The sequence below is a fragment of the Ovis canadensis genome, chromosome 3 (genome assembly GCF_042477335.2).
Source record: "Ovis canadensis isolate MfBH-ARS-UI-01 breed Bighorn chromosome 3, ARS-UI_OviCan_v2, whole genome shotgun sequence".
In the NCBI taxonomy this organism is placed as follows: domain Eukaryota; kingdom Metazoa; phylum Chordata; class Mammalia; order Artiodactyla; family Bovidae; genus Ovis; species Ovis canadensis.
The window spans coordinates 57,290,545-57,430,380 of record NC_091247.1 but is presented as its reverse complement, the minus strand read 5'-3'; the positions used below and the strand labels follow the sequence as shown (position 1 = coordinate 57,430,380).

General features: G+C 49.3%; 5 protein-coding genes and 1 non-coding gene across 20 annotated transcripts; 3 read left to right on the top strand and 3 right to left on the bottom strand.

Moving 5' to 3' along the window:
* Positions 1-32,507: 32,507 nt before the first annotated feature.
* On the bottom strand, positions 32,508-39,748 carry SH2D6 (SH2 domain containing 6). 4 transcript variants are annotated; one of them, XM_069583120.1, is made up of 16 exons: positions 39,631-39,748; positions 39,215-39,249; positions 38,467-38,537; positions 38,241-38,373; positions 37,553-37,662; positions 36,703-36,763; positions 36,227-36,249; positions 35,749-35,809; positions 35,290-35,368; positions 35,102-35,132; positions 34,944-34,968; positions 34,690-34,767; positions 34,461-34,516; positions 34,119-34,202; positions 33,812-33,970; positions 32,508-33,068 (listed from the first exon to the last, which is right to left on the bottom strand). In XM_069583120.1, exons 1-16 carry the CDS (start codon positions 39,714-39,716, stop codon positions 32,952-32,954), a joined length of 1,209 nt encoding a protein of 402 aa, XP_069439221.1. In that variant the 5' UTR covers positions 39,717-39,748; the 3' UTR covers positions 32,508-32,951. The 4 variants fall into 4 exon arrangements, with proteins under 4 accessions (XP_069439221.1, XP_069439218.1, XP_069439219.1 ...); XM_069583117.1 differs by having other exon boundaries at positions 38,241-38,537; XM_069583118.1 differs by lacking the exon at positions 34,119-34,202 and having other exon boundaries at positions 38,241-38,537.
* A 13,954-nt stretch (positions 39,749-53,702) lies between these two features.
* Positions 53,703-79,452, top strand: CAPG (capping actin protein, gelsolin like). 10 transcript variants are annotated; one of them, XM_069583153.1, is made up of 11 exons: positions 64,341-64,453; positions 65,126-65,279; positions 70,799-70,834; positions 70,996-71,168; positions 71,267-71,421; positions 71,639-71,806; positions 73,597-73,746; positions 74,060-74,152; positions 75,084-75,216; positions 78,126-78,214; positions 79,273-79,452. In XM_069583153.1, exons 3-11 carry the CDS (start codon positions 70,812-70,814, stop codon positions 79,336-79,338), a joined length of 1,050 nt encoding a protein of 349 aa, XP_069439254.1. In that variant the 5' UTR covers positions 64,341-64,453; positions 65,126-65,279; positions 70,799-70,811; the 3' UTR covers positions 79,339-79,452. The 10 variants fall into 10 exon arrangements, with proteins under 10 accessions (XP_069439260.1, XP_069439255.1, XP_069439250.1 ...); XM_069583158.1 differs by having other exon boundaries at positions 64,365-64,453; positions 70,999-71,168; XM_069583159.1 differs by lacking the exons at positions 64,341-64,453; positions 65,126-65,279 and adding an exon at positions 53,703-53,837 and having other exon boundaries at positions 70,999-71,168.
* Positions 79,453-82,117: 2,665 nt separating this feature from the next.
* Positions 82,118-114,775, bottom strand: ELMOD3 (ELMO domain containing 3). Of its 3 annotated transcripts, none has more exons than XM_069583134.1 (13): positions 114,536-114,775; positions 112,942-113,108; positions 111,088-111,372; positions 107,395-107,472; positions 106,354-106,423; positions 102,444-102,512; positions 101,392-101,483; positions 99,374-99,497; positions 99,025-99,147; positions 95,541-95,671; positions 83,862-83,938; positions 83,474-83,601; positions 82,118-83,000 (listed from the first exon to the last, which is right to left on the bottom strand). In XM_069583134.1, the coding sequence occupies exons 3-13, from the start codon at positions 111,136-111,138 to the stop codon at positions 82,798-82,800; spliced, it is 1,146 nt and encodes a 381-aa protein (XP_069439235.1). In that variant the 5' UTR covers positions 111,139-111,372; positions 112,942-113,108; positions 114,536-114,775; the 3' UTR covers positions 82,118-82,797. The 3 variants fall into 3 exon arrangements, with proteins under 3 accessions (XP_069439235.1, XP_069439234.1, XP_069439233.1); XM_069583133.1 differs by having other exon boundaries at positions 114,233-114,765; XM_069583132.1 differs by having other exon boundaries at positions 114,448-114,751.
* On the top strand, positions 89,340-89,412 carry TRNAG-CCC (transfer RNA glycine (anticodon CCC)). The gene has a single exon. It is a non-coding gene; the product is annotated as a tRNA-Gly (tRNA).
* RETSAT (retinol saturase) lies at positions 114,253-130,689 on the top strand. Its single transcript, XM_069583111.1, has 11 exons — positions 114,253-115,059; positions 117,024-117,206; positions 117,624-117,865; positions 118,574-118,775; positions 119,876-120,073; positions 123,576-123,695; positions 127,958-128,096; positions 128,344-128,453; positions 128,529-128,695; positions 128,881-129,040; positions 129,245-130,689. Exons 1-11 carry the CDS (start codon positions 114,891-114,893, stop codon positions 129,382-129,384), a joined length of 1,830 nt encoding a protein of 609 aa, XP_069439212.1. The 5' UTR covers positions 114,253-114,890; the 3' UTR covers positions 129,385-130,689.
* Positions 130,690-130,906: 217 nt separating this feature from the next.
* Positions 130,907-138,808, bottom strand: TGOLN2 (trans-golgi network protein 2). Its single transcript, XM_069583160.1, has 4 exons — positions 138,693-138,808; positions 137,581-138,449; positions 135,504-135,587; positions 130,907-134,749 (listed from the first exon to the last, which is right to left on the bottom strand). The coding sequence occupies exons 1-4, from the start codon at positions 138,736-138,738 to the stop codon at positions 134,744-134,746; spliced, it is 1,005 nt and encodes a 334-aa protein (XP_069439261.1). The 5' UTR covers positions 138,739-138,808; the 3' UTR covers positions 130,907-134,743.
* Between the last annotated feature and the right edge of the window lie 1,028 nt (positions 138,809-139,836).

Here is a 139,836-nt window from a genome sequence, read left to right as displayed (position 1 = left end):
ATTCAGGAGACAAAAGAGACGCAAGTTCAATCCATCGGCTGGAAAGATCCCCTGGAGGAGGAAATGGCAACCCACTCCAGTGTTCTTGCCTGGACAGTCCCATGGACAGAGAAGCCTGGTGAGCTAGAGTCCATAGTGCCGCAAAGAGTCAGACATGACTGAACCAACTTAGCATGCATGCATACACACTTCTGGGTATATCCTTAAAGGGGAGGAATGTGCTCTTCCTTTTCTCTTTTCCTCTTTCTATTGGCTGGAATATTCATGTTGGTCTTTGGGGACAAGGACCACACCCTAGAGACAGTAGAACAACAAAACAGAAAGAGCCTGAGTCCCTAGCAGTTACATTAGAGCATTGCTGCTGTATCAGTTTACATCATTAAATGAGAAACAAATACATTCTCCCTTAAAACCACTGTTTCTTTGAGTTTCTGTCTGAATTTAAATCCTAAACAATACAGTGATTAAGGTATGTATTGATGAAGTTGCTAAAATTTAGAGATAAAGAATTTTAAGTATGTCCAAGTAGAAGAAGCAAGTCATGTACAAAGAGTAAGGTCGGTTATCTTTAAGCTTTTCCCAAAGCAATACTCAATGTCAGAAAACAAAAAGCAAGACCTAGAAAGATCTAAGGGAAAGAATGAGCCAAGAATTTTTACCCAATTTTCCCTTTAAGTATAAAAACACAGGCCCTTTGAAACATGCAAGAATCCATGAGACCAATACGAAAAGACCTGATGACAAAATGAAGGGTTGACTCCAAAAATAGAAATGGAAAAGTCATGGTAAAAGAACAGTAATGAGCACCAGATCCACTTAAGTACAGAACCAATCAAACAGCTGTGGGAATTGTGATGAAAGAATGGAATGTAAATACCATTCATCTTTCCTATGTGAAGATGATACAGCCAACAAAATTATTAATAAAAGGAGGAGGCAAGGGGAGAGGAGATGGGAGAAAAGATATGTGTTGATTTCCTCATGTGGTCTTGGCTGGAAGTCAACCGATTGTCTAAAACTGAAACATGTTTTTAAAAATGACTCTAAAATCATATTATCCTTTTTTAAGAAAAAGGACTATTTTTAGGAAGCCGCATATCTTGGTATCAAGAAACATTTTCTGAAGTTCAAGAATTCCTTCGAGTTTTTTCTCCTGATAAATGTCATGCTTTGTTTAAAAGAAAAATCTGATCCCACTTTTTGTAATGCTATTTTCTGTGAAACTTTCTGATTCTCACCTCCAAACACAAAAACAAGCATACACTTTCTTTCATTTTTATTTTTGTCTTTATGTTTTTATATCAACCCCATTAACTAGACACCTGAGAATCCTCTGGTTGTCTACTTTTTCCTCATTCCACATCTAACCTATGATAAGCCAGCTTTAGTCTCTCTAAGCCTTTCTCTCTTTCCCATCCCCATGTGATCTCTTGCCTAGCTCAGGTCCATAATACAGATCACTTGAACTGTTAGCTTGGCCCTAAGTCGGTCACTGTGCTTCCCGCGTCCCACCCCACACCCCGCAACCCCGCTTTAGCTCACTATTTCTCTCATTCCATTGTTCTTTTTTGAACATAAGGTCTGATCTCATGATAGCCCTGCTTGTAAACCTCCACAGCTTCCTATTCTCTCCACAAAGACCGATTTTCATTCTATGGAGTTTTGGTGACTTTTCATCACCTTATTTTGGCCTTATCTTCTATCAGGACTCTGACAACTGTTTTATTTATTAGTATTATTATTTAAGTTTTTGTCTGCATTCCAAGGCACACGAGACCTTGGTTCTCCAACCAGGGATCAAACCAGCACCCCCCTGCACTGAAAGGTGAAATTTTAACCACTGCACCACCGAGGAAGACCCCAACCCTATTTTATTTTATTTTATTTATTTTTTTAAATAATTTTATTCTTTATTAGATCTGTCTTTTCCTTTTTTTAGAAGTCTTTATTGAATTTGTTACAGTACTGCTTCTGTTTTGCTTTTTTTGGCCATATTAAGTTAGTAAGTTAAGTCGCTCAGTCGTGTCCGACTCTTTGCCACCCTGTGGACTGTAGCCCACCAGGCTCCTCCATCCATGGGATTCTCCAGGCAAGAACACTGGAGTGGGTTCCCATTTCCTCCTCCACCCAACCCTATTTTAAAGACATGCAAAACGAATCAAAATTATCCCCAAAGCATCCATCTGTTTTAATGTTTCTCTTTGAACATACTCCTTCTTGCCCCTGGAATGCTTTCTGTGCTGCTGTGGATTTCTATTCTGTCTAAGGACCAGCTCAAAAACAACAAACAAATAAACAAAAACCAGGGGAAAAAAAAGAATAAATAAGGGCCAGTTCAATTGTCGTCTTCTCTAGGAATCTTCCCTGTCTCTCTAGATAGAGTTCATTGCGACCTTATTTCTCATCCCACAGAGCTTTACAAAATGTTCACATAAAAAATGTTTTTTCACGTTGTAGTATGTCCAGCTCTTTGAGACTCCATGGATTATACAGTCCATGGATTTCTCCAGGTCAGAATACTGAAGTGGGTAGCCTTTCCCTTCTCCAGGGGATCTTCCCAACCCAAGGATCAAACCCAGGTCTCCCTCACTATAGACGGATTCTTTACCAGCTGAGCCACAGGGAAGCCTAAGAATACCGGAGTGAGTAGCCTATCCCTACCCAGTAATCAAACTGGGATCTCCTGCACTGTAGATGGATTCTTTACCAAATGAGCTATCAAGGAAACCCTATATAATATTCAGTGGATATTAGTGCCTTCCTAAAATCTTGTGAGTTCCTTAAGAGCAAAGACTGTATCATCTTCATCTTTGTAGTTCTTGGGCTCAGAAGCACCTGACACATAATGAGTATTTGTAGCAGAAATTGCTAGGTGCCTATCTCATTCCTTCAACATCTCAACTGGGGTAGCAGTGTACCCAGCTAAAACACTTTCCTATGTCCCTTTGTAGCTGGGTGTGTTCATGTCATTACATTCAGCACATTAATTTTTTTATAATTTTAAAATAATTTTATTTATTTATTTTTGATCGTGCTGGGTGTTCATTGCTGTGCGGGGGCTTTCTCTAGTTGTGGCGAGTGGGGGCTACTCTTCATTGTGGTGCTTGGGGTTCTCACTGCAGTGGCGTGTGGTCTTCAGTGGTTGTGCCCCACGGGCTTAGTTGCTCTAAGGCATGTGGAATCTTCCCGGATCAGGGATCAAACCTGTGTTGCCCCCTGCATTAGCAATTGGATTCCTGTCCACTGCACCACCAGGGAAGTTCCAGCACCTTAAAATATAAGTGGAAGTATTTGTTGTGGCTTCCTGGAAGTTTCCTTAAACACAGAAGGGAAATACCCTTCTCACCCTTTGTTGTTACTTCTACCTGGAATGTGGTATCTCTAGCTTCAACAGACATAGTGAACAACAGGGATCTTGGGTCTCTGATAACCAGGAAGTTGCCCTATTAGCCCTGACTTCCTGATTTCCTGACTTCAGACTTCTTGTACCTTCAAAAGAAACATATTGTTATTAACTTATTTTTTTCTTCCAAATGTAGCCAAATATAATCAGTCAGTTCAGTCGCTCAGTCCTGTCAGACTCCTTGCAACCCCATGAATCGCAGCACACCAGGCCTCCCTGTCCATCACCAGCTCCCAGAGTTCACTCAGACTCACGTCCATCGAGTCCGTGATGACATCCAGCCATCTCATCCTCGGTCGACCCCTTCTCCTCCTGCCCCCAATCCCTCCCAGCATCAGAGTCTTTTCCAATGAGTCAACTCTTCTCATGAGGTGGCCAAAGTACTGGAGTTTCAGTTTCAGCATCATTCCTTCCAAAGAAATCCCAGGGCTGATCTCCTTCAGAATGGACTGGCTGGATCTCCTTGCAGTCCAAGGGACTCTCAAGAGTCTTCTCCAACACCACAGTTCAAAAGCATCAATTCTTTGGTGCTCAGCTTTTTTCACAGAATGATTCAATTAGTCAGTGAGTACTTTTTGAATATGGAGCGTCTCCAAAATTATGTGATTTCTGTTTTGTCCCACCTACAGACAAACTTGGAACAAAAATTAGCACTTCATTATATCAACTAATGGAGAAGGCAATGGCACCCCACTCCAGTACTCTTGCCTGGAAAATCCCATGCACGGAGGAGCCTGGTAGGCTGCAGTCCATGGGGTCGCCGAGAGTCTGACACGACTGAGCGACTTCACTTTCACTTTTCACTTTCATACATTGGAGAAGGAAATAGCAACCCACTCCAGTGTTCTTGCTTGGAGAATCCCAGGAACGGGGGAGCCTGGTGGGCTGGCATCTATGGGGTCGCACAGAGTCGGACACGACTGAAGTGACTTAGCAGTATATCAACTAAACATGAAGGTTCCTTGAAACAGTCATTTCTTTGACTTTTTTTCTTGAGTTCTGGTCTGTAGTATTGAGTCTTTTGTCTATAGTTTTTAATTGTGTTTCAGCTCAGTTCAGTCACTCAGTCGTGTCCGACTCTTGGTGACCCCATGAATCGCAGCACGCCAGGCCTCCCTGTGCATCACCAACTCCCAGAGTTCACTCAGACTCACGTCCATCGAGTCCGTGATGACATCCAGCCATCTCATCCTCGGCCGACCCCTTCTCCTCCTGCCCCCAATCCCTCCCAGCATCAGAGTCTTTTCCGATGAGTCAACTCTTCGCATGAGATGGCCAAAGTACTGGAGTTTCAGCTTTAGCATCATTCCTTCCAAAGAAATCCCAGGGCTGATCTCCTTCAGAATGGACCGGTTGGATCTCCTTGCAGTCGAAGGGTCTCTCAAGAGTCTTCTCCAACACCACAGTTCAAAAGTATCAATTCTTCAGCACTCAGCTTTCTTCACAGTCCAACTCTCACATCCATACATGACTACAGGAAAAACCATAGCCTTGAGTAGACGGACCTTAGCTGGCAAAGTAATGTCTCTGCTTTTGAATATACTATCTAGGTTGGTCATAACTTTTCTTCCAAGGAGTAAGCGTCTTTTAATTTCATGGCTGCAATCACCATCTGCAGTGATTTTGGAGCCCCCCCAAAATAAAGTCTGACACTGTTTCCACTGTTTTCCCATCTATTTCCCATGAAATGATGGGACCAGATGCCATGATCTTCGTTTTAATTACAAAATTAATATTTTGTTAAATCCGTAAAGTTGATTCCAATTTGTCTAAAATGTAGGTGAGATAAAACTTATAAATAAATCAACTCACAATTTGAAGAGTGGGCAATCTAAGCAGAAAGTCCAAGATGGAGGAACAGTAGAATCACACCTAAACCCAAGAAACTCAGAGTTCCATGCTTCCCCACCCACTCCCCCAGGGATTGCTTGGGCAGGTTCCCTCCATTCAGGGTTTCCCAACATCTCTCACTGTGACACAACACAGACTAGGGCACCCCGCCCCACTCCCTGCACAAAAGAAGTTTAGTTTTGGTTAATGGGTGTGGCAAGATACTGGAGGAAGTCTAAGTAAGGAACAGAGGAGATGAAGAAAGTGACTTTTGAAAAATGTATAGAATCAGGACTTCCCTGGTTGTACAGTGGATAGGAATCCTCCTGCCAAGGCAGGAGACACAGGTTCTATCCCTGGTGCAGAAAGACTGCACGCTGGGGCACAACTAAGCCTGCGTGCCACAATTCCTGAGCCTGCACTCTGGAACCCAGGAGCTGCAACTACTGAAGCTCAAGTGCCTAGAGCCGGTGCTCCACAAGAGAAGCCACTGCGGTGAGAAGCCTGTGGACCACAACTGGAGAGTAGCTCCCGCTTGCTACAATTAGAGAAAGCCCTCGCAGCAATGAAGACCCAGTGCAACCAAAAAGTAAATAAATAATTTTTAAAACAGTAAAAAGAAAGTATTATTTTTTAAGTGTGCAGAATCAAAAAGTGGGACTTGTTATAGGGTTGGGGAGCTTGAGGACCAATGATAGGAAGTGACTCACCAGAGATCACGTGGCTATTAGCTATGATTCTTACAGTTTCAAGCAATAGAAAACAACTCTGGCGATCTTAAGTGAATGTAGAGAATTCATTAGAAATCAAGTGATGTTACACTTGGAACCCACGAAAGAGTTCTAAGCTCCGTATATTGAACCCTCACTATGGAGAGTGAAAACTGACTGCCACTCCTGTCTCCCTAACTTCTCAGTCAACCCAGGGAAATAGTTTCCTTTTATGGCACAATTCTATCATCCCCAGAGTTACTAAATTCTTTTTTGTTTGCTTGGTTTTCAATGTTTTTGTTGTTGGTTGTTTAGATGCTAAGTTGTGTCTGACTCTTTGTGGGACTCCATGGGCTGTAGCCCACCAGGCTCCACTGTCCATGGGATTTCTCAGACAATATACTGGAGTATATTGCCATTTCTTCCTCCATAGGATCTTCCTGACCCAGGGATCAAACTGAACTTTCAGTGTAGTCATTGCTAATTCATTCCCCAATTCCCCACTCCTATCAGAGTGGTATTGAATCTCCTAGTGTGCTCAAACACATAGTGTTCCATCAGTTTCATCTCCTGGAAGAAATCTCTCCCAGAGCCTCTGATCTGATCTTGTCTAATGGGCTACTCTTTAGGTCTGCTGTATAGGGTGGCCTTGGGGCCAGGATCTTGGATTAAACCGATGCCCTCTGCAGTAGAAGTTCAGAGTCTTAACCGCTGAACCACCAGGGGATTATCTAGCTGTTTTAAATTTATGTAGAGAAATACATTTGATTCTCTCAAACCTGGTCCAGAAACCCTGGGGAAAGGGCTTCTGTGGTGGTCCAGTGTTTAAGACTGTGCGCTTCCACTGCTGTGGGCATCGGTTCTGTCCCTGGTCATGGAGCTAAGCCAGCATGCCCTGTAGTGCAGTCAAAAAAACACCTAGGGAAGTGAGCAATAGTCAGGTGTCCCCCCACCTCGGGCTTCCCAGGTGGTGCTGGGGGTAATGATCCCACTTACCAATGCAGGAGAAGTAAGAGACATGGGTTCGATCCCGGAGTCGGGAAGATCCCCTGGAGAAGTAAATGGCAACCCACTCCAGTATTCTTGCCTGGAAAATTCCATGGACAAAGGAGTCTGGTGGGCTCCAGTCCTTGGGGGTCACAAAGAGTCAGACATGACTGAGCAATTGAGCACACACCTCTTAGACCAATTGATTTTGCCCAGGAGAGTAAAGCACCACGAGTGGCTTGGGAGTACACCCTTGTCCCAACCAGGACCAACAGTGTGGCAGGAGTTGGAGTCATATTTTACTAACATGCCAACTCCCACAGTCCCAGAGATGGGCAGGAGCAGTCCCTAGGAAAGGGGCTCTAGAGAGATAGTTCCTTACTATAGATAGACAATGGACTTCCTAGGTGACGCTAGTGGTAAAGAACCCTCCTGTCAATGCAGGAGACAGAAGTGGGTTCTATCCCTGGGTTGGGAAGACCTCCTGGAGGAGGGCAGGGCAACCCACTTTAGTATTCTTGCCTGGAGAATCCCATGGACAGAGGAGCCTGGTGGGCTACAGTCCATGGGGTTGCAAAGAGTCAGACATGACTGAAGTGACTTGGCACACATGCATAGATAGTAAATAGAAGGTTGGAATCTGGGAGTTTTTTTATTTTCCCCATCTTGTTAGTCAGTCATAATGAAGGCAGAAACCAGAGGGATAGGACAGGAGAGAAAAGGCCCTTCACAATTTCTGGGGTAGGAGCAGAGTGCCCACAGGAAACCTGTGATTCTCTGCTGCTACTGGGTTAGAGGAGGGAGAAGACAGTTTATGCATACAAGCTGGAGCAGGCAGAGGAACACTGTGAGGTCTCCAAGGAGAGACTCGAGCAAGAAGGCTGAGATACATTCTTTGTCTCCTGGCCCTAATGCCCAAGCCTGATTCTCTCTTATACACTAGCTGTGCAACACCAGTTGCTGCAAAATGCTCATCAAGAGTTTCTGGGAATCTTTTGAGGTGGCTCACGAAGATTTAGGAATACGTGGAGGCCTCTCTGGCATTAGGACTGTCCTGAGGCCCCCACCAGGTGTCTTCTGGGATCAGCAGCTTCTGGAAAATGCTGGCACTTTGTTATGCTAACACAGCAAAATGCTCTATTGTAGAAAGAGGAAAGACTTTGTTCATCCCTATTGTATTACATTCGTTAGAGGGGCCCTAAAGCTACTTCCGGCCACACCAAAATTAGAAAAATAGAAATGTTTTTCTACTTTTGTATTTCTAGTCTGAGATGCACTGTGCCCATCTCCTCCCATGACCAGAGTTTTTTTTTTTCCTCTACTGGGCCAAGATGGTCATGAATTAGTAACTCATTGGTATTTTGGGATGAGAGTTTTCCCAGAAGTCTGTTCAGTCACTCAGGCAAAAAAGCTGCCAGAGACACTCATGCATATCTGAGTCCCAGTTTTTGCTCCAAATTACATTATCCCAGTCTCAATATGTTCAATGTGTTTTCTAGTGTGTGTTGATTAACATTAGGGAAAACTAACTACGGGGGAATCCAGTTCTGCATCGCTGACTCCCCTGGGATTGCAAATGGATGAAGACAGTCATGTGTGTTTAAGGACAATCCTTTATAAACTAGCATTGCTCCTAAGTCGCTTCAGTCATGTCCGACTCTGTGCAACCCCGTAGACGGCAGCCCACCAGGCTCCCCCGTCCCTGGGATTCTCCAGGCAAGAACACTGGAGTGGATTGCCATTGCCTTCTCCAACGCATGAAACTGAAAAGTGAAAGTGAAGCCGCTCAGTAATGTCCGACTCTTATCGACCCCATGGACTGCAGCCTACCAGGCTCCTCCGTCCCTGGGATTTTCCAGGCAAGAGTACTGGAGTGGGTTGCCATTGCCTTTTCCTAAACTAGCATTAGGACTGCTTTTAGTTGCAATAACAGAATACCCAACTAATGGAGCTTAACCCAGGGGTGAGCAAACTATGCTCTTAGCAAGAGCTAAAAATAGCTTTTAAAAGTTTAAATTATTGAACAAAAGTTAAAAGAAGAGTAAGACTTTGTCACATGTTAAGATTGTATGAGAGCTCAGCTCAGTGCTCTGTGATGACTTTCAAGGGTGGAATGGGTGAGGGGTGGAAGGGAGGCTCTAAAGGGAGGGAATATAAGTATACCTATGGGCTGCCATCTATGGGATTGCACAGAGTCGGACACGACTGAAGCGACTTAGCAGCAGCAGCAGCATAGCTGATTCACTTTCTTGTGCAGCATAAACTGTCATAACATTTTAAAGCAATTATACTCCAATAAAGAAAGATTATATGCAATCCAAATTTCAGTGTCCATAATAAAGTCTTATTGAAACACAGCCATGTTTATTCTTTTCCATGTTGTCTATGGCTGTGTTCATGCTCCAACAGTCAAGTTGAACTGGTGTGAAAGGCACTGTGTGGTCTGCAAACGTTAAAATATTTATTATCTGGCCCTGAAAGAGTATGCTAATCCCTCACTTGACCAAAAAAAAAAAAATGCACTATTTACTTAAGAACCTGAACATAGGCGTTTCCAAGATTTAGTTCTACAGTTCCACAGAGTCCAGGTGCTGAATTGATATCTCTAAAATTGTCATAGTCTTTCCCTCATAGTCACAAGATGGTTGCATTAGCTCCAAGTATCACATACAATAACATATCCAAAGGCAGGAAACAAGGAAAAAATAGGGAGACAGTGAAGGGCCTCACTAGCATGCTTCTTTAAATTTATCAGAGAATTTCCCCCAAATTCCACTGAAAATCCCACTCAATCTCACTGGCCAGCAGTAAGTCACTAAGTCACATGACCCCCGCTGCAATGGAAATGGCTGAAGCCACTGTATACATTTGAATGACTGCCGCATACATGAGCTATAGGCTATGGCAAGGTGATGGATTAGCAGCCGTGGTGTGATAGCCAGTTGTGCCTATCTCTTTCCTACTCTGCATTTTGAAGTTTGTTGAAACTGATCACGGGGCAATATTTACCCCACAGAAATCAACAAACACTATAGATTAAGCAGTTTTATCTGCAGATCACTGCCTAGGGATATTTTTTATTTTGCGTAAGTTTTTCCAAGTTTTCTGCAATGAACATGAAGTTTATAATTGAGAAAAACAAAAAGTGTGCTTTTAAAACAAAAGAGGTCGTGCCTTATGCCATATTTTAAAAATTAACTGAAAATGGATAAAAGATCCAAATTTAAAAGCTAACTTAAAAGAAAATGTAGGTTAAAAGCTTCATGATGTTGGATTTGACAATGATTCCTTAGATATCACACTAAATGCACAGACAACAAAAGTGAAATATGTAGAGACTACACCAGAGACTCGGAGAAGGCAATGGCACCCACTCCAGTGTTCTTGCCTGGAGAATCCCAGGGACAGGGAGCCTGGTGGGCTGCTGGCTGTGGGGTCACACAGAGTCGGACATGACTGAAGCGACTTAGCAGCAGCAGCAGCAGCAACACACCAGAGACTTCCCCGGTGGCTCAGACAGTAAAGCGTCTGTCTACAATGCAGGAGACCTGGGTTCGATCCCTGGGTCGGGAAGATCCGCTGGAGAAGGAAATGGCAATCCACTCCAGTGCTATTGCCTGGAAAATCCCATGGACAGAGGAAAATGGCAATCCACTCCAGTGCTATTGCCTGGAAAATCCCATGGACAGAGGAAAATGGCAATCCACTCCAGTGCTATTGCCTGGAAAATCCCATGGACAGAGGAGCCTGATAGGTTACAGTCCGTGGGGTCGCAAAGAGTCAGACACAACTTCACTTTCATTTTCACACCAAAGTTAAAAACATCTGTGCATCAAAGGACACAATCAACAGAATGAAAAGGCAACCTATGGAATGGGAGAAGCTATTTGCAAATCATATACCTGATAAGCTGTTAATATCCATTATATAAAGAACTAAAATTTGACAACAAAAAATAGAACAAACAATTCCATTTAAAAATGGACTGGGGTATACCTATGACTGATTCATGTTGATATATGGCAGAAACCAACACATTATTTTAAAGCAATTACCCTCCAATTAAAAATAAATAAATTTTAAAAAATGAACCCTGGACTTGAGTAAACACTTCTTCAAAGAGAATATACAAATGGCCAGTAAGCACATGAAAAGATGCTCATGGGAATTCCCTGGCAGTCCAGTGGTTAGGACTGCACACTTTCACTGCTGAGGGCACAGGTTCAATATCCGGTTGGGGAACTAAGATCCCACAAGATGTGAAGCAGAAATACATAAATAAATAAAAGATGCTCAATATCACTAGGAATATGATTCAGTTCAGTTCAGTCGTTCAGTTGTGTCCGACTCTTTGCGACCCCATGAATCACAGCACACCAGGCCTCCCTGTCCATCACCAACTCCAAGAGTTCACTCAAACTCATGTCCATTGAGTTGGTGATGCCATCCAACCTTCTCATCCTCTGTCGTCCCCTTCTCCTCCTGCCCCCAATACCTCCCAGTATCAGGGTCTTTTCCAATGAGTTAACTCTTCGCATGAGGTGGCCGAAGTATTGGAGTTAGGGAAACGCAAATCAAAACCACAATGATATACCACATCATACCCATTGGGATGGCTACTATTAAAAAAAAAAGTGTTAATGAAGATGTGAAGAAACTGGAATCCTCATACGCTGTTGTTGGAAATATAAAATAGTGCATCCACTATGGAAAATAATATGTGCTTCCTCAAACTATTAAAAATAGAATTAGCACGTGATACAGCAGTTCCAACATCCCAAAGAATTGAAAGCAGAATACTGAAGAGATATTTGTGTATCCATGTACATGGCAGAATTGTTCACAATAATCAAAAGGTGGAAGCCATCCAAGTGTCCATTGGTGGATGAATGGATAAACAAAATATTGTGAATATATGCATGCAATGGAATATTACTCAGCCTTCGAATGAAAGGATAGAGGCTACAGTGTGGATCAATCCTGAAGACATTATGTTAAGTGAAATAAACCAGTCACAAAAAGGCAATGTATGATACCATTTATATGAGGTTCCTGGAGTGGTCAACTTCATAGAGACAGACTGAAAGGGTGGTTGCCAGGGGCTGGGGGAGGGGCCAGGGAGCTGTTGTTTAATGGGTATGGAATTTTAGTTTTGCAAGATGAAGAGTGTCCTGGAATTTGGTTGCACAACAATGTGAATGTACTTAACACTACAGAACTGTACGCTTGAAAAATGGCTAAGATGGTAAATTTCATATTACATGTATTATTTTATCACAGTGAAAAAAATTTTGGGGGGAAATTCCCTGGTGGTCCAGTGGTTAGGACTTGGTGTTTACTCTGTAGGGAAAATGAAAGTGTTAGTCGATCGTTTGTGTCTCCCATGGACTGTAGGCAGCCAGGTTCCTCTGTCCATGGAATTCTCCAAGCAAGAATACTGGAGTGAAAAAAAATTATAAATTTTTATAATTTTTATTTAAATTAAAAACAAAATTTTAAATAAAAATTATAAAATTTTTAATTTAAATTAAAAAAAAAAAAGAATACTGGAGTGGGTAGCCAGCCATTCCCTTCTCCAGGGTCTCTTCCTGACCCAGGGACTGAACCCAGATCTCCCATGTTGGAAGTAGATTCTTTACTGTCTGAGTCACCAAGGGGCCTGGGTCAATTCCTGGCCATGGAACTAAGGTCCCATAAGCCACACAGCATGGCATATATATATATATATATACATATATATATATATATATATATACATACATACATACATATATATGTATGTATATATATAATTCTTTCCCCTGGGTGCATGGTCTGGAGGTATTCAGAAGGGTCTAGCATTTGACATATCATCATAGGCTATCCTACCCAACTACTCCCCCAGTAATAGAATTGTTCACCTTTACACCAAGAAGGTTAGGAAAGTACTAGAATCTGCACATGGCATGTGCTCAGGCCAACTTCGAGAATTCTGTGCTCTGAGACCTAAAGTTCTTATGAGATTGTCTGAAATAAAGGAAGTATGGCAGCAGGTCTTCCAATGGTTCCACGTCTGCTAAATGTATCTGTGACAGGATCAAGCATGCTTTCCTTCCTTATTTAGTTTTTAAAATGTTCCCATCCTCCAAAGTGTGTTTCCCTAGTAAACACAGCAAACAGATGAGGGTCTTATTTTTTATTTTTTGGTCACACCACTAAGATCGCATGTGGGTGGGGTCTTAGTTCCTTGACCAGGGATTGAACTTGTGTCCCCTGAAGTGGAAGCATGGGATCCTAACTGGACCTGCAGGGAACTTCCTCCTGAGAATTATTTTTGCTTCACGTTTCCTAAAGTCTAGTCCTTAGACTTCTGCTCTTTTCTCTCTGCACAGATGCATCCGTTACATCCACGTAGGCGCCTTTGACACCCCAATCCTCCCTGACCTGTCCGGTGACTGTAGACCCGCATGTCCACCTGCCTGCGAGAAAGTTCCACCTTGCTGTCGGGCCAGCGCTGGCCCCAGAGTTCAGTGCTCCAGACTGACCTCGTCGTTCTTCCGGGCTTGAAGCCTAGGAACTGTCGTCCACTGCTGCCTCTCCCTCGGCACAGTCAGTCACCACAGCGGGGTCACCCCCTACTGCTAATGGCTTTCACGCTGATTATTGCGAAGCTGTGGGTGTGCGACCTTTCACAAACTGGGCAGAGTGGGTCCCCACCTGGGATAGGCTGGTGTCACTATAGAAGTCTGTTACAGACATCAGAAGTGGTGTGTGACCGGGGCAAGGGCAGGGGAGATAAGGACCCGGGCCATGGGAGGAGCAGGAGGAATGTGGTCAAGGTCAAGGTCAGATCCCTAGGGTAAGAGGGGTCAACAATCAGGGCAAGCATAAAAATTGAAGTCAAAAGGGACTTCCCCAGCGGTCCAGTGGGTAAGAATCCACCATCCAATACAGGAGACATGGGTTTCAACTCTGGTGGGGGAACTAAGATCCCACATGCCTGAGGGCAGCTAAGCCCAGATGCTACAACTACTGAGCCCGCAAGGTCTAGAGCCAGGGTTCCACGACACGAGAAGCCTGCATACCACCAGTAGGAAAAGCCTGCACACTAAAACGAAGACCCAGTGCAGCCAAAAAAAAAAAAAAAAAAATCATGAGCTAAAAGCAGACCCAGGAGCTGAGTTGGTGGGGCTTGTAGGACCGAGCATAGGCGCTTTCACTGGCTTCTAGGGACAGAGTTTGCTTTGGGGGCTGAGAGTGGGTTCCCCTTTCTCAGCTTTGTTATGTGCACCTGTCAATTCCCTCCTTTCCATCCTCCTGCCCCAACCCCAGCTCAGAGCAATCCGCTTGTTGTTGTTTGTTGCTCGGTTGCTAAGTTGTGTCTGAGTCTTTGAGACCCTCATGGACTATAGCACACCAGGCTTCCCTGTCCTTCACTGTCTCCTGGAGTTTGCCCAAGGTTATGTCTATTGAGTCAGTGATGCTATCCAACCATCTCATCTGCTGCTGCGCTCTTCTTTTGCTCTCAGTCTTTCCCCATATCAGGATCTTTTCCAATGAGTCAGCTGTTCCCATCAGATGGAGCTTCAGGCTTCAGCACCGCTTGCCTGAAATTTGGGAACAGTTTCTCTACTTGGCATCAGATCATTATGCTTTGTAGCCTCTGAAGAAAGAGCACAACATCTCCGGCACACCTGCCAAGGCCTTTATATATTTTATCATATTCATCCTGGTAGCCACACATGATGGCAACGCCTGACATTTATTCCATGCCTCTGGTTTTTATTTTCACAAACACTTAACTCATTTGATGCTGTGGTAACCTAGTGAATTTGTCAGAGCTCGATTTGGTGGATGAGAAAACTGGAACTAGAGGGATTAAACTGATGACCCAAGCCACCCAGCTCCTCGTGACTCCAAGTCTAGCCCATCTGTATCACCTGCGGGCTGGCTAGAAACACAAAATCTTTGACCCACCTTGTTGTTGTTTGGTCGCCCAGTCGTGTCCAACTCTTCGCGACCCCATGGACTGCACACTAGGCCTCCCTTTCCCTCACCATCTCCCAGAGTTTGCCCAAGTTCATGTCCATTGCATCAATGATGCTGTCCAGACATTTCATCCTCTGACACTGTCTTCTCCTTCTGCCCTCAATCTTTCCCAGCATCAAGGACTTTTTCAGTGAGCCTGCTGTTCGAATCAGGTGACCAAAATACTGGAGTTTCAGCTTCAGCATCAGTCCTTCCAATGAATATTCAGGGTTAATTTCCTTTAAGATTGACTGGTTTGATCTCCTTGCTGTCCAGGGGACTCTTGGGAATATTTCCAGCAACACAGTTCGAAGGTATCAACTCTCTGATGCTCTGCCTCCTTTATGGCCCAGCTCTCACAGCTGTCTGTGACCACTAGGAAGACCATAGCCTCCGACTATATGGACCTTTGTCGACAGGGCCCACCTAGGCCACCCAATAAGAATCTGCATTTTAAGAAAACCTCTCCTCCTCCACCCAGGGATTCTCTAGCCTGGGTGGTTATTGGAGGAATTTGTACTGGAAATAGCCTTACATGGCTAAGTTGGCCCCAGTTAGCAGTGTCTGACACAAATAGGACAAGGTCACATGCAATTCTCTGGGTCAAGCTCCACCGTTGACTGGGAGTGAAACTGACCAGGCCAGGGATTGGACGGTGAAAGAGGAGGGGAAAGAGGAAGTCAAGCTGAGGGGCATTTGTGGAGGTTCTGCTGGGTACCCACGGCTGTGGCTCCAGACACACATAGCAAGGAGGCCCTGGAGCTGAGTGTGACTGGGGAGCAAGACGTGGGAACCCATCACAGAAGATTGCAGCCCAGCACCTGGGGGTGAGCTCAGTGGTGCGACTGGACTGTTAGTGCTGGAGAAAGTGCCAGTCCACTGGGAGTGGACCATCCTGAGCAGAGGCAGAAGGAAGATGGAGGGGAGGCAAGTAGGCCTGGGGTGCGGAAGGCCCTTCAGACCAGGCAGGGGAGTGCAGGATCAGCCTGCCGGGCCCCGTCTGGAGGGTCTTGGCCGGAGAATGTCCTGCTCATTTCTCTAATCCTTTGTCGCTCTCACCAGTCTCCCCTTCTCAGGGAAACTTCTATGTTTTCTTCTCTATTAAGACTTTGCAGCTGGATGAGACAGTGGGATGGCAGCACCGATTCAATGGACATGAGTTTGAGCAAACTTCAGGAGATGGTGAAGGACAGGGAAGCCTAACATGCTGCAGTCCTCAGGATCAAAAAGAGTCAGACATGACTGAGCAACTGAACAACAAGAACTCTCCTTGCCAATTCTCAGCATCTAGATTTGCATCCATCAGACCCCCCTCCTCTTGCTGAGTCTTGATAAAACCACTGCCCTTTTAATTTTACTTTTAAAAATTATTTATTTATTTTGGTTGTGCTGGGTCTTTTTTGGTGCATGGGGGCTTTCTCTGCGGTGCACAAGCTTCTCATTGCAGTGGCTTCTCTTGTTGCGGAACACAGGCTCTAGGCTCTCAGGTTTCAGTAGTTGCAGCACAGGGGCTCATCAGTTATGGCTCGGGGGCCCTAGAGGATGCAGGCTTTGGTCTTTGCAGCACTCAGACTCAGTAGCTGTGGCTTCCAGGCTCTAGAGAACACAGGCTCTACTGTTGTGGCAGATGGGCTTAGTTACTCCACAGCATAGGGAATCTTCCACGGATTGAACTCATGTCTCCTGCATCAGCAGATGGATTCTTATCCACTGAGCTACCAAGGAAGTCCCAAACCACCACCTTTTACCCAGTCACTCAGCCACTCACCTAGGGAGTGATCCCTGACTCCTCCCTTTCTTATGACCTCTACATTTAGCTCAATTACCTCTGCTCTGAATTATCTCTAAGAACACTCTATCTGAAAATGGTTTCCTTACCTTCAGGATCCCTACCTCCTACACAGGAGTCTTAGAGGCTTCCTTTGATGACTCCAGATACCACAACCTAGCTGTGGTTAGTAGCCCTCCACACATTCCTCCACCTGACTCTACGGCTCACTTGCCCCAGTGTTCCTGTTGAGTTGGCAACCCCTTCCCTTCTCTCCCCTCGCTCAGATCCTTCTTGTCCATTTCTGCTGGTCTGCCTCTACCCAGTGAGACTTCCTGCCTTTGTGTCTTCTATCCAAAGCCTGCTTCTCTTTTTCAGTTTAGTTCAGTTGTCACTCAGTTGTGTCCAACTCTTTTCGACCCCATGGACTGCAGCAAGCCAGGCCTCCCTGTCCATCACCAACTCCCAGAGTTTACTCAAACTCATGTCCATTGAGTCGGTGATGCCGTTCAAGAATCTCACCCTCTGTTGTCCCCTTCTCCTCCTGCCTTCAATCTTTCCCAGCATCAGGGTCTTTTCAAATGAGTCAGTTCTTGGCATCAGGTGGCCAAAGTATTGGAGTTTCAGCTTCAGCATCAATCCTCCCAATGAATATTCATGACTGATTTCCTTTAGGATGGACTGGTTGGATCTCCTTGCAGTCCAAGGGACTCTCAAGAGTCTTCTCCAACACCACATTTCCAAAGCATCAGTTCTTCAGTGCTCAGCTTTCTTTATGGTCCAACTCTTACATCCGTACATGACAACAGGAAAAACCACAGCTTTGACTAGATAGATCCTTGTTGGCAAAGTAATGTCTCTGCTTTTTAATATGCTGTCTAAGTTGGTCATAACTTTTCTTCCAAGTGCTCCACAACAAAAGAAGCCATTACAGTAAGCCCCCAAACTGCAACTAGAGAGTCACCCCTGTGCAGCACCAAAGACCCAGCACAGCCAAAGTAAATACATAAAAGCACGTGGGTGATTCTACTAGCATCTTGTCCACAGTTTCTCACAGGAGTGGTGTCATGATGGCTACATGAAAGAAAGGCCACCATTTTTAATGATAAATTGTTGAATAAACCAATTCCACTTAATTTAATGGTTAAATTAAATTTAACCATTTATTTTAATTAGCCATGCCCTAATCCCAGTCAGGTTCCCCTGACCTCCCACAGGCACAGTGATGGAAATCTAGAGGGAAGAAGCACTGGAGGGTGGAGGGGAGCAGGTTTGGTTGGGGAGACCATGGTTGGAATTCCAGGAAGGCAGCTGGGGCCTGAGATCCCATGATAGAGCTTTGGTCTCCTGGGAGCCTGGTGAGACTCCAATGAGATATGAGCCCAGACAGAGTGCCCTGGCCCTTCAGGATAGTAGTGCCTTGAGCTAGAATGAGGAAGCAGGAAGGGGAGCCAGATCTCAGAGCAGAGAAGTCCTTTGATTTTTAGTGTTAGTCATGTCACTCAGTCATGTCTGACTCTTTGCAACCCCATGGACTGCAGCCCGCCAGGCTCTTCTGTCCATGGAATTCTCCAGGCAAGAATACTGGAGTGAATTGCTATTTCCTTCTCCAGGGGATCTTCCCAACCCAGGGATCAAACCTAAGTCTCCTGAGATTCTTTACCATCTGAGCCACCAAGATTCCCTCTCTATGACCCCCGACCTGCCAGACCCTGGAGTCACCATTTCCTCACCCATCTCACCGAGCAGGAATTCCCTCTCTGATCCCATTCTAACCTGCCCTCCCTCCATCTGTTTTTCTCCCTCTGGCAGCAAGGCCTTCCAGTCCTCTCAAATCAGCAAGCCCTCTGGTCCATGGGCCTCTGCCACCACCCTGTCCCCAGAGTCCTTCACCCCACAGACATCCTCACACCCACCCTAGTACTGAGCCTGAGTTCATGCAATAGCCACAGGAGATACTATCTGTTCTCTAAAATAATGTCTCCCCTTGTTCCTGCTGTGTCACTAAATAGGCACAACTCATACCTTCAGAAGCCACTGGCCCTTCTTATTATCCTGCTTTCTGAGCACAGAATCCCTCTGGGCACTCTGTGACCTTTATTTCTTTATTAAAAAAAATTTTTTTTTTTTGGCTACGCCAGGAGGCATGTGGGATCTTAGTTCCCCGACCAGGGATAAAACTCTCACCCCTTGCAGTGAAAGCGTGGGGTATAAACCACTGGACCACCAAAGGAGTCCTTCTGTGACCTTTTGAGAGAGAGATACCCTGCTTTACCTAACTGAACTTTTACGTAAAAGGTGGGAGGATGGACCTGGGCTAATCCCAGAGAAAGCCTGAGGATCACAGGGGTGGGGTGGGGAGGAAAGGGGAGAGATGATGACGGAAAAAGTCACCTGTCTCCAGCCGGAAGACACCCCTGTGCACCCCGTTTCATGGAAGAACAGACTCTTTCTGCCTTGCAGTTGTAATTTGCTTTCAGAGCAGTGGCATTAACTGAGACAACTGCGTAAGAAGAACACCCATGAGGTGCGGGGCCTGTGGGTCAGGGAGTGTGGTGGGTAGGGATGTGGGTGTGTCCAGGTGCAGGCTGCAGGGCCTTGGAGTGACCCTGCAAGAACAGCACACCCTCTGCCTCTCTCACTTGCTTCAGGCAATGTCATCGGCTGCTGCAGAGGGGCCTCACAGGGTCCAGCTCAGAGTTCATCTTGGAAGGGGCAGAGGAAGAGTCCTTGCCCCTGCCCTGAAGATGTCCATAGTCTAGTTGTGCCAATGAGATAGGAACTCAAGGTTGTTTGGAAGACAAAGGGAAGATATTAAGCAGGTGGGGTGATGATAGAGGAACACTGGGGTATCCCAGCTTTACAGGACAATTTTGAGTCTTCTTAGCCTCCAGGCTCCTCAGCTTTCCTCTCTAAGGAATGAGATCAAGGCCGTCTGCCGTTCCTCACCTCGGCCTTGAGCATCCACACAGCACAGGCGGAGAGTGAGGAAGGGGAGACACAGTTGGAACCTGGGCTCCTGTGGGAGTTTCTCTCTGGTCACCTGCTGTCTGTTCTGAGGACTGTTCAAAGATGGGAAGTTGACAGTTCTCTGTATTGACCTATATGGGAATAGAATCTAAAAAAAAAAAGTGGATATAATATATGTGGGCTTCCCTGGTAGTTCTAGTGGTAAAGGACCCGCCTGCCAATGCAGGGTTCGATCCCTGGGTTGGGAAAATCCCCTGGAATAGGCAATGGCAAGCCATTACAGTATTCTTGCCTGGAAAATCCCATGGATAGACGAGCCTGGAGGGCTACAGTCCATGGGGTCTCAGAGAGTTGGACAAGACTGAAGCAACTTAGCATGTACGCACATATGTATACGTATCACATTCATTTTGCTGTACACCTGAAACTAACAAATTATAAGTCAACTACACTCCAATAAAAATTAAGAATAATTTTTTTAAAAAGCAGGGCAGTTGATCCTTCCTCCTCCCAAGCAGAAAAGTTCAGCAGGATGTGACCTTGTTAGGTGAGCCCTGATAATCAAAACTCCAATGGGTGATGCAGCCTATCTCTGGAAAGATACACAAGGAACTGGTAGCACTGCCCTCCTCTGGGGAGAACAAGGCAGCTGAGCAAAAGGGGTGGGGGAGGGAGGCTTGTTTTTCTCTGGATTATATCCTTTTATGTTGTTTTCATGTACTATCATGTAATCATAATATCTAATAAAAAATAAATATACTTCAAACTTGAAAGCAATTGTAGTGGTTCCAGGAACCAGTTCAAGGTGGGGCAGAGCCAGGAACTGGCTTTCGTGGGGTTTTCTCCTTTAGATCGCCCTCCTCTGACCACAAGGGGGTAGGTGAAGGGATAGGAGGGTAGATGAAGGGTTCAGAGGGTCCTGCAGGCTAGGCTTCAGGTGGCCCCTGGAGCTGGCTGTCTCATCACTGAGGGCTGCCAATGAGAACGCACCTGCCTTCCTTTTCCCCTCCGGGTCCATCACAGATCTTCCTGCCAGGCCCGAGGGCCAAGTTGGGGAGTGGGGCAGTTGGCACAGGCTGTACCCTCCCGCACAGGGCACTGTGTGCTCACCACCCACCAGCCCGAGCAGTCTGAGTGCATCAGCCTCAAAAGTTGTGTCAGTGACGAGAGCCGCTGGGAAGGTGGGGAGGTCATGAAGGTGGGCGTGTGGCCACCCAGGGAAGTCAGGCACGGCTGAGGAGAGGGCAGGCCAAGGTAGAATGGGGCAGGTGACGCAGACAGCTTCATTCAACCCTGGCATCAATGGGGAAGCTGGAGGTGGCCACTGCCACTGCTCCTGGGCCAAACCTGGAGGGCTCATTCCATCTGCCCCTGCCCAGCAGGTGCCAGCCCTTGGTCAGCATGGCCATTGAGCCTCGGTTGGAATGAGCAGCTGAGGTACAGGAGCTGCACCCCCCGTGCCCCCTTCCCCCAGATCTCAGCGCTCCCCAGGAGGTCTCCAGGTCTTCCCATTGTGCCTCTACCCCAGATCCCCCAAGTCCTGTTCTCCCTGCCTCTTCCACCTGCTCCTCCTTCTCCTGAAACAAGTCCCTCCCTCTGTCTAAACTGGGCCTCCAGGGACTTCCCTGATGGTCCAGTGGCTAAGACTCAGCGTTCCCAATGCAGGGGGAGCCAAGGTTCAATCCCCGGTCAGGGAACTAAGATCCCGTGTCTCACAACTAAGAATTTGCATGCTGCAACTTGTGCAGACCTGGTGCAGTCAAATAAATAAATTTTTAAAAAAGAGTTCACATGCTGCAACTAAAGATTCTGCATGCCACAACTAAGACCTGGCAGAGCCAAATAAATAAATACTAAAAAAATAAACTGGGTCTCCAGTAAGCCTGCTTCCTGTTCGGGTGTATGCCTGGGAGACAGGATAAAGGCAGCATGAGGATGTGGCAACACCCTGTGGGTGGGACTCCCTGTTCTGCCACATAATTTTCTAGGCCTCGACTTCTTCATTGAGGGCCTCCTTACGTCACAGCATTGTCACCAGGATCCCTTGAGGCGCTAATTCATCCTGAAAGCACTTTGTAAAATGAGGCATACGTGTCATCTGTGTTATGTTATTGCATATTAGGTAACTGTTACTGGCTTATGGGGATGCATGTCGTAAATGGATGCTTGTCCTAAACGGATGCTTAATGAATCTTCATCCTGAGCTGATGATGCCTTTAGGGTTCCTAAAAGGGCGGGTGGGCCCTTCCAGGTGGGCTCCCCCAGCATTCTTCCCGTGGGCCTAGGCTCTGAAAGTGAGAGGTGAGGGCAAGAAGAGGAAAATCCACCCTTCTAAAGGCTAGGAAGAGCTGGAGACTTCTTCCTAAAGAAGTGGGCTGCTGGCAGGGACAGAACCTGAGGGCCTGTGCAGGTCCAGGTCCCAGGCCCATTCACAGGCCACCCATGGAGAGGAGCAGGATTGAGTCAGAAATGCTACCCTAGCCTCAGGTAGGGTCTGCTCCCAGATCCTCTGCTTGCGGAGAAAAGGAGCTGGAGACCTAGGAAGGCCAGAGCAGAGGGAAGTGAATGGGTGTGTTTTCCAGGGTGGGTGGGGCACAGGAAGCTCTGTGTACCAGGGACAGGCTGAGTTCACCCACCCCTCGCCTTGCGTCAGCAGCCGAGCTGGCTGCCAGGCCCTGGGAATTAGGCAGGAGGCTCCCAGGAGATTCCTGGCCTTGACTCTCGCTCTCAGGGGGAGGGTGGCAAGGGGGAGCTGGCAGCCTGGGTCTCCTCCACTTCCCGGTCACCCAGCTGCCCCAGCTCCTAGCTTCCCAGGCCATGAATGGCCCATGTGATCAAGAACAGTACACACAGCTCTGGGCTGCAGAGGCTCACCCCACCTGCCCAAGGTCTCCTTACTGGAAGACTTCCTAGAGTTGGTGGCATCTCCCAAGTGGATTTGGAGACTTTGGAGCTGGTTTCTCTTTGAACTCCAACATCCATGCTTTAAAAATGACCGTCTACCTACAGCAGCAGTTGCTACAAATGTGGCCTTCCACCTTGCCCTTGCTCTATTAATGATTCATCTCAAGTTAATTATGACAGGAGATTCACAGAGGGACCCCTGACTATGGTGTTTTTCCCAGGACCCAGCTCCACTGTTTGGGATTTAATGCATTGGTGAGAGCCGCACAAGGGCTTCCCAGGTGGCACTAATAATAAAGAACGCACCTGCCAATGCAGGAGATGTAAGAGGTGCAGGTTCGATCCCTGTGTCTGGAAGATTCCCGGAAGGAAAGCATGCCAACCCACTCCAGTATTCTTTCCTGGAGAATCCCGTGGACAGAGGAGCTTGGCAGGCTACAGTCAATAGGGTCGCAAAGAGTCAGACACGACTGAAGCAACTTCACATTCATGCATGTGAAAGCTGCTGCTTCTTCTTGTCCCTGGATCCTTTTGGGGTGCAAAAGTGTACTGCCTGGGGAGCAAGAGTGTGGAATTTTTCTTCTTTTTTGGTTGTGCCGTGATGCTTGTGGGACCTAAGTTCCCCCACCAAGGACTGAATCTGTGCCCCCGACAGTGGAAGTGCAGATTCCTGACCGCTGGATCGCCAGGGATGTCCCAGGAGTCGGTTCTATGTGTAAGCACAACAGTCCCCCTTCACCTCCCCGATTCCAAGAGTTTCTCAACAAGAGTGGGTGGAGTTTAGGGGTCCTCTGGAGGGCACTGATCAGTCCTCCTCACTCTCTGGCTATCTTACCAGCCTCCTGTGGCCAGCCCATCTGGGGCCCACTTCTGGGCTGTCCAGAGAGCTAAGCTGAGGGCTATGGGCAAAAGAAAGGTGACCCGAGGAGGCACCAGAGCAGAGACACAGGCAGGCAGGAGCAGGAACATAAGAGCTCGTGGGGGGCCTGGATCAGCCCTAACTTAGTGCTTCTAGTCTCTTCTGGACCTGGTTTCCAAGTCTCTCTCTCTCAATTCCTTTCTCTCGCCAGGCCTTATCTCCTGCTGACGTGGCACAAGAGTGGAAAACAAACATGACTCCTCCTGCCACCTGCCATCCATCCTCCCCACCTCCCATCCCCCAGTCACAGACCTCTCTGCCCTCCTGGGCTCTTAGTCCCATCTACAGAATGAGGACACAGGACAAGGTGGGCTACAGCGTGTGTAGGTGTCTAGGACATCATCCTCCAGCCCAAACTTGTTTCTGACAATGTTCTTCCCTTCTCGGCCCACTTCTCAGGCCTTGTTCTTGGTTTTTCTGCTCCGTGTCTTCTGTCCGTTTAATTTGATTCCCTCATTATCTCGGGATGGACACGAGGCTCTTCAAAACTTACGTTTGCCTTTTACAAACTGTGTCTCCTGGTTTATCACGTCATCCAGACTGCACTGAAGATGGGGCGCTTCTCCCCAAGGAGCACAAGGAAAGCTCAGCGGGAGGTCAAACCTGGTGGGGCTGAGCAGAGTGGGTTGGTGAGGAGATAGAGGGGGCAGGGGAGGCAGAGACATAATCCCAGGCAGTGTGTACTTGGCCCCAGGCCCAGGGTAGCTGGGACTATCTAAGTTGGAAAAGCCCTTGGAAGTTATCTAGGCCAACCTCCCTGCTCCTCCCACCCCATTTTAAAGATAATAATATATAATATGTTAATCACTCAGTCATGTCTGACTCTTTGCAACCCCATGGATTGTAGCCCACCAGGCTCCTCTGTCAATGGAATTTTCTAGGCAAGAATATTGGAGTGGGTTGTCATTTCTTACTCCAAAAATCAAGTGACTGGAAAGAAAGTATAATTTAATACCTAAAAAAGAAAGAGAAACTGGATTTTTCTTAAAAGGTGGTCCATTAAATTGTTCTGCTTCACTGAATATGTGGATACAACGAACTGCGGAAAATTCTTAAAGAGACAGGGATACCAGACTACCTTACCTGCCTCCTGAGAAATCTGTATGCAGGTCAAAAAACAACAGTTAGAACCAGACATGGAACAACAGACTGGTTCCAAATTGGGAAAGGAGTACGACAAGGCTGTGTAGTGTCACCCTGCTTATTCAACTTATATGCAGAGTACATCATGCAAAATGCCGGGCTGGATGAAGCACAAGCTGGAGTCAAGATTGCTGGGAGAAACATCAATAACCCCAGATATGCAGATAACACCACCCTTACGGCAGAAAGTGAAGAGGAACTAAAGAGCCTCTTGATGAAAGTGAAAAAGAGAGTGAAAAAACTGGCTTAAAACTCAACATTCAGAAAACTAAGATCATGGCTCCTGGTCCCATCGCTTCATGGCAAATAGATGGGGAAACAATGGAAACAGTGATAGACTTTATTCTCTTGGGCTTGAAGATCACTGCAGACGGTGACTGCAGCTATGAAATAAAAAGACGTTTGCTCCTTAGAAGGAAAGGAATGACCAACCTAGATAGCATATTAAAAAGCAGAGACATCACTTTGTCAACAAAGGTCCATCTAGTCAAGGCTATGGTTTTTCCAGTAGTCAAATAAAGATGTGAGAGTTGGACCATAAAGAGGGCTGAGCGCCAAAGAATTGATGCTTTGGAACTGTGGTGCTGGAGAAGACTCTTGAGAGTCCCCTGAATAGCAAAGAGATCAAATCAGTTAATCCTAAAGGAAATTAACCCTGATTATTGCTGAAGCTGAAGCTCCAATACTTTGGCCACCTGACTTGATGAGCCAACTCATTGGAAAAGACCCTGATGCTGGGAAAGATTAAAGGCAAAGTAGAAGGGGGCAGCAGAGGATGAAATGGTTAGACAGCATAACTAACTCAATCAACGGCCATGAATTTGAGCAATCTCTGGGAGATAGTGGAGGACAGAGGAGGTTGGCAGAGTGCAGTCCTTGGGGTCACAAAAAGTCGGACATGACTTAGCCACTGAACAAAGACAACAATTGAATGGAATAATTTTGCTTCAGGAAGAACTCACTTCTCAGGTGGTGTTTTTCTCCTTTTTTGTCACCCACTGTGACATCCTCATCATGGTCCGTGGGTGTCTGAAAACCAGACTTTCCAGAAATCCTTCTGCTCCCAACGCCCCTCTCTCTCCTCCACTAGATTTGCACAGTAGAGAAAGGAAACATCTGGGAGAACTTAAAAACACTTCCAAAATGATTTCAGCAGGAATTCCTTGGATGTCCAGTGGTTAGGACTCCGTGCTTTCACTGCAGGGGGCCCGGGTTCAATCCCTGGTCAGGGAATTAAGGCTCTGCCAGCTGTGCAGCCAAAACAAAATAGATAAATAAGGAGTGTGTTTTTTTTTTTAATGAGCTCAATATTCACATGAAAGTGTTAGTTGCTGTCTGACTCCTTGTGACCCCATGGACTATGGCCTCTGTCCATGGAATTCTCCAGACAAGCATACTGGAGTGGGTAGCCAGTATTACCAAGAGGAAGGGGATAGGAAACCCAGGTGGGCAGAGAGAACAATAATTATAATACCAACGATGCCCAAAGGTCACATGTGTATGTATGTGTGTGTGTTGAGGAAACAAGTCAGGGAGCCCCTGAAAATGGAGCATGCAGTCAGGAATGCAACCAGGCTTGATCTGTATTCACAGTTGAAAGTGAAGTGAAACTGTTAGTTGCTCAGTGTCCAACTTTTTGTGACCATGGACATTAGCCTGCCAGGCTCTTCTGCCCATGGAATTCTCCAGGCAAGAATACTGGAGTAGGTTGCCACTCCCTTCTCCAGAAGATCTTCCAAACCCAGGGATCGAACTCGGGTCTCCTGCATTGCAAGCAGATTCTTTACCATCTGAGCCACCAGGGAAGCCGATATTCACTGTTGGGACTGTTATTAGGTACCAATCATTCGACTCTAGTACACGTCAGGGTGTGTTAGGCTAAGTATACGTTAGATAGACAGATAGATAAAATTTATTCCTCTCACAACAACTCTAAAAGTAGGTATAAGTTGCCCCGTTTGAAAAGTAAAGAGACCAAGGCTAAAGTCACGCAGACGTAAGGCAACTGAGCCTGATTCAAAGTTAGGTCCTTTAGCCCCCAAATCCCATGTGTGTTTCCCAGGGATCAGACTGCCTTTTTATTTATTTATTTATGATCGTGCTGCGTGTCTTGAGGGATCTTAGTTCCCCAGGGACTGAACCCAGGCCCTCAGTAGTGAAAGCAGCATGTCCTAACCACTGGACCACCAGGGAATTCCCAGAGTGCCTCTTTAGAAACCAAAGTGAAAAAGCATGCTGGCAGGCTGCACAGAACACATTCTGAGCCCCACAGTATGGTCTTGTCTGGGAGCAGCCACACTTTCAGGCCCTCCCCAGCTACAAGCCTGCATGCCATACCCTGTGCCCTATTGGCCCTTCCAGGCCACTAAAGACAGCAAAGCACTCTGGGTAATCCACAAGCTTCTTCACCCAATGGCATTTCTTCAAGACTTGATCCCCCAGTTGGTGACCGTGCTTAGAATTTTCTAGAGTCTAGTTCACTGGATGAGGGGAAGTAGAAAGGGGACATTTGGAGGGTGACTGGCATGGTGAAAAACAAGGGGTGTCATCTATCATCCAGATCACAGAAATATGTGCAGTCCCAAACTGTTCTCCCTGCATCCGTGCTGCCCTCAGCACTTCACAGCTGAAGCAATCCTCCCAAAATACCATCCCTCCAGCACCCCCATCCTCCAGCTCAGAGCCTCAGTGGCTCCCCTTTGCTCACACTCGTTATGGAGGACCCAGCTGCCACCACCTTCTCCAGATTTCTCTCTCACCACTGCCCCTCACACTCGGGAAGTTAAGAGACATAGAACATTTGGATAGCCATGAACTATATGTGGCTATCTGAATTTAAATTAATTAAAAATTAATTGCATTATAGGGAATTCCCTGGCAGTCCAGTGGTTAGGATTCTGTGCTGTCACTGCCATGGCCTAGGCTCAGTTCTGGTTGGGGAACTAAGATCTCACAAGCCACATGGCACAGCTGCCACCACCCCCCACCCCCCGCCAAAAAAAAAACTTGAAAAAAGTTAATTACATTATTGTTAAAAATTCAGCTCCTCAGTCGCTGTCACATTTCAAGTGCTATTGTGGCTAATGGCTTCTATAGTGGACAATGCAACTATAGAATATTCGTATCATCACAGAATGTTCTATTGGAAAACACTAGGTTAGATTTTCCTCTTACAAAGGAAGCCCTGAAAAGGAACATTATGAGCTTCAGAGAGATCCAGAGTAGACTTGACCTATTCAGTGACTCTCTCAAGAAATATTTGGCACCTACTGTATCCCAGGTCCTGGATACACAATAGTGGGCAATTGTGGCAACTGGTCCTTTCCTGGGAGTGAAAAGGCACTTGCTTGCGATGTATTAGGTGCCCAAGCCCAGGCTGGGGCAGCCAGGAAGGCTTCCTGGAGAAGGGGACATTTAAGCACAGACCTGCATTCTGAGGAGGCACCAGTGAGGCTGAGTTGCTTTCCAGATCATGTTCTTTTTGGCCCTCTGGATCTTTTGTCACAGATTGTCCCCACTGTCTGGACTGCCCCCTCCTCTTTTTCCCCAGGGAGGGAAGTAGTGAGACTAGTTCCCTCAGCTGGGACCAAGCAGAGTCTCTCTTGAGCCACTAACTGCTGAGCTCTTTTCTGTGGTCTCTACTCTCCTCCCACTGGCCATGTGGCTTCAGAGCTAGGTAAATTCAAGACTTGGTGAAAAACAACAACAACAACATAAAAAAAAAAAAACAGGCACTCGGGTGGAAGACTCCTCCTGAGAAGCCAAACCTGCGTATCTGGTGAGGGATGCAGAGTCTGTATGCGTTGCTGAACTCAGGTTCAGCTGCTCACCACTCAGAAGCCAATAATTTGAGAGGCAAGTGTCAGTGAAAGGAAAGGTGCTTTAATCAGAGAAGCCGGCAATCTGGAGAGAAGGTGGACCTGTGCACTGACACCAGCTGTGAAGATTCTGCTCAGCCATACCAGTTTTTAAAGGGAAAAATTGGTGGGAAGAATCTCAGTGAATCATCTAGACAGGAGGTTGGGTTCTTCATCATTCTCCATTGTGTACAGACTGGCTAACTTTGTCTTCAGATGCTATCTTGCCTGCATGATCTGCCTGCGGGATTACTAAGTGGGTTATCAGAGGTAGACAGCTACTCATTTTGTTTTTTAATTTATTTGGCTGCAATGGGTTTTAGTTGCAGCATGCAGGATGTAGTTCCCTGACCAGGGATAGAATCCTCACCCCCTGCATTGCGAGTGAGGACTCTTAACCACTGGACCACCATGGAGGTCCCCATAGAACTACTCATTTTTTAACTGCCTAATTTTTTCATTCTTACTTCTTTTCATTTAGGAAAAGAATCAACAGTTTAGACAAGGCTCAGGCTTCCCAGGTAGTGCTGGTGGTAAAGAACCCACCTGCCAATGCAGTAGACTTAAGAGATACAGGTTCGGTGCCTGGAGGAGGAAATGGCAACTCACTCCAATATTCTTGCCTGGGAAATCCCATGGACAGAGAAGCCTGGCAGGACACGACTGAAGCGACTTGGCAAGTATGGAGTGCATTCAGGAGAGCTAAGAAGTAAGTTTCAATTGCTTAGTGATCTCATTCTTTTTTTTTTTTTTGATCTTTTTTTTTTTTTTTGATCTCATTCTTATAATTGGGCTCTGTTAAAGTTAGGAACAGAAGTGGGCCAACGGGAAAAGGGTTAAAGAGCGGCTTTCAATTCCCCACTGCCAAACATCATTTCATATCTATTGGACTAGGGGGCAAAGATCCATCTTCTGTAACTTCTTTATGCTAACAATGGGCACAGTATTTATTCTCAGAGTGGAAAATGTTAACATGGATCTGTAGCCTGTCTTTGTTGACAATTTCAGTTGCCTGCTGACATATATGGGCAGAGTAAACTACAGTCAGTTTGATCCTCACAAAGGTCTAGGTTATTCTGAGACATGTATGTTAATCTGTTCTCAGTTGAGGCCAGTTCTTAGAACTGCACTAGCCATGGCTTCAGTACTGCTCAAGATGGAGCGGCTTATGTCACGGCTGCAGTCTGGTCACTATGCAGTTAGGGTCTTTCCCCCTGTTGGTGGTGTAACCACGCATTCTGGGAAACAAACTCACTCAGAAGGGCAATGCAGATAGTGGAGTGCAGTTTATTACACCGGCGGGCCCAAGGCAGAGTCTCCTCTTAGCCAAGGACCCCGACCAGCATTTGTGAAAATCTTTTATACCCCATGTGTATGTGTCTGAACACACCACTCCAAATTCCTTGAGACTTACATAAACCAAGGAAAATACAATCCCAGTAGCCCCATCATTCATGTGCTGTGTGCTCATGTGCTCAACCAGTCAAACAGCTGGCCAATAATCAATAAACCTGAGGTTACACTCTGATAGATACAGAAACATTTATGGCCTGTCTGGAGGAAGGGGTGATTAGTGTATGTTTTCTTACATGATGAGTAACCTAGATAGGATCTTCAAGGTTCCCTGTCTGGAGTGGGTCTTATCCTTCTGTTGTTGTTTTCATAGGCACTAAACACAGAGTTCAGAGTCTGTGTTTGGAAAGGTGGCTGAGCATGATCAGCATGAACAGGCCTAAGATGGAGTCCAGGCCCTATGAATTCCTTCTTCATTGGCAGTTATAGTATTTGTAAAACAACTCAAGAACATGCATCAGACAGAGTCTGTGACTCTCTCGTCCTCATCAGTAACTGCTTGGTTTGGTACAGGGAGAAGGGTGAGGGAAGGGTGGGGCCACCGCAGGCTAATAGATTCCGTTAATATCCTGAGGCCCACCCTAAGGTGGGTCCCCACCCTCTCCAGCCCTGAGTTCCTGCCTGAGTCAGCCTGGGTAAAGGGTAGGGAGTAGCCACTCCCATCCATAGTCTGGAGGGAGCCAGAGCAGAGGGAGGCTCACTTGGGGATCCTACTGTAACAGGAGGGAAAGGGGCAAGGCACTACTTTTGAAAGAGTGACATAGCCCAAGGACACAACATAAACCGATTAGAATCAAATGGGACTGAGATGGCAGACAAGACTAGACCTTAATCCTCAACCAGCAAGTGAAAAAAAATGACACACCCAGAAGTGCCAGGACAGTTCCAAGGCACTGTCAAGACTAAGGAGAGGGTGGTGGACCAAATCCTGGAAATCTCTGCCCCTTCCCAAAAATAGTTGGAATAATCCTCCCACTCATTAACATATGAAATGACCCAGCTGATAAAAACTAACCACACCCGGTTTGGCTGCTGCACTCCCTCTTTGCCATGGCCTACACTCTGTGGAGTGTGCCTCTCTCTGTAGCTGAATAAATTCATTTCTCACCTATCACTTTGTCTCTCACTGAATTATTTCTGCTGTGCGACATGAAGAATTGGAGCTTCATTAGGTCCTAAAACCACTGTGGGTTTTGGCTGGGTAAGAGTCCCAGCTATATGGGTTCAAGTCCCAAGCAAGGTTTTGACTGGGTTTGAGTCCCAGCCTCATGAGTTCAAGTCCCAATCTGTGGTAAAAGGTTTCACTATTATCCCCCTGCTCTACTAGAGCCCAGCTGCTAGTCTCCTCCCCACATGGATGCGCAGCAGCATCCACCCCCACCTGGACCTGCGCCCTCTGCCAATCCTGCTCCTCCTCCTGGTGCCCTGGGCGGAAATTACATCCGTGCTGTAGTGAACACGGAAATTGGCAGTTCACTGACCCAAATTCACACGCGTGTTTTTGAGGGGAAAGAAGGGTCAGAGTGCAGCCCATTAGGCCCTGCATGGTCCTCATCTTCCACACGGTCCATCTCACTCAAACCTCCCAACCATGGGGTAACTGGTAGGGAGGATTATCTTCACCTCCGTTACAGGAATTAAGGTTGGGAGGGGAAGTTTGCCAGAGCCAGCTGTGGTGAAGGCAACAACCCTTTCCTGGACGCCTAGCCTGGACCCCCGTAGCGCCCACCCAGCCTCATGTTTGCATTTCACTCGCGCGCCCTCCTTCCCCACCTCCCCCTGCCTCTGGCCCCGGAGCCCCAGCCTTGGAGTGGGGGGCGGGGAGGACGGAAAAGCGGGGATCAGGGGCCTCCCCGCCCCCCCCCCGCCACCCCCCGCCCCGGGTGCTTAGGGTCGGTGGGAACAGAGCTCGGGCTACGGCTAGGAGCAGTGGTCCGAGCCCTCCGTGCCAGCCCAAGCACCGCTGGAGACCGCTGAGCCGCCTTTTGTTTCGCGGCTTCTGCGGAGTCACGGTCACATGCGCTTCCGGCACGGGGTGTTCCGGGCGCAGCGCCAGGGCCCGGGGACTTGCCCGCCCCTCGGCCCAGCCCGCGCAGGGCCGCCCTTCTCCGCTCTCCCGCGCGCCCGCGGGCCGCCGGCTTATCTCGGAGCCCGCATCCCTGGAGCCTCCCTCCCGGGGGAGTGCCTGTGGGCAGCTCAGCTCCGATGGCCTCTTGTCTTCTCTGAACAACGCGTGGATCCTTACATGGCGGCCTGGCGCGGTCCATACCCAGATGTTTCCTGGGGTCCACCCCACCCCAGACAACACCCGGCGCTCAAAATCGGGAGCATCCCTTCCGGATGGAACGCTAGGCGGTAAATGGGTGGTGGACAGGTACTGAGCTCTGTTCTCGTCATTTCATGGGGTGGCCGAGCAGCACCTAGCCTTTCTCCTGCCCCTACCCTGACTCCCGCAAACAGAAACAAAACAGCCCACCCAGGGCGGCCGCCACAGACCATCTAAGGGCCAAAACCCCAGAAAAGGGGCCAGCCCTTCGTCCTGGCCTGGCCACCCCTGCCCTAGCACTCCCAGGCCCAGGCTGTGCCCTGGGACACTTGAGAACCTTGGCGCCTCACGGAGGAGGCTGTCTCTGCTTCGATCAACAGACTTCAAGAATTCATTCAACAAATATTTATTGAAAGCAAAACTATGTGCAGGGCCACCAAGTCTCTCCCAGAGGCCGGCTCCTTGTTAAACCTCCTACAAAATGCGGGTGGATTCTCCTTGTGTTCAAGCAGGGCTGCCCAGACTCTCCCCTGTGAGGTTCAGCTTCCCCTAGAAGGGCTTCATTCAGAGCAGCTTGGGAGGCCAGGAATGGGGGCCCTGCCTGTCTCCTGCTTCCCAGTGGAGAGGGAGCAGGGAGTAGCAGTGCAAGGCTTTGGGTGAGAATGGAGTAGGGACTCGGGGCACTTTCTGTCTCTGGGCCATCCTTCCCAGGGGCCTGGAGGGACTGGGACAAAGGATGGAGGGATCTGGGGGTGGAAAACTGGAAGAGGAGAGGGAGACAGCCCAGGGGGCAAACTATGGGGCCAGAGGTGAGGCCGCACATGTGCTGTGGCATCAGGGCTTGGTGGGGAAGAGCAGGCAGGTGAGCTGCCGGCTGCCGCTCTGTCTGTCCAGGAGCGGGAGGGGGTGCTGCGTGTAGTGCTGGACCATGGCAGCCACGGAGGAGAAGAGCTGGACAGGGAGGGGAGGGCATCGGTGAGGCCCTTGAGCCCTGTGCCAGGAGAAGCTTCCTGAGGGGGGCTCTGGCAAGGGCGCCTTTGGACATTTTTCTACACATTTTCCTTCCTGTTTGCCCCATGAAGCTCCACTGCATCCTGCTGCCCCATTCCAGGCCTTCCCTGTGATGGCACCAGTGCACATTTGCCCCAAACAACTCTGGGGCCCCTGCCCGGGACCTCCGGTGTGGGGACCTGAGGAGTGACTGTCTCTAGTTTGCAGCCAGGCAAATGCTTGGTGCAAAGTTGAGTTCTTGGTACAGACAAAAATCTGGGCTACCTGGGCCTTGCCCTCTTCCCAGCTGGGTTCATACAGGTGCAAATGCCCCGGCTAGGTCTTGCAGGAGGGGGCATCTCCTCCAGAGTAGAGGGGACCTCTTCTCAAAGTGCAGGCTTTTGGGAAAGAGTTCAGACTTGTGGCCAAGGAGATTGATCACCCTTGGAGAGGATGAGATGGTTGGATGGCATCACCAACTCCACGGACATGAGTTTGAGCAACTCAGGGAGTTGGTGATGGACCGGAAAGCCTAGCATGCTGCAGTCCATGGGGTCGCAAAGAGTCGGACACAACTGAGCGACTAAACTGAACTGATAGATCACCCACTCCAGAAAAAGACAAAATGTGGGGTTTTCCCCAGGGAAATGCTCCCAGCTGGGCCCAGGGGCTGCTGTGCTGAGCTTCACCACTTCAGCACCCACCTCCTCATGGTTCCTGCCCTCACGGCCCAGGGCATAGTGGCGACCGTCAGCCAGCCGCCTGATGGGAATGTTGAAGACTCGGCCATGGAGAAGTACTGCCAGGGTAAAGGGCTGGGTGCCGTGAGGGCCTGAGCTGGGGCGCACAGTGTAGGCTCCATCCTGGGGAGGAGCGCCCATCCATTAGCCTCACATTTCCAGCGGCAGCCCTGACTCCAATCCCTGCCCAGCTGCTCCCACCTGCCAGCCACAGCCCCTGAGCAGAAGGGGTTTCTGAGAAGGCCCTGGGGGTCTGCAGTGGGTGGCCCACCTTCTGGCATCGGAGCAGGGCGCTCTCAGCAGCATGGCGGTCACAGTTCCCTGAGTACCAAGGCTGACCCAGCAGATTGCCTTCCTGTACACACACCCAGCAGATCAGTGATATGCCAGGGCACCAGATCGGGAATGGGGAGCAGAGAATACCCCGGTGGCGTGCAGTTATTTGTGTTCCTGTTGGTCTTCCCCAGGCTGAGTCCACGTGAGCTCAACAAAACGTGTCCTGTCTAAAGCCACGCACACACATCCAGCCCAAAAGGGCTCCTGGGTGCGGACCTGGGCTCTGCTCCTGAAGGCCTCCCTCCTGCCCCCCAGCTCACTCGCAGCCCCTCCTCACCTGGGCACCTGAGGTGTTCTGGGTGGTGGCTATAGAAGAAAGAGAGGTTCTTCTTTCTGCCGGAAGAAGCAGATTATAGCCCTGGGGCTGGCCAGGGATTAGACCTGGGAGGCTTTGGGCCCAGCTGCGAGGGTGGGGGAGGTCCCAGGAGGTGTGCAAAGGCTTGAAGGCCAAAGTGGGACACCTAGTGCTTTGCCCCTCCCCTCCTAGGGGTCCCGGTAGGACCCACCGGCTAGGCTACGCGTGACCTCCAACTGAGGAGTGATGTTAAGGTACAGGCTGGGAGCTTCCCGATTTGGTGCAGACCCTGGAAAATGCCCAAGGGGGTTCCTCTCAGACTTGCTGTCAGCTGGAGTCGGAGCTGCAGGGACCCCCTCAACCAAGCAGGGTGCAGGGGGTCTGGGAGTCTGTGGTATGCAGGGCTGTGGCTACGGAGGGCCCCACATGAGTGCCTGGGTCCATGCTGGTAATGCCCATACTCACCTTCAGAGGTGGTCTTTGATGCTCCCTAGGACACAGGATGTTGAGTCAGGCCTGCTCCTTTGGGCCAGAAGTCCCACTCTGAGCGTCCCTCTCCCCCTCACTCCCAGCTCACTTCCGCAACCCCGCCCCCTAGCTCCACCCCAACCCCAGCCTCTTACATTCTGAGCTTCTTGGGGGGTTATGGTGGGCCTGTGGGGAGCAAATTGGGAAACAAGGGCTCAGGGCCTTTACCTCCTTCAAAAGAAAAGGTTCAGTGACCCCAGAGATCTCAGGATCAAGGCTGGGGAAGCCTGGGTTGGCCATTCCACCCCCCACACACACACATACACAAACTTGGGGCACTCACCTGGGCCCCACGGATATCCTTGGTAGAGGGACTGGGGCCGTCAGGACTGGGGAACTCAGAGTCTGAGTAAAGGCTGGGACTAAAACAGCAGGGCTTAGCATCAAGCAGGGAGCTCCAGGAGCCTGGGGCGGGGCTGAGGGGCAGCTGCAGAGTCTTCTCTGTTTCTCTACAGCTTGACCTTTAGGGAGTCTATCCAACCAGACAGAGCGCTGTCCTGGCCACAACAGCTGGGAAGCCCCCACAGCCCCTGATCTAAGGGGGTCCCCTCCATGGCAGGCAGTGTGGGTCACTCTAGACCAGAGGCATCTGTGTGTGTGTGTGTGCCTGAAGGCAGATATGTGTTGGTGGGACACTGAGAGAGGACGGGGCAGACAGTGGAGCCAGAAGACTGTGCTGTGCTGCTGGTGGGCAGCCGAGGGCCTCAGGGCAGGGTGGGGTGGGGTGGAGGGAGGGGTTCACCTGGACTGGGCTCACACTCCACATAGATGTCCTCATCGGGCTCATTCGCAGGGCCTGGCACCTAAGATAGGGGGGAGTGTGGTACCCAGGGTTTGAGCAGTGAGTGGGAAGGAGGACAAAGCCATCACTTGGGGGAGCTATTGGTACCTCAAACCACCCTTCCCTCCCCCACCCCCCACCCCCGGCCCCCGCATCCTAGGTGGAACTGGAATGACTAAAAGTACTCCTTTGCCTGAAGAGGGCACCCATGAGTACCTCCTTCCCATCCTGGGCTCAGAAAGCCTGAGAGTCCAGGAGGAGCTCTGGGCAGGCACCTCCCGGGGACACTGGCTGGCACCCTGCCAGAGCCTCTGGCCGAAGGGGAAGGGTCCTGCTCCAGGCCTCTTCCCCTGGTTTTAGGGATATTTCCTGGCCCTCCCACCCCACTCAACCACCACCACCAACTTCCTAGCCAGTCCTAGAGTGAGGGGCCACTCACCGCTCGGGCCGGTTCACCCAGCTCTGGTAGGAAAAGGAGAGACCCACCAGTCAGGAGCAGCAAGGAGAAAGGAATTCAGTGAAACTTAGGCTGGAAGAGCGGAGCTTCCTTGGAGCTTCTCTGAGGGGATCCTCAGAGCCAGCTTTGAAGTCCCAGGAGAAAGCCCTCCTCACCCCTAATCGCTTTACTTCATACCCCAGGGTGCTCCCCAGCTGACCCAGAGACCTCAGCAGGTGCCCAAGGGGCCCAGGAGTCAGGGACTGTGAGTGAGGGCCTCAGCCTCCTCCCAAACTGCCTACTCTAGGGGGATCAGCAGGTAAAAATGAGGAGCAACTGGGGGGATGCAGCGACTGGGCAAAGCATCAGACCAGTGTGAGGCCAACTCCACTCTCCCCCTGACCTCATGGGATCCACGATTCCCCTTCTCAGGGCAGGGAATGGGTGGGCCTCGGAACGAGACTGGACATCTCTATTACCTCGCCTTCCAAAGGGCCAGCTCTGCTTCAGGGCCTCCAGTGGGCTCGGCGCCGCCTTGGGCTGTGGGCACAATGCAGTGGCAGGAGGGAGAACGGGGGTCAGGGAGCAGTAACATGAGGAGGGCAAGACTAGCAGGGTGGGATGCAGAAGGACTGTGTGTATCTGTGCAGCTTAAAAAATAAAAAACCCCGACTCTTGTGACCCCATGGACTGGCCCACCAGGCTCCTCTGTCCATGGAATTCTCCAGGCAAGCACACTGGAGTGGGTTGCCATGCCCTCCTCCAGGGGATATTCCCAGCTCAGGAACTGAACCCAGGTCTCCCGAATTGACAGGCAGATTCTTTACCGATGGAGCTACCAGGAAAGCCTCTGCCCCAAAAAACTATAACACAAGCGTTAATGTGCAAAGGAGGCTCTTTGCCTCTATTCTGTGGCTCTTTCTTCGTTGTGAACCTCTTTTTCTTTTTATTCCCATACAATATAGGATGAAAGTGGCAGCTCTCAAAGCCCACACCCGGGATCATGGAGGGATGACAGCTGGCAGTGAGTGGCAGCTGAGCGAGGGCTTTCTTCACTCCACAGGCAGGGAGGGTCCTGAGGAGCTCTCAGCTTCGAGAGGTAGCGGAGCTTCAACACACCCACCCACCCCCGACTCCCCACTCCTGGCCCAGGTTAGAAGGCTGAGTCTTAGATGATGCTGATAGGGAGGGTGCAAGGACCAGACCAGGCAGGTGGGAGGAGCCTCTCAACAGGGCTCTGGCTTCCGACAAGCAGCTAATTTTTCAGGGGCCTCTTGAATGCAGATGTGGGGGAATCTTGCATATGGGATGCCTCTTAGATTTACTCACTGGAAAATGGTACGCTGGGGTGGGGCGGGCAGGGAGGCTGTGTACCATCTCCGGCTGGGGCTGTGGTGGTGGCAGTGGTGATGTGGGAGGGCCCAGGGGAGCAGAGCGATCTGGAAAACACTCCAACATTGTGACTCTGTGGGCTCCTCCCACGAAGGTTCCTGTTTTCCTCTGGCCCCCTCAACCCAGTCTCTATTCCTTTCTCTCTCCCTCCCTCCCCTCCCTTGCTCTCTGGCTTCCCGACTGCCCCGTCGCCATGGCAACTGGAGGCGGCCAGCCTCCCTGCCCCCACCTGGCTGAGCTGGGAGCTGTGGGGGTGGGATGCCAGCAGCGACTGGGACTCTCCTGGCATCCCTATCCTTGCTCCAAGTTGTACAGGGATCTCGGAGGGGGGTCGCCAGGCCCCAGGGACCCTGGCAGGCCTCCTGCTTTTCTGCTGTTGCTGTGGTTACACGGCCCCTCCAGGCTCGTCACCCCTTTCCAGTCATCCTCCCTCTCCCCTCCTCCCTCCCTTCCTCCATCCCTCTCTGCCCAGCCAAGAGGCCTCAGTGACTGCCAGCTGAGACCTCCCCTCGCTGCCCCAGGCCAAACAGAAGGGGAGGAAGCAAAACCTGGGCCCTCTTCCCTTGTGGGGACCCTCCCGTTCTGCCTGATCCCCACCTCTCTGCCTCAACTTCCCAGCCCTCACCCGAGTACAAAGAGTCCCCCTCAGTGCCAGAAAGGTGGGCAGGGGTGAGGTGGCGGAGTAGAGCTTCACAGGGGGGCAGCTCATATTTATCCTCCTCCTCTTCCTCCTCCTCTGGGGCTTCCAGGAAGGGATGCTGAGCACAGGAAGGACAGAAGGGATACAGGAGCAGTGGCGGCAGCTGCTGCCTCCTCCCACCCACCAGCTCCGGCTCAGCAGCTGGACTTACCCTGTGTCTCCAGGTCCCTGGGACAGACAGAGGAGATGGGCTGGGTTCGTCTTTTCTCCAAGCTTGGGAGTCTGAACAGGAGACTGGTGAGACTGGCCTCATCTCCTCCCCGCCCAGCCCCTCTCTAGCAGAAAGACTTGCTCTCTCTCCCAGATATAATAAACTATCTGCACTTTTCCAGAGGCCTCAAAGGAACCATTCATGATGGGCTTTCCCAACACTGCAGGAGGACCAGTGAGGCATTTTGGAGATAAGGGGCCCTAACGGCCTGTTCTGTCTATGCCAGGCCTCCACCCCATGTGTGCGTGCATGCTAAGTCACTTCAGTTATGTCTGACTCCTGTGACCCCCAAGGACTGTAACCTGCCAGGCTCTCCTGTCCATGGCAAGAACACTGGAGTGGGCTGCCATGCCCTCTTCTCCAGGAGATCTTCTGGACCCAGGAATGAAACCCGTGCCTCTACGGCTCCAGCATTGGCAGGCAGGTTCTGTACTACTAGCGCCACCTGGGAAGCCTGCCAGTCCTCCACCCCATGCAGCTCTAATTCTGAACTAGACAGATGAAAGAGGTAGGCCCAGTGACCTAGAAGCGCTGAACTATAATGGGCAGGGGGTATGCAGAACCCCCAGGGGAGACTCTGAAGGGACCCTGCACATCCCAGACTACAGTCCATGGGGTCACCAAGAGTCAGACACAACTGAGTGCACACACACGCACACGCTACACATCTAGGAGGGTGATCACTTACCTGCACATCTTGGAGGTGGAAGCGGAGGCCCCGACCTGCAATTGGACTGTAGTCAGCGCTGCCCAAGGGGCCCTGAGTTTGTGTCAGGCAGACATCGCACAGCCCAGGGACAGTCACAGGCATGGCATGTCCCCTGAGTTGTGCGACAGCAGCCTGGGACCAGGGAAGCGGGAGGAAGAGTCTGGGGGCAGAGCTCATGGCCCTGGGTGCACAGCTTGAGGAGTCGGTGCTCCAGGGAAGCCGGCAGCAGGGGAGCCCTTGTGTTCCCCGGGCAGTGGAGGCACATGAATGATCTTGCGGGGCGTGGAAGGACCAGGCAGAATCAGCACCACTCTAAGGATGGCTGTGCCCTGGAAAGTTGCAGCGAGGTGGAAACGAGAGGAGGGTGGAAAAAAGAGAGGAGCCCGAGGACTCACCTGGGCTTTCTCCTGCTGAGCTTCTCCTGAAAAGGGTCAAGGAGGGAAGTAAAGGGGTGATCAGTACATCTAGGATGACTCTCCATGTCCGGAGTCCTGGGGCCCCACGGCGGGCAGGTCTGTATATCAGGGGCTGCCCCAGAACCAAGTCTCACCATGGCTAGGGTGAAGGAGCTCTGCCTCCCCAGAGCTCAGGTTCTACCACAAATGGCCTGGGGACAGGGGCCCTATTGTTCCTATCATTTGCATCTCACAAGCACCAGGAAGGAGAACCTGCTGTGGCCTCCAACCCCAGGCCAACTTCACCCATGCCACTCCTAGCCCTAGCTTCCCCTGGCCTCCCTTTCAATGCCCCCCACAGCTGAATCTCTAGCCCCTCTGCCCCGCACCTCGACCCCCCCCCCCAAAAAAAAAAAAAAACGAGAGGAAGAACTCCCTCTTCAAAGCCCTGGCCCTCAACACTGGACCAAGGGCCCCCCAGTTTCCTGATCAATGTTCCCCTCCTCCTAGAGTTTCAGACTCCACTCAGGATCAGCCAGCCCACACCTTTTCCCAGTTGACAGAAGACAGGGCATTAGATCCAATTAAAAACAGGAGATAGGCTTTCCCTGGTGGCTCAGTAGTAAAGAATCCACCTGCCAGTGCAAGAGACAGTGGTTCTATCCCTGATCCGGGAAGATCCCACATGCAGCAGAACAAGTAAGCCACAACTATTGAGCCTGTGGTCTAGAATCCAGGAACCCCAACCACTGAGCCCACAGGCTGCAACTGTGAATCTCGTGCACCCTCGAGCCCTTGCTCTGCAACAAGAGAAGCCACTGCAATGAGAAGCCCGTGCACAGCAACCAGAGAGTAGCCCCAACTCTCAACTAGAGAAAACCTGCACAGTAACGAAGACTCCGCACAGCCAAAAACAAAACAGGAAATGATCCCTGCAGACAGTCTTCTTAAATCCTTTGTGCCTGCTGTCATTTGCTGGTGACTGGTGATCGATGATCAAGGAGATGAAAGTTACTGAAAAGCTCAGAATTACGTAGTTGTATTTAGTTTGCTGCTTTCTCTTGATTTATTTATTAATTTATTTGTGGCCTCACTGGGTCGTCTTTGCCGTGCATGCTTTTCTCTAGTTTCGGGGATCGAGGGCCACTCGTTGCAGTGCTTTCTCTTGTTGCAGGGCTCGGACTCTAGAGCGCGGGCTCAGTAGTTGTGGCAGACCAGCTTAGTTGCTCCGTGGCACGTGGGATCTTCCCAGAACAGGGATTGAACCTATGTCCCCTACATTGGCAGGCAAATTCTCAACCACTGACGGCCAGGGAAGTCCCTGATTCCTTTCCTGATGGATGTAGTTATTCATTTGGTAGGTAGTTACTACTGAACGTCCACTATATACCAGGCATCAATCCAGGCTCGGAAGGTGCTGCAGGCAAGCTGAACAGGCAGGCATTACACACACATTTCCTCACTGGATTCTCACAATAGCCTCATGGTGTGGTTCCTAATTGTTTCTCTGCTTTGCCGATGAGGAAAATGAGCATATTAGTCAGCTCAGGCTGCCATCAGAGAGTACCCCAGGCTGGGTGATTTAAACAACAGAAGTTTATTTCCTCACTGTTTTGGAGGCTAGAAGACCAAGGTCAAGGTGGCGTCAGGGTTCATTTCTGGCTAGAGCTCTCTTGCTGGCTTGCAGACAGTCAGCTTCTTGCTGTGTCCTCACATGGCCTTTCTGTGATTGCAGGCAGAGAGAGAATTCTTTTCAGAGAGAGAGGTTTCTTTTCTTTTCTTTTTTTTTTACTGTGGAGCATTTTTAAAGTCTTTATTGATATGTTACAGTATTGTTTCTGTTTTGTCCTTGTTCAGTCACTAAGTCATGTCCAACTCTTTGCAACCTTGTGGACAGTAGCACACCAGGCTCCTCTGTTCTCCACTATGTCCCAGAGTTTGGTCAGATTCACTTCCGTTGCTTCAGTGACAATGTAACCATCTCATCCTTACTACCCCCTTCTCTTTTTATCTTCAATCTTTCCCAGCATCAGGGTCTTTTCCAATGAGTCAGCTCTTTGCATCCGGTGGCCAAAGTATTGGAGCTTCAGTCTCAGTATCAGTCCTTCCAGTGAATATTCAGGGTTGATTTCCTTTAGGATTGACTGGTTTTGATCTCCTTGCAGTCCAAGGAACTCACAAGAGTTTTCTCTAGCACCACAGTTAGAAAGCATCAATTCTTTGGCCCTCAGCCTTCTTTATGGACCAACTCTTACATCTGTACGTGACTACAGGAAAAATCATAGCTTTGACTATATGGTTTCTGTTTTAAGTTTTGTTTTTTGGTGGCAAGGCATGTGGGATCTTAGCTTCCCGACCAGGGATCAAACCTGCACCCCCTGCATTGGAAGGCAAAGTCCTAACCACTAGACCATCAGCTAAGTCCCTAGAGAGAAATTTCTGATTTCTTCTAATAAGGACACCAGTCCTATTGAACCAGGGCCCCACCGTTATGATCTCGTTGCCCTTTAAAAAAAAAATGTTCTCGTTTCCCCTTAATTACCTCCCTAAGGGCCCAGTCTCCAAATACAATCACATGTGGTGTTAAGCCTTATGAATTTGGAGGGAGACAAATTCAGTCCAGAGCACTGAGACTCAGAAATGAAGTGACCTTCCCAAGGTCATACAATTGGTAAGTGCTGGAGGTGGGATTCAATGCAAGTTTTGTGCAAGCCAGAGCCTAGGCACTAGCCACCGAGCATCCTGTACCTCACCTAGGATTGGGTCTTGACCCTCCTTTCCTGTGATAGAATTAGAAACGTCAGTAGTCACAGGTTTCCTTTAGACGCCCGTAACATCCCAGTGCTCTGTTGTTCAGTTGCTAAGTCGTGTCTGACTCTTTTGTGACCCCGTGGACTGTAGCCCGACAGGCTCCTCTGTCCATGGGATTTCCCAGGCAAGGATACTGGAATAGGTTGCCATTCCCTTCTCCAGGGGATCTTCTTGACCCAGGGATCAAACCCACATCTCCTACATTGCCGGGTGGGTTCTTTGACACTGACCCACCTGGGAAGCCCCGGTGCTCTGTTACCTGAGTGGACTTTGGAACTCTAACGTCTGAGTTTTGAGGCAAAAAAGAAACGGGCAGGCCAGGCCTTGTGTCAGGCTCTGTTTAGACAGGAAATGAGGGGACACAGATGAGGATCATCAAGGTAAGACCTTTCTAGGGCACTGTAACTTTCCTGTGGCTTTTATTTTGGTGACATCCTAGCTGTTAGCTCAAAGGAACAATGAAGGCCGTGTACTCGCATCTCTGGAGGCTGGGGGCACTGGGGAGAGGGCCCAGGGCTGGAGCTGGCCACAGACAATAGACAGGAAGACCTGATAATTCTTGGGACCTGCAAGCAAAGAGACACTTAAGAAGCTATGAACTCAGCAACAGGAAAGGATGAAATAGGGAACTTCCCAGGTGGTCCAGGGGCTAAGATTCCATGCTCCCAATGCAGAGGACCCAGGTTCAATCCCTGGTCAGGGAACTAATATCCCACATGCTGCAACTAAGACCCCACACAGCCGAATAAAGAAAGAAAGAAAAGGGTGAAATAATGCCATTTATAGCAACAGGGATGGACCCAGAGATTATTATACTAAATGGAGTAAGTCAGATAGTAAAAGATACATATCGTGTGATATCGCTTATATATGGAACCTAAAATATAGTACAAATTGAGAATTCCCTCCTGCGCTGGAGGTTAGGATTCCTAGCTTTCACTGCTGTGGCCTGGGTTCAATCCCTGGTCAGGGAACTGAGAACCTGTAAGCCGTGGTATGGCCAAAAAATAAAAACAAAAACATTTAATAAATATATAAAGATTTTAAAAATAGTACAAATAAACTTATTTACCAAACAGAAAGAGACGCACCAACATAGAAAACAGACTTGTGGTTATCAAAGGGGAGGGAGTGCACATGTCAGTCGCCTCTGACTCTTGGCGACCCCGTGGACTGCAGCCCACCAGGCTCCTCTGTCCATGGGATTTCCCAGTAAGAATACTGGAGTGGGTTGCCATTTCCTTCTTCAGGAGATCTTCCTGACCCAGGAACTGAATCTGCATCTCCTGCTTGCCAGGCGGATTCTCTACCGCTGAGCCGCCTGGGACACCCTAAAGGAGGAGGGAGGAATAAGCTGGGAGTAGGGGATTAACAGATATACACTACCATATATAAAATAGATAAGCAACAAGGATTCACCACATCGCATAGGGAGTTATGTTCAGTATCTTGTAACAAACTGTCATGGAAAAGGATCCAAAAAATAGAATATATATATATATATATGTACATACATGTATATATATAGTACATATATAGGTATATATGTACTATATATATATGAAACTAACACAATATTGTAAATCAACTGTACTTCAATAAAAAAGAAGTTATGGAAAGTCATTGGGGTGGTTTGAGAGGTGCCCATTTGGTGTTGTAGGAAAAACTAAAAAGAAAATCAAGAAAGAATCCAGGCTTAGAGTCCAGGATAGGGGTTTCCTCCTGACCTCCCCTCCCTAGCTGACCTTTGTTCTATATTTAGACCATCAGGCAGGGGGCAACATCCCCCCTACCTCAAAGGGACCTCCTGTCAAACTCAATAGGATTCTCTAGACACTATCCTGATGTGAACCCCAAACTGAGTGGTCTTCCCAGTCCAGACAGCTCTGGCCTCAGCCACCTCCTCTCCTGTTCAGGGTTTTGCATAGGCAAATGCCAGGGCCTGGGAGAGGGAAGTAGAATGGAATCCATGGCTTCTGGGTGGGGGCACTGGCTCGGCAGATCAGGGAGCAGGGACGGACAGAGGGTGTTTCATGGCTTTGTGTCACCGCAGCCAGGCCTGTAGCACCATGCTTCACGCTGATGACACAGGCAGATTTGGGCAGCCTCTTTACCCATCTTTGGCACAGCATTGTCTTGTGCACATAACTATAGCTACTCCTTTGGGATGAATTCCTAGAAATGGAATTGCTGGAAACTCACATTTTAAAGGTTCCAGTGCCCCACTGTCTGGCAGCATTTGAGTGTCAATTTTATGGTCCTCTCACAGCTCCCAGTGATTCTCTGCATATTCCAGATCTCAGCTGCTGATCGCCAATGATAAGAGGCCAACATCCTCAGGCGCAACATAGTCTAAACCCACGCTAAGAAAAAAAACAGCTCTGGAGAGCAGTGTTCCCCCCATTTGCATGATCACAAGAATCACTGGAAGACTTATTCAAGTCTTAGGTTCCCAGACCTTCCCTGAGATCTTAAAAATCGGATGTTCCAGGAGGGAATTGGGAATCTATATTATTTTAAACAAGCATCCTAGATGATGCTTACGAACGTTCAAGTTTGAGAAATGCTGCTCTGAAAAACGCTTCTCATTCTGAGAAGATGCAATTCCTAGGACATCTTTAGAATCACAGTCAGCCTTTAGCTCATTGGGAACACAGAGGTTGCCAGCAAAGAAGAAATGTGACACAGACCCCGCCCTCCCGAGATCCCTCCCAGTAATAGAGGACAGACCCCAGGAGATGTTCCGTCTCGCTAGGGTACAGTTGTCCTCTGTGTCAATGGGGATGAGAACAGGGCATTCCTTGTGGTGGAGGCTCTTCTGCTGAATAAGATGGAGCACGTGAAACACACACTGGGCTTCCCTGGTGGCTCAGTGGTAAAGAATCTCCCTGCAGTGTAATAGAGACGGGTTCAGTCCCTGGTTGGGAAGATCCCCTAGAGAAGGGACTGGCGACCCACCCCAGTATTCTTGCTTGGCAGGCTTCTTGCAAGTCCATGGGGTCGCAAAGAGTTGGACACGACTGAGTGACTGACAGAGAGTTACATGAAACACAGCACATGTGCAGTATCACCTCTTCCCGAGGAGGTGGTGCTGAGGTCCATGGTGGTGTTGCCAGCAGACAGGGAGGGTGGCCAAGGTTGGCTGGGGTCCCCAGCATGTGTGAAGCATTGTGGGCAGGAGGGGGTGGTTTCTGAGGACCTGATGGAGGACAGGTCAGCGGGCTGCGGTCAGAAGTTTCAGAGGTGGGAGAGTGTAGGTTATGGAGCAGGAGATGCTGAGATGCTGACCCCTAAAGGCTGAAGATCTGCCATTCCCACTGGCTGTGGGGCACTTCCTGCTTTGGGGGCCGCCTCCTTCAGTGTTGTAACTTCTTGCCTCCAGTCCCAGAAGCCAGATGAGTCTTTCCCTGGCCTCCTTAACTGCTGGGGTGCAGGCATTCTGCCAGCCAGGTGCCCCAACACTGGGCTTTGTAACCAAAGCTGGCATCCCAGGGCCATCTACCCTAGGGACGGGGTGATTGCTATATCCTGTTTCCAGAGGGCAGAGAGGCTGAGACCCCAGTGGAACCAGGACTGGGATCAGCTCAGCCATGGCCTTTGGGACATTGTTCCTGGCTCGTTCTCTGGTCTTTCTGGTAATGTAACCAGCTACAGAATATTTTTGATAAGTTACTTTCCAGTCTAAACTAGGTAGGGCAGGTTTCTCTTCCTTTCAATGAAGAACTCTGATTTATAGATGGAGCATCAGTGGGAGCACCACAGGAATACCAAGAAGTCCCAAACTGGGAGGGCCGCATCCAGGTATCTCATGAGAGTAGGAGGCAAGGTAGAAATAAGTGTCATAGCTTTATAGTTCTATCATAACTCTATATCTCTATATATTTTTCTTGGGCTTTTTATATGACAAGCATTAATTAACTTTCTAACTTTAAAAACTAATGGACTTTCCTGGTGGCTCAGAGGAAAAGAGTCCACCAGCCAATGCAGGGGATACAGGTTTGATCCCTGGTCCAGGAAGATTCCACATACCTCAGAGCCACTAAGTCCATGTGCCACAACTACTGAGCCTGTGCCCTGGAGCCCGGGAACCGCAACTACTGAAGCCTGTGTGCTCCAGAGCCCACGCTCCTCAACAAGAGAAGCCACTGCAATGAGAAGCCCACGGACTGCAACTAGAGAGTAGCCTCTGCTTGCCAGAACTAGAGAAAGCCAGGGTGCAGCAACACAAACCCAGACAAAAATAATTGTTTTTAAAAAATCAGTCAATACAGGTCAAAAAATAAAAAGAAGGAAGCAAAGGAGGGAGGGATGACCTGGATTTCAGCTATGAGGAAGCACTGGGAGAAGGATAACCCTGGGAGTGGGGGGCAAGGCCAAGGGTAAGTTCTGGGGGTCACTACAGGACAACCAAGGTCCCTTAAGCCAGGGAAGTAGGGGGACAGGTGGAAAAAATCAAAAGCATAGTGATAAGACAAGGTTTCTCCTCCCGGGAGAATAGGAATCCATCAGGGCAAGTGGAAGAGGGTGGGGTAGAAAGAGGGAAAGAACTTTCTGACCGTGAGTTAGGACCACATAGGTCACAGAGGATGGGGAGGGGGAAGTGGGGAGGGAAGCAGGACCTCTGAGGGGTAAGGGAGCATGAATGAGTCTTAAGGATTCCTAAGGATACGTTTACCTGAACCGGTGGTCTAGTTACCAGCCCAAGAAGCAAGTAGGAAGAGGTGTTAGGCCAAGTGAACTGTCTGCAGATGGGTTAAAGTTGGTCGGGGGCAATCTTGCAGGAAGGTGGGTGGCAGGAGGGAGAGAAGGAGCCTTCCTGGGCTGATGAGAGGAGGGCAATGTGGGAGCTGGTTTAGCACAAGCTGGCAGAAGCCCTCCCCTACCCCCTCACCCCATTCCTGGCTGCCGCCCTCTCAGGCTTGCTGACTCAGCCTACTCTAGTGGCAGCTGTGACATGTGATGGAGGCTGACCGATGACACACAGACCAGCCTCCTAAGAGCAGTCTCTGGCCCCTATCCCTCCCTGATGCACCTTCATTTATTGCTGCAGCTTCAGAGCTTTGTGACCAGCCTCCCTCCATCTTTCTGAAGGTAGATACAAAACTCCGTGTTCAGTTGGTATTTTTCTAGAGAGCAGAGCACTAGCTTTCTACAGATTCAGCAGTAGTTAGGGTTGCGGCTGAAAGCTGAGGTTGGCTTTCTCTGGAGTCTAGGGTAAAGCCAGGTCTCTGTACCACCCACCCTGCACTTCCCTGTTCTGGATCACTAACTCACAACAGATTCAGTCATGACCCAGCTCTGCCTGAAACCCTTGCTCGACCCTCCCCCACCTTCTGACCCCTTGAATGGAGACAAAGTCTTCCTGTTGCCTTGTAAGATCAGCCCTACCTACCTCTCCACCCCCACCTCCCTCTCCAGTCCCAGCCTTTCCATTTTCCCCCATGCATGCACTTTCATTCACCTTCTGTCTGTGGTTCCACCATGACTGGGCCCCAGGTGGCCCCAGCTGCAACCTGTTGACTTAAGGAAATTTCATTTGGAAGAAATTTAGATCTTTATTGTCCTTACGGAATATGGCAAAGAGGGAGGGCACTCTAGGGACCTCCCTGACTGTCCAGTGATTAAGACTCTGAGCTTCCACTGCAAGGGGGCATGCGTTCCATCCCTGGTCACGGAACTAAGATCCCACGTGCTGCACAGTGCAGGGTGGGGTGTGGGGAGAAGAGAGGACTCTCTTAAATGCAGTTTAAAAAAGAAAAAAAGGAAGAGGGACCTCCCTGGTGGTCCAGTGGCTAAGACTCTGCAGTCCCAATGCAGGGGGCCTAAGTCTGGCCCGAGTCTGGGCCTGAACTAGATCCCACATGCCACAACTAAGATGCAGCACAGGCAAATAAATAAATAAATATTTAAAGAAAGAAAAAAGGACTTTCTTACATGTATGTTCTACTTCAAGAATTGTTACCATCCCCCCCAAATCCACTCTCATCGGCTCTGCAACTGGCAACCTTCACAGATGATGTGATTACCTTGTCCCTCCCCCCAGACTCCAGCCTTCTCCCTCCTCAACTCCTTATCATGCAGATCACCAGAGCTCCTTTAGCTGTCCTTAAACTTGATGCATTAATCCACTGCCCAGATTCTGCCTGTGAGAGAGCCCAGCAGGTGTCCCAGTAGCCGGAAGCCTGGATAAGGTGGGGGCAGGGAGGCTTCCCTGGTGGCTCAGACGGTAAAGAATCTGCCTGCAACCCAGGAAACCTGGGTTCCATCCCTAGGTCAGGAAGATCCTCAGGAGAAGGGGATGTCTTCCCACTCCAATACTCTTGCCTAGAAAATTCCAAGGACAGAGGAGCCTGGCAGGCTACAATCCATGGGGTTGCAAAGAGTCGGACATGACTGAGCGCCTAAGATGCACTTTCACACTCAGGGTGGCTGCCAACACGTGTAATGGTACCTGGCTTGGTTCATCCCTTTCTAGTCTCAAACAGGCTCCTTACTTGGGGGCTGTGCAGGAATGACCGCCACCCCTTGCCTCCCTCTTCCTTCAGGCCACAGCTTCTGTGACTCTCAGAAGGGGTCTCAGACCAGGGTACTGTGTCCCACACACACATTCTTAGGGCTCCCACTGTAATTAAATCTGTGGGTACGTTTCAAGGCTAGACTGTGAACTCCCACTCAACTATAAGAGCTCTACATGGGTAGCAACTGTGTCTGTCCGGTTCATTACCGAATCCCAAGTGCCTGGCCCACAGCTTGGCACATACCAGGCTCTCAAAAACATTTGCTGTAGCTGCACATTCAAATGTTACTCACTCTTCACTGCCTGCTCAAAGCCCCGCCCCTCCCTGCAAACAGCCTCCATCTCTTCCCTGAAAGGCCCATGGCTTGCTCCTTTCCTGTCACGGGACACCAACCACAGGCCTAGGCTCAGCACAGTGTCCAGCAGCCCTTTCCCTGTTTACGTGGGTGCAGAGTCGCTCAGTCGTGTCCGAGTCTCTGTGACCCTACAGACTACAGCCCACCAGGCTCCTCTGTCCATGGGATTCTCCAGGCAACAATACTGGAGTGGGTTGCCATTTCCTTCTCCATTCTCTGTATATCTGCTCCTTTAAATGCAAATGGTTACCAACAGCACTTCTCTGGGTACCTTTGACCCTGCCATCACCCTACTAGGTCCTTTCCTCTATTTACCTTAATAAGTGGAGGCCGGGCATCTATTTCTACCCCCACTTTCCCTACACTCCACCCCTCTCATTCCCGCAACCCCACCCGCACCTCCTCCCTGGCCAGATATAGAAAGGCCCTACTTAAGCTTCCTACTTCAGCTCCTATCTGGAGAGCCAGGCATCTCCTGTTGGCATTGCTCCCTTGTTCTTTCCGCCCATGACTGATGAGCCAGAAAGAGTATGGAAAACCGACCTGGCCTTCAATCTCCCCCTCAGGAGAGACCTGGAGCTGCCACTCACGGATGTGTCTCCGGTCACACATCCTTCCCTGATGGGTGTGGAGAGCCCTGAGATCACACTCCCCACCTTTACCAACGGAAAAGCTGGGACTAGAGCGGAGATGAATGCTGGGCCTTGGGCCAAAGCCATCTGATTATGTACACAAGACCAAAGCTCTCAGGGCCCTCTACTCTGTCCCGGCCTGCCATAGGGACCTGAGCAGTTGTTCCACGGCAAAGGCCGACCCCTGGTGGTGGTAAGAGGCATGGCGGGCTGTTCCTCACCTCCTAGACTGGCTGACAGAGGAAAGGGAGAGGCCAGCAGGACCACAGACTTGGTCTTCAACCAACTGTTGGTGTAAGGACTTTGCTTTGAAAAACCAACAGAAATTTTTGAAGTCCTATACAAATGCAAGATTAAATATATACATATATATATATATATATATATATATACATACAAACAGTATTGAAAACCTTAGAGATAAATTCAACTATAATTCCACTATAAGTGGAAGATATTACTAAAATAATGAATTTGTTTTGTTTCTTAAATATTTACTTATTTATTTGGCTGCACCAAGTCTTAGTTATGGCATGTGGGCTCTAGTTTCCATCCAGGGATCAAACCTGGGCCCCCTGCAATGAGAGTGCAGAGTCTCAGCCACTGGACCCCTAGGGAAGTCCCTGTTTATGGTTTTCAAACGCTAGTTTAAACATACATTTATTGAAACATACTTTTATTCATGTGCCAAGGATATCTCTGCCAAAGTGGAAATCTTGCTGTTGCACCCAGATGTGTAACCAGGATAGGTGAAAGTACTTTCATGTACAGAATGTGTATGTTTCTGAGTTGCTCCCAAGGCCCTGAAACCCAATTTTTTTCTTTTAATTTTTATTTATTTTTGGCTGCACTAGGTTTTTGTTGCTGCGTGTGGGCTTTCTCTGGTTGCTGAGAGCAGAGGCTATTCTCTGTTTGCTGTGTTCAGGCTTCCCCCTGCAGCGGCTTCTCTTGTTGCAAAGCATGAGCTTTATGGTACGGGGGTTTCTGTAGTTGTGGCTCACAGGCTCAGCTGTCCCACAGCACGTGGAATCTTCCTGGATCAGGGATTGAACCCGTGTCCCCTGGACACCAGCAATCGAACACGTCTCAACCACTGGACCACCAGGGAAGCCCAAAAGAACCCAGCTTTTGGTGCACCTTATCCTTAGATATATTTCCTGTAATGACTTAATAATACTGCCCTGTGATTTTAACTGTACCCTGCCGGTTGGATCTTCAGGAAGGAGGGTTAGGTGTTAAATGGCTTTGGCATATCCCTGGCAAGTCACACAGGCTCTTACTGATTCAAGAGTGGTGCTAGGTCTTGGAATGCAGGAGAGAATGGGCTCTTATAGAGTGCCAAGGACTGTCTCCAAGTTTCTATGGCACCTATCTTTCATCTCTAGGGGCAGAGAGGCTACTCAACAAAAGATTGGTTGTCTTGTTATTGAGGCTAGGTTTGGCTGCTCGCTGATGGAAGCCAATTATTAGAGAGGCAAGCTTCCTAGGTGGCGCTAGTGGTAAAGAATGCACCTTCCAAAGCAAGAGACAAGATTCCTGAGTCAGGAAGATCCCCTGGAGGAGACAATGGCAACTCACTCCAGTATTCTTGCCTGGAGAATCCCATGGACAGAGGAGCCTGGTGGGCTACAGTCCATGGGTTCATAAAGAGTCAACTGAAGCGACTTAACACGAACAAGCAGCAAGAACAGTCAGTAGAAAGGAAAAGTAAGTGATCTGGGGAGAAGGTGGACTCGTGTCTAGAGACCAACTCCAAAGACTCTGCTTAGCCATGAAGTTTTTCTTTTAATTTTAAATTTATTTATTTTTAATTGAAGGATTAATCTGCTTTATAGAATTGTGTTGGTTTTTGCCAAACATCCACATGACAGTTTTTAAAGGGAGACCTGTGGGGGAAGAATCTCAGTGAATCATCTAGGCAGGTTGGGTTCTCTATCATTCTCCATTGTGTACAGACTGGTTGACTCTATCTTCAGATGTTATCTTGCCTGCATGATCTGCCTGCAGGATTGCTAAGGGGGCTTTTGGGGGTAAAGAGCTTAGTCATTTTTAAACTGCTTAATTCTTTAATCTTCTTTTATCTAGGAAAAGACTCAACAGGTTAGAGCATAAGTCAGGAGTTAGTTTCAATTGCTCAGAGAGCTCATTCCTATAACTAGGCTCTTAAAAGGTTAGAGGGTGGGCCTCCCTAGTGGCTCAGACAGTAAAGAATCAATGTAGGAGACCTGAGTTCGATCCCCGGGTCGGAAAAATTCCCTAGAGCAGAGAATGGCTATCCACTCCAGTATTCTTGCCTGGAGAATTTCACGGACAAAGGAGCCTGGCAGACTACAATCCATGGGGTCACAAAGAGTCAGACACGACTGAGCGACTAACACTCTCACAAGGTTAGAGGATAATAGAAATGGGCAAACAGAAAAGGGGCTAGAGACTTCCCTGATGGTACAGTGAATCCACCTGCCAATGCAGGGGACATGAGTTCAATCCCTGGACTGGGAAGATTCCACATGCCTCAGAGCAATGGAGCCCGTGAGCTACAACTAGTAAGTCTGTGTTCTAGAGGCCTCCAGCTGCAACTAGTGAGCTCAAGTGCTGAAGCTACTGAAGGCCGTGAGCCTAGAGCCTTTACTCCTCAACAAGAGAAGCCATCGCAGTAGGGAACCACCACACTGCAAGGAAGAGTGGCCCCCACTTGCCAAAATTAAAGCCTGGGCAAAGCAGTAAAGACCCAGTTCAGTTCAGTCGCTCAGTCATGTCCCACTCTCTGCGACCCCATGAATCACAGCATGCCAGGCCTCCTGTCCATCACCAGCTCCCGGAGTCTACTCAAATTCATGTCCATCGAGTCCGTGATGCCATCCAGCCATCTCATCCTCTGTCGTTCCCTTCTCCTCCTGCCTCCAATCCCTCCCAGCATCAGGGTCTTTTCCAATGAGTCAGCTGTTCGCATGAGGTGGCCAAAGTACTGGAGTTTCAGCTTCAGCATCATTCCTTCCAAAGAAATCCCAAGGTTGATCCCCTTCAGAATGGACTGGCTGGATCTCCTTGCCCCAGTGCAGCCATAAATAAATAAATGAAAAAAGGGACAAAAATGCTACTTTGTCTTAACAGAAATACTTGGAAACAAAATATCTAAGAACTTCTGGCAGCAATGGCATGCTTAGAGACCACCTCACAGTTAATATGACCCCTACTCCAGTTACCAAAAGGAACCTGGGCATTTTGCTTTCAATATCCTCTCTGGAGTTGTTTCTAACTGTTCCAAGATTAAATGGAATACTTATAGAAAGCAGCTAGTCTTCACCTAACTACAGAAGAATAAAATCTCATTGTGATATTACAGGATCATGGTTATATCTTCTTGTGTGTGTGTGTGTGTGTGTGTGTGTGTGTGTGTGTGTGTGTGCGTTAGTCACTCAGTCTTGTTCGACTGATTGTGACCCCATGGGCTGTGGAGCCCACCAGGCTCCTCTGTCCATGGGATTCTCCAGGCAAGAATACTGGAGAGGGTTGCCATTTCCTCCTCCAGGGATCTTCCAGACCTAGGGATGGAACCCAAGACTCTTGCGTCTCCGGCTGGGAAGCCCTAATACCTTCATAAACTAGGTGTTTTCCACCTTTGATGATCAGGGAACAGCAGTATATGGCCAGATCAGAAAGTGTAAAAGCTGAAAATGGGATTGAAGACAGAAAGTCCAATGTGTTGCTGGCCACTGCGGTGTCAGTGCTCTCGATGCAGGTGTAACCTGAACCCTCACTTGGGAGCCAGAAATCAGCCGAGAACAGGCTTCGGGAGAGAGACTGCCCTGGCCCCGTCAAGTGGATGAAGTGGGGCCTCACCCCACCAGACAGGCTGGACCCTTGAGTTCCTGACTGGCACCGAGGGCCTGGGTAAGTCCTTGCTATAGTGTCTCAGTGGATCTTTATGTAAGGAGGGGAGTGCTGGCGCTAGACGCTAAGGTGTGAGCTGAGCACTTTGAGAGCGAGCATACGGAAGGAAAGTGCCCTGGTTATTACTTCTTGGCAGCCCCTCGGCCTTATCTGGCTCTGCCATATACAGCTGATGCCGGGGTGCAGGAAGTTCAGAGCAGTCAGACACTGTGGACCGAATATCCGGAACTACATCCCAGAACTTGGAGAACCCTGGCCTTCCCTGGGCTGCTCCACGAGATGTGCAGGCCACACAGAGATCCCCAACAGGCTTAGTCCTGCCACAGGGTCCGGGCTACTCCTCCCTCCGGGAAAAGGGAGTTCGCTCCAGGCGGAGGAGAGAGGGTTAGGGAGGCAGATTCTGCGACCCAAGGCTGCTGGCCGAAGCGCCCACCCGCCATCCGCTTCCCCGGAAGCCCCAGCCGGGTCGGGAGGGCGGGGCTCAGGATCTCGGAGAACGGCTCGAGTCGGCGACCCCACGGTGGAGCAGCGTGTGCAGGGACGCGGAGCCGAGCCTCGGGGAGAGAAGGGACCTCTTTTACACGAAGCAAGGGGTACCCCCACCTGGAGCCGGGGGATGCCACCATGCCAGACACTCGCCTGACATTCGCTTCCGGTCGGGAGCACCTCCCTCTCGAGGTCCCGCCCCCACGTCCACTGCCTGCTGGGATTTGTAGTTCGTAAAGGCGGGACCAACTGGCCAGGCGCGTATGCGGGTCTGTGTGTTTGTGTGTGTGTGTGTGAGCGTGTCTCGAGGTCCGCTGTGGCGTCCCCATCCTTTCAACCTCGCCCCCGAGGGCTCATTGCACTTAGGCAAGGCGCAAAGGCCGCAGGCCGGCGCGCCCGAGGCCCTGTCCCATCCCCCACTCCTGCTGGGATTTGTAGTTTGGGCTGGGGTCTGGCTTCGCTGGGACCCGGAATTGGAGTCCCACCTGGGCCCGGCCCGGTGCCGTCCTTATTCCTGCTTTTTTCAGCGGACCGTGGATCTGGATAGTAGGCCTGGCGCGGGTCGCAGTCTTGGCCAAGCTCCCCCTGGTCCTTCCTACCGGCCTCCACCTCCTACCCACCCCGTTCACCAACTCGACCTTTGTGCCTGCGCCTATGGGACCAGCCGGCAGATTCTCAAACCAAAGCACGGAGAGGGGCGCGGTCTGGGAGAGGTGGAAAGCCCGGAGAGAAAGCCAGAGTAAGGACTTGGCCTGGGCGTCCCAGCCCAGCCCTGCTGAAGCAGGCGATGATCCAGGGCTCTTTCAGTACTTAGAGAGTCTGTGATCAACGGTGTCCCAAAATGATGACCAGACCCGCCCAGGACTGGCTGGGCACATTAGAGCTGATTACCCTACAGGGTTGACAGATCAAAAATTTTATTTGCCAAATTTAGCAACCCTACAGGAGCCCAGAAAATGGCAACCCAACTCCAGTATTCTTGCCTGGGAAATCCCATGGACAGAGGAGCCTGGAGGACTATGGGGTCACAAAAAAGCTGGACAGGACTTAGCAACTAAACAACAGGATACCAGGGAGGGAGGGGGGCTCTTCTGATCATGAAAACCAAAAAATGGGTCAACAGGTTTGCTTTGAGGATCAAGTTGGGGGATGGTTGTGTGTGGAGACTGTGTTTTGTAAACTGTAAAGCCTGGGGCCTGGTTGAGGTGTTCTCTGCACTCTGCACTGGAGAAAAGGTGCTAGGGCTTCAGAAAGCTTGCTTTAAAGGGGAAGGTACACTTAGTGTGGACTCCCTGGTGGCTCAGCCGTAAAGAATCTGCCTGCAACGGAGGAGACCTGGGTTCAATCCCTGGGTTGGGAAGATCCCCTGGAGAAGGGAATGGCAACCCACTCCAGTATTTTTGCCTGGAGAATTCCATAGACAGAGGAGCCTGGCGATCTACAGTCCACAGGGTCACCAACAGTCGGACACAACTGAGTGACTAACACTTTCACTTTTCACCCTTAAGTGTAGATAAGTAAGATGTCACCGTTAGGAAAATCTGGGTGGTAGTTAAATGGAACCTCTCTATACAGTGTTTTTAAGTGGGGTGTAAATGGGTGGAGGCTGGTCTTACCAGTCAAAGGTTACAAAGCCCTTTCACTTTTCATTTGGTGATAGCTTTACTGGGTGTACAATTCAGTGATTTTTTTTTAGTATATTCTCAGAGTTGTGCAGTTATCACCACAATGTACCTTTATAACATTTTCATCACCCCCCCAAAGAAATCAGAAGTTGCCCACTAAAGTTCTCATTCCCTACGATGCTAAGCAACAGCTAATCTACTTCCTCTTTCTATAGCTTTGCGACTTTGGACATTTCACGTAAATGAAATCATATAATATGTGATCTTTCGTGACTGGTTTCTTTCACTTAGCATGATGCTTTAAAAATTCAGGTTGTGACGTGTATCAGTACTCTGTACTATTTTTGTAACTTCCTGTGAGTCTAGAATTATTTTGAAATAAAAATTCTTTTTTTTTAAAGCACATTATCTAGAGGATGAGCAGAGGTAGCTTTTTATGTGTGAAGGACTCAGCTGGCACTAGCATTCACTGCTGAGAGCAAGAGAGGCCTTGGGGGTGCAGAGAGAGCAGGGCTGGGCGGGGAGGAGGGGGCAGGTCTCAGTCCACCTCAGGAGATCGGGGAGGTTGGGGGTCCTACCACCTGGCTCTGATTTTCTAAGGAGGTCTTCAGTTCAGTCGCTCAGTTGTGTCCGACTCTGTGACCCCATGAATCACAGCACGCCAGGCCTCCTGTCCATCACCAGCTCCCGGAGTCTACTCAAATTCATGTCCATCGAGTCCGTGATGCCATCCAGCCATCTCATCCTCTGTCGTCCCCTTCTCCTCCTGCCTCCAATCCCTCCCAGCATCAGGGTCTTTTCCAATGAGTCAACTCTTTGCATGAGGTGGCCAAAGTACTGGAGTTTCAGCTTTAGCATCAGTCCTTCCAGTGAACACCCAGGACTGATCTCTTTTAGGATGGACTTGTTGGAACTCCTTGCAGTCCAAGGGACTCTCAAGAGTCTTTTCCAACACCACAGTTCAAAAACATCAATTCTTCGGTGCTCAGCCTTCTTCACAGTCCAACTCTCACATCCATACATGACCACTGGAAAAACCATAACCTTGACTAGACAGACCTTTGTTGGCAAAGTAATGACTCTGCTTTTTAATATGCAATGTAGGTTGGTCATAACTTTCCTTCCAAGGAGTAAGCGTCTTTTAATTTCATGGCTGCAATCACCATCTGCAGTGATTTTGGAACCCCAAAAAATAAAGCCTGACACTGTTTCCACTGTTTTCCCATCTATTTCCCATGATGGGACCAGATGCCATGATCTTAGTTTTCTGAATGTTGAGCTTTAAGCCAACTTTTTCACTCTCCTCTTTCACTTTCATCAAGAGGCTCTTTAGTTCCTCTTCACTTTCTGCCATAAGGGTGGTGTCATCTGCATGTCTGAGGTGACTGATATTTCTCCCAGCAATCTTGATTCCAGCTTGTGTTTCTTCCAGCCCAGAGTTTCTCATGATGTACTCTGCATATAAGTTAAATAAGCAGGATGACAATATACAGCCTTGACATACTCCTTTTCCTATTTGGAACCAGTCTGTTGTTCCATGTCCAGGTTTTAGAGCAAGTTATTTCAATACCACTTTGCCTCCATTTCCTCATCTGTAAAATGAGGATAATAAAAGGATCTAGTTCAGGACTTCCCTTTGGTCCAATGGTTAAAAATCTCCCTGCCAGTGCAGAGGACAAGGATCTGGGAAGATTCCACAGGCCTTGGGGTAACTAAGCCCACAAGCAAGACACAGCTACTGAAGCCCACATGCCTAGAGCCTGTTCTCCTTAACAAGAGAAGCCACTGCGAACAGAAGCCCACACACCACAGCTAGAGAGCAGCCCACACTTGCCACAACTAGAGAAATCCTGCTCGAAGCAATGACAACTCAGCACAGCCAAAAAGAAAATATTTTTCTAAAAGTCTAGAAAAAGGAGATCTATTCTAGAGGGCAAATGGAAGGATTAATTGAGAAACCCATATGAAGGACAGCACTTGGCACTTAGTGCCAACACTCAAAAGAGTGTCAGCTATTATCAGGATCTTAGAGTGGTGCTGAGGATCCAGTGTGATCTTACCTGGGCAAAGCTGTCCCGTCTTGGGCACAGTGCTCCACCTGAGCTTCTCTTGGCCTGCTCATTCGTGCTGTATGGGACAGTCCCATTTTCCCAACCGGTCACCAAGGAAATTCGGGATGTCACCATCCAGGAAGCCTCTGAGTACCCTTCAGTGCTTGAAAACAAACTTTAAAAAAAAAATCTATCGATTTGGCTGTGTCAGTTCTCAGTTTTGGCACGTGGGATCTTTATTGCATCATGTGGCATCTTTCATTTGAGGTGCAGGCTTCTCTCTATTCGTGGCATGCAGACTCAGCAGTTGCCGCACGCAGGCTTAGGTTCCCACAACACATGGAATCTTAGTTCCCTGAAAGTGAAATAAGTGAAGTGTTAGCGGCTCAGTCGTGTCCAACTCCTTTTGACCCCATAAACTGTAGCCCGCCAGCCTCCTCTGTCCATGGAATTCTCCAGGCAAGAATACTAGAGTGAGTAGCTATGGCCTTCTCCAAGGGATCTTCCCAACCCAGGGATCGAACCCAGGTCTCCTGCATTGCAGGCAGATTCTTTACTGTTGAACCACCAGGGTACTAACCCGTGTCCCCTGTATTGGAAGTCAGATTCTTAACCACTGGACCACCAGGGAAGTCCCAGAAACAAACTTTTAAATTGTGAGCTTTATTCAGAAAATGGGCTTCCCTGGTGACTCAGACAGTAAAGAATCTGCCTGCAATGTAGGACCCAGGTTCAACCCTGAATCAGGAAGATCCTCTGGAGAAGGGGATGGCAACCCACTCCAGTATTCTTGCCTGGAGAATCCCATGGACAGAGGAACCTGGCAGGTTATAGTCCATAAGGTCACAAAAAGTTGGACAGAAGTGACTTAGCATGCACATTCAGAAAAGATAACCATCCAGCCTCCTGGATATTCCTCAGGGCAGCTGAAATGATCTATAAAACTTCATTGTTGATCAGATTTAAAGGCTAGTAGCATCCTGAGTCAATGCTTCTTCAAATGAACATTTTGGGAGAATCTGATATGGAATGTTTAGGTATTGTGACACAACCCTGCCATCCCCCCAGGCTGAGGAATTGCAACAGTTCAGCCTGACCTGCTCTTCTGGACTGGAGTCAGAAGAGCCAGAAGAGGGTGGACACTAGGTAGAGGTGTCTTAGAGGATAGTGTCTAAGCATTCCTCAGGAATGGAGTGGAGTCCCTTGGTGTTGCCCAGATGAAAGCAGGTAGAACCAGGCTTTGAATTATTTCCCTTACACCCCACCAGGCAGGTGGTGCTAGTGGTAAAGAACCCACCTGCCATTGCTGGAGATGTAAGAGACACAGGTTTGATCCCTGGGTCAGGAAGATACCCTAGAGAAGGGCACGGCAACCCACTCTGGTATTCTTGCCTGGAGAATCCCATGGACATAGGAGCCTCTTGGACTACAGTCCATGGGGTTGCATACAGTCAGACGTGATTAAAGCAATTTAGCATGCGCATATCAGACCCCATGCATCTGGTCCCATCACTTCATGGCAAACAGATGGGGAAACAATGGAAATAGTGACAGATTTTGTTTTCTTGGGCTCCAAAATCACTGCAGATGGTGACTGCAGCCATGAAAATTAAAAGACGCTTGCTCCTTGGAAAAAAGTTATGACCAATCTAGACAGCATATTAAAAAGCTGAGACATTACTCTGCCAGCAAAGGCCCATCTAGTCAATGCTATGGTTTTTCTAGTAGTCATGTATGGATGTGAGAGTTGAACTATAAAGAAAGCTGAGCACCAAAGAATTGATGCTTTTGAACTGTGGTGTTGGAAAAGACTCTTGAGAGTCCCTTGGACAGCAAGGAGATCAAACCAGTCTGTCCTGAAGGAGATCAATCCTGAGTATTCATTGGAAGGACTGATGCTGAAGCTGAAGCTCTAATACTTTGGCCACCTGATGCGAAGAACTCACTCATTTGAAAAGGCCCTGATGTTGGGAAAGATTGAAGGTGGGAGGAGAAGAGGATGACAGAGTATGAGATGGTTGGATGGCATCACCGACTCAATGGACATGAATTTGAGTAGGCTCTGGGAGTTGTTGATGGACAGGGAAGCCTAGCATGCTGCAGTCCATGGGGTCACAAAGAGTTGGACGTGACTGAGTGACTGAACTGAACTGAACCAGACCCCATCAGTGGGCCTTGGAGAAAGTCATACTGGTTGCAATTTTCCAAGCTGCTTGATAAGTCCTCTTCCTTCTGGGTCAAGGGGCCATGCCCTAATCCTGGTGCCTCTTGTCAGCTGACATCTTGTGGGGGTTGGCCTGCTGTATATGGCTGTCTTCATTTAAAAGCCAACGTAGGAGTGTGGACTGTTGGTGGTTCACCTAAGGAAGACCTGGCCTCCAAGTATGGACACTGGCTGGGCTGCTTCCTTCTTAATAAAAAAGAAGGGTGGGGTGTTATATCTCCTGCACCAGTTTGAACCCACACTAGCCTATATTAGAATCCTGGTTCTACTACTGAACTGGCAATGTGACCCTGGACCTGTGACCCACCCTCTCTGAGCCTCTCAGAGGATTATCTATTAGGCAGCATAACGACAAATAGTTGTCAGGACTGAACGAGGTCACGAGGTCACGTTTAAGGCACCAAATACAGGGACCTCCCTGGTGGCTCAGACTGTAAGGCGTCCGTCTACAATGCGGGAGACCTGGGTTCGATCCCTTGGTTCGATCCCTTGGTTCGATCCCTTGGTTCGATCCCTGGGTTTGATCCCTGGGTCGGGAAGATCCCCTGGGGAAGGAAATGGCAATCCACTCCAGTACTATTGCCTGAAAAATTGCATGGACAGAGGATAGGCTACAGTCCATGGGGTCGCAAAGAGTCAGACACGACTGAACGACTTTCCTTCCTTCCTTCCTTCCCTGGTAGTGCAGTGGTTAAAACACTGAGCTTCTGCCAAAGCGGGCATGGGTTCATTTCCTGGTGGGGAAGTAAAATCCCAAATGCAGTGCGGGGCGGGGGGGGGGGGGGGTGGCGGGTGGCGAGGGGGGGGGGGTTGGACGGTGTGTGTGGTGGAATAAATAAATAAAAGATTTTAAAGCACGGAGTACAAAGCAGGCACTAAAGGAGAAGTAGCTATTCCAGCTTAATCCAGCTCAAGGATCTAACAATTGAATGGGATGTGAACACAGTCTTGCACTGGCCAAGTTTACCACACAGTAATGTTAGTTTTTCCCTAATACCAGCCCAAATTCTCAGAGCCTCCACCGGAGGGATGACTGCGAGGGGCTCGGCCCTCCCCTCTGACTCACTCGGGTAGGCGGGGATGCTTCCAGCCTTTCACGTCGGGGGCGGGGGCGGGGGCGGGGGTTGGGCTGGGGCCTGGGAGCAGAGGAGGGGAGGGCAGCAGTGCCCGGAGCGAGCCAGCGAGGCGCAGACAGGCAAGTAGCGCTTGGGGTCTGACCAGCAGGCGCCTGAGTTCCCCCTGTAGGCTTCTGAGGGGCTCAGCTGGTCACGGGGCACCCTGCTCCCCGCTCTTTTCTTAGGGGTGCACCCGCGTGTCTAATCACTTCTCCTCCTTTCCCCTAAGGAGGGGCGGGAGGGAGCAGGCGTGCTAAAGAAATGTTTATTTTACTCCATTTGGGACCAACTGAGCATCTCTCACTGGGAGACGGGAGAGGGAGGAGAAATATGAGTCTGTTAAAAAGAAGTTTTAGTGTTTGGTTACCAGATAATGTCAATAATAGCAGTGTGTACTGTTAGAGTTCCAAGAGGCTTGAGACTCCTAAATTCTTTTAAACGACCTGCTCTTTTGTTTCCTTGTTAGTTTGTTTCCTTGTTAGTTTGCAAACCCTCCTCCGCCCTCCTCGGTGATGGGGCCACCTTTTTTTTTCAGCCAGGTGAGGCTCCAGTGTAGAAAGAGAGCAGTGAGTTGGATTCATCCTTGTGCCCGTGGTCACTGCGGAGTCTAGAGCCCCAAAGCCACTCAGGTTCTGCCCTGGTGCACACCGGAGTGGACCAGCCTTGCTGGGGTGGGGTTCTAGAAGGGCGACAATGGAAAGTCAAACCCCAGGAGTGATCTGAGGTTTAACTTCCCATTCCTCTGCTAAATTGTGAACTGGGGGAGGAGGCAGGGGGTTGCTTCCAGAGATGCTGGGCGCATGAACTGAGGTCCCGGGATAAATTCTCTGTTGGCCAGAGAAAGCCATCTAGGTTTATTGAGCATCTATTATTTGTTTAGTTGTTGAATAGTCGATCGGTCATGTCTGAATCTTTTGCGAATCCATGGACTGCAGCCTGCCAGGCTTCTCTGTCCATGGGATCTCCCAGGCAAGGATACTGGAGTGGTTGCCATTCCCCTTCTCCGAGGGATCTTCCCAACCCAGGGATCCAACCTGCTTCTCCTGCAAGTCTCCTGCATTGCAGTTGGATTCTTTTACCACCGAGCCACCATCTATCATTTGCTTGTTAATTACACCATCTCATTTAATCTGCTTGTTTATCTTCATGCCCATTTTACAGATAGGGCACAGGGAGGCTACAGAAAGTTAAGTCACTTGCAAGAGGAAGCAGTTGTGGTTCAGTTGCTCAGTCGTATCTGACTCTGCGATTCCATGGACTGCAGCCTGCCAGAAAGATGAAGCAGAATCAATAGTAATCAAACTGTTCAATCTTTCCATTACATCAGACCCTCTTTTAAGGACCTGGAGACACTCAGGTACCAACCAGCTAGAGTTTGTGTTCTTTGAAGAGAAAATTTAACTTCTCATCTTGTTCCAGTCCAGAAATTCTATCATGTGGATTGATTCTGTTCCACTGCCACTCCCTGGATGGGGCCCTGAAGGCTGAATCTTATCTCAAACAAGTCTGTTGATTAGCCCTGGGCCAAGCCTGGCCTATATCTTGGGGAGATGGGCCAGAGTCCTGGGCTGAAAGGCCCTTGACTTCCTTCTGGAGCGTGTACAGATTCTAGCTGCATCCTCCCATACAGATTTAGGAGGGCATGGAAGCTTCTTCCCTTGCTCTACCTGCCTCCCCCTGTGTGATCGTGGGCCAGTCACTCGTGCTCTCAGGGTCCCCCTAGCCTCCTCTGGAAAGCAAACAAGCAAGCTGGACAGATTAGCTCCAGGGCCTTATGATGTATTGAAGGCAAGAGGGCCTCTGGGTAGAGCCAGAACCATGATTCTTTTTATTGCTGTCCTTCAGAGCGCCTGAGGCTGAGAATGTGATAGTCAACCTCTGGGAATGAGAAGCTGAGCAAGGGTGGACTTGAGAGGCACCCAGCATGCGCTAGTGTGTGCTAACTCAGGTCCGTCTCTGTGCCACCCTGTGGACTGGAGCACACCAGGCTCCTCTGTCCATGGGATTCTCCAAGACGAGAATACTGAAGTGGGCTGCTATGCCTTCCTCTAGGGGATATTCCTGACCCCGCATCTCTTGTGTCTCCTGCATTGGCAAGTGGGTTCTTTACCACTAGCGCCACCTGGGAAGGCTTAGTGAGCACAGGGCATTACAGACCATTCATTATCCTAACTTGCACCCTTAGAATTACTATTGACTTGTTAGGAATTTGACCAGGGATCTAGGCACTCGGTTAAGAGAGATTCAGATTCAGTGCTTGTTCCCAGGGTCTGCATGCGTGCTGAGTCGATTCAGTCCTGTTCCATTCTGTGGGACCCCATGGACTGTAGTCTGCTAGGTTCCTCTGTCTATGGAATTCTCCAGGCAAGAGCGCTGGAGTGGGTTGCCATGCCCTCCTCCAGGGGATCTTCCTTACCCAGGGATTGAACCCGCATCTCTTTTGTCTCCTGCATTGACGAATGGGTTCGTTACCACTAGGGCCACTTAGGAAACCAGCATGCAGAACATCGCAAAGTCTGTGTCACCCACCTCTGCCATTCCCTGGGAACTGAGCTTCAACGACTACAACAACAAAAGTCAAATGTAGTCATTCAGGCAAGGAGAAAGACAAGCCAGGGAGGAGGAAAAAGTGATGCCGAGGCAGTGACCCTACCCAGGAAATGTGACTAATTCAGCTGAAGCCAGGGCCAGGCAGTCATGCCTGCCCCAGGCTGGTAAGCGGGGGAATGTGGCCAGTCTTGGCTTTCCTGTGGTTTTCCTTGCAGGCCCCAGATTCAGAGCTGCTAGCCCTGCCCTGCTGCTGCTAGCAGAGGCCGCTGTGATGGGGAGGCTTGGAGCTGGGGTGGGTTTCCAGTCCTGGGCAGTAACGGGTGGGTCTCTGAAGAGCCAGCCTGGCCGCAGTGTAGCTCTCCTCCGTCAGGCCCTGCCTGGCTGCCCAACACAGTCCACCCCTTCCTGTGGAGGATGGTCCTAAGCACTAGCTGGGGCAGGAGCCCAGGGGTGGGGCTGATGGGTGGGGCCACCTGGAGGAAGAGCTGAGGGAAGTGAGAGACTGAGCTGGGGCTGGAGGAGCCTGAAAAGCTGAAGTAGGAGGAAGCAGAGCTGCGCGGAACAGGTGAAAGTGGAGGAAGGCCGAGGGAGATCTGGTGTGGGGTGGGCTGGCCGGGACTCTCTTAGGTGGGCAGATGAGGGCAGACACAGAGACTCACGTTTCTGGAAGCCGCTTTGTCCAGGACTGGTATGCCCCCTCCCCCAACACACACATAGACACTGCTGTCCTGTCCAGTCGCTGGAGCCTTGTGGCTTCCCTAGGTGGGATAAGGGACTCCTGGACCACAGCTTGTCCTGGCTTGTGGAGAGGTGGTGTGTGACGTACTAAAAGAGGCCACCACACCGAGTGAGCTGACCAGACTCCTGAAGGCCCTCAGCCAGCCCAGAGGTGCATTCAGCTTTGATGATACTTGTTCCTAAGACAGAATGGTGGTGTGACAGCAGATGGGTGGGCTGGAATGGGGGAGGGGGCAGGCCTAGCATTTGAATCCAGACCAAACTGTGCCTCAGGGTTCATTATTTTTGCAGATTTAAGAAGAACTCTGATGGGGATCTGGCCAGCTGCCTAGGGTAGGGTACAGGGAGGCGAAGGTGGAGCCCAGAAAGGGTGGGTGTGCGTGCATGGCCAGTCATGTCTGACTCTTTGCGACCCCATGGACTGTAGCCGGCCAGGCTCCTCTGTCCATGGGATTTTCCAGGCAAGAACACTGAAGTGGGTTGTCATTTCCTCCTTCAGATGATTCTCCAAACCCAGGGATTGAACCCGCGTCTCTTGCATCTCCTGCATTGGCAGGCGGATTCTTTACCAGCTATGCCACCAGTTTGCACCTGGGAAAGGGTGGGAGTCCTGCTTGGTGTCTGGGGAGGGAGCACTGACTGAGGATCCCCAGGTGAGGCTTCTAGACCCTGCAGCTCCTGTGAAAACCCAGGTTCCCGGCTGGGAATAGCTGGTGTCATCTCTAGTGTTGACACTCACCCCTGATTCTTTCTTGGGGAGAGGGGTAGGAGCTGTTGGCATTTCACACCTAAGGACAAATGATGAAGGGACCTGTTGGGAATCAGTGGAATCAGAATCTGAGAAGGGTGCAGATAGCATCGAGCACCTGTCATCTTTACAGCTGACAGGCATTGCTGGAAAGGTCTGCATAACCAACTCCCCCACTCCCAGTGTGTCCTCAAAGACCAGCTCCTTCCTAAGTCAGGACCTTGGGACACCCAGCAGGGCACCCATCCTCCCCTCCATCCCTGGCCCCTGATTTCTGCCTCCAGGGCTGCTCCTCCCTATTGAAATCCTGGGTTATCTCTTAGGCTCCATCTGGCCTAATCATTGGAGCTCAACAAGTCCAGTTAATCCTGAGTGCCTGCAGGCTACTGGGCACAGCCTGAGGTTCCAGGCAAAATACGGTTCCTTCCTGAAAGGCCATCATAGTCAAGTCAGGGAGATAGCCAGGCCTGTAACTCAGCACTCTGTGGCAGAGTGAGAAAAATAAAAGGTTTTAACATAAGAAGTATAGAAGCGGCTCCCCTGTGAGGTGGTGAGTTCCCCACCAGGAGAGGTATTCAAGAAGAAAATGGTGAGGGATGTAGGGATTTCTGTGCTGTGCTCATGTCTGGGTATGTGTTGGGAGGCAGATCTGGAGTGTGTGTGTGTGTGTGTGTGTGTGTGTGTGTGTGTATGCTAGTCTTTCAGTCGTGTCCAACTCTTTGTGACCCCATGGACTGTAGTGCACCAGGCTTCTCTGTCCATGGAATTCTCCAGGTAAGAATACTAGAGTGGGTAGCCATTTCCTTCTTCAGGGGATCTACTGGATCCAGGGATCAAACCTGGGTCTCCTGCCTTGCAGGCAGATTCTTTACTGTCTGAGCCACAAGGAAACCCGAGTTATTAAATAAAGCTCCTTCTAATGCTGACATCTGATTCTGTGACATTCGGCACCTAGGGTAAGTTTTATGTGGTCCTCTGGAAGTGATGGCTTCCTGCTTCACAGCCCATCCTCTGGAGACCATGAGACTTGTGGGTTGTTCTTCATTTCTAGCCCCCTTTCCAATGCCCAGTTCCCAGCATAGACCTAGAATGGAACTGAATAGACCTTGTCATGGGCTGCTTGAGGAATGCAGAAGTGCCGGGCGTGTCCCCTGCTCTACCTGAGACACGGAGCTATCAGGTCATACTCTAAGACAGCCTGGGAGCAGGAAGAAGGTGAGAACTCCCAGAGAAGGACAAAGCCGCCACGTGACAGCTGAGGCTTGAAATGGGTCTGGAGGAGTGGCGGGGCTTTGATGGTCCTAAGGGTTGAGGTTTGCACTAAGGAAGCTGAGGGGCTGTGGGCTTGGGCAGAGGGGTTGTGGGGAGAGCATGAGTGACAGGCCAATGTTAGTGGGCATTTGGTGGAGGCCAGGGAGCAGTGTTAGAGTCACCCGGAACTTCTCTAGCACTGATACTCCGGCTCCACCCTAGAGAGTCTGGTTTTAACTGGCCTGGACATGGGGATTTAAAAAAACAAAGTCTGGATGACTGTAATATGCAGGCAGATAGAGATGCTTTTCTGGACACAGTTAACTGGCAGAATCAGAACCACCTGGGACATAGTTCAAATGCCGATGCCCCACTCCAGACCCATGGAATCAAGTCTCCAGGCCTGGGCTTCGAAGTTTTTGTAAGATCCCAACATAGTTCTTCTGCAGTGCAGGAGATGCAAGAGACATGGGTTCAATCCCTGGGTGGGGAAGATCCCCTGGAGGAGGGCATGGCAACCCACTCTGGTATTCTTGCCTGGAGAATCCCATGGACAGAGAAGCCTGGTGTGCTACTATCCATAAGGTCGCAAAGAGTCAAATGTGAATGAAGTGACTTAGCACAACGCACTTGAAACATAATTCTAATGGGTGGCCAGGCTAGAAAGCCAGAGGGATGAGGGGCAGGCAGCCAGCCCCTCTCAACAAAATGCTGCGATGGCTCTCGGAGGCTGGCAGCCCCACGTATGGTCTGCCTGCTGTTGAGTTATGGCCTGAGCTCTTAGTTCAGGAACAACAACAACAAAAAATAGCTGGCAAATGAGCACGCCATTTCTGTCCCTGAGCTCTACCCACCCTGGCTTGTGTTTGGGGGCGGCCACCTCACCGCTTGGGGCCTGAGTCACAGGCTGAGCTGTCCGTTGCAGGGGATGTGGGCACAGCATGTGATTCTCTGTGGGATTGAGAATCATTGACGTTTCTTCCCCCAAAACTCCCCCTCACTGCCTGCCCCGCTCCCTTGGGGAAGTGTGATTCAAAAAAAATGCCTTCAGCTGTGTTATGAGTAGGGCTTCCCTGGCGGCTCAATGGTAAAGAATCTGTTTGCCAGTACAGGAGCCCCAGGAGACGTGGCTTCCATCCCTGGATGGGGAAGATCCCCTGGAGTAGGAAACGGCAGCCCACTCCAGTATTCTTGCCTGGAGAATCCCCATGGACTGAGAAGCCTGGTGGGCTAGAGTCCATGGGGCTGCAGAGTTGGACACGACTCAGCATGCACGTACTATGTTGTAAATTAGGAAAGAAAAGCAAAGTCATTAGTCACATGGTATTTTACACCATGGCCACTGTTCCTATTTCTTTTTCGTTTCCTACTCAGACTCCACACCCTCTGCTCTCCCTAAAAGTTCTCTTTGCACTTCCTGCTTCCCCAGCCCACCAAGAGTCTCCTAATGGTGACTTTCAACCCTGAAATTCTCCAGGTCCTTCTCTTGCACCACTGGGGCTCCCTGTTCAGTCGAAAAGCATAAATTGTGTGACAGATAACATTTAAAAAAATTTGTTTATGTATTTGTTGGCTACACTGGGTCCTTGTTGCTGCGTGCAGGCTTTCTCTAAGTTGCAGAGAGTTGGAGCTACTCTCTAGTTGCGATGCTCAGGCTTATCTTGTTACGGAGCACAGGTTCTGGGACACTCAGTAGTTGTTGCTCCCAGGCTTTAGAGTGTAGTCTCAGTAGTTGGGTCCCACGGGCTTAGTTGCCCTGCGACATGGGAGATCTTCCTAGACCAGGGATTGAACGTGTGTCGCCCGCATTGGCCAGCGGACTCTCAACCACTGGACCACCAGGGACATCCAGAAGACAATATTTTTAAAAATGCTTGTCTTGAGCATTTTTTTTCCCCTAAATAACTTCTGTCCATAAAAGGTTGCTCTACAGAAGAAAGATGATATTCATCAGCCTGGTATTTGAGGGATGCTGGGCATATAGAAGTGATAGCTGATGCCTGAGAACGGAGGAAATTCCCTAGGTAGGGAGTTTAGACTTCGAGAAGGCGCTAAGTCTAATGTTAGCTGTGGGATTTTCTGTTTTTTTCTGAGATTTTTTTTGTTCAATTTTGGTAGATGCCTTTTATTAGACTAAGGACATTCCCTTCTGGAAATTCCCTGGCGGACTAATTGCTAAGACTGTGCTCGCATTGCAGGGATAAGACTGGTTAAGACTGGGCTTCCCTTGTGGCTTAGCTGGTAACGAATTCACCTGCAATGCAGGAGACCTGGGTTCAGTCCCTGAGTTGGGAAGATCCCCTGGAGAAGGGAAAGGCTACCCACTCCAGTAGTCTGGCTTGGAAAATTCCATGGACTATACAGTCTGTGGGGTCGCAAGAGTCGGACACAACTGAGCAACTTTCACTTTCTTTCCCATTGCAGGGGGCATGCATTTGATCCCTGTTTGGGGAGCTAAGATCCCACGTGCCCCACAGCATGCCCGCCCCCCAAAAGAGGAAATTCCCTTCTATTCCTAGTTTGCTGAAAGCTTTTTTTATTTTTACTTATTTTTTTTTGAAAGCTTTTTAAAAATCAGAAATGGATGTAGAATTTTTCTAAGTGGTCTTTGTCTATAGAGATGATTTTATGTTTGTTTATATGGCTTGTCAATAGGGTGGATTACATTGATTTTCAGATGTTAAACCAACTTTGCATTTCTGGAGTAAACCCTGTTTAGTCATAGTGTTTCATCTTTCTATATATTTCTGAATCCTATGTGCTAAAATTTTGTCAGGTTTTTTCTTGTGTTCATGGGGGATCTTGGTCTAATTTCCTTTTCTATAATATTTGTATCTAATTTTGTTACATCAGGAAAATGGTGGCAGCATGGTATGGATTGTGAAGGATTGGCATTATGCCTTCCTTAAGTTTTTGGTAGAATTTATCTGTACTTGAAATTTGGGGGTGGGTAGTTTTAAAGTACCATTTCAGTTTCTTTTGGGATTCTCTAATAGCTCAGTTGGTAAAGAATCCACCTGCAATTCAGGAGACCCCAGTTTGATTCCTGGGTCGGGAAGATCCACTGAAGAAGGGATAGGCTACCCACTCCAGTATTCTTGGGCTTCCCTTGTGGCTCAGCTGGTAAAGAATCTGCCTGCAATGCAGGAGACTTGGGTTCAATCCCTGGGTTGGGAAAATCCCCTGGAGAAGGGAAAGGCTACCCATTCCAGTATTCTGGCCTGGAGAATTCCATGGACTATAAAGTCCATGGGGCCACAAAGAGTTGGACTCGACTGAGTGACTTGCACTTTCACTTAAGTTTCTTTAGTAGATATTAGAACCCTTCAAATAATCTATTTCTTCTTCTTTTTAAAAAATTCTTTATTATTTGGCTGTGCTGAGTCTTAGTTGTGGCATGTGGAATCTTTAGTTTTGCATGTGGGATCTAGTTCCCTGACCAGGGATAGAACCCTGGCCCCCTGTATTGGGAGCACAGAGCCTCAGCCGCTGGACCACCAGGGAAATCCCTTTACTTCTTGTTGAGTGAACCTGCACAATTTGTGTCCTTCAAAGACTTTGCCCATTTCGTACAAGTTGTTGACTATATTGGCATACAGTTTTCGTGATATTCTCTTTATCCTTTTAATACTTGTAGGATCTGTAGTGGTGGTCATCTCTCTTGTTTCTGTATTGGAAATTTGTGTCTTTTCTTTTACTTAATCAATTTGTCAAAAGGGTCATCAGTTTTTTCGATGTTTGCAAAACCCAGCTTCATTGATTTTCTCTATTTTTTTGGTTTCCTATCCATTGACTTTAAGTTATTGATTTCAGACTTTTCAAATATAAGCTGTTATTGCTTAGAGAAGCATATCCCAGCCTCATGCAATGCCCAGAATTAGGACTCCTGTCTAGAAGCAGAAGAGGTCACAGCAAGGGGAAGACCCTGGCCAAGGAGCCCAAGACCTGGCTTTGGGTAGCCACTCACTAGTCACTGTGTCACTTGGGACTTAGACTCTGAGCTTCCGTTTCTTTGCCAGAGTAATGGAACCAGGCAAAGAAATCTGCTCTTGGAGATGAATTAGTTGATGAACAATGAAGCACTTGGCCTCTGGGAAGGACCTCCCCAGATCAGCGTGAAGGCTGGTACTCATGACATTTGTAATCATAATGGCTTTGATTCTGTCTTTGCAGATCCAGAAACAGCATGTACTCACCCATCCCCCAGAGGTAGGCTGTGCACCCCTTCCCCTTTCACCCCTCTCCTCTTCACTTCCAAGGGCAGCCCCTCCTCTCCCCCACACCGCAGTCCCCAGGCCTGCCCCAGGTCTCTCTGCTTGTCTCCACTGCATATGGGTCTTGGCCTTCACCAACTCGCTTCCCTCCCGCAGCAGCTCTCCTTTCCCACCGACCGTGAAGCTCCCTGGCCTGCACATATGGAGGGTGGAGAAGCTGAAGCCAGTGCCGGTGGCCCCTGAGAACTATGGCATTTTCTTCTCGGGAGACTCCTACCTGGTGCTGCACAATGGCCCAGAAGAGCTCTCCCACCTGCACCTGTGGATTGGTAAGGCAGAGAGCTGGGAGGACTGGTGGTGGGGGGTGCTGGCCCAGGCAGGGGGCGGGGCTGGCCTAGGTCTCACCGGCAACCTCCCCCCACCCCAGGCCAGCAGTCATCCCGGGATGAGCAGGGGGCCTGCGCCATGCTGGCCGTGCACCTCAACACCCTGCTCGGAGAGCGGCCCGTGCAGCACCGAGAGTCACAGGGCAATGAGTCCGACCTCTTCATGAGCTACTTCCCCCGCGGCCTCAAGTACCAGGTCAGAACCCACTGCCCACACCCCCTCCTGTGGCTTCTCCTTGAGCTCCCCTTCCCGCTGGTCTTGACCCTGCAAAAGGCCCAAGGCCACACAGGGCTGGGGCCTCCCCCCACCTGGTTCCTGTTTGCCTGCTTTCCTTCCTGCCCAGTGGGAGGGGGCATGCGGTGCTGCGGGGAGGGCACGGGGGGGCCACTCAGGCTGGCCATCCGGGCTGCAGGAAGGCGGCGTGGAGTCGGCGTTTCACAAGACCTCCCCAGGAACCGCCCCAGCCGCCATCAAGAAACTCTACCAGGTGAAGGGCAAGAAGAACATTCGTGCCACCGAGCGGGTGCTGAGCTGGGACAGTTTCAACACCGGGGACTGCTTCATCCTGGACCTGGGCCAGGTAGGTGGGCAAGGCTGACTGAGCACGCACTCATGTTGATACTGTGTGTGTCTCTTTCTTTTTTATGCCTGTGCTGCATCTTAGTTGTGGCATCAGGGATCTAGTTCCCTGGCCAGGGATTGAACCTGGGGCCCCCTGTGTGGGGAGCCCGGAGTTTTAACCATTGGACTGCCAAGGAAGTCACTGGTTTTGTTGTTTTTTTTTTTCAGTCACACTGTGCACACAGCCTGTAGGATCTTAGTTCCCCAACCAGGGATTGAAATGGGGGCCACAGCAGTGAAAGTGCTGAGTCCTAAGCACTGGACCACCGGGGAACTCCTTGGTGCTGTTTTAAAGGACAGGGACTAGGAAGCCAGAGCAGAGGGAAAGGGGCTGAGAAGCTGTAAGCCCATTCCAAGTGGGGTCACTGTGGCTGTTAGCAGACATCCCTGTATTTGTTCGGACGGAAACCTCCCTCTGCTGTCTAGTCTTGGCCTCTAACACTGAGTCTGCTCTCTAGTGCTCCTGGAACCTCTGAAGCTCTGAGTTAGCTGCCTCCCATCCCCTGCGTTAATCAGTTCATTCATCTCTTCCCTTGGTGAATCTATGGCACCCGCTCTGAGCCAGCATGTGTGCGTGCTAAGTCGCTCCAGTCGTGTCCAACTCTTTGTGACCCCGTGAACTGTACCCCGCCAGGCTCCTCTGTCCATGGTATTCTCCAGGCAAGAATACTGGAGTGGGTTGCCATGCCCTTCTCCAGGGGATCTTCCTGACCCAAGGGTTGAACCCGCATCTCATGTCTCCTGCATCGGCAGGCAGGGTCTTTACCACTAGCGCCACCTGGGGACCACAAGTTGCTGGCCCAGGGCAGGCAGCCAAGGCCGGGTCTGTCACTGGCTGTATTTTAACCCATGACAGGACGTGATGAGGGTCCTCTTAGGAGCAGTGGGATGGGCTGGGGGAGCTTATGGCAGTGAGGGGCCTTCTAGGCCAAGCCACTGCCCCAGGAAATTGCCATTTGACTAGACTAGGGGAAACGCCATTCCAGGGGAAGGTGATGGGTGAGCTGAGGCACTGAGCGGGGGAAGGGCAGAGACAGGCCTGCCGACAGCCAGGACAGAGGCAGCCTGACTTGGACGCGGGGCGGGGACAGGACCAGTGGGAGTGGAAAGTGCCAAGGAGCTGCGACAGGGCAGGAGGAGATTGAGTCTTTGAGGGTCTGGACTGTACCTGTCGTGCTAAAGATTTGGAACAGGAAGAGGAACCTGGATGCTGTTTAGAAGGACTGGAAGCAGTGAGATGGAGGCAGGAGACCTGCTCAGTAGAGGTGATGAGGGCCATGCCTGGTGAGCGCACAGAGGCATCTGAGATTCTGGGCCCAGGGATGCCACTCACCTGTTCACCCGTTAACCCTTTCATTCGCTCATTCACCCAGTTCATTCATGCAATAACTGTTTATTCTGGGCCGAAAGATGTGTCTGTTTCTGTTTGGCACTGAGCATACAGCAGTGGGTCAAATTATGCTAAACAAAACAAAACCCTCATGCCCTAATGAGGCTTACATTCTAGTTAGGGAAAATAGATTATAAATAAGATAAAGATGTTTCAATATATGACACAAGTGATGTGGAAAAAATGAAGTCTGGGAGATGGAGGTGTGGGGCCGAGAAAGGCTCTCGCAGAGACAGTCATTCTTGTCCCCAGGGGCCTTGCTTCTCTTGCCTTCTTGCTTGTCTTTGACTGTCTTGCCTCAGTTCTGCAGAGGACAGGATGCACGTGGCTCTAACCTGAGCCTCCCCACTTCCTTCCAGAACATCTTTGCCTGGTGTGGTGCAAAGTCCAACATACTGGAGCGGAACAAGGCACGGGACCTGGCGCTGGCCATCCGGGACAGCGAGCGGCAGGGCAAGGCCCACGTGGAGATCGTCACTGATGGGGAGGAGCCTGCCGACATGATCCAGGTTGAGAGACATGGGGGTAGCCGGAGGTGGCCTCTGCTTGAGGCCACTGAAGGAGGCAGTGATCGCAGCAGGAGGGCTGTAGGGTCATCTGGGGCCCTGCTTAGGGCTTGGCTGGCTCATCAGGTGCCTTGGTGGGACTCAGAGTCAAGTACCCCTTGGGATGGAGGGACTGGTATCCAGGGACCGAACCCTCCGCAGCTCTGCCCGGCGCCTTTGTGCAGATGTGGGTGTGGGGGTGGAAGGGAGGGGGTGGTCCTGGACATGATAGGTGCCCAGGAATCCCTGGAAACGTGGCCTGCCCTCGTCCCTGCAGGTCTTGGGTCCCAAGCCCTCTCTGAAGGAGGGTAACCCTGAGGAAGACCTCACAGCTGACCGGACAAACGCACAGGCCGCAGCTCTGTATAAGGTGGGTGTCCCGGGCCTGCCCTGGGACCAGGCAGGGGTGTGATCTTGATGCTTATGGGGCTGAGAGGAGAGGAGAAAGCAGCGGGCAGGTGAGGCCAGGCTCCAGGGTGGTTTATCAGGGTGTGGAGTGAGGGGAGGATGGGAAGTGAACGGATGCTGGGCCCTCCTGGGGAGGTGAATGTCACTTCCCTTCCAGCCCATTCTTAGATATGGAGGTTTGAAACAAGTCAATGCTGAACTTTACTGTTTCGTTTTTAATATTTATTTATTTATCATTTATTTGGCTGCGTTGGGTCTTAGTTGTGGTGCCCAGGCTTCTCTAGTTGCAGCCCACAGTCTTCTTTCTAGTTGTGCATTTGGGCTTAGTTGTCCCATGGCCTGTGTGATCTTAGTTCCCCAACCAGGGGTCGAACCTGCATCCCCTGCATTGCACACTGAAAAGAAGTGTTAGTTGCTCAGTCATGTCCAACTCTTTGCAACCCCATGAACTGTAGCCCGCCAGGCTCTTCTGTCCATGGAATTCTCCAGGCAAGAACACTGGAGTGGGTAGCCATTTCCATCTCCAGGGGATCTTCCCGACCCAGGGACTGAACCCAGGTCTTCTCCATTGCAGGCAGATTCTTTACCATCTGAGCCACCGGGGAAGTCCCTGAACTGTACCTTTTTTGCATTCTTTGCATTTCCTTGTTAATTTGGAGTCTAATTAATTTCCACAGATTCAGGGGCTCTGGGAGGCGGTGACTGAGGCTGAAGTGGGGGTGGGGGTTGTCTGGGATTTGCCTATCAGCTGTCAGTTCTTCCCCTACCTCCAGTCTGCTCTTCAGCCTGGGGTGGTAGGTGGGACCGCTACTGGAGGGACCTGCTCCTCGGTGGAGGTCAGAGCTTTGAACTGCGGGAAGGAGGGTGACGTGGCACTGCCCACTCTCCCCCAGGTCTCTGACGCCACTGGACAGATGAACCTGACCAAGCTGGCCGATTCCAGCCCCTTCGCCCTTGAGCTGCTGATACCTGACGACTGCTTTGTGCTGGACAACGGACTCTGTGGCAAGATCTACATCTGGAAGGGTGCGAGTGGCTTCTCCACACCAGCCTGAGGCCCCTGTGGCCACTCTAACCAGGAAGTCTTCCCACGGGAGGGCTCAGCCAGCCCATAGACACCTGGCTCAGTGAGCCTCCGTGTCTGATGGTTAATTCCTGGCAAAGGTTCTGCACCTCCAGCCCACCTCTGAATCACCTGAGGGCCCTGTTAAGACCCAGAGTGAACCACACCCCTGAGACTCTGATTCTCAAGGTCTGGGCTTTCCAGGTGGTGCTAGTGATAAAAAAAACCCACCTGGCAATGCAGGAGACATAAGAGATGCAGCTTCAATCCCTGGATAGGGAAGATCCCCTGGAGGAGGGCAGGGTAACCCACTCCAGTATTCTTGCCTAGAGAATTCTATGGACAGAGGAGCCTGGTGGTCTACAGTCCATGGGATTGCGAAGAGTTGGACACTGAAGTGACTTAGCACGCATGAGACTTTGCAGGCTCTGGGAACCATTTATCAGGTTCCCAGGTCTTGCTGCTGACTTTGTGTTGAGGACCACTTGCCACAGAGCTCTCCTAGGCCTCAGTGCCACTAGGACCCCTGCTTCTGCCTGTCTGCCTTGACTGTGACCAATTCTAGATATGAAATCTCACCTTATGCACTGGGTAGCAAACTGGTAGGGCTTGTTTTCCAAGAGGTTGTATTGGCTGGAAATGAACACTCTTGGGCAGAAGCCTGTTTGCTAGATCAGACTCTGAAAATATTGTAACAAAGCTCTGAGTCTGTGAGTAATTCTCTGTGCTTGTCTTTTCTTGTTCTCTCTCCCACCACCCCGCCGCTGTGCTGGGTCTTTGTTGCTGCATGCCTTTCTCTAGTTGCGGTGAGCAGAGGCTTACTGTTCGTTTGATGCTTGAGTTTCTCACTGTGGTGGCTTCTCTTGTGGAGCACAGGCTTTAGGTAGATAGGCTTCAGTAGTTGCAGCTCGTGGTTGTGGCGCATGGGTTTGCTCTGAGGCATATGGAATCTTCCCAGAGCAGGGATCAGACCTGTGTCCCCTGCATTGGCAGCTGGATTCTTATCCACTGTAACACCAGCTAAGTTCTGTGTCTTTTCTTGTTCGTGAATGTGTCTCAACTGCCCAGATTATAAACCTCTTGAATGGAATCACATTCTCTAGTGCCTTGACGATATAGCATTTGCTCAGTAAATATTTGTGACATGAACCAGGGCCAGGAGAAATTTCCAGCCAGGAGGATGGAGCAGTGTTAGGTGTTATAACTTGGCAGCTACTAGGCATCACACTCTTGCCTCAGGGAAGGACCAGGAGTGGCAAGCTGCGGGGCAGGTTTCTAAGAGGTGGGGAGGATGGTAGGGGGTGGGGAGGATTGTGTTGCTGGGGCTGTATTTGCATGCCAGGCTTCCTTGTCCTTTACCATCTCCAGGAGTTTGCTCAAACTCATGTCCATTGAGTCAGTGATGCCATCCAACCATCTCACCCTCTAGCATCAGCGTCTTTTCCGATGAATCATCTCTTTGCATCAGGTGCCCAAAGTATTGGAGCTTCAGCTTCAGCATCAATCCTTCCAAAAAATATTCAGGGTTGATTTTCTTTAGGATTGACTGGTTTGATCTAGTTTGGAAGTGTCTTTAGCCCCAAGCAAAGAATGGAGAAACCAGTGGGAGAAACAGGAAACTTAGGAGCTGGGAAGAGAAGCCTCAGGCAATCACAGAGGAAGGATATAGCACATTCATCTCAGATATATTGTGACCAACCTAGATAGCATATTCAAAAGCAGAGACATTACTTTGCCGACTAAGGTCTGTCTAGTCAAGGCTATGGTTTTTCCAGTAGTCATGTATGGATGTGAGAGCTGGACTGTGAAGAAGGCTGAGCGCTGAAAAATTGATGCTTTTGAACTGTGGTGTTGGAGAAGACTCTTGAGAGTCCCTTGGACTGCAAGGAGATCCAACCAGTCCATTCTAAAGGAGATCAGTCCTGGGATTTCTTTGGAAGGAATGATGCTAAAGCTGAAACTCCAGTACTTTGGCCACCTCAGGCGAAGAGTTGACTCATTGGAAAAGACTTTGATGCTGGGAGGGATTGAGGGCAGGAGGAGAAGGGAATGACCGAGGATGAGATGGCTGGATGGCATCACTGACTCGATGGACATGAATCTGAGTGAACTCCAGGAGTTGGTGATGGACAGGGAGGCCTGGCATGCTTTGATTCATGTGGTCGCAAAGAGTCTGACCCGACTGAGCGACTGAACTGAACTGAACTAGAGTTTTAATAGCCTGGCTGAGGAGCCAACCACAGTTGAAAACATTGTTTCCTTGGAAAAATTCCTCCAGGTGGAGCAGGGTTTGGTTAAAGGCGAGAAGGGAGGGCACTACTGCTGTTCCTTTTTACTGACTCTTAGTTGGTATAACCATCAGGCTGATGTTGGCATCTAGCTTTGCAGTAAATCATGCCCTTTTTTTCTGTCCAATTTAATTTTGCAAGAAAGGCTTGATAACAGTACAGTTGACAAACTCAAAATGCGAGGGGCCCTGGAGAGGGAGAGAGGGGTCTGAGTGTCTCATTCGAGGGCGACATTAGTTCTCCCTGAATATCCCTGGGGCCCTGGCCCAAGTAGAAGACTTTGATGATTGGAGCGGGCAGAGGGCAGTTTTCATCTGGAGCTGTGAGTTGGGAGAGGCTGACTTCTCACTGAGCCCCCTCAGGGTGTTCTTAGCACCTCCTGGTCCATTTATTTTAAAAGTGCCAGCTATTCTGTGGGTGGGTGTGCTCAGTTATGCCTGACTCTTTGTGACCCTATGGACTGTGTAGCCCACCGGGCTCCTCTGTCCATGGAATTTGGACTTCCTTAAATCTCCTCGAGACAAATGGGATGTGGGCTAGAGAGGGTCCCTGCTCTTTTAAAATTTCTCCTCCTTATGATCCAGGGCGCAAAGCTAATGAGAAGGAGCGGCAGGCGGCCCTCCAAGTGGCCGAGGACTTTATCACCCGCATGCGGTACGCCCCAAACACTCAGGTGAGGAGCCCTCCCTGTGCCAGCACACCCTGTTCCTAGGACTCTCCCCTGGGCCCCTGCCCCTTGGGCTGGACAAGAAGGGTGAGAAAGCCCCAGGCACAGTCAGGAGCAGTCAGGCCTCCCCTCCTGGAAACACCCAGTGGGAAGGCCCTTCTCAGTCCTTCAGAGTTTTACAGTACATGTTATTTTCTTTCTTTTTCTAAAAAAACTTGTTAATGTACTTTTTTAAAAAAGATTTTTTAAAATTTGTTTTTAATTGGAGGATAATTGCTTTTCAGCGTTGTGTTGGTTTCTGCTGTATGACAATGTGAATCAGCCCTAAGTATACATATGTCGTCTTGGATCTCTATCTCCCTCCCACCCTCTGCCCTGCACCCTCCCCACCCCTGGCCCCCGCACTCCATCCTACCCCCCTAGGTTGTCACAGAGCCCAGGCTGAGCTCCCTGGGTTATACAGTGACTTCCCACCAGCTATTTTTACACGTGGTAGTATATGTATGTCAATGCTACTCTCTCAATTTGTCCCAGCCTCTCCTGTCCCTGCTGTGTCCACAAGTCTGCTCTCTCCATCTGTATCTCTATTCCTGCTCTATAAGTAGATTCATCAATTTCATTTTTCTAGATTCCATATATGTGCATTATTATACTACATTTGTTTTTCTCTCACTTCACCCTGTATAACAGGCTCTAAGTTCATCCACCTCACTAGCACTGATTCAAATGTGTTCCCTTTCATGACTGAGTAATATTCCACAATACGTGTTCTTTTCTAAGAGGATGATGGGCAGCGCTCCCCTGGGAGCCCAGCTAGCCGGGTGTGCCTCTGGATGACTCATGTGGCTCCTCTGGACCTCGGTTTCTAGCTAGTTCTGCCCCTTCTCACTGTTTTCTCAGCCCACGTCCCTGTAATCTTTCTTGTCTCTTGGCTTATCTGGAAGAGCATCACTGGCTGGAAGGCCTGTGGACTCTGGCCTGGTGCCCAGCACCCTCCTCCCTGGCTCTGGAAGAGGCAGAGGTGGCAGCCTTGTGAGCCAGACTCTCCCCTGCCGTCCCTACAGGTGGAGATTCTGCCCCAGGGCCGTGAGAGTGCCATCTTCAAGCAATTCTTCAAGGACTGGAAGTGAGGGTGGGCGTCTCCCTGCCGCTACCTCCTACCCACTTGCTCCTCCTCTGGCCTCCTGGTCAGTGCTGAGGTGCCCCTGCCCATGGTCAATAAAGGAGACCAGTGCTTTTCTTGCTCTTTGGCTGCATTGCCTGCCCTGGGCTAATACTCCCTGCCCCACTAGTCACCCGGCTCTGCCCCATGCTGGGCGGAGTAGATGTGTTCTATGTGTGCTAAGCCACTTCAGTAGTGTATGACTCTGTGACCCCTATGGACCGTAGCCGACGAGGCTTCTCTGTCCATGGGATTCTCCAGGCAAGAACACTGAAGTGGGTTGCCACTTCCTCCTCCAGATCTTCCCAACCTAGGAATTGAACCTGCCCCTCCTGTAGGCTCCTGCATTGGCAAGCGGGTTCTTTACAACTAGCGCCACCTGGTGACAATTCCACAACCTGTGAGAGGCCAGAGATGGCTTTGCAGAGGGGCCAGGCGCTCCCAGTGGGCCTGGTTGGCACTACTGCAAACCCAATAGGGAGGTGGCATGGGGCCAGGGCTGGGATCATTTTCAGCCCGAGGTTCAGTTCAGTCTCACATTCCCAAGTGGGGGCAGGTTGTGGCAGCGGGCGTGCGTCTCCATCCAAGCTGGAATTTCCTCAGGTGCTCCAGTGAACTGTTGCCAGGCAGCTTCCAAATGATGTATGTATGTTCACCAAGCAAGAGCATAGCTCTTCACATCCATGCAGGAGGTCAGCTTGTCACGTCCTAAGTACACTGCATGGCTCAGGGCCACGTGGGGTCATAGGAAAAGCACCAGACTAATGTCGAGGAGGGTTGTGGGTTCAGGTTCTCACCTGCCTCTTTGAGCCTGGGCAAGTTGCTTTTCCTCATCCAGGTCCTAGGGCTTTTTTTTTTTTTTTTGGCGGGGGGTGGGGGGGTGGCTGTGTGGCATACTGCACAGCATGTGGGATCTTAGTTCTCTGACCAGGAATCGAACCCACACCCACCCCTGGCAATGGAAGTCTGCAGTCTTAACCACTGGACTACCAGGGAAGTTTCCCTAATTCATTCTCTTGTGTACTGGGGTGGTGACTAGAATAGCAGAGAAACTAGGGGGCTAAATAGAAGGAGAAGGGAATAACCCCAAAACAGTCCCACCCTGGGGTGTGACTTGGGGGCAAGAGCAAGGTGGGAGCTGGGTAAGCCCGGACTGGACAAACCGGAGTCCTAGAGGCTTGGCACGGCTGCAGCTGTCCTGACCCAGGGTCACTCCAGGCCCTCAGAGCTGTATGGCTTTAAAGCCCTGACACACTGGATCTTCCATCTGAAACAGAGTGGTAGTAGCAGTAGTGTTAGTCGCTCAGTCGTGCCCAACTCTTTGGGACCCCGTGGACTGCAGTCCACCAGGTTCCTCTGCCCATAGAATTCTCCAAGCTAGAATACTGGAGTGGGTTGCCATTTCCTTCTCCAGGGAATCTTCTTGATCCAGGGATTGAACCCAGGGCTCCTGCATTGCAGGCAGATTCTTCACCATCTGAGCCACCAGGGAAGCCTATCCGAAACAAATTCTGATCAATTTCATCTTAGTGGTTTTGTGCTGAGAAGCATAGAAAAGTCAGCTCTTTGCATGTCCCCCTTGTTCTCCAACTTTCCACACAGAGACATCTCGGCGATCAGTGGATAGCCTATGCAGACAGCACGTGCCAGGGGTGAATTTTCAAAGGAGAAAGAGGGATGTTTCCCCTAGAAACTGACATTTTTAGCATTGTAAAGCATTTTGGGTCTCTCATGAAAATCCTTGGAAGGTTTTTCCCAAGAAAAATGCACAGATTTAAGATTTTTGTTATCTATTTTCAGAGGGTTTAGGCATCCCTCCACAACCACAGAATTCTGTCCATCCACAGAATTGCAGCTTAATCCCTGGACAGTTACTGCTAATGTCTCCAGGTCTTAAGCTGTATGGAGAGCATCCACTGGCAGTAACACAGAATAGGCTTCTGCAGGGGCCACTGGGCTCCCCTCCAGTCAGAGGCTCTCTTGGGCTGGTCCCTGCCGTGCCATGGGCTGAGCACTAGCGGTCCAGGTCTGTTGAGTTGGCCTCCAGGTCTCAGAGCAAGGGAATGGAATCTGCAGGAATCACTAAACTGCTCTCTGCTGCCATCTCTTGCTGGTCAGGACAAAGGAGGAGGGCACAGGATTAGTTCAGATCAGGCAGACACAAAGCAAACAGCAGATCCGTTACCAGCCCTAATCTTGAAGCATCCTACTGATGGGTTCCTTCCATACTTGGGTGGCCGTCTGTCATCTTCACCTTTGTGACGGGTCCCCTTGTACCCAGTCAGACTTGGAGATGCCCGCGGGGGCTGGACAGCTAACTTCCATGACTCTACTTGGGGGAGGTCAGAGGATAGGAGAGAAGCCAGGTGGGACTCTCGCCTGGCTCCTGTTCCCTATCTCCAAAGCCCTGGAGGCCCCTTTGCGAGTGAAAAGTGACAGGTAGCTTCCCCCACAGCAAATGTGGGAAAACCCCTGTGTGGATGCCTCATAACAGCCACCCTTAAGAACAGCCAGGGCCACCTTGGCCAGTGGCTACAGTGTGCAGTCTCTGGGTCTGTAAGGGCAGCCGGTGAGGCTGGACGGCCTGTGAACTCGGCAGGAGTGTGGCCAGGGCACAGTGGCCTTCTCTCCCGGGGCCTGTGACCGGTGCCGACAACAACCGGCTAGAGTGCCTGGCTCTAATGGGGAACTCCGGGATAACAGCCACAGGACGGTGCAAAGTGTGTCTGGAAGAAAAACATTTGAGATCCTAAACCTAGAATTATTTTATTCAAAAACCGCTGGTGTGTGAATTTCCTCCTTCCTTCAACCAGGCCAGAAAACCGGCCCTGATGGGACATGTGTAGCCTCCATGGGGGGAGCCCAGCTGCGGGCCTGGTTCCCTATGGGAGGGAGGAGGCATGGGGAGAGATGAGGGTGGGGTGGGCGCCGGACCAGAAAAGGCATGCACTGACTCACACCGCCCCCTGTCGGCTGCTGCCGCAACTACCCTCTCCCTTCACATTCTAAATTCTCAGCCCCGGTCTGGTCCTTGTCCTGTGGACCCCAGGACCTGAAAGACCCACTGCCAGGTTCTGGCGCTTCTACTTGGGAGCATCTTTGATAGAGGACTGTGTGGAACATGCATATGGGTTCTCCCACCTGATGACCCATTCGCTGTCACTGATATTACCTGGAATCCGACTATGGAAGCTGTCGCCCAACTAGTAATACAGCAAAGCTCTCCTCGCCCTGAAAGCAGGCCTCCAGAGAGGGAGTCTAATCTAATGGCTTGATGTCTCAAGCAGGTGAGGGCCCTTGGCTCCACCCACAAGGCCCAGGGGCTTCCTACATCCCTTCCACTAGGACCGGAAGGGGCGAGGCCCAGCCAGGGTCCGCCCTCTGAAAGCCCTTCCAAGGCTTCCTGGCTGGTGGCCACCGGGGTTGGTCAGATCAGCCATGTGCCTTCCGACGAGTGTGATGGCAGGTCACACACGCCTATGAAAGTGAGATCCTTGGAGTGAGGGGCTTGTGGCCCAGAGCACTTCTGTGTCCCCAACAGGGAGGCCTGTCCCTTTGACACTCCAGCCAAGTAGATCTCCAGGGTTTTGAGCAGCCGTCTGGGGCTCTTCTTGGCCGACATCTCCAAATCTGGAACAAAGAGGATTGGGGAACAGAAGGCTGGGGGAGGGGGCTCCGGGATGCACAACCCAGAGGTTCTGGAGAGAAGGGGGAAGAAGTTTTCTAAGATGGAGAGCTCATCACAGAGGGGAACCAAGACACCAGACTCGGGCACAGGGGCCACACACCCTACCCTGTCCGGGACAATCTCAATTTTGAATAGTCAGTCTAACTGAGCCAAAGTTGGGCCCATCTTTTGATTCAGAAAATACGGTCACCAGAGGTGTTTGGCCAGAATGGGAGGAGAGCGGCAGGCTCCCAAGGGTGGGGTGATGGAGACTTGGGATGATGGAGACTTGGGGAAGCTGAAACTTGAGAAGGTATGAATAGGGGTTGGGGGGAAGGGAAGCTGGCCAAAACCAGTCGAGCAACCACCCTGGGGTCCCTGAACCCAGGGACACTAGGAGTGCAGGAGCTAGGCACCCCGAGAAGAGCACACACACCCTTGAGGACAAAGCCTGAGTCTGAGATGGTCTTGTGCTGTGTCCTCCAGACGTGTGCCAGGCGGAGGAAGGTGGCGGCATAGAAGCTGTTCACCACAGGGATCACTTTCTGCTGCCGGTTACACTCCCTGCAGGACAAGGATGGGCACCCGCTCAGCAGTGGACAGACACCTGAGGGCGAGCCCTTCCCCGGGTAGACTTCACATCTGAGGTCAGGGTTGAGGAGGAGGGATGGGTTGGGAGGCTGGTGCAGGGGTAGTCTCTCCAGGTTCCCCGGAGCCAGAAAGTTTGGAAGAGAGCTGGGGGGATAAGATGGTGGGGGGATGAGGTGGTGGGGTGAGGGAACCAGGCTCTGACAGCCAGGGCAGTGAGCAGCGTGAGGACTCACCTGGAGAGACACTCCTCTCTTAAGGCCTGGATGGCGATACGCGTGATATTCACAGACATCAAACAGAAGGGGAATTGCTGGAATGGATGGGGTACCACGTCAGTGGCATTCCAGACTCTCACCTTCTGTGCTTCCCGTTGCCCATAATCTAGTCTGGCCCTTGGGAGATGACAACAATCACAGCCAGAGGCAAACAGCTGGCATCATTGATGCTTACACTTAATCTTCACTATAATATTCCCATTTTACAGATGAGGAAACTGAGGCCTAATGACCTTAAGTAACTTTCCTAAGGCACTGAACCAGGATTCCTACTGAGGTCAATGCACTCCAAAGCTGGTGCACAAACCTCTGTGCTAGTTCTCAGCCTCTTCAACATCCCACCCCACCAGCTCTCCTTGGCCTTCATCAGACCCGTCCTGTGTGCTACCTGTGGACCACATCACCCCCTGGGGCTGGACGGACACAGGAGGGGTGAGGTGCAGTTATCTAACCAATTCTGTAGGTTCTTAAAATCATTTCTCCCTTCTGTAGGCTTCCGGTTATTTGACTGCTCATAAGCTCTTCACCCAAAAGCTGACAAAGTACAAGTAGGCAGAGAGTCAGCCTTGACTTGGGGTGCACCCCAACTCTTGGTAACACAGAGGCCTGAGAACGGGCTGTGCAGGTCACACTCCTGAGAGGGGCATCCGGGGCCCACCAGAGTGCTTCACCAAAAAGGGCCTCAGAATCCCCCGTGGAGTCCACATGAATGCTGTATTTTTAGAGTGGCCACTTCCTATTCTTTCATAAAGGATTAAACAACTAATCGTATTTATTTATTCTATTTTTGGCTGTGCCGGGTCTTCACTGCTGTGTGGGCTTTTCTCTAGTGAGCATGTGGGGGCCACGCTCTGGTTGCAGTGCATGGGCTTCTCATTGCAGTGGCTTCTCTTACTGACGAGCATGGCGCTCTAGGCATGCAGGCTTCAGCAATTGCAGCACATGTGCTCAACTGTTGCAGCTCCTGGGCTCTAGAGCACAGGCTTATAGCTGTGCTGCACAGGCTTAGCTGGTGCACAGCATACGGGATCTTCCTGGACCAGGGATCGAACCTGCATCTCTTGCATTGGCCGGTGGATTTTTTACCACTGAGCCACCAGGGATGCCCCTTTCCTATTCTTTAACAAAAACCCAACCAAATGAAAAGGTGCTTTTCCCAGAGGATTTGCAAATATTACATGTTAGTTTCCGCCGTAGTACTCACACAAGGACGTTGGCTGAGAGCAACACGTAGACCTGTGTGTCCCTTAGTTTAGAATGAGAACCAAAATCTACATATTCCATCTGCTTCCCCCCAAAAGAAAATCTGTTACATTATGAAGTAGAACCATGCTGTCCAGTACAACAGCAGATAGCCACATGAAGCTACTGAAATGTTAGTTAGTTGAAAATTAAGTAAAATTAAAAATTCAACTCTTTAGTCTATGTAGCCATATTTCAAGTGCTCAACAGCCACACGTGTTTAGGAGCTCTACACTGGACAGTGCAGACAGAATATTTCCTTCACTGCAGAAAGTTCTGGTGGACACACTGAACTGTAAAGGGTCATCTGGCTCCACAAGGATTTTTCTCAGGGTCTTCCATGACACCTGGATTCCAGACCTTGGCCTGGCCATCTGTGAGCTGTGTGTCCTCAGGAAGGCCACCGAAACTCCATGAGACTCGGCTCTCCTCTCAAAACCAAAAAGGAAATAAACATTGAGTGCTGGGGCTTCCCTGAAGGCTTAGTGGTAAAGAATCTGCCAGCCGATGCAGGGGACATGGGTTCCATCCCTGATCTGGGAAGATCCCACATGCTATGTAGCAACTAAGCCTGAGCACCACAAATACTGAGCCTGCACTCTAGAGCCTGGGAGCCACACTACTGAAGCCTGTGCCTAGAGCCCGCGCTCCACAAGAGTGTGCGCTTAGCCACCCAGCGGTGTCCTGCTCTGCGACTCCATGCACTACAGCCCACCAGGCTCTTCTGTCCATGGGTTCTCCACGCAACAATACTGGAGTGGATTACCATTTCCTTCTCCAAGGATCTTCCTGACCCAGGGATCGAACCTGGGTCTCCTACATTGCAGGCGGATTCATCATCATCTGAGCCACCAGGGAAGCCCCACAGCAAGAAGCCTGCACACCACTAGAGATGAGCCCCTACTTGCGGCAACTAGAGAAAAGCGCTCGTGGCTATGAAGACCCAGCACAGCCAAAAATAAACAAATAAATTAAAAAAAAATACACCGAGTGCTGTGCAGAAAATAGTGAGCAAAGCAGACCTGTGGCTGCCCTCCTTAGAAAAGCATGCTTCGAAGGCTGGCATCTGGGAATCTGAATTTTGAGAAGCTTCCCACCACTCCCCCAGGCTGACTCACGGTACCTAATCTGTTTGTGCAAACCATATGGTTTATGCTGAACACCTGCTTTCCATCTGATTCTGGAATTCTGGTACATGCTACACAGATGGTGGGCTTCCCAGGTGGTGCTAGTGGTAAAGAACCCACCTGCCAGTACAGGAGACATAAAAGATACGGGTTTGATCTCTGGCTTGGAAAGATCCCCTGGAGGAGGAAATGGCTACCCACTCCAGTATTCTTGCCTAGAGAATCCTGTGGACAGAGGAGCCTGGTGGGCTATCGTTCGTGGGGTCACAAACAGTTCGACATGACTGAAGCAACTTCACACACACACACACACACACACACACACAGAGATGGTGCCTGCACGACCAGCCCTCAGTAGAAACCTCAGATACTGAATCACTAGTGAGGATCTGAGAGGGTAACAGGCAGGAAGGCCACAGGTCTCCAAATGGAGGAAATAGGCTTCAAGTATCAGACATTTTTTTATCTCTCTCTCAAGCGGCAGGAGGAAACAAACTATAAGTGTCAGATTTTTTTCCCTTCCCTTTAATTTTTCCCAAAATTAAAAGGAGGTTTCTATTAAAATTCTGTGTTGCCATGACAACACCTGGTTCCACCTGAATTTTTCTCAAACCTTGAGCTAATGCATTTTTCTTATGGAAATGTTTTTCTTAAGCTATGTTAATGAACTATGTATTTACCCTAGACTGTCTTTCTTCAGGTCAGTTCCACTTATGACTCAGAACCCATAAGGGTTCAACTTACCAGTATGTTCTCCTAATCTATGTTAATGAAACTATATATTTACCTGGAAACCTGCCTTTCTTCAAGATCAGTTAAAGATTGATCAAGATCAATGGATCTTCAAGATCAAGATCAATTTCTTCATGTCTTCTTCATGTCAATGGCCCAGGATGACTCGTCTTGTGCCAGTGTTATTGCAAAATGCATGTTGTGGGTGGGGGGCCTAGTGCCACTCTAAGTTTTGAGATATCTCCTTTCTCTAATTAGCAGCTTGCTGATAGGTATATAACATACTGCTAAAGGCTGGCAGACGGGCGCTCTTTCTGCCCCCTTCTGATGTCTATGTCAGAAACTTTCTCTATCTCTTTTATACTTTAATAAAACTTTACTACACAAAAGCTCTGAGCGATCAAGCCTCGTCACTAGCCGCAGATTGAATTCCTCTCCTTCAGAGGCTAAGAATCCCCGCATCTTTCACGGCTCAGCAACAACCTTTCAGACCCTAGTTGGCAACATTCCACGTGTTGGCCAGTTTGATGCTGCTGGCAGTCCCTGCATCCTATGTGCCTCCACGGGGAGGGGAAGCTCCTCCTGTGTCTGGTGTCTGATGGATTTTGCCCACACACTTCTTCCCTCTGCTGATCTTGCTTTTGCCACAGTTAATCACAGCTGAGAGAACAACGATAGGCCAAATCCTGGGAGTCCACTCAGTGAACCAATGAACCTGGGGACCCCGACACGAGGGCCATGCTGGGTGGAGTCAATTTGTTAACCATTACACAAACTCTCTGAGACAGCTTTTATGATCCACAGGCTACATTTTCTACTAGCCCACAACCTGCCTCGCAGAGCTGCTCTGAGGAGTCATTTAGATCACACAAGCAAAATGCTAAGGGCAGCGCTGGCCTGAGGAGGTGCTAACAAATGTTCATAATTACCCATAGCTGAGGTCAGCAGCGGTGCATCTGTACATTCAGGTACTGACTACTTAATTATCACAATACTTCTGTAATATCATGCCTTCCCTTGATTTCTTTCAGTCTAAAAATAAATATGGGAATGAGAACAGGTAGCAACATAATTAACACAGGATCTGAACTTAGCATTCATTCACTCTTGGGAACATTCTTTTTTTTTTTTTTCAAAGTGTTTTATTTTATACAGTTATCTTTTTTTTTTTTTTCTGGGTGTGTGGCTTGTGGGACCTTAGTTCCCCAACTAGGGTTTGAACACAGCCCCCACCCCCACAGTGAAAGCACTAGTCCTAACCACTGGACCACCAGGGAGTTCCATCGGGAACATTCTTATAAAAATTTACTACAAAGCCATGAAAAACTGGAATTCAGAGCAAAGTATCTCCTTTCCTTCAGCAGTTCCCTTGGACCTGAAAAGTGTGGCTTTAAGCTAAAATATTACACAGAGGCGGTGTGTTGGGAACTGACTAAAAGAACAGCAGAGGGAATCAGACCTGGACACTTCTGACTCTTCATTTGAAATTTCATTTCTCTTCATGCCTCACCTCTGAACCCTGAAGCAGGAAGACCAAATCCAGATCGGCTGCTTTTTTTTTTGGCAGCTGCTGCCAACACAGCGCCACCCCCTGGAGATTCCAGTTCAGTAGTTCCGTGGAGGGAGGGGCCTGGGCACCTGCATTCCCTCAGGTAACTGTGAGCTGGGCTGCTGAGATCCCCACTGTAAGGAGCACACTGCTGGGCGAGCTGTCAGGAGACAGGGGTCCTCACGCCAGCTTCACCGCTTCCTAATTGTCCCACTTTGTATAGACACATTTCACCTCTCTGATTCTCATGTTCCTTCACTGAGAAATGAAGATTTCCAAGGATCATCTCTGCCCAACCTCTTGGCAGGCTCATCATGTTGATGGAATAAAATAACAGATGGAAATGGCATGGAAGATGATACCAGTTGTTGACTGTGAGTAAGTATTATGGTGAGCTGCTTCTCTGCCTGCCAGCCATCAGCCCGATGTACCCTGAATCTCGCCATCTGAACTGTAGCACTCCCCTCCTCAGGACAGCATGGATCACATGCTTCCCTGGAGTCCCAGGGTCCCCCAGCATTTGTAGTGTCTGGCCAATTCCTCTTTAGCAGGATGTATCACAGGAACCTGAAGCCTCAGCTCTCTCCTTAGGGAACTATGCTGTGCTCAGTTGCTTCAGTCATGTCCAACTCTTTGTGACTCTATGGACTGTAGCCTGCCAGGCTCCTCTGTCCATCGGATTCTCCAGGCAAGAATACTGGAGTGGGTTGCCATTTCCCCCTCCAGGGGAATCTTCCTGACCTAGGGATCGAACCCATGTCTCTTTAAGTCTCCTGTATTGGGATTTCCCTGGTGGCCCAGTGATTAAGACTCTGCACTCCCAATGCAGGGGACCCAAGTTTGATTCTTGGTCAGGGAACTAGATCCCACATACCTCAACTAAGAATCTGTATGCCACAACTAAGACCCCATGCAGCCAATTAAAGAATACATAAATATTTTTTTAAAAAGTCTCCTGTATTGGCAGGCAGGTTCTTTACTACTAGCGCCACCTTGTGGCTAACTGTATTTGGCTTTAGGGTAAGTTCTTCCAAAACTGAATGTTGAGCCCTTAAACTAATGCACCTTCTTTCCCCCCAGATATTTACCAGCTGTAGTTTCAGCCTCTGAATTAGGTCTCTGGTTTTCTTTACTCTTGGCAGTCAAAGGTCTATCAAAAGTCAGTCCAAAGTTAGCTGTTACTGTGGCTGCCTATGTGCCTCCTGGAAAACTGTTATTTTCAAGGTTCATAAGGGCTTGAAGTGAAGTTTTAAGACACTGAAGGACTTAAGAGTTAAAAGAACTATAAAGGTGGAAGGGACCTTAGGATCATTTAGGCCAAATCTCTTATTTTATAAAAGAGCAAACTGATACCCAGAGAGGGTAAGTGCATTTGTGCTAAGTCGTTCAGTCGTGTCTGACTCTGTGCGACCTTATAGACTGTAGCCTGCTGGGCTCCTCTGTCCATGGGATTCTCCGGGCAAGAATACTGGAGTGGGGTGCCATGCCCTCCTCTAGGGGATCTTCCAGACCAAGTGACTGAACCTGAGTCTCTTACATCTCCTACATTGGCAGGTGGGTTCTTCACCACTAGCACCACCCAGGAAGCCCATAGGTGACTTGCCTCAAATCACAGCTAACTAATCATACCACAGGTGGAACTAGGATCTAGGTTCCTGACACCTACACTTGCCCTCTTATTATTTTAAGCTGCTGTTCCTTTTATTGTCTGGCATGCATATTGTGGAGTAAATATAAATTCACTATAAAATGCACAAAGGCCAGTGGGCGAAGGGATGATGAACAGGTTAGTCAAAGTGGTCAGGCTGGTCCATACCCAGATGGAGTACCCAGGGCTTCCTCTCTCGTCCTGCTCTTCCCTCAGCCTGGCATGTTCTTCCCTTGGATATCCAGGGACCTGTCCCCCCGCCCCCCTCAGTCAAGCCTGTCCTTGAAAACAAACGAGGGATGCTGAACTGGCAATAACCCTCTACCCTGGCTTCCCTGTTTCTACAGGAAGGTCTTATAAGAGAGCCTCAATACCCCACCAGAAGGGAGGCACCGAGCTCCGAGATGATTTCTAGGAAACACTCATGAACGGTGGGACCTTCGACAAGCCGTTTTCCCTCTCTGGGTCTCTCTCCGCTGCCTCTACAACCAGAGGCTAGTCCATATTTGCTAAGCTGCCCCTCAACCTTTGGGACACCTTTTCTAATTATTTTTATTTTGGCTGCACTGGTTGCTGGGCACGAGCTTTCTCTAGATGTGGAGAGCAGGGGCTACTCTCCAGTTGTGGTGCACAGGCCTCTCACTGTGGCGGCTTCTCTTGTTGGGGAGCACGGGCTCGAGAGCTCAGGCTTTAGCACTTGCAGTGCACGGGCTTAGTTTCCCCGTGGCTTACGGGATCTTCCCAGACCAGGAATTGAAGCCATGTCCCCTGCACTGGCAGGCAGATTCTTAACCACTGGACCACCAAGGAAGTTCTGGAACTCTTATGATGAAGCAGCATCGCTGCAGGAGATTGCACTGTTTCATAAGCTAACTGTTCTGGTTCTTAAACTTGACCCAGACATTACCTCCCTGCATCGTGAAGACCACGGAACACACCCACATTCTCAACTTGTGGGTCCTGATCTATCTCAGAACCAGATCCTCATGAAGTACCCTCTTGCCTCCTCCAGTGTCTCCTGGAAGAGACAGGCGAATGTGAAGTCATCAGATGTAATGAGTGTTTCTTCCTCAAAAGGTAACAGAGATATTCAGTGAACATCAGAAATGAGAAAACTGCCCACGTGACCGGAAATGTGTGATTATTTGTTTTTGCGGTCCAGGTGGTGCTAGTGGTAAAGAACCCAGCTGCCAATGCAGGAGACATAAGAGATAAGGGTTTGATCCCTGGGTCAGGAAGATCCCCTGCAGGAGGAAATGGCAAACCACTCCAGCATTCTTGCCTAGAGAATCCCATGGACAGAGAAGCCTGGCAGGCTACAGTCCATGAGGCCGTAAAGAGTCAGACACGACTGAGTGACTAAACACACACAAGAAGTTTTAGATTCAAATGGATCTACTTTACTTCACCATGGCTGTATATCTATGTGTATGACGCTGTGTGTGTGTGTGTGCACGCTTGTGCAAGTTACACATACAATTTTGAAAACATAATTATGTATTACATATGTAAATATTATCCATAAGATGTATATAAAAATGTATTTTTACTCATGGAAATAAAAAGTTACTATGATAACTAACGCTCCTTGAGTGACTAATGTGCTTAGCACTTTATACAGGGTTGGAATTATTTTATACAGGGTTGGGATTATTTTCTCATGTTGCAAAGGAAGAAGCTGAGGTTCTGAGAATTAAGTAATAATGACCAACAACATGGTTACTGGAGCAGTCTGCAGCACAGGCCAACCTGCCCAGGCTCTAAGACACAGCGATCTGATGAAAATGCTGCGAGTCTCAGCTTTAGTTACTCATTCTCAGCTCCTCTCTCTCAAGTGGCATTACACCCCACTTCCTGTTCTCTGTGAAGTGCACTGGCGGCTGGGCGGGTCCACTTACCCCTGGCGACCATTCCTAATAGAGTCGAGGGAATCAGTGACATACACATGTCTCCTAAGCTCTGGCCGCTGAGAGGGCCTAGAAGTAGGGAGATCGTAATGGCAGTGGGAACACCAGCATTCAGATCTTGGTTTTCAGATCCCATTCTCCAGCTAAAGAACAAAAGCTCCATGGAGAAGTGTTTGGTTTCAGGGCTGGGAATCACACAGAGAAAATAATACGTGAGCTGAGGGTGCCTTCTCGGATCTAGAAAGTAGAAAAGTGCTCAAAAAAGGACAGGGCATGTGCAAAGGGCACAGGTACCAACCTGAAAGAGCTCTTAAAGTGGGCATTGCTGGAGCAATTTGAGCAACAAAATAGATAATACATAATGACAGTACTGGATTATAACCTATAGATAAAATAAATATCTGATATAAAAAGTACCTGAATAAATAAATAGCACAAATACCTCTTTCTTATAGAAGAATTCCAACTAATAAATGTAAGGGGAATGAAGGAAACAGAAAATCACCATTAGAACCAAGTCTGAGGAAAAAGAGGATATTTATATAGTTTCAAGGTATCATCCTCCAAGACAGTGATTAATTATGGTGGCTCAAATAGTAAAGAATCTGCCTGCAATGCAGAAGACACAGGTTCAATCCCTGGGTTGGGAAGATCCCTTGGAGAAGGGATCTTCTACCCACCCTAGTACTCTTGCCTGGAGAATCCCATGGACAGAGGAGCCTGGTGGGCTATGGTCCATGGAGTTGCAAAGAGTCGGACACAACTGAGCGACTAACACGTTCATGTTCAAAGTATATTCCCCCACGAGTGATTATTTACAAAGGGAAAAATAGTGACTTTACAGAGGAGAGACCTGGCTGCTACCACCTTAACCACGTGCTCTGGGTTACCCTCACCAGTAGTAAGACACACTGACATGGGTACTCCTGACGTGAGGGCTGTCACTTCCTAGGGTTCTTGCCCAAAATGTATAACCTCAATCTAAGCAAACCCCCTTCCTTCTGGGGAGAGTGTGCCCCACTACCATGTAGTTGAACAGGGGCTAGGAGCTCTCCACTCCCTTCCCTCTAACAGCAGGCTGTGTGGGTTTCAATTCCCATCCTTCCCACCCCGGCTAGGTGTCGTCCACCCTGTATCCTATCATGTGTCTGAGTGTGTGGGGGGGTTCTGTACTAATTTCCATGGCCGGTGGCTTTTCCTTCCATGCATCACTCCCCTCCGCATGCCCAGGGGCCACCCGCCTGGCATTACCGCATGCTGGGGTCATTGGGGGAGGGGGGTGGGGCTCACGCTGTCCTGTGGTCTTGAGATTTTTATTTTTGCATATGTAATCCATCCTGTACAGGTAGCTAACTTTGTAAACGCTGTGTATTTCCCCTGCCCCCAAGGCTGCTGGTGTAAATAAACTGCATCTCCCGTTAAAAAAAAAAAAAATAAATAAATAAATAAAATTCATATGGCAAATGGAACCCCTGTCCCACACTTGCTCTTTTCCATTTCAGTTGGTTGCCACTCTGGTTTTGCAGCTGCTCAAGCTAAAAAGCACCATTGACTCCTTGCTCTCTTTTTCTTACACTGCATCCAATCCATTAAAAAATATGCTGGCTGTATTCTCTACAGCCTATACACTCAAGATTCTATACCCAGGATCTGATCACTTCCTATCTCCTCTGAAAAATACTCTGGACTAAACCATCACCTCTAGCTTGATTGTGAAAGTCCTCACAGGAGACCACTCTCAACCCACTGGCTGGTAGGATGCATTCAAAGAATGTAAGTTGGACCCTGTCACTCCAAGCTGTTCAAAACCCTCATCTGATTCAGAGTAAAAGCGAACGTCCTCATCACAGTCTATCAGGTCCGACACCATCTGGTCCCTGCTACCCTGTCACTGCCTTCCCACGGCCCTCCTTGCTCCTTCTGGCCTCCTGCCATTCCCTCCCATGCCAGACACACTGCTTCCTGGAGCCTCTGCTCTCGATGCTTCCTTTGCATGGAATGTTCTTCCTCTAAATACCAGCTTGGCTGACAACCATCCCCCCAACTTTAAGGCATGGTTTAAGTCTCACCCTCTCATGCTGCTGCTGCTGCTAAGCCGCTTTAGTCATGTCCAACTCTGTGCGACCCCATAGACAGCAGCCCACCAGCCTCCCCCATCCCTGGGATTCTCCAGGCAAGAACACTAGAGTGGGTTGCCATTTCCTTCTCCAATGCATGAAAGTGAAAAGTGAAAGTGAAGTCACTGAGTCGTGTCCAACTCTCAGTGACCCCATGGACTGCAGCCCACCAGGCTCCTCCACCCACGGGATTTTCCAGGCAAGAGTACTGGAGTGGGTGCCATTGCTTTCTCTGCACCCTCTCATGAGAGCTACATTATACCCCATGAAAACTATAATCCCAGGACTTCCCTGTTGGTCCAATGGCTAAGAATCTGCCTCCAATGCAAGGGATGGAAGTGGGTTTGATCCCTGGCTGGGGAACTAAGGTCCCACATGCCACAGGGCAACAAAGCCCAAGTGCTGCAACTAGAGAGCCTGTAAGCTGCAACTACTGAGGCTACGCCGCAACTAGAGGAAGCGCCCATGCTGCAATGGAGACTCAGTGCAGGCGAAACACCCCAAAGCAGAAACCACTGTAATCCACCCATATTCCCCCAACCTTGCCTACTCAGCACTTAACATTCCCTATTATTTATTTATATATTAGACTTACTGTCTTGTCCTCCCTGCTAGACGGATCTCATTGACTCATCCCAAGCACCAAGAACAATTACTAGCACAGGGAATGCTGAATAAATATCTGCTTAGTAAATGAATGAATTCCAGGCCCCATGAATCTGGGACAGACAAATGGCAGGAAACAGGTCAAGTCTGTTGTCTAAAATTGAGGGACTACCACCTTTACTACAGGGGAAAACCCTGAAGAGAGGCCTGGACAGAACCTGAGGGCTACAGGAGCCGCTTCTGAGCTTTCAGAAAGCCCATGTGTGCCACCCGGCCCTGGGAGGCAAAGCCTCTCCTCTGGGCACGTAAAGGCTGAGTGCGCCCCCCAGGGCCAGGAGGGCATGCCAGAGTCGGGAGGGCACTATGCAGAAACACTGACACCAGCGTTGTGCCCAGTGCTTGTGCACACTGCTGCATTTAGCCTCCCCAGCTCCACGGCTGAAGCTCCATGATCCCCTCTCTACGGATGAAGAGACCAAGGCTCCGAGCCCCTGAGGCGCTGGCTTGAGACACACACCAATGAGTGGTGGAGCCCAGGTTCCAGCCAGGTCAGGGAGACGGGGGTGCCCATGCCTGTTTGCCTCAGCTGTCCTGAGGGCCCTCAGCAATTGGAGATCCACCTGAGAAGCTGCCCCCACTACCCAGGACAGCCCTGTGCCCAGGTCCTAGCCCTGCAGCCTTCTCTGCTGGCTTCTCACCAAAGCCCCACCTGGATATGATGACGAGACAGGCGGAGAATCTCCCGCGCCATTAGCAAAGTCTTTGAGTCCATCACCAGGTACAGGAGATGCAGGAGGGCAAGGAAGCCTGCTCCTCTGAGGTCTGTGGCTGGATTTGTTCCTAAGACAGAAACCAAGAGAAAACTGAGAGAGTTTAATGAAACCCTTGGACAACAAGGAGATCAAACCAGACAATCCTAAAGGAAATCAACCCTGAATATTCATTGGAAGGACTGATGCTGAAGCTGAAGTTCCAGTATTTTGGCCACTTGATGCAAAGAGTCGCCTCATTGGAAAAGACCCAGATGTTGGGAAAGATTAAGATAAGAGGAGAACTCTGGGATGACAGAGGATAAGATGGTTGGATGGCATCATTGACTCAATGGACATGAACTTGGGCAAACCTGGGAGATAGTGAAGGACAGGGAAGCCAGGTGTGCTACAGTCCATGGGGTCCCAAAGACTTCGACATAACTCAGTCACTGAACAACAACAATGAAATCCCTGCTCCCTGAGTCAATGACCTTGATCACAGACCAGGTGGAGAATCTCGACTTCCTCTGACTGACTGCAATGAGGTGGCCCTCAGCTCTGCCAGGGCAGTCAGAGATGCAGGGAAGGGACTTTTATCCTTCCCTGGTGCCAAGGAGCCCACCAGTCTCTATGGGATGTCAGGGGAGGTGACATGTAACAGCAATGAGGTGCCCCTGCCCCTCCCAGCCAGTGGTATTAGTGGAGGCTCAGTGGGATACTTGGATTTCTATTCCCAACTGGTAATAATGAGGTGACATCACCTTTCCCCCACTGCCCAGTGTCAGAGGAGGCCTGCTACAATAGAAGATTTAAAGAAGATCCATAGTGTCCTTATATACTACCCCAAATGTCTAGGACAAAATAAAAAAATCACTCATTATACCAAGAACTAGGAAAATCTCAACTTGAATGACAAAAGACAATTAATAGACAGCAACATTGCTGGGGGAAGGTTGGGGGAAGGGATAGAGTTTGGGATGGTCATGTACACACTGCTATATTTAAAATGGATAACCAACCAGGACTTACTGTATACCACAGGGAACTCTGCTCAATATTATGTGGCAGCCTGGATGGGAAGAGAGTTTGGGGGAGAATGGATACGTGTATATGTATGGCTAAGTCCCTTTCCTGTTCATCTGAAACTGTCACAACATTGTTAATTGGCTATACCGCAATACAAAATAAAAGGCTGCACAGCAAGGAGGAGCAAGATTACAGTCAGAATGAAGGCTGCCAATCAGGATAGGGAGACTACCCTTGCTATCTGGCTGGGCCCAGTGTAGTCAGTCATGTCCAGTTCTTTAGGACTCCATGGACTATACAGTCCATGGCATTCTCCAGGCCAGAATACTGGAATGGGTAGCTGTTCCCTTCTCCAGGGGATCTTCCCAAGCCTGTGATCAATTCCAGGTCTCCCACATTGCGGGTGGGTTCTTTACCAGCTGAGCCACCAGGGAAGCCCAAGAATACTGGAGTGGGTTGCCTATCCTTTCTCCAGTGGATCTTCCCAACCCAGGAGTCAAACCGGGGTCTCCTACATTGCAGGCAGATTCTTTACCAGCTGAGCTACCAGGGAGGCTAGTAAAGTAATGCTCAAAATTCTTCAAGCCAGGCTTCAGCAATACGTGAACTGTAAACTTCCAGATGTTCGAGCTAGTTTTAGAAAAGGCAGACGAACCAGAGATCAAATTGCCAATATCTGCTGGATCATCAAAAAAGCAAGAGAGTTCAAGAAAAATATCTATTTCTGCTTTATTGACTATGCCAAAGCCTTTGACTGTGTGGATCACAATAAACTGTGGAAAATTCTGAAGGAGACGGGAATACCAGACCACCTGACCTGCCTCTTGAGAAACCTGTATGCAGGTCAGGAAGCAACAGTTAGAACTGGACATGGCACAACAGACTGGTTCCAAAAAGGAAAAGGAGTACATCAAGGCTGTATATTGTCACCCTGCTTATTTAACTTCTATACAGAGTACATCATGAGAAATGCTGGGCTGGAAGAAGCACAAGCTGGAATCAAGACTGCCAGGGGAAATATCAGATATGCAGATGACACCACCCTTATGGCAGGAAGTGAAGAAGAACTAAAGAGCCTCTTGATGAAAGTGAAAAAGAGTGAAAGGTTGGCTTAAAGTTCAACATTTGAAAACTAAGATCATGGCATCCGGTCCCATCACTTATAGGTGGGGAAACAGTGGAAACAGTGTCAGACTTTATTTTTGGGGGCTCCAAAATCACTGCAGACGGTGACTGCAGCCATGAAATTAAAAGACGCTTACTCCTTGGAAGGAAAGTTATGATCAACCTAGACAGCATATTGAAAAGCAGAGACATTACTTTGCCAACAAAGGTCTGTCTAGTCAAGGCTATGTTTTTTCCAATAGTCATGTATGGATATGAGAGTTGGACTATAAAGAAAGCTGAGCGCTGAAGATTTGATGCTTTTGAACTGTGGTGTTGGAGAAGGCTCTTGAGAGTCCCTTGGCCTGCAAGGAAATCCAACCAGTCCATTCTAAAGGAGATCAGTCCTGGGTGTTCATTGGAAGGACTGATGTTGAAGCTGAAACTCCAATACTTTGGCCACCTGATGTGAAGGGCTGACTCATTTGAAAAGACCCTGATGCTGGGAAAGATTGAGGACAGGAGGAGAAGGGGACGAAAGAGGATGAGATGGTTGGATGGCATCACCGACTCAATGGACATGAGTTTGGGTAAACTCCAGAAGTTGGTGATGGACAGGGAGGCCTGGCGTGCTGTGGTTCATGGGGTCACAAAGAGCTGGACATGACTGAACTACTGAACTGAACTGAACTGAATGTCGTCAGAAGAATCCTTAAATGTGTGACAGGGAGGTAGAAACACGTCATCAGAAAGAGGGATGTGAGGACAGATTCAGCTCTGAGAGATGCTGTGTTCCTGGCTTTGAAGGAGGAGGAATGTGGGAGGCCTCTAGAAGGTGGAAAAGGCAAGGAAATAGATTCTCTCCTGGAGAGTCTAAAAAGGAATACAGCCCTGCTGTGACCTTGATCTTGCCTCAGAGAGACTGTGTCAGACTTCTCAACTACAGAACTAGAAGGTGGTAAATCTGTGGGTCTTTTTTCTTTTTGGGCGGTACTGCACAGCATTTGGGACCTGAGGTTCCCACCCAGGGATCAAATCTGTGGCCCCTGCATTGGAAGCACAGAGCTTAACTGCTGAGCTGCCAGGGAAGTCCCTCGTACTGGTTTAAGCCACTAAATTTGTGGTAATTTTCTGCAGCAACAATAGAAACCTACAAATGCCTTTTACATTTGCTGTCCCCTCTTCCTGGAATGCTTTGCCCCAGATATCCCGTCTCATGGTGCTGGGGTAACAAGAAGAGGACTATCTGGGTTCTCATGCTAGTCTTGGAATAAGGAGTCAGGGAGAAGATGAACCATTTCTCTCTCTTACCCTGAAAGCCCAGATCTTCCCAGTGGTCTCCATGGAGGGCACAGTCAAACTTGGAGCCAGTCAGCTTCTTATAGATGGTCTGCAGGACTCGGCCATGCATGGGGTCTTGGCTATCCAGGCCACCTGCCCCAAAACACATCCATGCTCTGCTGGTTTGGCCCTCAGGGGAGGACTGAGTGCTTCCCAGAGAACGTACAACTAAGACAGACCCAGCCGGGACATCCACACCTGGCCCTCCCCACAACATGGTGAATGCGAGAGCCTCGGTTTAGTCTTGGCCACAGGATGGACAAACCGCTCTCTCTGCCTGACCACTCACGCAGCACCTGCCTTGCGGCCGTGCACTCACACTGAGCGATGGTCAAGACCAAGTCCCTTTCTTCACGGAGGCCCTGGTGGAGCTTCGGAGGCCCAAAGAGGTAGTGCCGGAGGGCAGCAAGCCCGGTCCTTCGGATGGTGGGCTGGATTCTTTTCTGGGAAGAAAGGTGCAGGAGTGGGCAGGGTGCTGAGTTCATTTGCTTTCATGAACTTACCATGAGGATCAGTACAGGACTGGTCTTGTAGAAACAAATGGTTCCCAACTAACTGGCTGGCCTCTGAGCCAGGGAAACAGGGCAGAAGCTGTAAAGCATCTGCTATTACTAAATCTCCAGGGGACTTCCCTGGCAGTCCAGTGGTTAGAACTTCACCTTCCATTGCAGAGGGTGTGGGTCCTGGTTGGGGTGTTTGAGCCCTAGTTGGACAGCTAAGATCCCACATGCCTCCAAGCCAAAAAACCAAAACATAAAACAGAAGCAATACTGTAACAAATCCAATAAAGATTTTAAAAAATAAGAAAAAATTAATCTCCAGGGACAGGTTCTTCCAGCTCTCAGGTCCTTTGTAAGCAGAAAGAGATGTCCCTAAGCCCAGATCTAATCAGCCTGTATTTAGCCTGTATCAGTCTGTATTTAGCCTCTGGGCTTTTCCAGAAATGGCTCTGTCACTGACTTCCAAGGAAGCTAGAGGGGACTGGCTACGGGGACCGGCATCTGATAGATGGACAGACACACAGACGCCAAGCCAAGTCTCCCAGCAGGGCTGCTTCCACCCTTTGCAAGTCTGTGTTTGTCTCTCTGTAAAAGATATATAGTCTAACAGCCCTCTCAACGTCCAGGATAAGACAGACGGTGAGAAGGGGAGTCTAGGGCACTTTCTCGGAGCTGGATACCCCTGAGGGGTAGCTGGTGCCTTCTGTCCACACCACAGCAGCACTGGCTACATCAGCTCCTGCTGACGCCTCCGTGTTCAGAGCCACTACTGCAGGGCTTAGGATACTCTGATTTCAACAGGTTCCAGCTCTCTGGGATCAGTCTGATTCCTATCTTCAGCCTCTCCCTTCGAGCCAGGCTTTAGGTTGAACATTTGAATTCACAGTCCTCTAAACTTACCACTCGGAGAAGGCAGTGGCACCCCACTCTGGTACTCTTGCCTGGAAAATCCCATGGACAGAGGAGCCTGGTAGGCTGCAGTCCATGGGGTCGCTAAGAGTCGGACATGATAGAGCGACTTCACTTTCACTTTTCACTTTCATGCCTTGGAGAAGGAAATGGCAACCCACTCCAGTGTTCTTGCCTGGAGAATCCCAGGGACAGCGGAGCCTGGTGGGCTGCCATCTATGGGGTCGCAGAGAGTCAGACACGACTGAAGTGACTTAGCAGCAGCAGCAGCAGCAAACTTACCACTAGGCACTCAAGATGTCTGCCAGCTTTTCATTTCCTCAGCACTCTTTTTCCAAACCCACATATTTTTTAAATTCCCAAAGAGCTTCTAGTTCCTCTAGGATATGGAAAAATTTCCTGTATTGGCCATGAATCACTCAGCTCTCTGGACAGACTACCCTGCTTCCTAGCATCCGATTTCAGACCCACTGCCGCGCCCCTCCCCCAGCCCCCCGCCGTCCCTAGGACGGGAGAGTGGGGAGCAGCTCCACAGACCCCATAAGACAGGACCACTAAAGCTCTGGGTACACAGTCCCTGAGACCGCATGACATCTGGGTCCTCGGCCACCTGTGATACTGTACCCTGAGATTTCTCAGACAGGAAAGTGCCCTCAACTGGAAGCTTCCCTCTTGCCTGCCCAGTGCCCTATCCTGTGCTTAGTCTCTTAGTCGTGTAACAACTCTTTGCAACTCCATGGACTGTAGCCCACTAGGCTCCTCTGTCCATGTGGATTCTCCAGGCAAGAATACTAGAGTGGGCTGCCATGCCCTTCTCCAGGGGATCTTCCTGTGGCCTATCCTGATGGGGTAGAAACATGGCTTGGGGGAAGAAAGCGCTTTGCTCAAGACCCCTGTGCCACCTCCCTGCCCCGCCCTGGTGTCATACCTTGAAGGAGGAGAGGTCCACTGTCTGGAAATGCTGCAGGGCCTCACTGAAGGAGATGAGCTGCCCCGGCTGGTCCACGCTGGCCCGGCTCCCTGTGGCAAAAGGGAAGGCACTCCAGGACTTGTGACAGGAGCCACTCTATCAGCAAACATGTACCAAGGGCCTTCTGGTTGTCACCTCTAAGCCCAGCACAGGCTCCCAGCTGTCAGTGTCAGACACCTACAGCTACAACCAACCCAGTGTCAGAGGGCTGGTGCTATTCACAGGGTGGGCTCCCTTTCAGAGCTGGCTGGTGGAGGTGGGCCAGGCCGAGCCCTGCATAGTAGAAGCTGATCTGTAGGAGCCCCCAAGTCCACTCATCTGTGAGTGGGGTGCGTCACTGCCTGGAGGAGGTACCCACACAGAAGCTTGTGACAGGTCTGTCTAGGGGCCTTTTCCGGTTTCTACTTCGCCTTCTCATGCCCTGGAGATGAATGATCTCTCCTCCAGCCTTTGTTCCAGGGAATTAACTCATCAACCAGCAATTCAGGTGACGGCTGATACAGCCCCCGTAATGTCTCTCCAGGTGCTCAAGTGGGGCTCAGGCTAGATTTAGGTTTCAGTTCTCCCTTCCCACAGCTCCACCCAAACCTCCCAAAGGAACGAGACACAGTTCTGACAGCCCCCAGTGCCTTCCAGCAGACAGCTTCAACCTCCATCTCCAGAGATTTCCTTGTACAGTGAACAATCTGCTCAGCCTGATGCAGGGGTCCTGGCTGCCCAGCTCCATCCTTTGCCCGACCTCATCACCCTGCAGAAGCCAACCCTGACCATGGTCCTCCTTGTCTTCTCTCAGACAGACATCTCCCTTCCCTTCTCATCTCCCTTTCCTCCAGAGGTTGGAGGGCATCACCTTTGAACTGGGAAAAGAGGTTTTATTCTATGTCACATATCAAAAATGAGAACACTCAGGAATTCTGTCTTCTAATCCCAAACAGAGCATCAGCCTCGTGGGTGGACAGTGCCTTTAGCAGCAGCAGGCTGTGTGGAGAGGGTGCCATTCCTCTAGTTACCTGTCTCTGGGTGGATGCTGTCCACAGCTTCCCATTCTTCTTGGGCTTGGAGGACTTCTGTACTCACAACTGCAATAGTGAGACAAGGACACCCCCTGAGATCTAGGTATGTCTGGATCACTGTCGTAGCCCCTGGCCTCATCTGCCTATCTTGCCAGACAGTTGCCAAAGTAAGCTTTCAAAAAGGCCAGACCTGATGCCAGCCCGCTGCACGGAACCCTCTATGGATTCTTTGTAATTCTCACAATGAAACCCCAACCCCTCCTGGCGCAGCTCCATCTCAGCCTGTAGCCAACTCCAGCACCACCCTCCCCTGGCACCTTCTTCAGCCTCTGGAATCTGCTTTTAGGAGCAGCACCACGAGAGCCCCCAACACCCCGTTCTTGTCACAGTGTGGTAGCTGTCCTGCCCGCTGCACTGGGAGCTACAGGAGGGCAGGGTTCTTGGGGTTCAATGGGTACACCATGAATGTTTTTGTTGCTGTTTTTGGCCACACTGCCTGGCATGTGGGATCTTAGTTCCCCAATTACCTGGGATCAAACCTGTGCCCCTTGCAGTGGAAGTATGGAGTCCTAACCACTGGACCACCAGGGAAGTCCTCACAATGAATGTTTGATGAGTGAATGAAAAGCACAATGAAAGGAGCAGGGACAGAAGGAAAACACGGCAGCAGGACAGGCTCTCTATAGTCACTGCACAGCCCTTACCCCGCACCACAGCTGCCACTCTCTGGACTGAATTCTGGTCTCATGGCTGTCACCGGCTTTTTCCCTTTGCTAAAGAGGACACAGGCAAACAGTGGGGAGGATGGGGAGGCTTCTGTTCAAACCAAACTGGTGAGCCTCCCAGCCTGGATAGTGTAAGCAAGTCAGGACAGCTCCCCTCTGCCTTGCAACCAGGGCTGAGGACTTTCTGTGGCAGTGAACTGTTTTGGAAGTACACTTGCAGAAGGGCTTCCCTGGTGGCTCAGACGGCAAAGAACCCACCTGCAATGCAGGAGACCTGGGTTTGATCCCTGGTTTGGGAAGATCCCCTGGAGAAGGGAATGGCAACCCACTCCAGTAGTCTTGCCTGGAGAATCCCCTGGATAGAGGAATCTGGTGGGCTACAGTGCATAGGGCATAGAGTCAGACAGGACTGAGCGACTGATACACACTGGCAAAATTAAAGAAAACCCTACCCCAAACTCAAAACACTAACGGATAAGGAGGCTGAGGAGGCTGCTGGGGAGCTGGAGAGGACCACAGTGAAAGCACCCTGTGGAGCCAAACGGCTTGTGAACTCTTTAGCTCCCTCACAAGCTGTGCTTCTTCAGGCAAGTTACTCAACCATCTGTAATCACTTTTGAGATTACTATGAGAACAGAGTCTAGGGGAGCACGTGGCCCAAGGTCACTTGCTTAATACACCTCAGCTAGCATGGCCAACCCAGTTGTGGACTCAGGTCTAGCAGGATTGTGGATGGTGGTAGCAGATGAGATGGATCTGGACTCTAGGACATTCAATCTTGCCAGTCCTTGCCCAGGGCAGTAGATGGTACAACAGGGCTTCCAAACTAGGCAACTTCAACAGAACACAGGATATTCGACCTGGGACTATGAGGAAAATAAAGACTTATGTCCAGCACGCTGGACCCTCGGGAAGTGAGCTACAACGACAAAGGGGTTGAACAAGAAGGGTGGAACGGCAGCCATGGAAGTTTATCAAGATGATAAGAGTTCCCCCACCCTTCTCCCCTCATCTGCATCCAGCCTCACTGACTCGTTAACCTTCAGATCATCACAATGCAATTAATCTTTTACCCCATGCATCCCTGCCTATAAACACATTGGTCAAAGGTTGTGAACCAGGAGTAGGAACCTCATGGGCAAGGGCGTGGCAGTTTACTGTGATAGCAGTGCAATTAAGAGGAAGCACATGGTCTCAAGGGGCAACTTCAATCTGGTGCCTGAATTAGAGACTCTACCCATGTAAGAGCATATTGCTCCTTTCCTAGTTCCTTTAGGACTCAAGGAGATGACTCCCACCTCTGCACACAATCCTGATGTAAATACTGTTTTCCCCACATGAACAGAAAAGCATGGAGCCAAAACCCAAATCTCTAGGAAGACAGTTCACGTTAGTATGGCTCTTTATCATTTTTCCTTGTGTCAATTACCTCCTTTACTTAAGCCCTTTTCTCTTTATTCACAGAGTAAACGGCACTGCTGATTTAGTCAGCCTATTAATTTAAATTAGCTGAGTGCAGTCTGGAAAAAAAATGTAATTGTTCCAACACTTATGTGCGCATACTCAGTCATATCCAACTCTTTGTGACCTCAAGGACTGTAGCCTGCCAGGCTCCTCTGTCCATGGAACTTTCCAGGAAAAAATACTGGAGTGGGTTGCCATTTCCTTCTCTGGGGGATCTTTCTGACCCAGGGATCGAAACTCAGTGCCGCGAGTCTCCTGCATTGACAGGCGAATTCTTTACCACTTTACCACCTGGAAAGTCCACTGTAATTGTTTAATATGATCAAAAATATCTGGCACATAACTGCCAGTTGTACTGAAACAGAAGATATTTTGGTATTTGAGGCAACATCTCTAATCAATATTAGGTTTGTCAACACGTGGTAAAGACAAAATTCAATTAAAAGGAACTTTATAGGGACTTTCCTGGCCATCATAGTGACTGAGACTTTGTCTTCCAACAGAAAGGGTGTGGGTTGGATCCCTGGTTGGGGAGCCAAGATTCCACATGCCTGAAGGCCAAAAAAATCAAAACCATAAAACTGAAGCAATGTTGTAACAAATTTAATATCCACATGGTAGGGCAGGGGAGGGAGGTTCAAAGGGAGGCAATATATGTATACTTGTGACTGACTCATGTTGTTTTTGGCAGAAACCAACACAACACTGTAAAGTAATAATTCTCCAATTAAAAATAAAATTTAAAAAATGGTTCTCTTTTAAAAAATGAAACTTCTGAGACCTTCAAATAATTTTTCTACACTGGAATATTTTTAATAGACTCCCATATTCTTGGAGATTACACATTCAATTTGCAAGATTTTAAGATAACAAAACACACCAATGAGTGCTCGCTATGATTCTGTGTGTTAAGCACTTTCCATTATCTCATTATTATACAGGTTCTGATATAACCCCAGTTTTACAGATAAGTAAAGTGGGGGTTAGAAAGATTAAGTCCCTTGCTTTGGGTCATGGAGCTGGTGGTTGAGAGTCAAGACTTAAGCCAGAGACATTTGACTCCAGAAGTGGTCCTTCTGAATTGGTGGAGTGTGCTTTCTTGTGCAGTACAATAGCAGGCAGAGTGAGCTTTAAATAGAGTATGAGAAGCGCCATGTCAAGCAGGTAAAACAAGATTAACTTTTCAAAGCCTCTTCATCTACTCTGTATCATTTCAGTATCACAACATCCTTTAGAGCACAAAGGAGATATTGATATTTCCACTGTAGACACAGAGATAGTGTGATTTCCCCAAAAGGCAAATAAGCCACTAGCAGGGCTTTGGGGACCAAGTTAGAACTCAGGTCTCTCAGGACCACCCTGGCAGTCCAGTGGTTAAGACTTCACCTTCCAAAGCAGAGGGTGTGTGTGGGTTTTATCCTTGGTCAGGGAGCTAAGATCCCACATGCACTGCAGCCAGAAAACCAAAACATGTGGCAGATGTTTTGTTTAAAAATGATCCACATCCAAAAAAAAAACAAAACCCCTTAAAAGAGAAAGAATGAACTCAGGTCTCTTGACTCCTAATCCAGTGTCAGTTCTAATTTCCCTTGAAGAAGGATAAACCTATAAAATTCTACAGGAAAAGTAGTGAGAGAAATTCAAGGAAGGAAAAGAAAGACCCAAGAGCTCTGCCTTGAGTCCCACCCAGGCTCTGTGGGCCCTGAAGGGGACCTTACCACCGGGCTCCCAGCCATTCGCCTCTGCTGTCAGGGCCTGGAGGACGCTGTGGTTCTTCAGCTCTGAGATCTGTAGGGGCAGGTGACCTTCAGTGTGAGGGTGGAGTCCAAGTCCTCCTATCCACACAAACACAAACTGCCCACTGTACCAAATGTTCTTGAAACTGGAGGCCATTAGAATCTGTCTTCCCAGATGGGTGGGTTAAAGCCAGTCTTACTGAGTGCGTGCTCAGTCGCTCAGTTGTGTCTGACTCTTTGAGACCCCACAGACTGTAGCCTGCCAGGCTCCTCTGTCCATGGAATTTTCCAGGCAAGAGTACTGGAGTGGGTTGCTCTTTCCTCTTCCAAGGGATCTTCCCTACTCAGGGATTTAACCCACTCCTGCATTGACAGCTGGGTTCTTTACCACTGAGCCACCTGGGAAGCCCAATCTTAATGAGAGGCACCTGGAAAATACCAACTGGAGAAGTTGGGCAATGTAGGGACAAGTATATGCCCTCCTTGAAGAGTAAATCGGAGAAGGCAATGGCACCCCACTCTAGCACTCTTGCCTGGAAAATCCCGTGGACAGAGGAGCCTGGCAGGCTGCAGTCCATGGGGTCGCTACTAGTTGGACACGACTGAGCGACTTCACTTTCACTTTTCACTTTCATGCATTGGAGAAGGAAATGGCAACCCACTCCAGTGTTCTTGCCTGGAGAATCCCAGGGATGGGGGAGCCTGGTAGGCCGCCGTCTTTGGGGTTGCACAGAGTCGCACATGACTGAAGCGACTTAGCGGCAGCAGCAGTGAAGAGTAAATGGATAAAAATCTAGTGGTGAGCTGTTGATATCCCCACTGTGCTTTATATTCTGCTTCATTACAACAGTTTTCTGATTAGGCAGAGATTGTTTTGCATGTCTGTTCCCACTCCTACCCTCAAAGTATGTACTACTGGAGGGCAAGGTCTGTGCCATCCTGTGTCCCGGCAGCTGGCACCACATAGCAGCATGTTACATGAGCGTCTACTGACAAAAGACACTGGGCTGTGGCAGTACGTACAGAAATTCCTCTGAAAGCCAGGAGAGCACTGCTGTCCTTGTCACATGGTGCAGAGGACCCGGCAGACACACTTTCAACCTGCAAGGCAAATGAGAGTCAGTCTCTCAGGCACATATCAGTCCCCCAGAGATGAGAGCTTGAACAGCACACCCTTTCCCTTAACACACACACAATGGATTAACCCTGGAGAAGTCAACTACAGGTAACACTGTAGGGACAACTCCTGTTTAACCTGGTCTGCAAAGAGCTTAATGTTAATATAATCTCATACAGATTTCTTGGCCCATTCAAAGTCTCAGGGCTCTGAGTAAGTAAAGTTGAGTGAGGCGCTTTCCTCATGTTCTGCTCGGCCAAATCTTTCCTCTGCTGGAGCTTAAAAAGTACCCAACAAACTTTTTGCAACTCATATACAAACACAAGGCTAATTTTCCTGTCTTTGGTGTTTAGTTGCTAAGTTGTGTCTGACTCTTTGCAACTCCATGGACTGTAGCCCACTAGGCTCCTCTGTCCATGGGATTTCCCAGGCAAGAATACTGGAGTGGGTTGTCCTTTCCTTCTCCACGGGATCTTCCCAACCCAGCGATCAAACCCAGGTCTCCCACATTGTAGGCAAATTCTTTACTACTGAGCCACCCAGGAAGCCCTAATGCTCTTACTGTTAAAAAATGAAATCAAATCCTACAAGTCAGTAAGAGAAAAAAAAAGAAACCAGTAGAAAAATGGGCATGGATGTAGATGGTGTGCATAAAAGGAAACACAAACAGTTCTTAAACATGTGAAGAAATGCTCAGCCTTACTCATAACAAGAGAAATGTCAACTAAAATCAACTAAAACTACTCTTGAAATAACATTTTTCACTTATCTTGTTATCAAAGATCAAAATGCGTGGTGACACCGTGCTGGCTAGAGGACCAAGAGCTGTAAGACACTGGAGAGTGAACTGTTACCACCTTTCCGGCTTGATAATATCGGACAATCATGTATGCTGTGTCTATCTGGGGCCCGCAACTGCATTTGAGGAATTTATCTAATATATATACTCATCCATGGGCAAAATGGCAAGCTTACAGGGTTACTCGTGGCTTTGTTTGTCTGTTTTTGTTTTGGCTGCACTGGGTCTCTGCTGCCATGCCATCTCTAGCTGTGGTTCGAGGGCTTCTCACTGCGGTGGCTTCTCTTGCTGTGGAGCATGAGCTCTAGGGCACATGGGCTTAGCTGCCCCCGTGACATGTGGGATCTTCCTGGGCCAGGGATCGAACCCATGTCCCCTGCATTGGCAGGCAGACTCTTAACCACTAGACCACGAAGGAAATCCATGGTAGCACGGTTTATAAAAGCAAAAAGCTAGAAAAACTCTGAATGTCCACTGATGGACGTCTTATTTTATTTTACTTTATTTATAATACCCCCCCACCTGCCGTTTCACCGAGATGTAATTGACATACATCCCTGTATAAGATGCAAGGTGCACAGCATAATGATTGGACTTATATACATTATGAAATGATGACCAGGATAGGTTTAGTGATCATCCATCACCATCTATTGATATTACATCAACAAACAAACAAAATTTTTTTTCCTTGTGATAAGAACTCTTAGGATTTATTCTCTTAACTCTCACTCTAACACATAGCAGTGTTACCTTTTCATGTTGTACATTATATTCCTAGTACTTATTTATCTTCTAATTGGAAGTTTGCACCTTTTCACTATCTAATCCCCTTCCCCCATTCCCCTATCTCTGGTAGCCACAAATCTAATCTCTTTTTCTACAAGTTTGTTTTTGAGTTATAATTCACTTACAACATGATGTTAGTTCCTAGTGCATGACACAGTGATTTGATATTTCTATACATTTCAAAATGATCATCATGATAAACTAGTTGTCACTAGTGAACTAATTTTAAATAAATTAAAGCATATCCACTTAATGAGATCCTATACGGCCATTAAAAAAAAAAGTAAGAAAGTACTTTATAAATGATGTGGAACAATCTTCATGATATTACTCTATTAAGTGAAAAAGCAAAGGGCAGAGTATACTCTACCATTGGATTTTCTAAAAAAAAAAAAAAACCACATAAATATATTTGCTTGTCTTTACAGAGACTATTTCCAGAATTATAGTCTTCTAGGAAGTACCAACTTCCTCAGCAGGAAAACAGGGTGGCTGGGGAACAAGAGTGGAAGATAGTTTTTTCACTAAATGTACATCCTCCATACTTTTGGATTTTGAACCATGTGCAGTGTTATTTTCTCTAAGGCAGATAAAAGAAAAATAATAATTATTAAGGGAAAATAACTAATAAAGGTATCATTGTTATGTCAAGGCCCCGGAATCCCAGACTGTCCTGTTACTCTAACCCTGCTTACATAATTTTGCCAACTAACACTCCTTAGACACAACTTTGATTTTTTGACTTCTTTTTGCCTTCATTTTTGCCAGAAGAATGAACCCACAAACACACCACAGCAGAGCTACTCCTCCACAACTGGCCTCCTGGTGTCTAAGCACCTCTGCTTCCCACTTAGCCAAAGTGAACGCACTGCTGCAGTTCCTCTCGCCTCCAGCCCTCGGGTCATGTGGTCTCGCCCCCACCTCCACCTTCTCAGTGTTTTCTGGGCCCTTCAAGATCAGCTCCATCTCCTCAGGGTGGCTGAGCTACAATGGTTTCCTCACATCTCTAAGTCCCATAGCCCCTCTGCATGCGGCACAAGGTCCTCTGCAAAAGACCCGTCTCCCCAGTCAGACTCTTCTCGTACACTTGTTTTATATTTCTCAGACCATCCGCACAGGGCTAGGCTCAAGATGGGCTTCTCTGGTGGCTCAGACGGTAAAAAATTCGCCTGCAATGCAGGTGACCTGGATTCGATCCCTCGGTCGGGAAGATCCCCTGGAGAAGGGGATGGCTACCTACTCTAGTATTCTTGCCTGGGAAATTCCATGGACAGAGGAGCCTGGCGGGCTACAGTCCATGGGGTCACAAAGTGCCAGACACACTCGCAGGCTCAAAATCGTTCTCAATAGTATCTGGTGATTCACCCTGCTGCACAACTCCCTGTAGGAGTCTGTGTGCTCAAGACTCATTGCGTCCTTCTCTCCCCTCTAGTGTCCAAAGATAAATGTAGTGTCCAAAGATAAATGTTCTCTGGAAGAACAGTTCACCTGTCTTAGGACAGTGAAGAAAACCTCCCTGGACTCCCAAAGCACAAGCTTTGTCCCCATTCTGGCCACTGAACCCCAAGGGCTCCATTTAAGACCATTTCTGGGCAAAGCAGGGAGAAAGATGGGGAATACAGGGTAAGCTGCCAGGCTCACACAGAGACATAACACATAGAACCAGGGATCCTGAGGATAAACAGGTCAAAATGGGTGTTTGAGAAAGAAAGGGCCAGTAAACAACCCAAATTGATTGAAATACATATTTCCTGGGAGATTCCAATTGAAACTTTCCTCCCACCCAAGCAAATCCAAACCCAAATCCTATAACCTACTTGGAAAGCAAACCATCAGGAAAGGCAACTGATCCAGAAGTGACTAAGAGCTTCTTCTAAAAGAATAAGAGAACTGTAAAGAGAATTTTTCCTACACATTTCAAAAGGTCCACACCCTCTTGATATATGCTCTCTCTTATTAACAATACATCTCATACCAACATCTTCTTTCCCAAACGGATATGCTTGCTTACCTGTCCATCTCTTAATTCTTTCTCATGGAAAGAGTGAGAGTTTTCATTCATGACTCACTCATTTGTTCAAGTGACTTCTGTCCTTGGGCTCAGAAAGGAGTTTAACAAGGTCTGAGATTAGAAGCTATGGGGAGAGCCTGGGATTTGACTGTTCTACCGTTGCTCTCCTTCTTGGCAGTCGTTCAGACTAAGAACAAGAAAACAGTCCCTGTGTGCTATCACCAGGGTGGAGGTTTCTGTGAGTCTTGAAAGAAGTCCTTGAGGACTCATTCTGGAGTCTCAGCCCTGAAAAAAAAATTAAAGAAGGAAACTAGTTTCATCATTCAGTTATGCCTCTGACGTGAAAAATCTTCCAACAGGTACTTCCCTGGTAGTCTAGTGGCTGGGACTCTGCTCTTTAAATGCAGGAGGCACTGGTTTGATCCCTGGTTAAGGAACTAAGGTCCCACATGCCACGATCTGTGGCCAAATAAATAAATAAAAATAAAATGATTATGGGATTTTAAATTATTTAAAAAAATCTTCAAGCAGCTGTAAACATATTCTGAATAAACAGGCTGCCTTAGTGAATGCCTGCTTCTTACTATCCATGTAACGGGACAGAAAGAAGGGGTCCCTGCAGGAGTCTAAGGGCTGGATTCTCAGTGTCCAGGAGGCAGCACCACTGTAAGTGGTAGGGATCTGTTTTTCTATTTGCTTTTTAAATTTATTCTTAATTGGTGGATAACTGCTTTACAGGGATCTGTTTTTGACAATGAAGTTACTGAGATCTGGGGCATGATCTAAAAGTGAAAGTGTTAGTCGCTCAGTCTTGTCCATCCCTTTGTGACCCCAGGGGCTGTAGCTTGTAGGTTCCTCTGTCCATGGAATTCTCCAGGCAAGAATACTGAAGTGGGCAGCCCTTCCCTCCTCCAGAGGATCTTCCGGACCCAGGGATCAAACCCAGGTCTCCTGAATTACAGGCAGATTCTTTACTGTCAGAGCCACCAGGAAAGTCCACGTGTCTCAAAAGGGTGAGGATAATTTAGGGTGACACATTGGTGGGTGGTCTTAGCTGAAGTGTTCAGACTTTACTCAGGTCTCAGACCTGGCTGGGCCTAACACTCAGTTTGGTTCCTATGTTGCTATTAACAGAAACTCAAAATGCAACACAATGCCCCCCTTCCTCAGTGAGTACACCAGTACTGTACATGTGGCAGCTTCCTGGCCAGTGAAGCTAACTCTTAAGTATTTCCTCCCATGAGTCCACCTCAGGAAGTGATTTGGGCAGGCCCACACCTCACCATGGGAGAAATGGACATCATGAGTGCCTGTCACAACAAGAATCTGGGTAAGTGGGCAGGTGACAGATAGTATACTTCACAGACTTGGCTTACCTTTTTTTTTTGGCTGCACTGTACGGCTTGCAGAATATTAATTCCCCAACCAGGGATCAAACCCCAGCCATCTGCAGTGAAAGCACGGAGTCCTAACCACTGGACCACCAGAGAATTCCCCAATTGACTAAGAAAGGCTGACTAAGAAAGAAAGGCGGCATTGCTCTGAGGTCAGCTCTTCAGAGAATACAATCTGGGTTCCCTACAAACTGGAGGCCAGTAACAAGATGGACTCTTTGTCAGGAAGCAGGATGCACTGACTGTTCCTAACACCAAGAGCTGGAATACCTCCTGATTGCTGGACTGGACACCTGGCTCACTATAACAGGGGGAGGGCAGTGCCCCCCAGTTATAGCAGCTCAGGAACCAACTCTCTCCATGTCCTCTGGTGCCTCAGCATCTGCCTCCCTTTCCACTCCTTCCCCCTTGACCTTCTCAAGTGTTTTGCATATGACAAAACGCTCACACATCGACTAACCTTGGGAAGATGATTGGCAGGTATGGCGACCACAAGCTCAGGGAGGCTCTTCTATTACTGGGCTTGAATTGAATCCAGCAGTGTTGAATCATGACCAGCTTTACATCCCTGCTAGTGCTCAGTTCTGGCTGGAGCCCTGCCAGGACTCCAAGAGGGACATTCACAACCTGTATTAGAGAAAGAAATGAGCAGAAACTGTCAAACGAGCAAGTACTAGACGTTATGATGTCACTCCTAATAATATTAGAGAAGTTCCTTGTGGCTGGGCCTGAGGAAATGGCCTTCCTATAAAGATGGATCCTTTTGAAATTAAGTATTTATGGTGCACCCACTGTATTTTGTTAATTAAAATTTAAAAAAAAAAATGGAAGTAGTGGCTACCCTGGTGGTCCAGTGGCTGAGACTCCACGCTCCCAATGCAGCCAGCTTGGGTTCAATCATTAGCCAGAGAACTAGATCTCACATGCTGCAACCAAGAGTTTGAATGCAGCAACTAAAGAACCTACATGAGGCAACTAAGACCTGGCACAGCCAAATAAATAAATAATTTTTAAAAATCAAAATGTAGTTGATTTACAATGTTATTTTCTGGTATATAGCAAAGTGATTCAGATATATAACACATATATGGGCTTCCCAGGTAGCACTAGTGGTAAAGAAATCTGCCTGCCAATGCAGGAGATGCAACAGGCACCGGTTTGACCCTGTGGGTGGGGAAGAGCCACTGGCGCAGTAAATGGCAATCTGCTCCAGTATTCTTGCCATGGACAGAAGAACCTGGCCGGCTACAGTCTACGGGGTCGCAAAGACTCTGACACAACTGAGTCTATCTACCTATCTATCTACATAACTGAATATATTCTTTTTCCAATTCTTTTCCATTACAGATTATTCAGTTCAGTTCACCTGCTCAGTTGTGTCTGACTCTTTGTGACCCCATGGACTGCAGCACACCAGGCTTCCCTGTTCATCACCAAATCCCGGAACCTCCTCAAACTTTTGTCCATAGGGTCGGTGATGCCATCTAACCATCTCATCCTCTGTTAGTACAAGATACTAAATATAGCTCCCTGCGCTATACAGTAGATCCTTGTTTTATGGTGCACCCACTTTAGGAAAGGAGCTACATTAAAGGGAATGATTTTAAGCTTAAGCTTGCTGGGGCTTAAACGCTAAATAGATATTTAATCTAGAAATTGGGGCCACACCTTAAGTATAAATGCATACATAAGTAGAATAGTTCTTTCCCCGGCCTTGCCGCTGGGCGCTCCCCGCCCCCTCCAGTCCCTACCCGGCCCGGCCGTAGGCGTCGCCATCCCAGGGCGCCCGGGCCCAAAACTATTGACTAGTTTGAGGGTCCCAGAGTCCGGTGCTCGCCCGCTGCGATGCGCGGATGTCAAGGGAGTTCTCAATCCAGCGAGACACCCAGCCAGACAGGGGCTGCGTGGGGACTCTGGCCAGAAACTTTCTCAATTGTTCGGCGGGGAAAACAGGAAAGCAACTTGCCACCGGTCATCCAGGGAGTCCGCGGCAGAGCGCAGACCACAACCCAGGTCTCCTGTTTGCCAGGATCCGGTGTCTCTCTCGCTCTTACATCTCTCAGCCTTGTCTCGCCCCAGGGCGACCATTTCCGCCCCACATTCCTCCTCCTCTGACCCCCGCCCGGGGAACGCCGGCTGAGTCCCCGAGTTCCCAGCTCTTTGCTGTTGGGGTCTAGCAGCCCCGCCAGGCCTCCTCGGCGCAGGAGCACTGCCCTCCACGCAGCAGGCGAAGCGAGTACGGAGAGGCGCGAGGATCAATCTCCGCGGGCGACTTCGCTTTTCCGCGGGCTGATAAGCGGGCACGGTTGGCTCCGCCTTCCTGGTGGGAGGACTATAACCGAGCAGAGCTGTGGCTCCAGACCCCAGGCGCCGTCCGAACGAGAGTTCCCGGTACCCCGCGCCGGCGCGATGTGGGTGTCGCTGCTGCTACTGGCTGCGCTGCTGCTGGTCATCCTCGGCAAAGTTTACAAGGGGCTGTTCTCAGGCAGCTCCCCAAACCCCTTCTTGGAGGATGTCAAACGGCCACCCGCGCCTCTGGTGACTGACAAGGAGGCCAGGAAGAAGGTTCTCAAGCAAGGTGAGCGGGAAGACACCCCGGGGACCTAGGCTGCGCCCGAGCATCCTCACGGGTTAGCGTTTCCCAGATGCAAAGTGCTGGGAGGGCATCTTTGCATGTATAGGCGCCCGCTTTAGAATCCACTCCTGGCGAGACCCTTGGTCCCCGCAGGCCTAGGGAATCGTGGCCTCTGGGTCTCGGGCATCGTCCTCGGCGAGCCAAGTTCTTTTCATAGCCACGCTCGGACCCTGCCACTTGGTAGAGCCATGGCTAACGGTTTAAACAAGAAGAGATCTTTCCCCCTCTTTGGCTTTAAGACCGTAACATTTTCACTTATCTTCCCCAGGGGTTCAAGGGCGTGGGAGAGCTACACAGAAACCTTTGTAGGAAACTGCATTTGGTTCATCAAGGGATGTGACTGATTATGCTGGTTCCATCTCTTGTGGTTGAAGTGAGGCTCAGTGGGGTGCCTCGGGCTCAGAGCTCTTTGTTTAGGGAGGATCTGCACTGTCATCTTTTGAAAAGTATTTGTGGGTTTCTTTTAGAGTTTAAAGAAAGAGTTCGGCTGCTTGAAAAATAAAAAAATAAAGACAGTATTGTTGTAAGTGGAAGGCCTATTATTTCTGAAATCAGAGTTTTAACTGGACTCTGTCACTGTCTCTGTCGCAGAGAATCAGACAGGACTGAGCAACTGAACAAACAACACTGATTTACTCTCTGAAAAAAGTGAAAGTAGAAGTGTTAGTCACTGTCCGACCCTATGCGACCCTATGGACCGTAGCCCTCCAGGCTCCTCTGTCCATGGCATTTTCCAGGCAAGAATACTAGAGTGGGTTGTCATTACCTTTCCAGGAGACCTTCTCCACCTAGGGATCAAACCCCAGTCTCCTACATTGCAGGCACTTTCTCTACTGTCTGAGCCACCAGGGAAGCCTGATTTACTGTGTAACCATTAGCAAATAACTCCATTTATCTGGATTGGTCTAAAGATGAGACGATTAGTTTGTTTTTGAAACCAAGTGTTGATCTCTCATAGTGGGTCATGTTATCAATTTAGTGAGTTGCAACTAGCATTTTAAAATTCAGTCAAATGGAAAATATCAATGTATCCTATATAGTTCTGGTAAGTATAGTGAAACTTCTTTATATTATATGCTGATGTATGTTCTGGATTATGAAATGTATTTTTCACTGTAGGTCTTTTAAAAAATGTTTGAAAAGTTCAAAGTTTACCGAGTTCTCTGGCATCTTGAAAAATTCCAAATCTCAGTTCTTCTGGAGTGGAGTGATCGTGAAAGAATAGATCTTGTGTAGAAAGTGCCCATACGGCACCATGGGCTGTCCAGTTTTGCCTTGTTTAGGTGCTTGCTCCTCAATCCCACATCCAGGCTTCCCCAGTGTGAAGGGGTGGTGCTGTGATTTCTCAGAGGAGCTCTGTCCTGCCTCTGATCAAGATCTTTAAGAACCATGATCTGAGTGGGCTGCGCCACTACTGCCTGCAGATCCTGCATTTTCTGCAGATAACCTGCTCATGAAAAGACTGTTGCATGAGCCACCATCCAGCCTCACGACACTCTTCTCTTGTCCCCCACCTCCATGTTTTCTTTCTTCCCTAGCTCGGTCTCTGACTGCACTTAGAATTCTCAGCCTGGATCACGGTCAGCATTTGTGTGTGTGTGTGTGTGTGTGTGTGTGTGTGTGTGTGTGATAGTTTATAAATTATTCTCTCTTTGCAAGTAGGGAAAATCCTCAGCTACATAGTGGTTTTGGTTAAATCAGTTCAGATCAACCTAAATCACTTTGTCCAACCTTTCCCGGCAGGTCCTGAGTATTTCCCAGGTAAAATGTTTTTGATATTTTAGTGAGGAGCCCTGTGCCAAACTGCTCTAGAAGTTTTCTGGAGCATCATATAAGCTAGAACATTCTGCCTTGGTTTCCACCTCATTGTCCTTTCATTGCCCTCTCCATCTCCTCCTTTGCTGCAGCTTTCTCCGTCAGCCGAGTGCCAAAGAATCTGGATGTGGTGGTGATTGGCAGTGGCTTCGGGGGCTTGGCGGCAGCTGCGATCCTAGCCAAAACTGGCAAGCGAGTTCTCGTTCTGGAACAACATACCAAGGCAGGAGGCTGTTGTCATACCTTTGGAAAGAATGGCCTTGAATTTGACACGGGTAAGGCTGCCAAGGCAAAGGGGTGGGATCAGGAGGTTTGGAGCAGCCGTAGCAGGACGATCCTGGGCTTTTCAGTGGTTTCGGAGGCCCAAGTTTTCTTCTCCCTGGGCACTGTTGGTCTGACAGCTTTCCTGCCCAAATCCCTTTTGAAAAATTCCAATCTGATCTCAGATGAAGGGAAAAGGGGTTAGAGACACACCGCATGTATCTCCATGGTCTGACAGCTGTATCTGCTGAACTGGGCGGGGATCTAGTGGTTTCTGCTGCAACTCCCCTTTACAGAAAGGGTGGGCACCCCCTCTGTGGGCGTGGACTTGGCCCTGTAGGATGCCTCTTTCACCTTGCTTCCTTACTGGAGCCTTTCCAGGGCTCAGTTCCCTTATCCCTATCATGGCTTGTTTTTCTGTTTCTCAACAGGAATCCATTACATTGGGCGTATGCAGGAGGGCAGCTTTGACCGTTTTATCTTGGATCAGATCACTGAGGGGCAGCTAGACTGGGCTGCCTTGCCCTCTCCCTTTGACATCATGGTACTAGAAGGGCCTGATGGCCGAAAAGAGTTTCCCATGTACGCGGGGATGAAAGCCTACATTCAGGGCCTCAAGGACAAGTTTCCCCAGGAAGAAGCTGCCATTGACAAGTATATGAAGCTGGTTAAGGTAACACAGACATGTGTTATTCCCAACAAGGCTCACCTTCCTCATTAGTGGAGTGACGGGTGAGGGAGGCAGGAAGGAGGAACAGACATGTTTGTCTGGAACTCAGCCCTGATCCAAGTTGACCTCTGTGCTGAGCCAGGCCCTCTCTCTGGAGCCTGGGCTCAGCAGCTGCCACTCACACTCTGGCCTGGCCAGGCTGGCTTCCGTGTGGTTATATCTGTAACCCCTTTTCACTTCATCTGAGACCAGATTGCAATTTTTCAAAAGGACTTTGGGCAGGCAACTGAAAAGCGAAAAAGGACTCATCTGAGGGGGAGAATGGAAAAAAAAGAAAAAAAAACTTAGACTACAGTTTTATGATCCACATTTAGCCAAGTTCTGCTTCCCTGGTGGCTCAGCAGGCTCAGAATCCAGTGCAGGAGACCGCCTGCAATGCAGGAGACACAGGTTGGATCCCTGATTCAGGAAGATCCCCTGGAGAAGGAAATAGTAACCCACTCCAGTTTTCTTGCCTGGAGAATCCCCATGGACAGAGGAGCCTGATGGGCTACAATTCATAGCTTGGAAAAAGTCAAACATGACTCAGAAGCTAAACCACCACCACCAAGTGTTGCTGGTCCCTTGGACTGTGCAGGCTGTTGGACAGGCAGTTCTGTCACAGCGGGTCTGGAGGTGAGCCCTGTTCCTCCCTGCTTACTCCCCTCCCAGGTGGTATCCCGTGGAGCCTTTTATGCTATCCTGTTGAAGATCCTCCCACTGCCTGTGGCTCAGCTTCTCACCAAGTATGGGCTGCTCACCCGCTTCTCTCCATTCCTTCGTGCGTCCACCCAGAGCCTGGCTGAGGTCCTGCAGCAACTCCCCGCCTCCCCGGAGCTCCAGGCCGTGCTCAGCTACATCTTCCCCACTTACGGTGGGTCCTGGCCTTGGGCCCTGGGCAGCCCCTGGCTCTTAGTCTTTCTTCCTGAGCCTGGTTTATTCAGTCACTCAGTCATGTCCGACTCTTTGTGACCCCATGGACTGCAGCACGCCAGGCTTCCATGTCCTTCACTATCTCCTGGAGTTTGCTCAAACTCGTGTGCATTGAGTCAGTGATGCCATCCAACCATCTCATGCTCTGTAACCCCCTTCTCCTGCCTTCAATCTTTCCAAGCCTCGGGGTCTTTTCCAATGAGTTGGCTCTTTGCATCAGGTGGCCAAATTATTAGAGCTTCAGCTTCAGCTTCAGCATCAGTCCTTCCAATGAATATTCAGGACTGATTTCCTTTAGGATTGACTGGTTTCATCTCCTTGCTATCCAAGGGACTCTTTAGAGTCTTCTCCAGCATCACAGTTCAAAAGCATCAGTTCTTTGACTCTGAGCCTGCCTAGCTGACTGAAGTGGAGCTGCTCACACTCCAGGTCCTCTGGAGCTCAGGGAAGAAATGCCTGTCTTCCCCCTTGCTGGATACCCTGATAAAAATCCCCCTCACCGACGTCCTGGATGGTTTTCTTTCCAGTCCACACTCCCCTCCCTGGCAGCATGGCGGTTCGCAGGGAGATCATTCCCACTGGCCCAAGACCTGGAATGCTCTCTGTTTGCCTGTTTGGATAGAAAGAGGCTGCCCTGAGAATCACTTGGATCCTGGGAGGCATAGACTCAGGTTGCATGTTTTATATATATATATATGCATTTTTTTTTTTGGTCACGCTATGCAGCTTGCAGGATCGTAGTTTTCCAACCAGGCATCGAACCCAGGCCCCCCACAACAGGGAAAGCACCTAGTCCTAACCACTGGACCACCAGGGAATTCCCAAAGGCTGCATGTTTTCTGACAGGAACCCGTGTTCCTTTTTTATTTTTTCATTGGAAGAAAATTACTTTACAATATTGTGTTGGTTTCTGCTTTACAGCAGTGTGAATCAGCCATAATTATATACGTATATCTTTCCTCTTGAGCCCCCCTCCCATGTTCTGCTCTGAATGGTATTGCTGCCTGCTCTTGCCTCATCACCCCCTCCTTCCTTCTACAGGTGTGACCCCCAGCCACACCACCTTTGCCATGCACGCTCTGCTGGTTAACTACTACTTAAAAGGGGCCTTTTATCCCCGAGGGGGCTCCAGTGAGATTGCCTTCCACACCATCCCTGTGATTCAGCGGGCCGGGGGCGCTGTCCTCACAAGGGCCCCTGTGCACAGCATCCTGCTTGACTCAGCTGGGAAAGCCTGCGGTGAGAGCCCTGTGTCGTCTTCACAGTCTTTGGTGTGGGTGAGAGAGACTGGGAGTGCAGAGCAAAGAAAGCACTGAGGGCAGAGACCTCCAAATTGGGGGTTACGGGATGGAATCTGCCTCAAGCTGAGGGTGCCTAGGAATAGCAATTGACCTGGTCTGGAAGTGAAAAGGACACAGGAAGGATAAAGGGTGGCATGCTCCCCAGAGAACAGTATTTCATCATTTATTCAATAGAGACAAGTTCAGTTCAGTCACTCAGTTGTGTCCGACTCTTTGCGACCCCATGAATCGCAGCACGGCAGGCCTCCCTGTTCATCACCAACTCCCGGAGTTCACTCAGACTCACATCCATCGAGTGAGTGATGCCATCCAGCCATCTCATCCTCTGTCGTCCCCTTCTCCTCCTGTCCCCAATCCCTCCCAGCATCAGAGTCTTTTCCAGTGAGTCAACTCTTTGCATGAGGTGGCCAAAGTACTGGAGTTTCAGCTTCAGCATCATTCCCTCCAAAGAAATCCCAGGGCTGATCTTCAGAATGGACTGGTTGGATCTCCTTGCAGTCCAAAGGACTCTCAAGAGCCTTCTCCAACACCACAGTTCAAAAGCATCAATTCTTCAGCGCTCAGCTTTCTTCACAGTCCAACATTCACATCCATACATGACTATTGGAAAAACCATAGCCTTGACTAGACGGACCTTAGTCGGCAAAGTAATGTCTCTGCTTTTAAATATGCTATCTAGGTTAGTCATAACTTTTCTTCCAAGGAGTAATCATCTTTTAATTTTATGGCTGCAATCACCATCTGCAGTGATTTTGGAGCCCTCCCAAAAAAGTCTGACACTGTTTCCCCATCTATTTCCCAGGAAGCGATGGGACCAGATGCCATGATCTTCGTTTTCTGAATGTTGAGCTTTAAGCCAACCTTCCACTCTCCTCTTTCACTTTAATCAAGAGGCTTTTTAGTTCCTCTTCACTTTCTGCCATAAGGGTGGTGTCATCTGCATATCTGAGGTTATTGATATTTCTCCCAGCAATCTTGATTCCGGCTTGTGCTTCTTCCAGCCCAGCATTTCTCATGATGTACTCTGCATATAAGTTAAATAAGCAGGGTGACAATATACAGCCTTGATGTACTCCTTTGCCAATTTGGAACCAGTCTGTTGTGCCATGTCCAGTTCTAACTGTTGCTTCCTGACCTGCATACAGATTTCTCAAGAGGCAGGTCAGGTGGTCTGGTATTCCCATCTCCTTCAGAATTTTCCACAGTTTATTGTGATCCACACAGTCAAAGGCTTTGGCATCGTCAATAAAGCAGAAATAGATGTTTTTCTGGAACTTTCTTCTTTTTTTGATGATCCAGCGGATGTTGGCAATTTTATCTCTGGTTCCTCTGCCTTTTCTAAAACCAGCTTAAACATCAGAAAGTTCACGGTTCATGTATTGCTGAAGCCTGGCTTGGAGAATTTTGAGCATTACTTTACTAGCGTGTGAGATGAGTGCAATTGTGCAGTAGTTTGAGCATTCTTTGGCGTTGCCTTTCTTTGGGATTGGAATGAAAACTGATCTTTTCCAGTCCTGTGGCCACTAGTTATCCTTTAATCCAGGAGTTCCTTGAGTGTAGAGGTGGTGTCTTTTTTATCTTTATGTCTATAGACTTTAGCACATACTGGAGCCCAGTAAATGTTTGTTCAGTGACTGATGGAGTGAGTTGTAACCTGGGTGCTCCATAGGGTGGTGTGGAGGCCACCAGGATGCCCTGTAAATGGCAGAGTGGGGCTCAGACTCTACCCTGGCTCAGGTGTTTGCTGTTACCTGAGCAGAGAGTCAAAATTCCACCAACGATAAACTCTACAAGGAGAGGGTCTATGCAGGGAAGGGCTCTGGTAAATAGACAGGCCATCTAGGGTAACTTCAAAAGCCTCAGCAAAGGGAGAAGAGAGAGGCCTGAAGGAAACAGGGCTGGTGTGATGGTGAATTCACCAGAGTAAGCTTCCAAGGAGGAGGTGGTGAGTGGGTGGCCCAAGGAACCCAAAAGTCAAGGGAGAAAAGGCCGTCAGTGATCTTTGAGGATGTATCTGTAGAAGAGACTGGAAAGTTCCCAGCAGTGAGGCAGGGGTGGCCATCAGCTGTGCAAGACTTTCTCTCACAGTCACAAACCAGTTTTCCTCCCAGCCATCAGGTGGTCTGTGAACCAAGGAGGGTTTATCAGTTGAATTAAATTCAGTTCTGGATATATTTATGTTTTTCACATGCTATGTGATAAAAGATAAGTAAATCCTAATCTCTAACTCAAGAAGTTTCCAGTCTCAGAGGGCAGATGACTGAGATATAATCAAGGTGGCGCATGGAGGCACACACTGAGGCCGGAGGTGGCACAGGATGGTGGGACAGGGACTCTCAGAGGGAGGTCATGATGGGTGAGAGCAAGCTGGTCAGAGGGGAGAGGAGGTCATTCCAGGCGGGGGGAACAGAGTGTGCAGGGGCACAGAGATATGAAAGAGCTGAGTTTCTTTTCTCTTTTTTGGCTGCACTAGGTCTGTTGTGGCACATGGAATCTGTGGTCTTCTTTGTTTCATGTGAACTCTTAGCTGTGGCGTGTGGGATCTAGTTCCCTGACCAGGGATCGAACCTGGGCCCCCTTCACTGGCAGCTCAGTGTCTTAGCTACTGGACCACCAGAGAAGTCCCATGAGCTGAATATATTTAGGCATCTGAAAATATTAGGTTGAATCATAAGAGACTGTCACATTTCTAGGTTAAAAAAATGATTGACTGTCAGCCGTTGGGGGCTTCCCAGATGACACAGTTGGTAAAGAATCCATCTGCATTGCAGGAGCTGCAGGAGATGTGTGTTTGATCCCTGGGTCAGAAAGACCCCCTGGAGAAGGAAATGGCCACCCACTCCAGTATTCTTGCCTGGGAAATCCCATGGACAGAGGAGCCTGGCAGGCTACAGTCCATGGGGTTGCAAAGAGTCAGACACAACTGAGCATGAATGCACACACATGCTACTTGCATATAGTCCTATCTAATAGTTTGCTGGAAACGGTCAGACGGTCAGAGATGAGGCTGGATGCACAGCAGGGAGCACATCACAGAAGGCTGATAGGAGGGTTTGGAGTTTAACTAGAGGTTGAGGTGTCAGTGGAGGGTTTAAAAGAGAGTGTGTTGGAACCAAAAACTCTGGCAACAGTAAAGAAGGACCTGGCATTTTAATGAAGGCTATCAGCTCACGGGCTCTGTCTGGGTTAGTGTGGAGGTTGGCTGGTGGCTAAAGAGAAGAGCTCCCACATCAGGCAGAGAGAGAGCTAGAAAGCCAGTGTGTGGACTGTGGGCCTTTTGGGCCTTGTAGGCAGTGCTTTGGGCTGATCCCTCACTCTGCAGTTTTAGCTGGGGCCTACCTGCCTGGGTCAGTGTGGGAGAGATGGGGTGGGGTAGGAATGGGGGCCTTTCTTGTCTTCTTGGAGTGCACAGAACCTCAGCCAAGCTCTTGTGCCTGCAGGTGTCACTGTGAAGAAGGGTGAGGACCTGGTGAACATCTATTGCCCCATCGTGATCTCCAGTGCGGGATTGTTCAACACCTACGAGCACTTGCTGCCAGAGCAGGCCCGCTGTCTGCCAGGTAAACAAATGAGTTGCGTGGCTCTCCTCCAAGTGCCCTGGACCTGCCCTCTGCTTCCAGCTGACTCAGCCTGGCTGATGCTTCCCCCAGCATCAGGGCTGCCCTTTGACCCTCCTTAGGCAGAAAAGGTGAGCACACCAATTTCTATTAATAACGTCTGTCCCCAGCAGGCCTCTGTTTAGGGGGTGGGATAACTTCCTTTGTACTGCATCCTCCCCAAAGACCCTTTAGTTTTTATCTCTTATTTCATCCTTGGCAAATTTACACCCTTTCCCCTGATAACCTCAACTGCGTTTCCCTTTCCTCTTTCAAGTTTCCAGTCCCAGTTGCCCATTTCTGGTTTCCCTTGACCTTAGATCATCTCCCTGATAGTTAATGATGGTGGATTGAGTCTTAAAGGAATGGTTCCTGGGTTTTTCATTAAGTTTGCCATGTGAATTCTGCTTCTTTCCTTAATTTCACACTTGTTTGGTGTGGGGAAGTCTGGTCTGACATTGCCGTTAAGGGAAGGGAAGGCTGGAGTGGAAACGAAGGTCTTGGTATCATTGCTGTGGGCCTTATTTGGGACCTAAGGTTATGTTTTCCCGCTTCTGCAGGAACCAGCTTTGTATTGGTGCTGAGGCTGCAGGCGTACCCCCCTGGATTCTTCTTCTGGAGCCCTGCTCTCAAAACCTGGGACCCAGATAGAAATAAGCCTCAGTCCAGTCATCTCTGGGTTTCCCAGGTGGCTCAGTGATGAAGAATCCATCTGCTAGTGAAGGAGATGCAGGAGACTCGGGCTCAATCCCTGGGTGGGGATGATCTCCTGGAGGAGGAAATGGCAACCCACTCCAGCATTCTTGCTGGGATAAGCCCATGGACAGAGAAGCATGGTGGGCTACAGACCATGGGTTTGCCAGGAGTTGGACATGACTGAGCACACACACGTGCCAGTCATCTCCACTGACAGGTCGTGTCCAAATAGAAAAGCCTGTGGTTTGGGGCGGGGAGCCGTGTCTGTGTGCGAGCTTTACCTTTGTCCTTGCATTTGATCCTCAGCTGCTGGGTAGAGAGCTCATGTTGATGGCAGGGGAAACGGAGGCTCACGGGTGAATCGCTGCCCAAGGCCCACCCAGCTGGAGGCAGCCAAGTGGAGAGGAAGAGGCTGATGTTTCTGACTCCTAAGCCTGGATTCCTGGTCCCCTCTGGGCTGGGAAACGTGGGGCTTCCAGAGAGAAGGCCTTACTAGAAGGAGGAAGAGAGCAGATCAGCTCACAAGGGACAGAGTGGCTGAGCCAAGGTTAGCTGGGGCGTCACCATTTGGAAATGGAGTTGGCAGCTCCCGATGTGATTGAGGGAAGGAGGCCGCTGGCCGGGAGGGGCCCAGCGACCTAGGAGGGTGAGAGAGAGGGGTCTGTGTCCAGGCCTATGGCTGGGGCGGGAGGTGGGGAGTAAGGAACAGCCCAAGATGCGTTTGGGATGGAAACCTTGGTGGAAACCTGAGGAGGAGCCTAGAGCCCAGTACAAGCAGCATCCACCCTGGAGGGTGGGCCCGCAGCTGCTCGTGGGGAACCCGGGAAGGAGACCCAGTAGAAAAGTGAGGTCTTGGCTTTCCTGGTCCGGGAGAGGGTTGGCAGCCACTGTGACTGTCTCTGGGGTACAGGACATGTACTTGGGAAACAGGCCCTTAGCCCTTTGCCTCCTTTCATGGGGCCTCAGCCAATGTCTGCTGCCAGCGAAGGCCTCCCCTCTCTCAGGCTGGGTGAGCTGGGTGAGCTGTGTGGCCTGAGGCGGAGACCGCCCAGTGGCCTTTGGTACTTCCAGCCTCCCTCTCTCCCAGGACCTTTGAACCCTGACGTTGTCTCCTGATGGCCCTGGGTGCTCATCAAGTGCACGTCCTTAGGTGACAAAAAATCCACAAGGAAGGCAATGCAAATAAATGACATGGAGTTATTGAAGGGACACCTAAAAAAAAAAAAAAAAAGCAAAAGTATTTTCCTGCCTAGAATGATTCCTAGTTCCTTTTGAGTCTAAGAGGCATTAAGAGCATAATTTGTTTTGTGTGTGTGTGTGTGTGTGTGTGTGTATGCACAGTTGTGTCTTGCTCTTTGCAACCCCATGGCCCTGCCAGGCTCCTCTGTCTGTGGGATTCTCTTGGCCGGAATACTAGAATGCGTTGCCATGCTCTCCTCCAGGGAATCTTCCCCACCCAGGGACTGAACCCAAGTCTCCTGTGTCTCCTGCATTGGCAGGTGGATTCTTTACCCCAAGCCACATGTGTGAAGAACATAATTTCTTTTACACTTAATGTTCATACAACCTAAGTGAATAAGAAAAGGACCCTATGAGGGAGTTCTGTATTTTCTGGAAACTGTTTTTTGTGTTTAGAGATACAGGGGAAGATTAATCTTATATTTGTGGGCTCTCCTTGTTCCAGCTAGTTATTGTTTAGTCACTAAGTTGTGTCTGACTCTTTTGTGACTGTAGCTTACAGGCTCCTCTTTCCATGGGATTTCCCAGACAAGAACACTGGTGTGGGTTGCCATTTCCTTCTCCAGGGGATCTTCCCAACCCAGAGATCAAACCTGGGTCTCCTGCATTGTAGGCAGATTCTTTGCTGACTGAGCTAAGCGAAGCTCCACCTTAGTCACCTCTGGCCCCCCCAAAAGACAGTACCTGGTTTTGACTTAGTTAGTCCACTCCTGCCTTCTTTCCCACCCCCAAATTCTATTTTGGTCACATGGTGCTGGGTGCAAAAACAAAACAGGGAGCTTGCCCCTCCTTCACTGGCAGGTACAGCTTCCACTGCTCCTGTGTATCTCAGCCCTGAAGACAGTCTCCTGTGCCAGCACCCTCCGCCCTCCACCTGCCTGAAGGACCAGCCACCCATCCCGAGTGGGAGCTGGATGAATCCCAGTTTGAGAACCTTTCAGTGGTGGCAGTGATGCTCAACCTAGAGGCTCCAGAGACTCCTGAGATTCCTGATGTTTCCAGCTGTTTGGGGTAGAGATTCTGACAGTTCTGTCTCTGTATCAGAGATGGAAACAGGATATCTTGTGGCCTTGGGGACAAGGCAGTGCTTTGGGGTTGAGGGTACGGAGGTGAGGTGGTCAGACAGAGGGAGTCTTTGTGAATAGGAGTGCCTTTCTTAAATTCTGGGGCTGAGCTTGGACATTATTGGGGATGTTTTGAAGAGGACATTTTTTTGAGTGAGGAAGACTTATTGACAAAATAAGTAAAGGAGCTGAGGCTGGTCTGGAGCAGTAGGGTTTGGTCTCATCATTGTGTGCCTGATTTGAGACCCAAGGTTCTTTTTTTAATTGATTTTTTTTATGGAATATAGTTGCTTTACAGTGTTGTGTTACTTTCTGCTGTAGAACAAAGTGAATCAGTTATACGTACATATATATCCCTTCATTTTTAGATTTCCTTCCCCTTTAGGTCACCACAGAGCACTGAGTAGAGTTTCCTGTGCTATTCAGTAGGTTCTCATTAGTTATTTATTTCATGTGTGTGTGTGTTGGGGGGGGGTAAGTTAGTCGCTCAGTCCTGTCCAACTCTTTGTGACCCCATGGACTGTAACCTGCCAGGTTCCATGGACAGAGGAGCCTGGCAGGCTATAGTCCATGGAGTTGCAAAGAGTCGGACATGACTGAGGGACTAACATTTTCATTTTTATCCATTAAATGGTTTGTATTCAACTTAATACTGAAGCCAAGGCTTAAAAGACTGCTGTTGACAGCTGTCATGTGGAGCCCTGTCCTCTGCTCATATTTATTTATTGGCTGCGCTGGTCTTTGTTGCTGCACGCAGGCTTTCTCTAGTTGTGAGCAGGGGCTACTCTGTTGTGGTGCACAGACGTCTCTGTGCGTGGCTTGTTTTGGAGCACGGGTTCTAGGGCACAGGCTCAGTATTTGTGGCACACGGGCTCTGAGGTATATGGGATCGTCCCCAACCAGGGGTTGAAGCTGCATCCCCTGCATTGGCAGATGGATTCTTTACCACTGGACCACCAGGGAAGTCCCTGCTCTTAACTTAGACATTAAGGTGACAATGGGGCGATGACACAGATGCTGTGAGTGGCTCAGGGAGCTGGGCATCTCTGCTTCTCATGGCACTCAGAGCAGATGTCTGGGGCCATGGGCACGATAGGCAGGAGACAGAGCAGGCCGAGTTGTCCAAACAGCTGAGGCTGCAGATGAGGTGAGCAGGTGTCCGCTGGCTCCCGGGGTGGTGGCAGATCTTGGTGGTCTCCTTTACACGGCCCTCCTAACCGTTTGCAGGTGTGAAGCGGCAGCTGGGGATGGTTCGGCCCGGCCTGAGCATGTTCTCTGTCTTCATCTGCCTCCGAGGCACCAAGAAGGACCTGGAGCTGCCGACCACCAACTACTATATTTATTTTGACAAAGACATGGACAAGGCGTAAGGCCTGGGTGTACATGTGCAGGAAGGGTAGCAGCCTGGTCCCCCAGAGCCACAGATGCTAGGGGGGGAAGCAGAGGATATAGGATGGGAGGAGATGGGCAAGAATCTACTCTGAAAGGATTTTTTCCCACCTGGGCTGTGCCTTGGCTTCATCCCTTGGGGCCCCTGGGGATAAGCTGTGCTCGGGGTGGAGCTGGTGGCTATGGGGGACATGGCCAGGGCCAACAGCCCCTCCCCTCCCCAGGATGGAGCACTATGTCTCTCTGCCTGGGGACAAGGCCGCCGCACACATGCCCCTTCTCTTCATTTCCTTCTCATCAGCCAAGGACCCAACTTGGGAGGACAGGTACCCAGGTGAGGCTTGATGTGCTGGGGGCTGGGGCTTGGGTTGGGAGGGGCGGCAGCAGTGACCCGGCTCTGCGTCCCCAGACCGGTCGACAGCAGTCATACTAATACCCACCTCATACGAGTGGTTCAAGGAGTGGCGGGACGAGCCCCAGGGAAAGCGGAGCAGTGCCTACGAGACCCTCAAGAGTTCCTTTGTTGAAGCCGCTGTGTCGGTCTTCCTGAAGCAGTTCCCACATCTGGAAGGGAAGGTAAGAGGGCAGAGCTGGCGGTGCGTGCATCTGCCCCTTCTGTGGGGCTGGGAATGAGGCCTGGGGTGACTGAACTCCAGGGCAGCCTGTGCTGGCTGGCAGCTTGTGCAGGGGCAGGGGAGGAAGAGGTGGAGGTCCCACAAGGTCCCCCTCCCACTCCTCGGCCACCTCTTTTGCCTCTTCAGGTGGACAGTGTGACTGGAGGGTCCCCGCTGAGCACTCAGTTCTACCTGGCGGCTCCCCAGGGGGCCTGCTATGGGGCTGACCATGACCTGGGCCGCCTACATCCTGGTGCGATGGCCTCCATAAGGGCCCAGAGCCCCATCCCAAACCTCTACTTGACAGGTACGCTGAAGGCCCCATCCTGCCAGGAACACTGGGACCCTGGGCCTGTCAGTCAGCCCTCCGTTTCTGTTGCCTTGGTGGCTGGGGACCCTGGTTCTGGTCTGAAGGCATCTCTGTGGCCCTGGCTCAGGGGCCCGTCTCCCCACTACCCTGCTTGGAGGTGGGGCAGGGGGATGCTCACAGGCCTCCACTGTTGTCTCCCAGGCCAAGATATCCTCACCTGTGGGTTGATTGGAGCCCTGCAAGGGGCCTTGCTGTGCAGCAGTGCCATCCTGAAGCGGAACTTGTACTTAGACCTTTGGAAGCTTGGCTCGCGGATCCAGGCCCAGAAGAAGAAGAATTAGTTGGCTCAGGGAGGAGTCAGAGGAACTGCCTCACCTGTGTTTCTGCATTTGTTCCTTAATCACGTAAAGCACTCTAATTATTGTTTCTCATTTCTGGATACAGGTCCAACACACAGGTCTAGCATAGATGGTGATTCTTAAACTGAAGCTCTTTCACACCTTTTAGAACATGCTGTTCCTACAAAACGTCCAGTGTGGGCTACTGATGTGGGTGGCTCTCATGGCCCGTCAAGCTGCGCTCTGCATCCCACACCCATACCTCCTAAGTCTGAGCCATCAAATGGAATATTCTCATCAGGTGGCTAGAACCCTCGAGAGCATGGGTCGGCTAAAGCAGGGAGGGTCCCGTTGGCCTGAGGCTTCTCCTGTTGCCCCTTAGTGCCTCATCGCAGTTCTACACAACAGAGAGGTGTCTGGTGAGCATGGTTTGGCTTGTAGTTCCACAGGCTCAGAGGATGCAGATCCCATTTTTCTGGTTCCAGTGGCTCTTCTGAGAGTGTGGGGAAACTCCTGTGATATGGTCCATGTGGATGTGGGGGTTGGCAGTGGATAGGATGTGTTAGTTAGCAAGGTATATACATTATGGGAGAACATCCAATTGGTATGTGGCTGGGGCCTAGGCTTGTTTTCCTTATGATTGTGGTCACGATGGGTTCTCACCGTGTCAGCTCCAGGATACCCTCCCCGACCTCAGGGCCTGAGCACCAAGGCGTAGCTTCCCAAAATACACAGCAGTCAGGGCAGAGGCCTAGAAAGACAGCTTCACTGGGGTTGACACAGGCAGAAAGCATTCCAGCCAAGGGTGCAGCAAAGGACAAACACTGGGAGGTAACGAGTGTATTATGACGAGCAGCCCAGTTACCTCTGACCTAGAACCAGGGCTGCCTGGTGAGGACGAATGGGGTTGGAGGTAAGGATCAGGTCATGGAAAGTTACAGAATGTGTGCCTGGGAATGCATTTGCAGTGTGTTGGAACTTACATGGGGATTGGATGGGAAGGTGAGTGAAGGTGCTAAAGGTTAAAAAAAAAAAAGACCTTTTCCTTACTAACATGCCTTATTTCAGTCAATTTTAATGCAGTACTAATGACCTTAATATTTAGAGGGGGATTAAGAGGTACAATATAATCATTAATACTAAAATAACTTCATATGGGGACAAATGGTTACTAGACTTATTGTGATCAATTTTGTAATGTATACAAATGTCAAATCACTGTTGTACACCTGAAACTAATACAATGTATATCAACTATACTTTTTTTAAAAGAGGAAACAATTAAATTTAATAATTTTATAGCTTTAATATTTGAAATTTATTTTGGTTTCTATGCAGAGATACAAAACTACGTGGTGATGGCATTCACAGAAACTCAGTAAAACATTATATGGAAAAATACTTATCGTTGGACCAAATAAGCTTTAAAGAAATAAATCATCATTAAGTTACAAGCTAGAAAAATAAAACATTGCAAAACAGTGGTATTTTGCTAATTGGGTGAACAAAAAAGAAGAGAAACAACTTCAGCAATCAAACATTTATTGAATACTTTAATAAGAGTTCTGAATTAAAGGAATACCAAAGAGTGTGAGGAAGCTGGCTTTGTTGGCACGTTGAAACCTGATAAAGCTCAGACCCAATGCCTTTATGAAGAGTTTCAAGATTGGGGTATTTGGGAAATCCACATGTGACTTCATGGAATTAGGCTGAGATTCAGTCTTGGTTCTCGATGTACAGTGAAATTTGAGAAATCTCTCCCCAGGTTTCCTTCTTAAGCAAGGCAAGGCCAGACACAATGGTCCCACCCGGACTGTTTAGGAGACAGCTGGCAGAAGTACAGGCTCTGGTACAGTGTGCTCTCCTCCCTCAAATGATTCAGAACATGTGCAAGGCTCGCCAGCTCTCATCTCACATGCAGCAGCATTCCATATCAAGTCACCCTCCCAAAATGAGGGGCAGGCTTGTGAATTAAATGATGTGAAATGGAAAGAGGAAATGAGAATCCGTATTGGGAATTTGAGAGGTTTAGGGGTCTATCACCAAGTTTCACGAAAAGCCATCATGTGGCAAGAAATTTGAGTGTACATAGCTAGTTCTCAGGTCTTTACGAGTTAACTTAGCCTTTTTAGATAGACTCTTCAAATGATTCTAAAGCACAGATTCCTCCAAATAGAAACCACTCTTCAACCAAAAACTGGGTGGCAAAGTAAAGCACAGAGCTGACTGGATAGGGCACCTCTCCTGCCTGTTCCGCGCCCCACCCCCAGCTAGAGAGATCCTCCCACTACCACCAGCTCATTCTCATCTACACAATCTCTAGGAAAACACTCTTCAAAGAGCTATCTTCAAAACGACAGTGACCCAGAAAACTTTTCCTTTGGTGTGGGAGATTTCTTTCAGTGCAATTTCTAAAGTGAAACTTAAACTCAACTGTATTCTTTCACAAGAAACTGTCCTGCTCCAAGGCTTAAAAAGTGAAGCTACATGGACTCCACAATAGGTATCTGTCCACTTGGTGCCAACCTGCTCTCGGTGCCTGAAACCAATCTTGCTTTCTGCTCTCCTCCCTCCTAGCAAAATCCATCAATAAGGGCAATAACCGGCAGCCAGAAAGCGGTGTGTGAGGCCTCAGTAAGGTCACAGCCAGATGTCCTGAAGAAAGAACATGTCTCCTTTGTGAGGAGAAATGAACTCAGGTGCCCAGGGACTGCCCCATGTGAGGCAGATATGCAGATGGCGCCATGGGTGCTCCCGTAAGGAGCTTCATTTTCTTGGGGAGACCAGACAGAGATGTCAGATACTGACTGGACTGCTCTGCTCTGCTTTAGTTCCAAAATGCACAAGTGACATTCTGTTTATTGGAGTAAAACAGAAAGAGCTGATTAGGTGGGGTGGGGGATTAGGAAGGTGCATGGCCAAATTAGAGCTGGGGCCTGAAAAAACAGGTTTTTGGAGAGGCAAAGGAAAGAAGAGAAGGGAGTGTACCCTAACTGAAAAACAGCCACCAAAAGCCAGGGACTGGAGAATGTAGCAAGGATGTCGAGGCCTGATGGTTGCCTGACAAGAGGGGCCCTAGGCCCCGGGAGGATGCAGGGAAAGAAAGGCAGGACAGCATCAGCCTGCAGAGCTGTAAACACCCGGGTTCATGAGCTTGATTCTCAGAGCCACGAGACAGAAGCTTCAGATCACTCTGGTCTCCACACACACAAGAAGAAACGGACAAGAGATCAAGGTGGCTCCTAGGGGAAAAAAAAGATCCAGAAGGGTAGCGAAGTGGGCGGGGAAACAAGGAAATGGAGAAAGACTGTAGCTAGAAATATTTTTCTTTTTAATGGGTAGGACTTTTGTGCCAAGAGATAAAAATGTCAACTTGGAGTTGAGATGATTAAAAAGACTGGACAATTGAGAGGGGCAACTTAATGTGTAGAAGAAGAGAAATTCTGTTTCAGTGACAACAGGTTGACAAGCTGGAATGTTCACCACATGGCAGGACAGGGTTCTCTGGGAACTAGGCCGAAGACAGAAACTTGGAAGTCACTCATCCAGAGGCTAAAGAAGGAGTAAGTTTCTGAGGAGACAAAGGGATAGATCTATCTTTGCAGGCATTCTCCCCCACCAGCACAGGAAAAGGCAAAGGAGTTCTCAGAAGCCAGGGCACAGAGACCACAAGAGGGGAGGTTGAATTTGGATGGTGTAAGTGTCCAATTCTATTCAGGACAAGACTAAGCTTTGAGAACAAGCCACTGGATTTGGTGATCTGAACCTCTGGGAAAACATTCTTGGCAGAAAGACAGGGACTAATGAGTTTGTAAAGGTTATGAGGAGGATGAATGGCAAGGGAACTGAAGCTCTATTTTCTGGAGAAGCTGAACAGCAGAATGGACCACAAACAAGATGGATGGGAGCAGAGACTCTGGGCACACAGATAGGTGGAAGGAAAATGGTGCCAGTGGAAGACAAGCAGAAACAGAAAATATCAGAGGGGAGGAAGAAAGGCAGGGAAGAGGGAGACAGAGAAGGAAATAAAATAACCACGGTCTTAGGGGATGATGCCAAGAGTCCTCATTCCTCACCTTTACAAATGTCACCTGCAGAGGACGAAAAGCTCCACTCAGTCATGGGCTGTTTTAAGTGAGGTGGAGGACACCATGACAAACACTATGGTCCCTTCTTCCACCAGACTTCAACAGCCCAGAACGCACCCTCTTCCTCTCACTTCCCACTTTCTTAGAATTTCCCTGAGATTAGCTATTCTCTTTCAGTTTCTTCTCTGCAGAAACAACTCTCTTTAGGCTCTCTATAACAGGGTAGCACAACATTTAAATGAAACTTCAAACAACAGTCTGATCTAGAAGGCTATCCTCAGTTACCCCAGGGAATTCTCTAAATTTCTTAAACTTGAGAGTATAATCAATTTGTAAATATAAGTAAATACAAATATTTTAGGCAACAAAGCAAAGTAAGAATTTGTGGGAATCCTGTTTCTTAAAAGTCCTCTAGAAAAATGCAGACCCAAACCAAATAGTCTTACATGCTTTCAAAGCATGAACTCACTCTACTTCAGAAAGTTCCTGTAAGGATGGTAAGCAGGCATACACACAATGTTTCGATAATCGTTAACTATTATTTTTAAAACATCTGTGACGGGACAGTGGCTTTAAGCTTTCCTCCCAAAATCCCTGGTTCAGTTTTCTGCTCACTACAACCAAATGCAAGTGGATTCACTTTGTCTTAAGTGATATGAAACTGTCAGAAGAGCATGAAGAGCTTGCACTAGGCAGGCTGGACTTGAGGGCAAGAAAGCCTGTTTTGTAGCTGCTATTTTGGTTTGCTGCTGGAGACTTTGAAGAAAATCGTGTTCATGGGAGCCCTCAGGCCATCAGCAGTTACCCCCTTCTACATCTTTTGTGGGGTACACATCCCCACAAAGGAAAAGGCCTTGGTAGCAATGGGCCTTAATCTGCAGTTTTCCCCTAGGCCCTCGAAGGTAAAGTGTTGAGTACAATGGTGTTCTCAAGGGCTAACCACCTTCAACCCAAGGCCCCCGGCAGGGCACCTACCCAGGGCCAGGATCTCCCTTTGGTCACAGCTGGGTGCCCACATGCTCCTCCACTCACACTCAGAGGGGGACAGCCTGGAAGACATCAGCATAAATAACGGGAACACAGGAGGACAAGGTCGACAAAGTGCAGGTGCAAAATCTAAAGCAACCCCACTTCCCCACCACCTCTGCTGGCCCCGACTCGCCACCAAACCCTGGAGCAGGGGGTGTCTCTTAGGTCACAGTGTTTTCCTGTTCATTCTTCTTGATTTAGAGACAAATCAGCAGGGAGGACAAGGTTCTCAAGAACAGTAAAAGTCAAATCTGAAACGAGAGCAACACAATCCATTGGTAACTTTCATTTGTTTTCAGAGGAATATATCTTACTGCTGGCATGATGGGGCTGGGGCTGAGGGAAAGAGAGCTCCTAGAATTTTCGGTTCAGAGGAAAAATTCAAAATGAAGACAAACTGACCCTCACTGTGCAAAGAACAATGGATAAAATAAAAGCTTTTAGTCCCAATTCTCAGGGTGAGTCAAATGCCTGTGAAATCTTGTGAAGTACTAGTCGAGTGTGAAAAGTATAGGCAGAGTGTCGAGGGAGTTGCTCTGAGGTCTTGATTTTTCCAGAAACTAAGGGGGAAAAGATCACGTGTTTTGGGACTCCCCAATGGGATTGCACTGGTCCAATGGTTAAGACACTGCCTTCCAATGCAAGGGTGCAGGTTCGATCCCTGCTTGGGGAGCTAAGATTCCCACATGCCTGTGCCAAAAAAAACCCAAAAGAAAACCAGAAGCAACACTGTAACAAATTCAATGAAGACTTTTAGAAAAAAAAAAAAATCACAGTGTTTCTGGGTCTGAGCTTCCTCATCTACTGAGGGAAGATGTTGCAGAGGTCCTGAGAATCTCCTAGCACTAACACTGCAGACATGTTTACAGGGATGTTTGTATGCTGTGGTCTGAGAAGGGCAGAGACAATGGAAAACAGCACCCCCAGAATCAGCGGCTGCCCCTATACCAAACACAAGCCCATGGCTGGGTCCATCTGAGATTGTATTCCTCCCTCCTCTCTTACCTTCTGGTCCAAACGCTGGTAGTCAGTGGCCTTTGGCCGCCGTGTAACTTTGGATCTTTTTCCTTCCAGGACGAAAGCTATAATCTGGGGCAAAGGACAAAAGAGTGATTAACAAGTGACTTTATGGTGACAGATTTCAGTCTCTGAAATTAGAGGTAATCATCTGGCGGCTCATTTGTTAATGATCTTGACAGCAAAAGAGCAGACCATTCACAGAAAGGCCCTATTGACAATTGTAAGGAAGACAGGGCCTAGTTACATCAGAACCCTTTATCCTAAACAGGAAATGACAGGTGCAGGACAGCTGTTCTAGGCTCTAGCCAGCTGAAGTCTGTGTGATTTACTCAAGAGAACTCAGCCTATTTAAAAGCAGAAACATCACTTGGCTGACAAAGATCTGTATAGTCAAAGCTATGGTTTTCCAGTAGTCATGTATGGATGTGAGAGTTGGACCATAAAGGCAGCTGAGTGCTGAAGAATCAATGCTTTTGAACTGTGGTGCTGGAGAAGACTCTTGAGAGTCCTTTGGACTCCAAGAGTGAGCCAGTCAATCCTAAGGAAAATCAGCCCTGAATATTCACAGGAAGGACTGGCGCTGAAGCTGAAGCTCCAATACTTTGGCCACCTGATGCAAAAAGCCAACTCACTGGAAAAGACCTTGATGCTGGGAAAGATTGAGGGCAGGAGGAGAAGGGGGTGACAGAGGATGAAATGGCTGGATGGGATCATCAACTCAATGGACATGAGTTTGAGCAAACTCTAAGAGATTGTGAAGGATAGGGAAGCCTGACATGCTGCAGTCCTTGGGGTACAAAGAATCAGACGGGACTTGGTGACTGAACAACAACACAGTGAAAAGAACTGCCAACTCCTCCCCAGCTGAGACTCCTCCAGGCTAAGCAAGTCCCCCTCCTTTTATCTTAGTATTAAGCAATAATTACTTCTAATCTGCAAATGTACTCTTTCACCCCACACTTTATTTCATCTGAACCTGACCACTCTCATTTCATACTTAAGGTTACTCTCCATGATAAGCACTTGGATGTAGAATAAGGAATGTACCTTAAAAAAATTTTTTTTCAAGGCCACATTCATGTGGCATTGGGGATCTTAGAACCTCAATCAGAGATCAAACCTGTGGCCCCTGCAGTGAAAGCATGGAGTCTTAACCCCATAACTGTCAGGGAATTCCCAGGAATGTACCACTTTTACTAAATGTCTTCTCTCATTTCTCACAGCCCTAGGCCTTTTGACTATCATGAATTGAACCCTTCAATTTTAGTCAGACTATTACAAACTACTAAATTCTTAGGGCTCATAAGAAATGCAATCATTTGGGGAAGAATCTGAAAATGAATATATATATAAAAAACGGAATCACTGTGCTGTACACCTAACACAACATTGTAAATCAACTACACATCATGTTTTTTTATATTTCAGTTAAAAACAAAAAAAGAAATGCAATTATTTTGTCGTTGGGGAGTGGTTACTAAGCAACACAACAAACCCTGCTGAAGTAAAAGATGAGTGTATTCATGCAATTTCTGGCCTTTCTTCTAATCAGAAACTCAGCTGCAGAACATAGACCCCTGGGCGCTCTGCTGCTGGTCTTGAAGACTCTGTAACCATTCTTTCTGTTCCTGCAGATGGAAGACAAATGCTTGGGAGAGGAAGCTAGAAATTAGAACACAGGAAGATCACTGCTTTAACTACATACAAACTGTCAGGTCCTCAGGTCCTCTCTCAGGATGTGAAAGATTCTAAGTTCCAAGATTATGGGAGGAGACCTTCATTTGGGTCAAATCATAATAATGTCCTAAGCTTCACACCTGACGCAACAGCAGAGGGCAGAGGAAACAGATGTGAAAACAAATGATTTCTAAGACAAAGGGAGGAAAAAAAAGAACCCTAGAAAACCCAATAGAGAATCCTGGCAGGATCTCAGGAAAAAAAACAGGAAGTTTGTTTCTTAAATTCCCAGGGCTTACAGGCTGATGAGTGATGGATACTCACACATCAGGCTTTCTGAGAGGAGGAAATCCCACTCCTCCTCTTAAGGCCATTCTTGCCTTACCTTCCGCTTATTGTGGTAGGCGATATAGAGGGCAGCGACGAGAATGGCTGCTGTCACCAGATATGCAAAAAAGTGGCTGCTCTCTGCATTGGCATTTCCAAGGTTATCCTTATAAAGGTCATCCTTCTTACTCCAGGTATTCGAAAGTGTCCCTTCACGGTTCTCTCTGGAGGCAGGGCCAACCATTTCTTTCCCTTCTTTGGGTGGTGCGTCTTCCTCTGGCTCTGCATCCCCTTCTTCAGTCTCCTTGGGCTCCACATCTTCAGTTAATTCTAAAGGCTTACCTCCTCCCTCCCGCTGGGGAGAAGAGGGGTCTGCCAACACTTTCCCCCCAGGTTCAGTTCTGGAAGTCTGCAGAGCTTTGCCAGCGACTGTGTTTACATGAACCTTGGTGGACTCCTTGTTATCAGAAGAGGGGCTGGAGACCAACTTGTTGGACTGGTCTCTGGGGGAACTGCCAGGGTCGGCTTTCCCGGGGCGCTGCTCGGCTCCTGAATTATCGGAGTGGGTTTCCGCGGGGCGGTGCTCGGCTCCCGAATTGTCAGGGCCGCTTTCCGTCGGGCGCTGCTCGGTTCCCGAATTATCGGAGTGGGTTTCCGCGGGGCGGTGCTCGGCTCCCGAACTGTCAGGGCCGCTTTCCGTCGGGCGCTGCTCAGTTCCCGAATGGTCAGGGTCGGTTTTCGCGGGGCGCTGCGTGGCTCCCGAATTGCCAGGGTCGGTTTTCGCGTCGGTCTGATTTAGAAAGGTTTGGTTACTGTGTTCTAGCCTAGACTGAGCGATCAAGACCTGCTGCCTGGAGCTTCCTGCAGAAGCCTGGTCTTCCTTCTGAGCGGTTGTTCCGGCGACTGGAGCAGAAATGAGCTGCGAGTCTGAAACAGAGAAACTATCTGGCTGAAGAGAGGCAGTCGGGGAGAAAGAACTCCTCAGAACGTTGCAACGGGCAAAAGGGAGGGGAGTGCTGGCGAGCGGAGCGGTGGCGAGGTTCGGGCAAGGAAGAGTGAGGTCAGGGGCTGACAGGCCACGGTGAAGACGACGGGCCCCGGGGCGACAGTGGGATTACCGGGGGCTGGTCTTGGGACTGCGGTGGGGTGGGGGCGGGGGGGAATTCTTACCCGCTGCCGCGACGCTCAGTAACACGAACGCAACCAGGAACCGCATCCTGCACCGACTGTGCTTCCGCCCCCTAATGCTCTCGCGAGATCAGCACGCGGGGTTAGTGTTATGTCCCGCCCCTTCCTGTGTGCGTCGCCGCAGCCACACCCAGGCAAGAGGCAGGGATTGGAAGAAGCCCGGCAAGCTGGTGTTCAGTTGTTTCCCCCGAGGTGTGACTGCTTTTGCTGGTGGCGGGGCTGTATTGCGTGTAGAAGGCGTATTTGTCTTTTCCTGCTTTCGTAGCTCCGCAGCGGCCGCTACAAACTTAGTCCCCCTTTCCTTCTTTGCTGTCATATTTACGAGACAATACTGGCGAAGCAGGCGCTCCCTGGCCCACGGACGTAACCACGGGAGTGAAGTCGTTGGGGCCTGGTGCTTGCTCGCTCCTATCCTCTGCCTGCCTTTCTGCCTTCTCCCTCCCTCATGGTTCTTTCCCTGCAGCGCACAGACGTGTGGAAATCTGGAAACAGACACCCACCCTGTCACCTTTGTAGCGGGAGCCTTCGCAACCCTGCTCGCTCTTTTGACCCCCGACGGAAACGGTGTCAAAGATCTTTTCTAAAAAGTTCATCTGTTTTCTGATCGTGTAAATTACTCATTCACGCTAGAAAATTCACTGAATGTGTACAAGTAGAAAACAGAATCTCTGCCTCACGCTTCCAGAGTAGTGACTATCAACGTTTTAGTGTATTTTTGTCTTGCAAACGATATATTTGATTAGGTAATATAATCTAACGGTTGAAAAAAATGGGATTTATTTTTCGAAAAGTTCACATTAGAAAGTTACTGAAGCAATTATCTTTAAATTAAAAACCTCAAAAAGTTCTTGTGGGATTTCTCTTGTGGTTCAGTGGTTAAGAATCCACCTGCGAATGAAGAGGACATGAGTCATCCTTGGTCCCATGGGGCAACTAAGCCGGTGGGCCGCAACTACTGAAGCCAGTGACCTAGAGCCAGCGCAACAAGAGAAGTTGTGACAATGAGAAGCCCCTGTTCTCTGCAGCAAGAGGAAGCCTGAGCAGCGAATAATAGATAATAATAGAATGTTTTTGCTCTCTAGCCCTCCTCCACAAGTTCCTATTCAGTGATTTTTTAAAACAAATA

What these genes read in the sequence shown, in the direction of transcription:
- RETSAT (XM_069583111.1), top strand. Translation starts at nt 114,891, where the DNA reads ATGTGGGTGTCGCTGCTGCTACTGGCTGCGCTGCTGCTGGTCATCCTC. An exon ending in TGGCCTTGAATTTGACACGG is followed by an intron (nt 117,207 to 117,623) that starts GTAAGGCTGCCA and finishes GTTTCTCAACAG; the next exon opens with GAATCCATTACATTGGGCGT. An exon ending in GCAGGCCCGCTGTCTGCCAG is followed by an intron (nt 123,696 to 127,957) that starts GTAAACAAATGA and finishes AACCGTTTGCAG; the next exon opens with GTGTGAAGCGGCAGCTGGGG.
- ELMOD3 (XM_069583134.1), bottom strand. Translation starts at nt 111,138, where the DNA reads ATGAATGAAAACTCTCACTCTTTCCATGAGAAAGAATTAAGAGATGGA. An exon ending in TGTCTCGTCATCATATCCAG is followed by an intron (nt 83,939 to 95,540) that starts GTGGGGCTTTGG and finishes CATCCATTCCAG; the next exon opens with CAATTCCCCTTCTGTTTGAT. An exon ending in CTCAGGCTTTGTCCTCAAGG is followed by an intron (nt 83,001 to 83,473) that starts GTGTGTGTGCTC and finishes TCTTTGTTCCAG; the next exon opens with ATTTGGAGATGTCGGCCAAG.
- CAPG (XM_069583149.1), top strand. Translation starts at nt 61,253, where the DNA reads ATGACTGCGAGGGGCTCGGCCCTCCCCTCTGACTCACTCGG. An exon ending in AGCCTGCCGACATGATCCAG is followed by an intron (nt 73,747 to 74,059) that starts GTTGAGAGACAT and finishes TCGTCCCTGCAG; the next exon opens with GTCTTGGGTCCCAAGCCCTC. An exon ending in AGGCCGCAGCTCTGTATAAG is followed by an intron (nt 74,153 to 75,083) that starts GTGGGTGTCCCG and finishes ACTCTCCCCCAG; the next exon opens with GTCTCTGACGCCACTGGACA.
- TGOLN2 (XM_069583160.1), bottom strand. Translation starts at nt 138,738, where the DNA reads ATGCGGTTCCTGGTTGCGTTCGTGTTACTGAGCGTCGCGGCAGCGG. An exon ending in ACTGAGCGTCGCGGCAGCGG is followed by an intron (nt 138,450 to 138,692) that starts GTAAGAATTCCC and finishes TCTCTGTTTCAG; the next exon opens with ACTCGCAGCTCATTTCTGCT. An exon ending in CCTACCACAATAAGCGGAAG is followed by an intron (nt 135,588 to 137,580) that starts GTAAGGCAAGAA and finishes CCTTTGCCCCAG; the next exon opens with ATTATAGCTTTCGTCCTGGA.
- SH2D6 (XM_069583117.1), bottom strand. Translation starts at nt 39,716, where the DNA reads ATGGAGAGTCATCCTAGATGTACTGATCACCCCTTTACTTCCCTCCTT. An exon ending in TCCACCTCCAAGATGTGCAG is followed by an intron (nt 38,538 to 39,214) that starts GTAAGTGATCAC and finishes TCTCCTGTTCAG; the next exon opens with ACTCCCAAGCTTGGAGAAAA. An exon ending in ATCAAAGACCACCTCTGAAG is followed by an intron (nt 34,768 to 34,943) that starts GTGAGTATGGGC and finishes GGCATTTTCCAG; the next exon opens with GGTCTGCACCAAATCGGGAA.